Source organism: Oryzias latipes, chromosome 5 (assembly GCF_053564925.1).
Source record: "Oryzias latipes strain Hd-rR chromosome 5, Olatipes_Hd-rR_3.1".
Classification (NCBI taxonomy): Eukaryota; Metazoa; Chordata; class Actinopteri; order Beloniformes; family Adrianichthyidae; genus Oryzias; species Oryzias latipes.
The window spans coordinates 32117984-32221586 of record NC_136241.1 but is presented as its reverse complement, the minus strand read 5'-3'; the positions used below and the strand labels follow the sequence as shown (position 1 = coordinate 32221586).

At 40.4% G+C, this 103603-nt stretch overlaps 4 protein-coding genes and 1 long non-coding RNA gene across 12 annotated transcripts; 2 read left to right on the top strand and 3 right to left on the bottom strand.

The window, feature by feature from the left end:
- Positions 1–4837: 4837 nt before the first annotated feature.
- On the bottom strand, positions 4838–11021 carry LOC101165473 (heme transporter hrg1-A). Of its 2 annotated transcripts, none has more exons than XM_023955248.2 (4): positions 10888–11021; positions 8675–8940; positions 6856–7023; positions 4838–5170 (listed from the first exon to the last, which is right to left on the bottom strand). In XM_023955248.2, exons 2-4 carry the CDS (start codon positions 8862–8864, stop codon positions 5034–5036), a joined length of 495 nt encoding a protein of 164 aa, XP_023811016.1. In that variant the 5' UTR covers positions 8865–8940; positions 10888–11021; the 3' UTR covers positions 4838–5033. The 2 variants fall into 2 exon arrangements, with proteins under 2 accessions (XP_023811016.1, XP_078803855.1); XM_078947729.1 differs by having other exon boundaries at positions 10759–10894.
- phf13 (PHD finger protein 13) lies at positions 8681–18405 on the top strand. 3 transcript variants are annotated; one of them, XM_020703554.2, is made up of 6 exons: positions 11060–11199; positions 13483–13584; positions 14237–14301; positions 14878–15057; positions 16000–16420; positions 16500–18405. In XM_020703554.2, exons 3-6 carry the CDS (start codon positions 14299–14301, stop codon positions 16730–16732), a joined length of 837 nt encoding a protein of 278 aa, XP_020559213.1. In that variant the 5' UTR covers positions 11060–11199; positions 13483–13584; positions 14237–14298; the 3' UTR covers positions 16733–18405. The 3 variants fall into 3 exon arrangements, with proteins under 3 accessions (XP_078803854.1, XP_020559213.1, XP_004069223.1); XM_078947728.1 differs by lacking the exons at positions 11060–11199; positions 14237–14301 and adding an exon at positions 8681–8811; XM_004069175.5 differs by lacking the exon at positions 14237–14301 and having other exon boundaries at positions 11066–11199.
- Positions 18406–18468: 63 nt separating this feature from the next.
- On the bottom strand, positions 18469–29216 carry LOC101164973 (dnaJ homolog subfamily C member 11-like). 2 transcript variants are annotated; one of them, XM_020703553.3, is made up of 16 exons: positions 29070–29216; positions 27397–27526; positions 27246–27319; positions 27038–27139; positions 26229–26357; positions 26030–26152; positions 25848–25921; positions 25572–25761; positions 25398–25483; positions 22767–22883; positions 22528–22683; positions 22214–22283; positions 21987–22044; positions 20495–20637; positions 20291–20420; positions 18469–20166 (listed from the first exon to the last, which is right to left on the bottom strand). In XM_020703553.3, the coding sequence occupies exons 2-16, from the start codon at positions 27482–27484 to the stop codon at positions 20141–20143; spliced, it is 1566 nt and encodes a 521-aa protein (XP_020559212.1). In that variant the 5' UTR covers positions 27485–27526; positions 29070–29216; the 3' UTR covers positions 18469–20140. The 2 variants fall into 2 exon arrangements, with proteins under 2 accessions (XP_020559212.1, XP_004069222.1); XM_004069174.5 differs by lacking the exon at positions 29070–29216 and adding an exon at positions 28470–28654.
- Positions 29217–29685: 469 nt separating this feature from the next.
- LOC101172238 (calmodulin-binding transcription activator 1) lies at positions 29686–99640 on the top strand. 4 transcript variants are annotated; one of them, XM_020703552.3, is made up of 22 exons: positions 29686–30221; positions 31934–32029; positions 36184–36287; positions 66787–66854; positions 72613–72748; positions 76049–76120; positions 77766–77919; positions 79658–81540; positions 83660–83786; positions 83975–84109; positions 89292–89440; positions 90178–90362; positions 90447–90525; positions 90602–90863; positions 91262–91788; positions 92648–92793; positions 92898–93144; positions 93266–93334; positions 94023–94168; positions 94249–94317; positions 94450–94480; positions 95563–99640. In XM_020703552.3, the coding sequence occupies exons 1-22, from the start codon at positions 30197–30199 to the stop codon at positions 95593–95595; spliced, it is 4743 nt and encodes a 1580-aa protein (XP_020559211.1). In that variant the 5' UTR covers positions 29686–30196; the 3' UTR covers positions 95596–99640. The 4 variants fall into 4 exon arrangements, with proteins under 4 accessions (XP_020559211.1, XP_011473863.1, XP_020559210.1 ...); XM_011475561.4 differs by having other exon boundaries at positions 94246–94317; XM_020703551.3 differs by lacking the exon at positions 94450–94480.
- A 368-nt stretch (positions 99641–100008) lies between these two features.
- LOC144992220 (uncharacterized) lies at positions 100009–100405 on the bottom strand. The gene is made up of 2 exons (XR_013656099.1): positions 100316–100405; positions 100009–100121 (listed from the first exon to the last, which is right to left on the bottom strand). It is a non-coding gene; the product is annotated as an uncharacterized LOC144992220 (long non-coding RNA).
- Between the last annotated feature and the right edge of the window lie 3198 nt (positions 100406–103603).

Sequence of the window (103603 nt, the reverse complement as noted above, 5' to 3'; positions counted from 1 at the left end):
GACCCTATTCTAACGGGTTTATTTTCTTACCTGGATTTTTGTGTAAAAAACTTTAAAGTGTTCTAAACTAAAATTGAGATTTGAAAGTCTGCTAATAGGTTCTCTCAGGAGGTCAACATTTGTTGTTACAAAAGCAAGTTTCCCAAAATGTTTTTTTTTTTTAAATGGTGGGAAAATGTTTTGCTAAATATGCTGCAGTTTTTCCTACAACATGAACAGTTTTACTGGAGATAATAGAATCAAATATTTTTCCTTTGTTTTTATCATCATTTTTACAGTAACATCACCAATCATTCTGCACAAAATGGTTGAACTACATAAAAATGCATGCAAAAATTTGATTTTTTATTTATTTATTTTTTCATTGACGCTGCAAACAAGTTTTTTTATTTTGCAGCAAGAGCCTATTTTTCAAACCCTAATGTGCAACTATAAGATCTGGTCCATCAATTTAAATGGACATCTGTCCATTCAGATTAAAAGATTTGGATTAGCAAAACTTCCTTTTCTTTTTGCGTCCAAGTCTGTATTATTCTTTACGTATCCTCTTGTATTAGACCATAATTCATCATAGTTTGTTTTCAAGCTTCCTTTAAATATCCCTTCTTTCATGTGTAATTTAGCTAATATCCTGCTCTGGCTCTTATTACAGTGTTTAAATGCTGGACCCCATCCGAGGTACATTACCCAAAGTCCCAGAGGGGATCCCAGTGGAGCTGGGGATACGGCGCACTGATCATCATGCGTGTGTGGCTCTTTCTGGAACTGGCAGGGAGAAAAGAGGCTGCGTAGCTGTTGGATGCATTTGTAAGAACGGATTAAAGTGCTTGAATCATCATTTATGGAAAAAATTAAAGGTATTAGAAAAAAATGCATGTCCATCTGGTAAAAGGATGACTTATCCACCAATGTCAACACCTTAACAGAGACGCTTGAGCTTCATTCCTGAAGATGAATCGATTGGAATTTTGTGGTCTGCAGCGACACAAAGCAAAACCGAGCAGATGCTAATCAGCGCAGCAGAAAGACACTGACACGGTTTTTTATTTAATAGAAAAAGAGTCATCACAAAAGTCATTTGTTATGCTGAGTCAACCTCTTAAACTCACATGTTATCTTCAGTCTCCATGGAAACAAAAACAAACTTCTCTGTGACTCAGCATGTCAGAGCGGACCACTGATGGGAAAGAAGCCCGTGAAGCGCTGACACACAGATGGGATTAACAAATGTGGGAAATAAAGGACAGAAGACAGAAATAAACGCCTTGATGTTTCATAAAAGAACCAAAGGAGCAGAGATGGTCCATAAACCAACCCGCTCGCTGTATGTTTTCTAGAAGCCGTCTAAAACTGGGATCTCCAGGAATAATCACAAGAAGCACCATTTTCTGTCAAAAAAACTCCCAGAATGCATTGTTTCTACAACCATATTTTGGATGCTGCATCCGACCAGCATCAAAAGGGCCTGCTTTCACATTGAATCAATATCTCCTTCCATCCCTTGACTTCCAACCTTGGCAAAGTTACACTGCATTCATGTTTCTTGATCATTTCTCAGATCCACCACTCTGGTTCTGGTTCCCCCTGTGAAGCCACTTCAAACAGCCATCGCCATGGCATATCCTTTTGTCCTCTAAAACGGCAAATATGTCTCTCTAAAATGTTTCAGATGCGAGAGCACAGAGGTCCCAGAGGCACCGAGAGCAACGACAGGGAAGAAGAAGCTGTAAGAGGTACAGTAAAGCAAGGGCATAAACGGCAGACGGGTCTGAAGGCTGAAGGGGTTTGACTGACTGATGAGTGATGGACAAAGATGATAAACACAGACAGATGTGGAGAAAAAAAGACCAATCAAAGCAGAAAAGTCTTACAGCAGTAAATCAGTATGGAAGTACGGTGGACATGGGAGAAGAAGGGCCTGAAAACATATGTTTCAGTTTGCAAATAAAACAGTAAATTGCTATGAATATTGCTTAAATATCTGTGGGCTCTGTACCTCGCTTTGCGGAAGTTCCTCGGAAATCATTCTGAGACTGCCTTCTTAAAATACCAAAGAAGCTTCCATCTGGTTCTCGACCAGTTCAAGATGTTTGTTTCACATTTAGCTTTTTCTTCTTCTCCTTCTTGTGCTTCTTTTTTTAGATCAAACGCTTCTCTTTTGTCTCATCAGATCCACTGGACATTTTCCAGAGTGGAAAAGCTAGAAAGTCTAAGATTTTTCCTTTAACTCTTTTATTTAATAACTGTGTTTTTGAAGTGCCAACATCCTTACCTTTCATTTATGGGATGGTTTACTATACAATAAGCCAATACAAATATAATTTTATGAGACAGAAAAATGACATTCTGTAAAAAAAAAAAAACAGGTTTTTGACCGAGAGAAGCTACTTGTGAAGGTTTTTATTCTTTATTTTTTTATTTAATCAAGGTGTGGTATTTGATATTACTGTATATAATTTTAGGAGCATTTTGATTAGGATAAAAGATAATGTACTTAGCATATAAAAATTGTCATAAACATTATGATTATGATGAAAAATGAAGTTCTCAATATATAAAAAGGTTCACACACAACAAAAGTTTCTAAACAACTACTACAGGGTTTAGGAAATTACCTGTAATTTGACAGGTAACAATGTAAATATGAGTGGGTTTTGAATGTAACATCCAGTGAAATACATCTCATACATATCCATACAGTGCTGGCATTTTCTTACCACTTTCCTTTCAGTGCCGTATTTTTCACAACTGCAAATACCAGACTTGAACTGGATTTTATGAGCTGCTATTAGACTACAGGTCAACACATAGAGTACTGACACATGCTGTAAAAATCTAACTCAAAGGAAAAAAAAGGATCCACTAAGTCACTCTAACATCATCAGACTTTAGTGCATGTTTGGACAGTGAAATATAAGTTTCCCAGAATGGCTGTTTTTTCTGTAAGTTTTGATTTATGTGTTTTGCGTTGTTTTTTCTTTTCTTTTCTCCTCACTATCCAAAAGTGCAGGATGTTTGGGATGTTTTGGCTCATTTGAATGTGTAAACTATTGTTTCTGGCTTCACCACACTTGGCCAGACTGCCAGTCAAGACAACTTCCTTCCTTGATATGGGCAGAAAAGCATCCTATAATTGAACATAATAAGGCCCCTCCCTCTCTGTACATACTACACACACACACACAAACGCACATTTTACAAGCGGGTGTAAAAACTTAATAGGAGGTTTTTGGCTCCAAAGCCCCCAGCTTGCTCAGTGGAAAGTGAGGCGGATTGTTTTTTAGAGTCTTAATCTTGAATTTTATAAGACCCAGATAAAAAAAAAAAAAAAAAGAAAGAAAAAAAGTGTTGTCACGGTGATTTAACCATAACATTTCAATTTCCTTATTGTAGCAAAAGTCATATGGATTAAAACAAATCCGTATAATGTCATATAATGCAATTAAAACGCAAATTCCACGAGCGTTTCTTTGAAGCACAGAGAAAGGAAGCATAGATAATAAGTATGGACTCTGCAGGATGAAAGTTTCTGATAAGTCTAGTAAACAGTGCAATAAGGTGCCTGATTCCCTTTCTTTTCAGGATGGATTTAGGATTTTCACAAAGAAGAACGCTTTGCAAATAAATCACGACATCAAACTCTGATAGGGCTGCAATAATTCTGCAGCACATTTTTCACATCAACTTCAAAGCCTTTCTATCAGACAGCCGCCTTAGCAAAAAGGCAGCGAAAACCCTGAGCCCCCACCCCCAGCCCTCCATACAGCGACAGAGTAAAAAATGTGGATGGATGGAATAATTGCTTGACTTCAAAGTGCAGGTTATTGGCCTGCATTTACTGTTGCTGCGCCTTGTTTTCCCTTTATATGCGAGCCTTGGTTTGGTCGCAAATAGTCCTTCATTCTTCTCATGATGCAAATCCCACTTTGAGGCTTCAGCAGTGACCCTCCTGACACAGGCTCATTCTCTCTCCCTTACACCAAAAAAACAGAAGGATTTGATTGAGAAAGTGAAAATGACAGGATTTAAATATCTTGGAGGAAGAGAAACTACAAAAAATGCTGTCAAACTGAAAAAAATTAGGAAGCTATTTTTCAATGTCATGCTCTTATTTTAGTCCAAAAAAACAAACAAAAAACAGCCACAATAAATAGATTTTTAACATGTTTTATTAAAAATAACATGTGACAGTTTGTTAAAAACAACTTTTTTCTTCCTTTCACTTAAAGAAGGGGGTGTGTTACAGAACAAAAGCTATGATTTAAAAACATTTAGGTGTAATCACATAAAATCTAACAAAAATACTTTTTGTTTTACAATAAAGAACCCTGAAATATATCTGAAATGATAGATAGATAGATAGATAGATAGATAGATAGATAGATAGATAGATAGATAGATAGATAGATAGATAGATAGATAGATAGATAGATAGATAGATAGATAGATAGATAGATAGATAGATAGATAGATAGATAGATAGATAGATAGATAGATAGATAGATAGATAGATAGATAGATAGATAGATAGATAGATAGATAGATAGATAGATAGATAGATAGATAGATAGATAGATAGATGACTTTATTAATCCCACAATGGGGAAATTTCATTTATCTGTGGCAGCAACACGACCTGATGGATTACTGATGGATAACTGCGACCTGATGATTTTCTTAAAGTGCAAAAAAAGTGACTATCACTTCCTGAGTACCAAACACGCAGGTGTAACGGTAACTTAAAGCATTAACTTCCTTGAACGACTGATGGGCAGATTCCTTAAAACATAAATCTCAAATCAAAGGACAAATGAAGAACCAAGCTGGTATTGGTAGATTTCTGCTGCCATCTGCTGGCTGCCATGTAAAACTTTTTTTTTTTGAAGGGTTGAGGTTCAAAATTACAAGGATTTTGTTACTAGAAAAAATAAACATAGAGTTAAAAAAACAACTGCTGCAATAGAAAGCATTTAGAATATAACCTTTTTTTTTGCACACTTCAAAATCTCTGTACTGAAAAAGTTGAAAACTGCTCAGAAGTCACTGAGAATACTGATGTCAGCAAACTCTTTGCGGTAGCGGCGAGCAGACAGGGCGAGCAGAACCGCCCACTTCAGGCTCATGAAGCTCCACACACAGGACAGATAGAAGCTTCGGGGGTCGGTCAAAGCTGCAGCAGGAAGAGATGTAAAAAAAATGTAAATGAACGTAAAGTGTTTGGAAAGCAGCACAGATTACACAAACTACTCACAAACTGTATGACAAAAAATCTGCACAAAAAACAGCATCAGACGGTGGCGGCAAATTGGGTAAAAATCATAATGAACAGACTACCGGGAACGTTTCAAGATGATTAAGTCTACAACCACAACCAAAGTCCTGTTGACCTTTGACCTCGGGAAGAGGCTACTACCTTGAATAAAAAATAACGTCACCTTTTGCTACCTTCGATAAAATTAAACTCCTCCTAAGGATTTCGATCTATCGCCTCATCATTCCTGGAGCATCATTGTGGAGTTCTGAGGGGAAAAAACTGTTGGCTTTATTGCTGCTTTTACCGGGACATTGGGAAAAATAAATACATGAGTCGATGGCTCAAGCGGTTTGCAACGATATGACAAACGATGACCATATTAGGAATGTGGGCGTGGTTGAGAGAAAAACCAAGGACTTCCAGAAGTTTATTTTTGCCGATTCTTTTAAGAAATGGCATAGACCCATTTGTAACCCCCAGATGACCAAAAAATAAAATGGTTGCTATGGAGATAAAGTTTTGAAAAAGCGATTTTTTGGTGTATTTGTCATGCAGCTCCCAGCAGGCCTGGCAGGGGCAGAGGGGAACAGTACGGCACGATTAGCAGCCGCTCTGCCAGTGAGGGCGGGTCAAAGGAGGGCGCTGAGGGCAGGTAGCGCCTGCGGGCCATCCAACGCCGCTCCTGGCTTTAGCTGGATTTGCTTCTCATTAAAAAAAAATGAATGACACAACCCAGATATTTTCTATTTACCGGTACTCCATTTGATTGTTATGCATTGTGCTCTTCCCGTTTTTTCTCCAATAAACTGCAATAATATTTGTGGCATCACAGAATTTAGTCACCTTCCTCAGATGCTTCCACTCCTAGTTTTATGTACCTTCATGTCAGCTCTTCCTGAAGCCATAAACACCAAACTGTCGACACTAAGACAACAGGTTCAAATACGGAACTGTGTGACTTTTCACGTGGATTTGGGACGTTTATGAGAAACAACTGATTTCACGTGGTCGTTAAAAGCTAGCTAAGCGGTAATATTCTGGAGGAGATGGCGTGGGTTTAAAAGAAGCGCACATTCCCTACCAAGAAGCTTTGATATCAAGTCTGACAGTCAAAACTAGAAGTTAAATGAGACTGCAGAAGAAAAAAAAGAGTTCAAACAGGAGAGCAGAACATTTGGAAAACCAGAAACACACTTTTCAGGTGCAGCAGATACTTTTTGGAGATTGAAAGCAGAGCTGCTTGGAGAGGGAACGCTATAATATCCCAGCTTTCAAGAAGGAAATCTTGCCCTGGAACTGAAAACATGTGTTTTTAATCAAAGGCAGACAGAAATAAATATAGAGATGGGAGGTCTCCAGCAGGCAGCCTTAGGCAAACGCTTACTTATAAAACTTGATAAATATTCTAAAGTGATCGATCTAATCCTATTGGTAAAATTAATGCATTTGTTTGATGCAGTTTAGAGTCTTCATCAAACATTTTTTGCCTTTCAAACATACTCATTTTTCATGCTGTATCAGGTTAAAGAGCTTTCAGTAAAGTGACATTTGCATCAGAAGCATTATTTCCTGGTGATTATAAGCGATGTAAAACATCTTACACTCCTTTCTGCGGATCGCGATGGTCAGGAAGGTGATGAAGGCTGCAACTGCCAGCACAGAGAAGAAAAGCCCAGAGAGGAGGAAGAACTTAAGGCCCTTTAACCAGGTTCTCCAGTGGTCCTGCAGGTACATTATGTGAGTCATCAGGGTCCAAAGAGCCAACACACCTGTAGGAGAAAACAAGGAGTAGAAAATACTATCATGGCTGCAATGAACACATTATGAAAGTTGTCAAATTGGATTTGATAAAGCTTTATTTTTAATGTTTAATAAAAACGTAAACATAAATAATTAAAGAACAGATTTGAAACGTACACTGGAGCATGTTAACAACAAGCATAACTGATGGATAAATGATCAAAAATAGACTTAAAAACCCTTCGATTTGACCCTCTAAAGCTGAGATCTGCAATCTGCAACACGTAAAAAGAGCCATTCGGGTCAATTTCTCGCCGACCGCAACCCAGTAGGAGCCACAAAGTTCTTATTTTTAGAAAAATAAGACACAGATTTGCATTTATGTTATTGTTACTGTCATGATAATAGTAACCAGGAATTCCTATGGAATCAGTTGCCACCGGCAGTTAGAGAGATCACGCTCTGGGAGAGTTTTTGTTCCTCCATTTCAGCGCTTTAGCATCAGCCTAGCCCAGTTATTATGCTAGTTTAAATCTGTGTTAATTTGGGTTTATGCTTTTTATTCTTTTATGTGTTATTATTGTACAATGTTTTCTTCTCCCTATGTACAGAGCTTTGGGCCTCCTTGGCTGGTGATGGAAGGTGCTTTGTAAATAAATAAATAAAATGACGATGATGATGTTTTTAGCATAAATAAAACATAAACCTAAACAAAAAAAATAGCCTTTTTTGTGAAATATTAAAGTTTATCACTTTTGACAAAGGTTCACTAGACTTCTTTTCAAAACAAAAGACATCCTGTGCCTCATAGGATAATCTCATGCAGCAAATTAATAGTAAGTAGAGTTATGTCAGCAGTGATTAAAAAAAAAGGTTATTTACTGTTTGTGGGGCATCTCAGCCAGAAATATCTATAAATAGGTAAAATTAAAATCTTAAATATGTTCAAAAATAGAAAATCCACCTTGTAATCCGGCATGTCTTAATAAATATGAATTCTGGTTCTGCTCAATGTCCTGCAATAAATTTTCTGTGGTACACAGACCTAAAGATCTGTGTTTTAGTAGCCTATGACCCTGGTAAACTGAGTCACTGATGGATTTTTTGAGAATTATGGGTAGTGTAGTCACAAGCCAAGCAGAGTGTGCATGGTTTGAGTAAAGTTTGAGTTAGTTTACTTTCCTTTTTTTCTGTACTAATTACTTACATTTTAATTTACTGTAACTTTTGAAAATAATTTAAAACAAAATCTTTAACCAGGAAGCCAAAATTGAAGAATAAAAGAGCCACAGGCTGCAGACACACCTGCTCTGAAGGAATTTGTGTCAGAGATTAAAGTGCTTTTTAGAGATTATTATGCACTGATGCCAACAAAATCCCCTTTTTTCTTCATTTTCGTAAAAAGGGGCCGTAGCAGCAAATCTACAATAAAGGTTTATGTAATGAATGTTTAAATCTTTTTAAATGTACCTGTTAAAACTTCTGATGTCAGAGCCAAAATTGAATAAATCCATAAATATTCCATACGTAGGCTACATGTTGAAATTGCGAGCCTTATCTTAAATGTCTTTAATTTATTTACAAATTATTAACCATAAAACTGATTTATTTACGTTTTTATTTATTTATTTTTAACAGTTTCTTAATACGCAATGACCGCTGTCCTGTTGGTTAACTGACCTGACAGTCCTCCCACGGCTGCCGTCCACGGCTGCGTGTACGCGATGTTCCACACAAGGAAGGCGGAGAAGCCCACGAGCGTCCCGAAGGTCGCATAACCGACACTAACGACCGTTTTATTGATCCCCATGTTGGCGGTGAGTTCGGCGGCGCGCGCGTCCCTGCAGCACCAGCAGCAGCAGGATTTCATGGCAGCTGCATCCGGTCACCGCGTGCTGACCAGCGAGTCCGTCCTGCTGACTAATGACTGCTGACAGGCAACGAACCTAAACATGACAAAGCATTAACAGAGCTTCAATTTGTGCTTCGTCACCCAACAAAGCGATCTGCCGTCAGCTAAAACAGTGAACGGACACGGCGCCCTCTGTAGGCGCAGAAAAACATTTGATTTCTTTGCAGTACCTAAAACTCCTTCGTAATAAATAAATAAATAAACTTGCTAAAATTAGAAATAAATGAATGAAACACTTGTGCATGCTTGTAATAGTAACCTAAAAGATATTTTTTTACTATCACAAAAACTATTTTAAACAACCTCTCAAAATAACATGCAAAAAGGAAAACAAAGGCATATAAAAATACATCTTTTCGATAATTTAGCGTGAGTCTTATTTTTTCCAACAGTAGTACACTCTTTCTGTTTGGCATGCCATTTGAATAATGTAGGTGAGCATAGTGGTGAATTTACTACTTTATTACCCATTAAATGGTCATTCACTAAATTTTGACTGTGTATTATGGATTTGATAGATTTTTCTATTTATAGAAACGTATGATATATCTGGCTGCTTTTAATAAAATGAGTAATAAAGGTGTACTGTATTTGTTTAAAAGTACTTCTATATCTAAGTCAAATCCAGGATGGTTGAGTTGTACTGGAAAAAAAAGCAGTCAGTTTGTTGCTGTACTCAATAATTAATTTATATGTATCTTTTGGGGCACATTTAGAAAACCTTTTATTAAAAACGTTGATCAAGTGTGTTATTCTCCTAAGGCAATAAGCAGCAGAATAATTTTTAATTTGTTTTTGCTTGGTTGGGCAGTTGAAAGATTATGGGTCATTCCAGAATTGGAGGGTCGTTTGTGTCCCACCAATCATATTTAAAATAATCCCAAAAATAAAATGATAGAATATGTAGTTTCTGACTACTGAAATGGAGACCAAACCTATAAAAACTAAGCGAAAAGAAAGCTTGAAAATAGTTTTTAAGAATACAATGCAATTCCTATACAAAGAAAATCAGAATACAACAATAATTTATTTGTTTTTTATAAAAACAAATAAAAAATTACATAAGTAAGTTTGTCCTCTTGGTCATCAGTAACAAATACCTAAGCAATAGCTTGTACATATTTAATTTGATTTTAAATTAAAAACAAAAACAAATAAATAACTACATAAAATAGTCAGACATAACAAGCATGTAACAATTAGGTACTCAAAAAAAGAGTGGGTAGAGGAAAACATTAATTCCCACCACCAATCCTGCCACATTTTACGCATACATTTTTGCACCCTAACATAGATCATTATATTTACATAAACACAGAAGAATTTGAGAACAGAAAATTACTAAACTATAACAAAAAGCATCAAAACAACTTCCCAGTTCTCGATTATCCATATAAACCTTTTTCAATTTGGCTTCTCAATTTTCTAATCTATACATTTAGAAATCTAATACAAACTAAAATGTGAGGATTTATTTTTATTGTGTAACATATGTACTAATTTTCCTCCATACCATTACACAACCTCACCCCAGTCAGAAATGCACATAAATTGTTTTTGTTGTTCTTACACAAAGTTGCTTGATCACATTTTTTTGCTAAATGATTTGCATTGTATTTATTTTACTATATTGGCAACCCCGTTACCTGCAAAATTGCACCAAGTTTTATAAACAACAAATATAATGTAATAAAAATAAATATCTGTAAGCTTGGCTAATCAAGCATTTGATGGTTCACCAGTTACTGATAAAAATATGTAACAGAAAATCAGAAAAGTGGTGGTTTGTTTCTCATGTTGATTGCTTGTATTTCATAGATCAACCAGAAGGGGGTGCTAATGAGTCAAGCACCTCAGTCACATAGGTAAAGACTCTTTGGAGGTTAAAGAAGAAGAGAAGGAACCGAGTGGTGACAGCCGAAGTCTGAAGTGAGCAGTCAGCTAATGATTCAAACGGATCCCGGACAACTCGGTGGAAAACCTTGTAGGAACGATTTCTTCTTTTCACTGGTCGCGTTTCGTATCTTTTGTGTCGTCCGGTTGGAGATCCAGCGTCAGTGAGTTAGTGGTGGCAAACTAACTAAGTGAACACTGTTGCTTCGGGTTTCGGCTAAAGATAACGTTAAGGTGGACATCTAGCGAGCCAAAGCTACATTGCCCCAGTGTTTACGGTCCACTCCAGTCTCTCCTTTTCGTAGCCGTTTGGGTCTCAACGACGCGTCAGGTGGCCGGCCACTCGGTCAGGATGGGTGACATAAACCCATCGACATCTACTAACGCATTTCAGTCGGAGGTGAGTGTTTTGCTTGTGTTTTGATATCGAGTTTAATGCAGTTCTGATTAGCGTTTGTAGCAGACGTCAACTTAAATGACAGTCTGTCACCGCGTTAGCATGCTGTGCTAATGTTGACATAATGTTCGCAGATGGATCTTTATCTTTTCGGACTTAACGTATTTAAAAAACATCTTTACGGAACTCCGTCAATGACCATCTCGATTTCCAAAACTTTAAAATATTTTTCTCAAGAATTGCCACGGGTGTTGCTGTATGACTGTACTTCAGCGAGCCTTGAGGTTTTTTTTTTTTTTTCGTCGAAAAGAATACTCCAGCACCTCGGTCGGTCGGTGTGACATGATGATGATCATGCTAACACCAAAAGCGGGCTAAATATGTCGACACGATTCCTAGCACGCGCCGTTAAAGTTAGTGTCAGTTAATACTCGACGAGTGCGGATGTTTTTAAATCCGAGCCTAACTGTTGGTTCGGGTGCAGTAACAGAGACGCCTCATTGATTTCCTCGGCAGTTCATCCACACTCAGACTAGCTGTAGCCTCTTAGCATCAGCTAGCCCTGTAGTTGATGTCACTAGCCGGTTTAGCTAACATTAGCTGCACTGGAGACAAATGAGGGACGGAGCGGGTAGAGTAAACGTAAATTGTACGTTTATTAAAAAAAAGAGTAGTTGTTCATTAGTTATTCAATTTTAAGAAGTAACTGGATTTAAAAGAACCAGCTTTTTTTGTTGCAAACTTTTAGTATATATAAAAAATAAATAAATAAACACAAACTAAATTAACAAATCGGGATTTTTCCAAACATTAATACAATGAAATGGCAAATAACCTCATTAGATTTTTACACTATTACTGATGTGTTTAGAAACTTTGAGATGTTTAAAATATTTCTTACAGTTGCTAATCAATTCTGAAATCAAACATTTGACATTTTTGAAGACATACCACTAATCCAGGCTGTTTAAAAAGTCTTGAACATAGAAATCTAATATTAAAGACCCAATCTGATCATATTTTAATCTAATTTCAAAGTGTTCTCAGTTGTCTTTTAATTATGATAGCCAAAAAAAAAAAATAAAGAAAAAATAACATGTCGTTTTTTAGGACATAGTTTCTGCAGAGCGGCACTAGTTCATTAGAAATTCAGTTGGCGCAAAGCAACCCTTCCCTCCTTCCCATCAGGCAAAACTGACAGCTCTCTGTTCACATGCTGTCACTAGCTTACAGACCCTCAAACCCCCTACCTAACGTTACCTGTGCAACAAAAATGGCGGGAAATATTGCAGCCGTTTCAAGCTCAGACAAGGAAAACAAAGATGTACATGGATCTACTCGTCTACAAGTGGATGCATCAGAATGCCTGTGGCCCACCCAGCTTGTGTTTTACGTCACACAATCTTTTTCGTCTGCTGCTCATTCACAATGATTTGAATAAAGGAATACTCAGAAATGCAGTTTTAAGCTTAATTTTCTTTATATATGCCCTCCATCATCAGAAAAATGCAACAAGAACATGTTAAAAACTCCAAAAAACACAATTTTCATCGAAGTGGGTCTTTTAGTTCTAGGGATATTAACTCATGTTGCCATAAACTAGTTTAGTTGTGTTTCCAAAACAATGGAGCCACAAGGAAACCAACATCTACCATCTCACTTCTACATGTTCCTCATAAAGTTATTTTAAAAGCTGGAATCAATTATCCAAATGAATACTATATAAAAGTATAATTAGCAATGATTAATCATTGATTGATTCACATTAAACGGAAATCTGTTGCAGATGATCTTATTTCAGCTACCAAGGCTGTTTCGGCAAAATAGATCCATAGTTGTAACGCCTTTGGCAGAAATGATCAGATCTACTTATGGTTATTAATTCTTTCCAGTCATCTGTTAATATAAATATTGAACAGATATTATTTATTTCTAAAATAAATATAAAAAGAAGCACTAGACTGTGCAGCCCGTACTTTCTGAGTGAAGGTGATTGGCAAAACATCCAGGGTTTACCCCTTCCTTCACCATAATGTGTCTGCGATAGACTCGGGCCGCCCCGTGACCCCAAACTTGATTTAGTGGGTTTGGAGAATGGATGGAAATATTTGATTAAATGGAACAAAGTTGTTTGAACTTGAAATGGTTGGAAGAAAAAGTAACTTTAGCTGGACTGAAGTTGAGCTCATGTTAGACCGCCTTTTAGACGTTGCATAAACGTGACATGTTTAAATGCCATCGGGATGCCAAGATGTGCCAGTTTGAAAGTCATGACTGTGTTTTCAGGGTTTCAGTCCGCCGTACCGGAAGAGGAGGACCGTGGAGGATTTTAACAAGTTTTGCACTTTTGTCTTAGCCTATGCTGGTTACATCCCATATCCACAAGAGGTAAGTTAAAGTCAGCTTGGGTTTATTTTCGTCAGGCTAATCCTGTTTGAATCTCCTCTGTTAGAAATATTTAGCATAAGAGTTTTATACAAATTGAAACTAGCAAAAGAAGCACTTTTGGGGAAAGTTTGAATTTTATGAAGAAAGACATCACATTTGGAAGTAATACTTTGATCTAGAATTCTAGCCCCATGAGAACTTAACAGAAACAATACACATAAATGATAAAAAAGCATTTTTTGGGGGGTTTTGTGGCAGTTTTTTTTATTTATCTTTTTGTGCCCTTTTGTGTTGTTAGTTGCTGGGAGGTGTTTTTGAAAATGATTGGATTTTTTTGTCCATGTCCGCCAGCCCTCTCTTCCCTGCTTGAATTGAGTCAACTCAGTAAATCTGGGTTTGAGACAAGTTCTCCTTTGCTAATGTAATCTTGTGTTTGGATAAGGGGAGGGAGATAGCCTCACAATGAGATTATCTTCAACAGATTTGCGTTTCTCTGGACTCCAGAGTGTGCAGTAGCTTTGCATGCCCTTGTTTTTTCTTTTTCCCCCTCTAAACGCTTTTCTTTTTGTTTCTACAATGACTGTTACTGGTTTAACATTGGCTGCACTGCCTGCTGTCAAGTTTGCTGGTTCTTTTTCTGACTGTCATTTAGAGCCACCTCAACCCACAGTACACGGTGCTGTTTGTCACCTCCTTAACTGAACCCCCTGTTCTATGGCAAGTAGCCCCTATCGAACTGTTAATCCATTCACATCCATGTTTCTGCTTATAACATGTGTGTACATTTAACATGGTCGGAATCGTTTAGTGAAGAGGCTGTTTGGGTCCTGTCCTGTCCCTGTAATGGAGGGATGCTGCCTTTCCAGCTTTACATCTTCTGTTATTACACACAGATGCTCCAGGTGGCAGGGATGCTCCAACAAACACAACCATGTCCTTACTCGTGTCATCCGTTTTTTTTTTTTTGTTTCTCACAACTGTCGATGGCAGAACATTGTCTTACAGTGACACGGCTTTAGTTTAGTTTTCTCAAAAAGCAAATTCTGCTGGACAAGTGGAGTTCCCGTTTCCCATCAGCAACAGTTTTAGTTTTGTTTTTTTTCCAATACAGACTTATATTCGCTCATTTTTGAACAGTTTTTCATACGCCATACTGCCGTTAAGTTTCCTCCTAACATGGTCATCTGGTTGTTGAGCAGACAGATGTTTGTCATCCACATTTGGAATCTGTTTTTTTTTTGTGTGTGTGTGTGACCCAAATATGAATTCATGGATTACCGTTTTCTTTAATAGGAATCTCAACTTCGCAGTAGCTCCAGCCCCCCAAACAGTACAGGCAGCACAGCTGACAGCGATGGCTGGACCCCAGGACTTCCAGCCACTTGTTCCCAGTGGCCCACAAAGGTCCCGCAAGACAGGAACAGGAAGCGCCCACAGGCTGGACTCGCACTGAGCGGACACACCAGGAGAGACGTAAGATGGACCCCTGTTTGTTTGATTCTGTCCCGCAGGACTGCACGGGGCGGATGCTTGTCACGATTCTTCTTTCTCAGTCCGCCTTTGAGAAAAAATATGGGATGTAACCGCCAAATATACGTTTTTGGGCAACGTGATCAACCCCCGCCCCCCAAAAAAGATGACATCACAGCAGGTGAAACGGTAAAAAAAACCTGAATGGGGCTCAAAATAAATATTTTGAAACACACAAATGAAACCAAAGCGCGTATGTTCATTAAAATTATGGGATGGCCACAGGACCTATAGCCATTTTGGCATTTTGAGAAAAAATATTTGTATCTGTTTAAACGATCTTTACCAAATTTCACCACCAGCTGAAGTCTACAACCACAAATGATTGTTTGGTTGACCTTTGACCTTGGGAAGAGGCCACCATCTTGAATTTTTCCCCAAAAAAACACCTTAAGGACCAGCTACAAATTTCAACTCTTAACTCCTTGACAATCTTTGGCTCGAGCTTAAAGTGATAAAACAAATCAGAAATGTGGGTGTGGTTAACAAAAAACCTCAGTTGCCAAGGGAATCCAAAAGTTTACCTTAGCAGATTCAGACCTGTTCATCACCTCAGGCGACCGAAACTTAAAGTGGTTGCTATGGAGATGAAACCAACATAAAAGCCGTCATTGTGAGAAAATGTTTTTTTTGTTTTGTTTTTAAATAAATTTGTCACATGCAGGTCTGATAGGGTGGCAGAGGCAGCAGTGGAGAGAAAGGGGCGTGCAGCAGCCACTCAGCCAATGAGGGCGGGTCAAAAGGGGGGTGGCGAGGGCTGGGGCGGGTAGCACACGCTGACCACACAACGCCGCTTGCGGCTTTAATTTTAACTATTTATTTTAAGTTTTTTCACAGAGGTCAAGCTGTGTTTGTGTTTGATTTACATCCCTGTTACCTCTGCAGCACACAACCAGCAGCCTGCACCCGGATGACCACGGGAAAGCTGACAAGCTGAGGAAAAAGAAGAGGAGAAAGGAACGGGATCATCACTCTTTTGAAGAAAGCAGGGCACAGCCGGCCCACTCAGCACTACCAGAGGCGCATCCTTCACTGTCCTTCGGTGGACGGATGATCAAAGAGGAGCCCGAGGACGACATGAGCATTCCCCTCCATCCCACATGCCTGCCGAGCCCTTCCTCCTGCAAAGAGGAGCCCAAGGAGGAGCACCACTCTTGGGATGGTCGAGACCTCGAGGAAGGAGTGATAAAGGTACAAAAGGTGGAGGGATTTTCGGGAAACCGAACCGTGTTCCGGCAGGGAAAGCAAGTCGTGTTTAGGGACGAAGACGGCTCTGGAGAGGATGAAGACATAATGGTGGACTCGGGTAAGTCCTTGTAGAGCAACAGACTCCATCGGGAAAGAGAAACAGCCGTGATGCCAAATGCTGTATGTTGTCTTTTCAGACGACGACTCGTGGGACCTGGTGACGTGTTTCTGCATGAAGCCTTTTGCGGGCAGAGCCATGATTGAATGTAACAAGTGCAACACGTGGATCCACCTGTCGTGCGCCAAAATCCGTAAAAGCCATGTACCAGAGACATACGTGTGCCAGAGCTGCCGGGACGCCCACGGTACCCCGGATGCCCGCCGCTCCCACCGCTCCCGAGTCGGCCCGCGCAAACATCTGCTAGACTAACCCCTGACCTCTGACATTATTTTGCTCCAGTTGACCACTTTCCTGTTGAACCGACACGTCCTAAAGTTCAGGTCTTGAACCCGTCGGCCTCTGTCCTCCACAGAAAACCGTATTTTTGACGACCCCCTTGTTCCCAGGGTCTGATCCTTTTCAAAGACTGTCGGCGTGCTGTTACATGGGGTTTGTCTCTGCTTCCTACAGACTTTGCGCGTTAGGCAATCACTGAATAGATCTGTCCGGTCGTGAAACGGCAGCAGACTGCTACTATGGAACTTGTGAACACTGGAAACATATGGACTGCCACGCAGAGAGAAAACCCTCTCAACTGCCACCCACTCTGGTGCATGCTGGACTCCGCGGGAAGGAAGATTTGTCCTTTTTCCTTCCTTTTTGTAGATGTTTCTTTTTATCCGCCTGACCTTTGTCACAGAGATGAAACATCCCTTCAGGTTGCCTCCGTTGAACCATTTAACAAGTCGAAACAAGAAGCCTGGTGGGAGGGGCCTCAAATAGTATTAAACAGACGGGTATTCCACTAGATCAACGATGTAGGAGACGACGAAAGGATCCCATGTGTCCAGATGCGTCACCTGTTTGCAGCTGTTTTTGCTATTCAAGGGAAATTATAGAAAGAACCAGGCCCAGCTCTAACGGCTTTGACTTCATGAGCTGTCCTGACAGTTTAATGTTTCAGTAGCCTTTTTTCAGGTTGTTTCTTGGGTTTCAAAGCCCTTTCCAGTTCACCTGCTTCTTTTTCCGCTGCTAAGAAAACTTTTACATTGTTGAAAACAATCAAACGTTGGAGTTTTTAAATGCCTTTGACAGGATTTGAGCAGTTTTTGCCTAAACCTCACAGTTGGTGTCAAAATAATGTTTTTAGAGGAAACATTTTACCAGAAGAAAGCATATCCTGACTGAAGTAGTGGTGATAGAGCGATTTTACTGAACAGTGCAGGTGAAAATATGCATGCCCGTGTGTTTGAGCGTGTTCGCAGCACAGTCGCCGCAACGCTTTCTGCTCTTTCGGAGAATTCAGTCATAAAGATCTGGAAGCTCAAGTGGAAGCAGGTTTTTTTTATTTTTTAACAGATCTCAGTCTCAAAGCACCTCAGTTTGATACAGTATTAATCTTCCACACAAAGTTAATGTTATAAAAAGAAACGTTTTGGGACTTTTATTGCTGTGTTTCTGTTTTTTTGTGTCAAAGACTTGAGGCTTTATCATACATGTGCCACCTGCTGTCAGGCCTGCCGGTAAATACAAAAGCCATACTGTAAAGGGACAGATTTTCACCACAGAATGCAGAATCCATGACTTGACCAGGACACATCTGACACATGGAAGGATTGAGTTTGCAGAAAGACCCGAGCTTCCAGAGTTCTGTAGTCTGGTTTTTTTCTTACCAACGTTCATTTAAGAGTTTGAACCAGCAATCACTGAAATGGAAAGATTTTTCAAAGGTTACTTTTGTTTACTTGAATCCGGCACAAAATGTACGTTTTGGTTTGTGTCCTAAAGCCGGGAGCGTTCGTAATGTCAGCGACGGTTATTGTGATGGTTTATTCCACTTCTGGATCCCCTTGCTGAGAAAGCCTCGTCTGTACAGTGTTGCAAACTGTTTCTGTGAAACTATTGTACAGTATTGTAAATAAAGAGTTACCATTTTACCTCTACGTTTTGTCAGTGTTATAAAGTACAATCCTTCTGAAATGGTTGTTTAATCAAAGCCTAGAACCTTTTTTTTTCTTCCATATATTGCATATTTATTGTATTTTTCCAGGTTAGAATACATATTTACTTAAAACCATACATACCACCTACCTAAGGTGAACCAGTGTGGATGACGGGGAACATGAAGGGCAGTTTGTTCACTCGCCTCATGGTGCCGCTTGTGCAAAAGCAGCCCAATCCCTCTTTACAGAATAAAGGACAAAAACAGTGGAGGGGAGATGCTACAGAAATGACCTCCGAATGAGATGAAAGCTGACACTTTTTTACAAAAAAAACAACATTCAAAGGCTCCACCCCTATTTTAGTTACAATTAGCCTCATAAAATAGTCTCAAATGACATGAAAACTGAACTTTAAGAATAAAACTCTGCCATCATCCTCCGCATGTGGATGTTAATTCAGCAAAACTGTGTAAAATGCAGCTTCTTAGATCAATGAGCTGACTGAGAAGACAAATCAATTCTTTCACTTGATTTAGTTTTTTGTAAACATCTTTGAAACTTCACTTCTTACATGTCGATATGCACTTAAGTACATTGTAGAGGTTCATTCAAAGGCCTAATTTTGTGCCAAAAAACCGTCACACGAATTGAACGCTGTGAATTATAACTCAGCAGACACTTTATTACAAAAGCTCTGTGAGAAATGTGACTTTTTGTGAGTTTTAAGGTTTAAAACGCAACAACTGTTGGGTTTGTTTATTTATAGCCAATCCGAAAAGCCAGAATGTGCTTGGACTGTGTGCAATTTCAAAAAAGTGATTGAATGAATAAAGTCAGGCTCATCTGCAGGAATTTCCTTCAGAACAAACTAAAGTGCTGATGTTTTCTGTCCTAGCGATGCATCCGACAACAATGTCGTAAAATCCATACCAATATTTATGTTTATCACTGGGGTTTTTGGCAGATGCACACCAGCCAAGTAAAAATAAATAAACTAGGTAAATTAATAATTAATAAATACCGAAAATTTAGTTTTAGCTGCAGTTGTGCAGAAAAGCTCAATAAAACTCCAACACCAATCATTTCCCAGCTGAATATCTGCAACCTAGAAAAAAAAATGGACAGGAACAGAGTTTGTTGTTTAGCCGGATCACTCACATTGAAAGGGAATTTTCCACTCGGGAGGTTATTTCCCTTTCTTCTGTCATCCGCTGCACAGGTAAACGTCTAAACAGCAGGTAGACGTGTCACAAAAACCAAGAATTCAGACGAAGAATCCTTCAAAATAAAACACAAGTCCAGCTGTTCCGTGTTAGCATCTGCTTTAGATAAGCCGTCTTGCAGACAGACTTACTGGAAAAGGTAATCCTCATAACTACCAGGATGTTCTACATGTAGGACAAAGGCTACAATGACGGTGCACAGAGAACGCAATAAAAGTCAGAAAAAGAAAACCACTTGTGACTCGTTACTGAGAGGTGTCACCGTTCTTGGGGTGGGCAGACAGGTGCGCCGCTCTGCCAGGTGACGTCAACAGAAGGGCCTCAGAGACGACTCCTGCGCTCTGCTGAAACTGGGAACGGACGTCCAGGAAGAGGCGAAGAAACTTTAGTTCACAAAGGAGGAAGGCCAGAGGAGAATAGAAAACTCATTTTTGATGCATCTCTTCTCATCTCGCTTTCTTCTGCAAACACTGCAAGTCTGATTTATCTGGTACTCCAACAGCAGTGGGCCCCTAGGACTCGGACTCTATTCTGTGAGCTGACAAGAGAAAGAATAATGTACAATTTAAGCGCGTGTGCAAGCGCAGACTGCAAGCTTCAGTAATGCTGTAATTAATGTGCAGCTCCATGAGTCTTTGGTGAGGTAAGGCCTGCATACTAACATTGCTTAGGTATCCGTAGAGCCTCATCGTCTGCAGAAATGACTTGATGCATGACGCCCCTAAACTGATACAGTAATTTCAGACTCTTGTCTTCTCCCACGCACGGGTCGTAGAAGCCTGGCAGCCCTACCTGCACACAATGAAGCCGTTTTTGAGTGAAACGTGCAGACGTTTCGGCGCACGGCATCATTTCAGGGGACAAACCTTGGATGCCTCGGTGAGAATGAGCTTGGAGTCTTTGACCAGGCACTGCAGTGGCACGGTCACGTCGATCACCCGGGCTTTCTCCTGCTTCTGGCTGGTCTCCGACACAAACTTTCCATACCAGGCATTCAGGATGATCAGCCCTGAACAAGGGTTCATAAAAGTGCGACAAGTCGTTCATAGAACTACCAAATGGAAAAAAAAAAAGATCTAGAAACGAAGGAAAAGCCTAAAACTATCTTGTGTGTTTTGATTGGCAAACAACTCAAGTTTTGGTGTTTTCAACCTATTTTTGTGGCTTTTTTCAGATAATGGAGGACATTTATTAAAAAAAAAAAAATAATCTTAAAATTGCGTCTCTGAACATCTCTTTATTCAAATAGTTGTGAATCAGGCGCAGACCAAAGAAATGCCATTGGAAAAAGCCTGTAGTAGTGACATAGAAGCTACAACGGCAAGTCAGAAGCTCCCTGCTCTGCTTCATTCTGGTGCATCCACTTGTAGACGACTAGATCCATGTACATCTTAGTTTTCCTCATCTGAGCTGGCATCTGGCCTTAAAACTGTACGGTTGGACAGCTCCAATGTTGCCCGGCATTTTTGCATCTACACTTGTATCTACACTCAAGCCACCTGAAGGACAAGCATCTCTCCGCTCTTCTTCACCCTGATCCATTCTGCTCCACTGCTTTTTCTAAAGTGCAAATTATTAAAGTTACAAACTGGCCAATCAGATGCCTCAATAAAAAGTAGGTGGTGCCTGCTGGGCCCCACGTCCAAAGTTTGATTGACAGATTTTGTGTAGTCCGCTTTCAAATTGTAGGGTGTGGACTTCCAACAAGCTCCATCCTGATTGCTGATAGTGGTTGCCATAGAAACGCTGACCCAGACCGACGCAGACCGATTCAGACCAATCACTGCTTACCGACGACACCTGGCTCCAACATGGCGGCCTCCGTATCGTGAAGAAACTGTGACTGAATTGACTTTATTGGGCGACGTCACACTCGCTCGGTCCAGTTCTCAGATACAGTCAATGATCCCGTGTATTAAATCACAACAACGGTCTCAAAGAAACAGTGCTGTAAGGATTCCATCTCAACAACGTAGAGTTTTAGAGTAGAGTTTTAATAAAAACAAAATAACTATAAAACCAAGAAAATGAAAAACCTTCAGGGTTTCATTGGGATGCTGAGCTCTTAGTTAGGGATGTTTTAGCAGGTGTTCATTCTGGTGTTTTGCTGCATAGATCTGATTCCACAGAGCGGATCAATACGACCATCATGATGTGTTGTAAAAGAACAGATGAAGTTGAAAAACCTCATCTTGAAGGAAGGACACTACAGCGTTGCAGTAGAAGACGATGATAAATGTACTAAAAGCTCAATTGGATTTTTACCAAAGTGGAAACTCAGAGTTTCTGCAGAACTTTTTCTCTTTATCCCATTGGTGTGGTGTGTGTATGTGTGTGTGGGTGTGTGTGTGGCCTCACCCATTTTGGATTCTTCTGCTTCTACGATTCTCCTCACAGACTCCTGCATCAGCAGAACCTGCAGAGAAGCCAAGAGGGTATGTGGGGGGAGGGGGGGACGGCAAAACATTTTTAGGATGGATGAGATTCAGTCAGGAGTTCATAATGAGGAGAGTCCAACTTATAAAGCATGATCGATTATGCTCCACGCACAATGAATAACCGCATTTCTGCAAGCGAGTACTCACAGCAGACTCTGCCTCCTGCTTCTTCTTGGCGATGTCTGTGGCTGAGCTTTTCCGCTGCAGTTCCAGCTCTCTGAGAGATGCAGACACAAACAACCACCCACTGAGATATTCACTGTGGAGTCTCTTTGATGACGGCGTAGGTGTTAAAAAAAAACAACGATGCCCATAACAAAAAGGCCAACTGTTTGCTCCTATCCGCAATGAGGATAGTAAGCTATGATTCAACATGTTCTGTGGAAGGATCGGTCCATCAAATCACATCTGAACTGAACTGTGAGGAACAAAAAAAACAACACAAAGTGATCTGAACTCACTGTTCCTTCTGAGCTTGTGTGTACGGGACGATGATCAGTCTGTGGATGGCCATGTAGACCACCAGAGGTCCCACGGTGGCATAGAAGACGGCACTTGGCAGCAGTTGATCAGTCAGATGGATTGGAAACAGGTATGTCTGACTGGCACGCGCCAGCCTAAAAAAACCCAAAACAACACAGATGTAAACACACGCCATACAAACATCACATAGAATATCCTACACTGGGGTGGCTCGTACCTGAGCTTGAGCGTGACTCCCTGTGGGACACCCATGCTGACTGTGGCCGACAGGACACTGTGTCGGCTGATCTTCCTCTCTGCTCCATATTCCACCACAGTGCCGAACCAGCCAGTTCTGGGAGAAGACACCAACTATTGAAGCTACTGAGGACTAAAATTGTGACAAAATAAGCAAAATATCTGCATAATTTGACTTTTTAGCTAAAGGATTTTCCTACATGTCTCAGGAGCCAGAACTTAAATTTTAAAGTTCATGCTACGGTTGTTTTTCCACCCATTCATCCATCTTTATCCGCTTATCCGGGACCGGGTCGCGGGGGCAGCAGTCTAAGCAAGGATGCCCAGACTTCCCTCGCCCCAACCACTTCCCTCTGGGGGGACCCCGAGGCGTTCCCAGGCCAGTCGCGAGACGTAGTCTCTCCAGCGTTTCCTGGGTCTTCCCCGGGGCCTCCGTCCAGTGGGACATGGCAGGAACACCTCCCCAGGGAGGCGTCCAGGAGGCATCCGGACTGGATGCCCGATTCACCTTAACTCTACTCTCGACTCCGAGCTCTCCGCGGGTGACCGAGCTTCTCAGCATAGGTCAATTCGAATAACAACTTGCTTCAGACAGATCGATTTGGTAGGATTGTAGGAATCGACATAAATTCATCGATTGAGCCGATTAATCGTCACACCACTAAAATATTCTCTTCTTCCTCAAAATTGACAGAAAAACCATTCATCGTCATCCCTAACTGTGAAGTAGCACCTAATCCTTTATTTGTTTTCAACTGATCGCAACAATTCTTGTGGACAAAAGTGCAAGACCAACGTTTAATACATACTTATTCACATCCACAACCTAAAGCTTTAAATGCGAGCGACGCAACATAGAGATTGACGTTTGAGGATTCTGAAGCAGAAGATTAGGCAACCAACTGGCTTTGCTTTTAGAAACAGACAACGAGGGTGACTCAGACCAAGAAAATCTTTTAATCTTCTACCTTGGATGCTATTCAAAGGGGAAATGAAGGTAGGTGGTGAGTTTTTTTGCCCCCAGTATTTTATTTTAAGACAGTAAAGCCCAGACTTTGAACTCAATTTCCAGAATAGAAATCTCGACCCCCCCTTTATAGCTTTTTTGTAGGTGGATTTATTTAAATGTGGGCTAATATTAAAACAAACATCTCAGAATGACTCATCACTTTTGCTGTAAACTGGAAAAACCAAAGAATAATATTTTATAGAAGTCCCATAAAACGTGTTTGTGTTTTTGGTTGAACCCATTGACTGTATCTGAGAACTGGACTGAGTGAGGGTGATGTCACGCATAGAAAATGACTTACTCCAACTAGCTCCAAACACATAAAGTCAATTCAGTCGCTGTTTTTTCGCGATACAGACGCCGCCATGTTGGAGTCAAACGTAGTCAGTAAGCACTGATTGGTCCCAGTTGGTATAAGTCAATGTGTCTATGGCAACAACTCACGCCAATTAGGAGTAAGCTTGTTGGAAGGCCACGCCCCTACCACTTCAAAGCAGGCTCCACCTACTTTTACTGAAGCATCTGACTGGTAAGTTGAATACCAACAGAAAAAATGATTTAAAAAATTTGTTGATGAAGAACTTGTTGAAAAAAGGTATGAGATCAAGAATGGTTATAGGCCCGGAGCACCTTGGGGTGGGCCGGGTCCCTGCTGGGGCCGGGGCGGGTCCCTGCCGGGGGCGGGACCCCCATTTTCTCTGCGTGTTCTCGTTCCTCCTACCCCTCGGCCGGGGGGCTGCTGTGTCCTGACCTCTGTCTCCGTTTCTGTGGTGGGGGTGCCCGGATCGGTCGGGTTGCTGCGCTGTCTGCCCCTAGCTCTGGGGTGTGGGGTGCCGGGCCCCTTGCCTTCGCTGGAGCATTCAGTGTGATCAAGGTACACTCTAAGAGGCACACAGTCATTCAACCTACCCGCTTATTCACCTTTGCACAAATACGGGCATGGGGGTTGTTTGTCTCTTTTTCTACACCCCTCTTCATGAATATCGGTAATGTGAATATTGTGTGTACCTGTCCATGTGCAGAAATGTTGGGAGATAAATCTTAAATCACTAATGCATGATTATACTTCAAACCCGTAAATAGTTGTGTGCAGACTATTTTATTTATTTTTTTGTTGCTGTGTGAACTAAGTTACATAATTCAATTTACTTACAACATTGTTGTGTTTTAACCTTGTAATATCGACTACCCCCCACTCGAACCTCTTATCCCCCATCTCTGTTTCTTTCTCGCCTCTTTTGTTTCTTTTTTCCGTTCGGTCCAACAAGGAATCTGTCCAACACAAGAGGCACTCAGTTCTGATCTGCTTGCTCAGCTGATGGACAGGACAAGTTAAGAAAAGGAAAAAATAAAAAATAAAAGGAAAAAAAGGAATGGTTCTTCTGACCAATAGAATGACTGAGGAACAGCTGTTTATTTCTATATAGAAGTTTATGGGGTTTTGGCTTCTTGGAGCCACTTCCTGTTTGGAACGGATGGAAGGATCCCTCAGTCCAGTTCTTATCTACAGTCATTGGTTGCACAGTAACTTGCAGATGTTTGCCGAGATGACATTTTCTAAACAACAAAAAACAAAAAAAGAGTTTTGCCTACTTGACTTACTTTAGCGATCCTTTCACTTTGGTCTGGTCTTCATCCTGGAACTTGTACTGGTAGCTCATCATGAGGTACGAATGTGGCACCCCTAACTAAAAATGAGTTCACAGGGGATAAGAAAAAGTTACAGGCTGATTATACAACTTAAATCGGGGTTTTGCGGAGCAAAATTTTGTGTACCTGTAGAGCTAGTGTGAAGTGACTGCTCTTTGTGTCCCTGACCAGGCTGGAGGTCATGGCACTGGTGGGCCCCCAGCGCCACTGCAGATAGCCCATTGTGTTCTGATCCAAGTGGCGTGCCGTCATCAGAGAGCAGCTCGGCCGCGGGCCCCGAGGAGAAAACTGCAGCCCGCACTGAGCTGTCAGGAAACTGGATCAGAAGTTGACAAAAGAAAAGGCTGTCAGCCCGCCCCAACAACGTTTTCACGCTTTAACGGTCAGAACGTTCGGCCCTACCACCGCGGAGTAATGTTGCGAAACATTTTCAATCCAATGAGAGGTCCTAAAATGTCTCCAGCTCCAAACTCAACCTGCAGTGATGGATACAGACACAAACCAGCAGAATGGGGCTTATTTAGAAAGTACAAGCTTCTACTTCCTACAGACGCAAACCAACAAGGTGGCGTTTTTGAACGTACTTCCCCCCATCCCTTAGCGGACAGGACTCTGCGGACGGTCACGTTAATGTTGCCCCCTCCGCTTCCATTGTGCGTGGACAGAGAACCTGACAGCATTGCTGTGTCGTTGTTTGTCAGAGGAGCCTGAAGACAGAAAAATGTTTCCGGAGGTCAACGACTGGACAAAAGAACAATTGATGTAGCGTGTGTGTCGACGTACCTCTATAGACTGGGAAATATGCATCTTGTTTATTTCTATGTGAGGAAAACCTCCTCCTGGTAGCTCGTCGAAGTCCTCATCGTAGCGGTCAAAAAGATCTGTTGCATCCACACCGACACTGATCGTGCCCTGAGTGATGAGAACATGTAGGAGCGAGATGTAGAGCTTTAGAGCCCCCATAAAAGAAGATAAATGAACAAATATGTGGGAATAAAGTCAGAAAATGAAAAGGAAACTGTCTAAATTTTCCGAGAATAAATTCATACAAATATGAGGAAAGAAAAGTTTACATTTTCTGATAATAAAGTCAAACAATTTATGAGAAAAAGCAGACATTTTACAAGAATAAAGAAAAATATTCAAAAATTGACGACAACAAGGTCGCACAATTTTGAGGAAAGAGTCAAAATTTCATCAGAGATAAAGTTGGGAAAAAAGTTTACAATTAAAAGTTAAAATTTGACAAGGAAAACAGTAATAAAATATTAATTAATTAATTAAATATTCATAATTTTAAAAATGTTTCAACAAAGAACATTATCTCTTTCATTTACTTTGTTTTATAAATGTACATCTGTGTTTGTTATAAAATTACCAATTTTACTTAAAAAAAAACATGACTAATTTGTGATTTAATTTAGATAAAATGTTTTCAGAAAATGTATGCCTTTATTCCCATAATTTTACGACTTTATTTGGATATTTTTATTTATGTTATTTTCGTTAATGGTGCCCTTCATACTCAGTTGTAAAGATGTGAATGTAAATGTGATCAAACTGTTTAAAAAACAAAACAGAACTAAGTAAACCTTAGGATTAGTTCTTTGCTGCAGCCTCCTCTCCTCTCTTTCTCTCTGTAGTCGTTCATACTCCTCCCGAATTTCTGCTGGTGTCCTCCTCCTCTCCACAACCTAAATGTTTTTTTGTTTTGTTTTTTACACAAAAAAAACACATGAAGAAACAGAGAAAACTAGCACAGAAATGACACAGGTTTACTGAATCCTGTTTAAAAAATACCTCCCAGCCCTCCACTTCCAGTCCTTTCTTCCCAAAGAGGTCGTAGATGGCTCTGGAGTGAGCATCACTTAGCACTAGGATAAGAAGAGATGGACAGACACGTCAGTTTTGCAGCGGTTGTGATGTATTGACAAACTCTATGAGGTCCTACCCTCGTAAGCCTGGTGAACTCGATTGAAAAGCTGCTCGGCTTGTCTCTTCAGCTCCGGGTCTCGGTGCTTGTCGGGATGGTAGAGCATGCACAGCCTTCGGTACGACGCCTTCAGCTCCTCCAGAGTAGCCTGGAGGGACAAGAGGGGAGGCGAGAGTCAGACGGATGAATTTGTGTGACAGATATGAGGAAAACTGCCGATTTGCGATATTACAGATCGATATTGCGATGACGACGTAACTTGCTGTACATAAACAAATAGCAAAATCACTAAATGCATCATTTCCATTTCACTCCAACAGTTACATTTTAATAAGGGTCAACATAACTTAAATTATACTACAAATCTACAAAAGAGGCCAGCATCTAATATCAAGGGCTCCATCTGATTGGTCAAATGCATAAAGGGATTTATTTGATTAATTAAATACTTCAAGCTGCCATAAGAGTGTTATGGCACATTAAAGATTACCATTTATCGCAATTGTCACCGACCTTTGTTTGTGATATGCGTATTGCACAGGTTGGTATCGCGATAACGATACATTTGCCATTTATTGTGCAGGTCTACGTTCTTGTGACAGATCATCATAAATGTACCACCACAAAGCTGGAGTCAGTACTTTTGTATCTTTTTTACCTTTTGTATTTGAAATGATCACTAAAATCTGAATATTTACATTTGAAATTCTTAAAAAAATGTTAAACTCCAGTTTGTGGGTAAAATCTTAAATTTTGGATCTATTAATCATCTAAACTTCAACTGTTGCTATTTTTTCCCAACCTAACATGATAGTCCTCCACGTTGCTAAAGCAACAAATGAAGTTTTTTTTTTTTTTTTTTTTTCCACGTCCACAGCAGAGTTGTGGTGCCTGCGTGGGCATGGCTCCGTGGAATCAGCCGGTCAGAGCCTCCTCCTGCACGGAGAAGCTGAATGAGGAGCTCTCCGCTGCAGCCAGGAGATGATGCACAGTACAGTGTGACCAAAGAGCTCAATGACAAGCAGCCCAAAACTCGAAGCACAGCGTCAAAAACGCTCGACTATTGCGGCAAAACAAAAGACTCATCATACCTCTTTTCTGACATTGAGCAGAGAATAATAGTCTTGATTATTGAACTCAAAATCTTCATCTTCAGGAGCCGCCATGTCTGATTTCGGCCTGGTTGAATCCCGCCCATCCCTGTAATATTCTGGAATCTGATTGGTCAGTTTCAGAGGGTCGTTTGCGTCACTGATTGAAATATGTTTTTGTCGCCCCCTGCTGGCAACTTGTGAAAATACATCAAAACGTTTGCATTTACGTTTCTACACACATATGTAATTGACCAGATGATTAAAAAAGTAACGATAAAGGAATTCTGTTTTCCTTGTTCTATCTTTTTATTTTTAGATTTTGGTGAGTGAGGTTTTTTTTTGTTTCTATAAAACATTTTTTTTTAAAGTTTATCGACCTGAGGCTGTAGAGAGTGAGCATCACTCCATAGTAATTTACCAGATAAATAGGGAATAAATGTCTGAAAACGTTGATCCAGATGAGTTAAAAGAGAAGTCGCATAAAAAAACAGCCACAACTTAGACAATTCTCCTGTGATTAAAAACGTCAACAAAAGCGTCATCTTCAAAACTGGCTGACATGAAAATACTGGAGAAAAGTCTTTAAATAGAACTTACTATCAACCCTTTCTCGGCAGAAACAGTACATGTTCTTCAGAGCCTCCTGCTCGAAATGTGTTCCTCCAGAGTTGTGTGTTTCTGCACTCCAAGGACGCAAAGCAGACATGGCTGGTATTGTCTCTGTCAAACACAGGGATTTGGTGCAAAGGCGATATTTCACCCTGAGGCGCAGAGTGACAGTGCGGGCTGGAAGCAAGAACATAATGGTACCAGTTAAGCCCCGCTATTTAGAAGGGATCACCAAATAAAAAGCGGCGGAATGGTAAATTTGAGCGAGCAAACTGTGACAGGCTGAACTTTCTGCAGGGATATTTTAAGCCAATGATTTCCTGTCACCGTAGAAATAAAAGAAAACTGGGGGCATGTTTTTGCCTTTTGACCTACCATTACTTTAATCTTAAAGCTCGGCTCAAAGGGAGCAGGTGGACACGGCGCTGTGTAGGCGCGCGTGGAGCTGTCCTTTCAGCACCACCAGCTTCAGCACCACGGCGGATGACAGCGCTCGCCAGCCCACGCTCATGCGAGGAACATGTATTTCAGACAGACGGTTTTTTTTTTCGTTTTTTTTTTTTTGCAGGGGGTGGGGGTCGTATTTATGACGAGAACGCACATTACAGGCCGTGTTTTTGACAAAAATCCGCCGAGGAAAAGCGAGGGCGCCAGTTTGGAGTCTTTGCGTAAAGTGCGTAAGGGAGAAAAGATGATGATGAAGATGATGAGGATGATGCTGTGGGAGGCTGTCAAGGTGTCCTCGGATACAGACGTTGCTCAGTGACGTGAGTGAGAGAGAGGGAGAAAGAGGGAGGAGGAGAGCGCATGAACTTGGGGGGGAGGGGGGTGGCCAACAGGAATAGGGGACGGAGAATACCGCGTGTCGCCATCACGGATCCCCGCTGTCAGTCCTCCCCATTTCGGCCACTAGTCAGGCTGAACGCGGCAGGCTCGCCCCCCACTACCCACCTGCGCTCCATCTCAGCCCCGCCCCCCTCCTTGAGCTGTCCTCTCAGTGCACGCGCTTGGTCCTCCCCACCACCCCTCCCTCCCGCCACCACTGGGTCGAGTCGAGGAGGAGGAGGAGGAGGAAGAGGAGGAGGAGGAGGGATGAGGCGCACGGCGGAGGGGAAATGGCTGCCGAAAACAAGCCGGAAGGTAAGAGCAAATAATGTTTTTTTTTTTTTTGTGGTGGCAGAGTCCCGGTGCTCGGGGTTCCAACGAGGCGAGGGGACGAAGGCAGGGAGGAGAGGCAGATAGAACGGTCGGGCTTTCCCTCTCCTCTGGCCCGTCCCGAAAACACGGAGGCTGGTGCTGAACCAGCGACTGTTAGCCGACAGCGGATAAATAACTGAGCGAGAGTTGTCCTGTCGGAGGACGGGACACTCTTCAGCATCCGCCTGCTGCCAGCTGGCCTGATGAGTTTAGCACGACAGGGATGAAAGAGGCTGAGCGAGGTTCACGCTGAAGGAATTCAGATGCTCTCTGTGCGCGCGCGGGCGCGCGTGTGTTTTGTGTGCGAGTGTTTCTTTGAGCATAACATAGACCTCTCAATTGCATATTCCCCTTCCTGACAGTCACGCAAACCTCCCGACTCTAATTTGACTTAAGTCGCGTTCAATCGTTGGTGTGTTTGGTGTTTGCGCGCGTTTGTGTTTGTGGTAATTAGCTGTTGATGGCTTCCTAAGTGCCTAAAAGGTGAGAATCAGGCTGCGTCCAGGTTGGGAAGTGGGGTGCGCGCAACTGTGTCAGTTTCAGGTCATTTTATGTAAGAGGCGAGTTTGGTCATTTTTTTCTGTTCCCTCAACTGAACTCTTGAGGTGGTGTCATCAAACACAGTCACTGTTTCCTCCAGGCTCTTCATTTATCCATTCAGGGAACATTATCTCTGGTTCAAGAAGACATCAGTAAAGCTGCTCCACATTTACCTCGAGCATCCCTTTCATTTTTTCATGAAGTACAATTCAAGGAAGCTGCAACAACTGTAAAATAAAATATAAAATCTAATTTTGAACGTGTTTTCTTTTAAAGATTCACTGTCAGTGAATGCAAGTTTTTAACGCTCTCCCCACTAGGGAGCAATGCTGAGCAGTATTTCTCCGTGGGGCAATTTTTGCTCACATGAACAAGCAGTATCACAAATTTTCTGAATCACATTTCAGGCGTAAAACACTTTAAGGCACATGTACATACAAGCATGCAAGCCTGTATGTAGCGTGTTGCCAAAAGCAAAGAGAAGGCCGTGGGTTCAGAGTCCCATCGCGTGAAGACTCCTGCAGCAGATGAGGCAGAGGACCCATGGGTGGTTCTACGAGGAGCTCAAATACATTAAAAAAACAGTTTTTGTCTGTGCAGACAGAAGCAGACTGATAAATATGCAATATTTGTGGGTTATCCCTGCTACTGTAGTGTGAGGGCAGACATCACAAGCCTCAGCCGGGCTACAAAGCTGGGACACTTCCATCAACTCTTTCCATCAACTGCTGTGTGTAGTGTGCCGAGCAGCAGAGAACATCATCTACCATATAGCCTGGAAGACCATCTCCCTCTGCACTGGCTGGTCTACTTTGTATCATAGCAACAGTGGTCAGGGAAACAGAGAAATGATGAGAGAAGAGAAACTAAAGCTGGGTACAAGTTAGTCACACGCATGGAGGCAGCGTATCTGCTGTGGCCAATCAATCAGGGGACACAATGGATTCAAGTTAGTAGATTAGGAAAGGAAGGGCAGCCTACTCCAATCTCTTGGACTTTGGTTTCTGGGTTTCCGGCAGAGGGGATGTTGTGAGAGGTTTGACGGTCAAAGTAAGCAAAGTCTAAATGTGCCCCCCTCCCCCTTCCCTGGCTGTTTTTTTTCTTCTTGTTTAAAGGACTGAAGAAGATAAGGAATCCAGAGCGAACGGTCAGGATTGCTGTTGGTTACACAGGACACACCCCTCCCAAGAATGATGACACTGATGCCAACAGTAAGAGCCACACACACTCTGCGTTTAAGTGCCGCATACTCATTTTTCTGTTGCACACCATGACTCTGGGAGTAAAAGCCTTTTGGCAGAATGATGTGATGTGGGAACTGAGGTCTCCTTCTGGTCTGCCCTGTGACAGATCACGCACACACACATGCAGACCCTCACACCCTCTATGTCTCTGTTACTCTGCTGAGACGTCATCCCGGTTCAGCTCTGTCACACTTCATGTTTATCCGTGCGTGTGCACTATTAGCACGAGAAGAAGGCCGGCCTCACTCTGGCTATCAGTAGTTTATTGTCATATCTAATCTGTCCAGTTGCTATTATGTATCTATAATCCTCAGTGGGGCTTGTTTAACTACAAGTGAGATGAAGTGTGTAATCCCGCCTTGTGTGGTAGCTGGGGTGTGTTAGCATGAAGACAATGACTATTGATCCCAGAGACCAAAGGGACAGATGTGTGTCTGTAAAGGGGGACAAACTAAAAACAAACACAGAGACTGCCGTTGAAGCAAACAAGCCCGGTGCTCTGTCAGATGGTGGGGGGCACGTGATGGGGGTGTTGTTGGGGACCTGGCATGAGCCCCCGAAGCACTGACACTTCAGCAAATGAGCTGCCCTCAGCATCCCTTCAGAGAATCAGAAAAAGAGCATAGAATAGAATAGAATAGAATAGAATAGAATAGAATAAAATAAAATAAAAGTAAGAGTTGTTCAAAGTAACTAATAAGTTGCCCTCAACAACACTTTATACAATCAGAAAATTGGTTGGTGCTTCGATATAGAAGAATAGAATAGAATAGAATAGAATAGAATAGAATAGAATAGAATAGAATAGAATAGAATAGAATAGAATAGTAGAGAAGAGAGAGTATTTGAAATAACTAATAAACTGCACTTATCATCACTTAAGACAATCAGAAAAATAGTGTTGATGTTTTAAAATAGAATAGAATAGAATAGAATAGAATGGATTTGAAGTGAGGGTTCTGTTTGGAATAAGTGTTTGATATAAGCTGAGACTTCCTCAGCCTATTCTTGTCTCTTATCTGCTCTCACGTCCCAGCCGGAGGATTACTGGAGGAAAAGTTTATCAGCAGAATGATAAAAATTAGCATGCTCGCCCATCTCTCTCTACCCCCCCCCCCTGCCCCACACTCTCCCTTTTTTCCCATCCTCCCCTCCCTCTTCCTGCACTTTCTCCTTCATCCCGTGTTATATGCCTCCCCACCTCGGCTCTCCCTCTTGCCTCCCATCCCGTCCTTCTATCTAGCTGCTGCGCAATGAGCCTTCCTTTCTGTCACATTAATTTCATCCTGTAAAAAAAAAAAGGGGGGGGGGGGGGGTAGAATTGTGAAAATTTCCCCTGATGCCTCCTAATATCAATGGGGGGAGTGCTAAGAGTTGCATTTGGAGCATTTTTTCCCTCTCTTTACTGAGGAGAGTTTTATAATTAACTGACAGCCATCTCACAAGGGCATTGACTTGTTTCTGTGTTAAATATGCAGATGACAGTTTTATGAGGTAAAATATTCATCAGATGGAGGTAGCTCTTCTGTGTGGTTGCAGTATAAATGAAAGCAATTGATGGGCTACCAGAGTTATGTTAACTTTGGCTGAGGATTTGCACTTTTTTTTTATTGCACATATGACTTAATGAGCCCATCGGTTTCACATTAGCATTCAGGCTTTGTCACACTTTTGAACTCTTTTCAGTAGATGTACAAGTCAGTGAGGGGGTCTATGTACAGCCAGAATTTGAAGTTAAAAGGCTCAGATGAGTATGTTTGAGCTTCGTATAAAAAAAAAAGAAGAAAAAAAAGAGATAACTTAGATGTTGTTTTAGGGCAGGTCATCCTCTTTCGTAGCTAAAACCCCCAAAACATTGAGCTTTTTTTTCTTCTGCCCTGTGTCATACCAGCTCTGCTGAGATCCATTAAAAACAGATGGAAACGACAATTGCACCTGGGGTGCGTCTCATCTTTCCAAAGCCGGCATCTCGTCTGTGGGTCGGGATTGTTAGAAAAACACTCTTTAGGGCGTACGAGCTCATCAGCGGTGGAAAAATCAGCAGAGCTCTTTTTAATTGTTCCATGTTTCATAAGCAGAAACAAACGTGAGGACGCGTTAGGCTGTCCACAAAGGTGTGCTTCCAAAAGAATGGCAGCATCAAGGTCACCAGTGGAAAAAAAACGTCTCTGTGGGACAAATTCACGGGATGTGTACTCTTTGATCGACGGGCTGTGTGTGCGTGTGTGTGGGCCGGTTTCTAAGCATGTGTGTGCAAACGCATGCGTAACTTGTTTGATGTGGTGGTTCTGGTACATTTCAAAGGCGAGGCTCTGATGAGAATTCTTTAGAACAGCCGGGTGAGGGAGGGGGTTATCGCCAGTAGGGGTGGGGTTTATGCGCTGATTGGCATTCATAGCAGAGGGGCTGGAGTGCTGCTAAAAAAGAAATTAGGCATTAACTAAGCTGCACCATTCAGCTGTTTAACTAAGCTGCTGCACAGTTCAGCTGTTTGAAATTCTGTCTTCTCAGGCCTTCTATTAATAAATGCATAATTGATTAGGGGGAGCATACGTGCCTGAACACACTTCTCACTGAGACAAACACACATGCCCAGCCCAGAGACCTCCTTAAATACACACACCGACTACACACGCGGACCTCAGTGCTGTCCTTCTACATTTCTCCTCTTGTTTCTGTTGTTTCATCTCTAGTTCCCCGAAATTCTTACCTTGGGAGGCTTTCTTCACTCTCCTCAAATTTCCCTTTTCCTTATTAACTCTATCTCTCTGGCTCATTGTCTTTCTGTCTCCCTCTGTGACCCTCCTACCTCACCTATCTCAGTTTTCTCCTGCTCTGTTGTCAGCCCTTAGGTACAGTATAATTCCTGTCATCCCCGGGGAGTCATGAATTGACGCCCTCTACTCAAATGCTTATCAAAAAACCTTTGAGTGCTCGCTCCCTTTGACTTCTAAGCAGCATGACTGTTGGGCACGCTCTCACAAACAGCCATACTCAAAAGGACAAAAATGTTCCCTAATGTGGATGTAATTTTCCTTTTTCTTTGTTTTTTTTTAAATTTTCTTTCTTTTTTTTCCAAGTGTCGAGCTGCAAAGACAATAAAAGCAGTCATTGTTTGCTGTATCAGTGCTGATCTTGTTCTGCAAGGATAATGGATATATTACCACCTCCCATAGACTCATATTTCCAGACTTTTGAAGTGAAATGAAGCCAAGGCGCTAAAAGTTAACTTGTTTTCACCCAAAATGTAGTTTGGCTCTCAAGGATTCCAAATAAAACAGTGCTTTAACACCCTCCCATGACTGTCAGGATGTCCAGAGACATAAACTGAACTTCAAATTAAACATCACCTGCCCCCAGCTTGCGACTATCCAACTCCTGTACGAAAATAGTTTCCTCGCAGGAGCAGCTATTTTGGGATTCTGCACTCCATTACCAAACCTTCTGTGCAACACTGTAGGGAGAGCATTGCTTTTAAAGGGGATAAGAAATGCCCCTGCGATTGCCCTTTATATTTACCATTCCCAAATGCATGGATAATGTATGCTAATGGTTTCTCTGTAATCCAAATCTTTTTCAGATGGACTCAGGTGTTTTTTTTTTCTCTGCTGTCTGAAAGTAAAAGCTTAGCTGCTCCGTCGACACCTGATAAACTGGACTATAGCTGGATATTTCTGTCCAGCTGGACTTCTGTCTGCTCCTTGACAAGGCTTTTTCTCTTTATCAGGAACTCAATGGAAAATTTAAAATTTAAGTTGTACTTTTGGGCTATATAAACTCCAAAACTGATATCTTATTTTGTCGTTCAGCCAAAAGGTCTCTGTGGGTTTTCTGTTGAATGAAAAATATCCCACCGGACTACAAGATGGATTAAATTTAATTAGATTTATTCTTTCATGGGGCTGAACAAATCTTTCACACAACAAGCCTTGTTTATGGTCATATTAAACCATTAGAGGGTCTACACAGTGAAAGTTTATCAGCATTTTATCCAGCTAACAGCCAGTACTTCGGTATTCAATGCTTATAGTGCCTTTGTGTTCAAATGACTTTCCAATAGCCATGCATCTCTTATCTGACTCAAGCTTTCCCTTGCTCCCCCTCCACCACCACCACTCCAGATGAGCCCGGGCAGTTAAAGATCTACCTTCCGAAGAAGCTGCTCGAGTGTCTGCCCAAGTGTTCCTCTCTTCCCAAGGAGCGCCATCGCTGGAACACCAACGAGGTGAGAAGGCGGCACACACACAGGAGGGAAATATCCATGGCAGCGGGATGAGCTGTGGCTCTTTTTATATTTGCGGATGAGTCATCGCCAAGTAATGACACATTTAAAGATGACAGGGAAGTAAACAAACACAATGAAAGCTTTTTAGGATGAGACTCTATAACCTTGACACTTGGAAATGAACAGAATAAAAATTAATCAAATGCAGCAAGTTTTGCACTAATCGCCACATTAACTTAACCTTTTGCTTTGTAACCCAAACTGTCTTGAAGCGTCTTTGCCTGATAAAATCAAGGTCGTCATGGTTTTTTTTACGTCAAAAGCAAATTTTATCTTTATAAAGCTGAAAAATTAAAGTCATCCTCTGTGTTTGAACTCTTTGACCTGGTGGCCTTGAAGTGCAAATCCCGACAAAAATATTTCTCAACACAAAAACATATTAAATATCACAACAACAATAAGAATAATTCCAGAAACCAAAACCAAATTCCAAAACACACAAATCAAAATGAAACGTTTTGGAAAACGAAAGTCATTTCAGAAAATCCATATGCAATGTTAAAAAAACTAAACGAGATAAGACACTTCATGCCAAATATCGCTTGATTGAAATGATGGACAAACACCATCATCTGGTCAGAGAAGTCCTACAGTGCCAACCCTTTCTGGTTTCTGTAAAAAAGTAACAACAAGTATTATAGAAAAGATGAGCAATTGCCAGAAATAAAAATAAAAAATGAAACAAAAGAAGAAACCAAAAAAAGGTAGGGAATATTGGATGTGGAAGATGACGTTTGTCCATCATTTCAACCAAACGTTATTTGTCATGAAGTGAACTGGATCCTATCATCCAATCAGGGATGTCCCAAAGTACCTGCCTTTTTCAGTTTCTTGTCGTGTTTCTTTTTTTAACGTTTCATATGGATTTCTGGAAAATTACTTTTGTTTCCTAAACATTTCACTTTTATTTAATTTCAGTTTCTGGAATTCTGTTTTGGTTTCTGGAATTTAAAATGCAATGTTGTTTATTATTATGTGTGTTGCTTTTTTAATTGTCGATGTGATCTTGAATATGCTTTTGCATTGTGTTGATGTGATTTGCACTTCATTGCCACCGTACATCGAGACCCAAGCTTGAAATCCAACTGGAATTAGCAACTTTAGTTTCAAAATAAAAGTTTTACATCCATTCATTCCACCAAGCTGCCTAAATTCCCGGCGCAGGGATGTACGAGAGTAATTTCTCAACTGAAGAACAGGCAGCCATTGAGCATAAAAACAGGAAAAAAACACAATTATTAGCCTGTCAGGCTCATTGTTAGACTTGTCATAACGTACAGTGTGACTGGTTATTTAATTGGGCACTGTTTGCTGTTTTGGCTTAACAACTAAAGCATGACATCTGGTCATTTAGCGGCAGAACGTGATCATCTGTTTTCCCTCTATATGTTACACTCAGTTAGAAATATGTTTCATTTATGTTATTAGGGTCGTTTTGTGGAAATAGAGCACACCTTTCTGTATAAACGAATAAGAGCAGTTTAAAGATCCTTTGAAAATTGTGTTTTTAACATGTTCTTATGGCATTTTCCTCATATTTAAAGAAAGATAAGATAATTTCACATTCTGTCTTTTCTCTGTTCAATTCCTTGTAAATTAGGAGCAAAAAAATTGCAATTTGAAAAAGATTGAATTAGTGAAGTAGCAAATGCGCTGGGCGGGACTCAAGTTTCTCTGCTGCGCTCCATTCTAATGCATCCGCTTCCAGACAAACAGCTCCATGATCATCTCCATTTACCTTATCTGACCTGGCATCTGAATTACAGCTGGATGGCTGGATAGCTGCAACATTGTTCACTATTTCTTTGCACAGGCAATGTTAGGTTGGGGTAAGAGAGTGAGTGTAAACAAAGAGACGATGGGAAGTGGTGGTAGGCTTACTCTTTGGAAGTCCCGCCCACAACTCAGAGGTGAATTTATGTAGAACTACTGCCGCTCTGCAGAAACTATGTCCTATAATAATTAAAAGACCACTGGGGAAGCTTTGTAAAAAGATCAAGAGATGGTCAGAGTGGGACTTTAGGGGTTTTATTTCATTCCAAAATGGATTTTCACGTTTTCACGTGTTTTAAGAATAAAACAGTGGAAATTTGTGAGTTTTGTGATGTATTATTTATTTATTTATTATTATTCTTTTTTTAAAATCAAAGTTGTTTTGTTGTGAAAAGATCTCCCTTCTCCTGTCTTTTTGGTTTTCCCTCAAATAACAGTTGTCAGTGGCACATTTAATTAACAATTGCAGTTGACAGTTTTACATATTTATGAGGGAAGTTTATGTTTGGTCAATAAACTTAAAGGTTTGCTCTAAGTTGTTTTAAATTTCGAGCCATCACTCATTAATGCTAGACCAAAATACCGCTGGCCTGAGGCAAGGTTAGCATCGAATCTGCAGTAAGGACAGATCAGGTTCTGCTGCCAGTCAAGCAGACTATCTGAAACGACCAGCGAGGGACAAATCTTTGCATCTTGGCCAAAGATGATCTTGTGCTGAACCTTTTGGGACCTTAAAAGCTTTCCAAATGTCTGAGCTGCTCCAGACTGTTTGCTCAGGGAAAAAGTTTGATGGGTGGAAATAGATTGAGGCGTTTATCATCAATAGCTCCTTGTTTATGCATGGCACAGCTCTCCATTGGTGGTTTGTTCCATCCATTGTGATGTGGTTGGCCACTGCTGAGACATTTTCTCCATGTGCACTCTACTAAAGATGCGTGTTTGTTATTGATTACAAACTCGGGCATTATTATGCAATGCAGAGCTTATTTGGCTGGTGGTTTTTCTCTCCGGAAAGTCGTTACATTTTCATGCAATCCATCTCAATGAAGGTCATATTTAGAGTTGAAAATGGTGCTTACTGATTAGCGTGTTCGCATGAATGGAAGGTGCATGAGGGGGCAATGCATGTGCACGGGAGCGGCCAGAGGACGGCACCTTGTTGCTACATTTCTCTCCCACCTCCAGCAGTCTCACTAATTTACTCTTCTCCATATCACTTTCCCTTTATACCCCCCAACCCCCATCCCATTCACCGCACACCTCTGCACGATTGTCTCTCTGATGAGGAGGTACAAACTCAGTTCAGGAGGAGGTTGGGCATCCCATTGGGGATTCATTCAAAGCTCTGAATCCAAGCAGGCACCAAGTTTTCTGCATACTAAAACTCTCCATTGTGTCTGCCGCTCCTCTTTTTCGGAGCTTTGTCAGTGGGAGACGAGTATGTTTCACAGGGCACATGTACTGCATGTATGTAACCCCCCCCCCCCCCCCCCCCCCAACCACCCATGTATTCGAATGTGTCTTTGAGGGATGTGCAGACTCCTAAATTATATTAGAACCGCTACAAGATGTAGAAGGTAGATTAGCGTTCAACCCTTTAAAATGTAATAAAAACAAAAATTTATCACATTTTAAAGGGTTTTTTATTTTTTATGCCCATTGCAGATTGTGATGTAACACATTTGTGATGTTTTTAAATGGCATATACTTATATATATATATATATATATATATATATATATATATATATATATATATATGTTATATTTTTAAGAAATTATACAGACCATTCAGTGGACACCTATCAAGTCAGTTCAATAGAAATTCAATTAAAACATGCTTTATTGATCCTTGAAGGAAAATTCAAGCGTTCCACTATGTCAAGCCAGTGATTAAGAACAATTGTAATGAGATATTGAGCATTTTTTTTCTGTAGGCGCATAAAAAAACTGTCCTTCCATATCTTTTGCAGGATTGTACCTATAAAACTAATATTTTATTCTTTAAAGTTTATTTTAAATTCTGATTTAACCCCTTCGTGCATGAATTTATTTCCAACTATATAAAAAAAACATGCTTTTGTGTGTTTTCTGTTTGAGGTCATGCTAAATTAAGTCCTGGATTTAATAGGTTGGAAATTAGCTACATGAAGGGGCTAAAGCTTCAACAAAAGGCAAAGAAATAAAACATGCTCTCTCCACCACAAACAGAAAGTTCATGTCCATCGCCTGCTAAATCCAAAGAACAATCACAGCAAAAATATAAATAAATCAAAATGTCTTTAGATAAAAAGTCTACCAATTGGTTAGAGAAAACAAAGAATTCTTATTTTAAGAAAAAAATGTATTCAGCTCGACATGTTTTCTGAATTTAAAATTAATTGCTTTTAAAAAAAAATTCTTCACAGAATTATTTTTCTTGCAAGACAGAAAATACGATTTTTTTTCGTGAAACAGGGTTTTTTTTACTCTCTTAAGATTCAGTCAACCTGCCCAGAAACACCACCCTGCAGTCTAACAGCATGTTGTCTACCTGTTGGGTAGTTAGTAATCTAACCTGGTTGTGCGGGAATTGGCCTGAGTTTATTCACACCAGTGCAGGCTAGACTGAGGAAAAATTCAGCAAAACTGCTTCCTTCATCCAGATGAAAGGGAGCTCTTCATGCTAGGTCGACACTTACAATCTAAATTTAGAACATAAGCAAAGCAGCAGTCCTAAAGGGTGAAAACGTGAGATTTCTGAGGCACTGAATTCTTAGACACTAACAAAGAGGAGGACAGTTCTGCAGCTTTAACCTGTCTGTGGTTAAAAAAGACGCTCCGCGTGGAAGCAATTGTAATTTTACAGTTTTTCTTTTTTATGCGGTAACCTTCTCATTATGTGTTTCTGTTGGCTGGAAATGAAACACAATTTTGGTTCAAAAAAGTTTTTGTGGGTAAATTTCAACAAGCAGTGGATTGAAAAGAAAAAACATAGCTGTGTGTTAAACGGAATAGATTAGCACTCATCAAAAGCACAGAATCTCGCCAAGTATATTTGTCTCATTTCTAGTTTAAATATCTTATTACTCTTGATTGATTAAGGAAAACTAGAAAGTTTCATTTTAAATCATATCCTTTATAGGACAAATTTATCTTAAAATGTAAAATTGTAGTTTAATTTTAAGGTGATTATGGTTCAGACATAAAGATAATTGGACTTGTAGCACTTAAAATATGATAATTTAAAGGATAAAGTGTATAAATATGCCCACTTTAAAGATATTTTTGGCCATAAGCACTTATTTTAAGACATAACCAGAGCAATAGACCTTAATATGAGAGTTTAAAGCTGATTTTAAGATTTAATTTGGTCTTAAAAGCGACAGGATATCACAACTTAATTATAGAAATCTTACCAAAACAAATTCTATTAGTTACATAGGCAGATTTTTTTTTACCTTTGAGAATGCAAATATTTTTTATATTCTAGGTTCTTTAACTTGTTTTGAGAGCAAAGGTATTTCCAGCGCATTGGTTAATCTAAAAAGACAGTTTAGTGTTTACGAAGGATTCACCTTCACTCGGTCACAGATGACTCCAGAATCCATATATATATATATATCTATATATATATATAGATATATCTATATATATCTATATATATATCTATATATATCTATATATATCTATATATATATATATATATATAGATATATATATATATATATATAGATATATAGATATATATATATATATATAGATATATATATCTATATATATATATAGATAGATATATATATATAGATATATATATATATTTATATATATCTATATCTCTATAGAGATAGACAGACAGACAGACAGACAGACAGACAGACAGATAGATTTATTTTTACAAAAACAGTTAACCGTAGTTAGTGTTAAAACGTTAGTAGCAGGTTTAATTATTTTAGGAAACAATAAAGGAAAACGGATCTAATTCTTGGTCACTAGCTGTAATAAACACAAATTTGATTTTTCAGAGTTTTATCAAACAGCTGTAACCTTGCAAAAACCAGAGCGCACACATAGAAAATAAATTTATATATTTTAAAATTAACTCTAACATTTTGGAAAATGTAACCATAAAAATATTGAAAACATACATATTTAACAGAAATCCGCCAAAGATAAGCAATAACAACAACACAACAGAATGAAAATTCAAAGTATTTGAGTTCAGAAAACAGAAAAATGGAAAAACCTTGGCCACAAACACCTAAAATTTTCCTATTATGATTAAAAATGGAGCAAAAATTGATGTAACCTCAGCAGATGTGCAGACCTCCATCATAGCAAAGTTTTAGCGGAGGCGGTAGTCAGGTGTGTATTAACACAAAGACCAAAAACATCATCAACTGTAAAGAACCGCTCTGATAAGATTTTGATCTATTTTCAAAGCGTTCTTTGAAATTATGATGATGCAGGTTTCTTGACAAATCTGTGTTGTTTTCCATGACATAGTTTTTGCAGAGCGGCAAGAGTTCATCAGAGATTTGTTTATAAATTGGGGGCGGGACCATTGGCGTGGAGGAACCCGGCCCCCCCTTGCCAAAGGGAGCTTGTGGCCCGCCCAGCGTATTTACTACATCACAAATACAATCTTTTCACTGCATTTTTTCGTCTGCCCTGATCCACAATGATTTTTATAAAGAAATACTCTTGATTTTCTTTATACTTGTCCCCCATCATCACAGACATAGATTTTTTTTTTTCTCAGAATGGGTTTTTAAAAGCTGTTGCTGTGAAAAGCTCTTAGTGAACCATTTGACAAGCATCCATTTATCAAGAGCAAAAGACTCACCATCTTTACAGGAGTTGATGCCAACTCCATTTTATCTCAAGGTCAAACTGTGAATTGTTGGAGAAACTGCAAAAGAAACAAAAGCTTCATCCTCAGAAGTAAGTGGGAGATGCTCAAATTTATGATAATTTGAGGAAAAGAGAGCTGACAGGAAAATACCCACCAAACCAGACCCAACATGTCAGGACAAATCGCTCAAAGCAGCAGCCAGTTGTGGCGTTGGATCCATATAAACTGATCCAAGACTGCCGACACTCTGCCGCGACTTTTGATCTGATAGAAATCTAACAGCAGATTATTCTTCAAAACTGTGGAGGATGCGACATTTTTTCACACCACTTCTGTCGTTTGCTATTGATGCACTCTGTGATGACACACATGTTTAATTAACGATAATCTATGTAGATCTATGTCTGTTGTGTGGAGGGGTGTGTGTACATCATGAGACATAAAGCTTTCCCCTTACCGGAGGGAGTGAAATATTAATATCTTTAAAAGAAAATGTCATGTTTTCTGTTCATGTTTACATTAAATGAGGATCATTGGCAGTTTTTTTTATTTCTTTGTACGTGCATTCAATTACATGTGATCTTTTGATCTCTGTTTTGCCGTGCATGGCCTCTCTTGACGCCGCCGCCTTACACGGGCACTGTGCCGTGACCCCCCCCCATACATTTTTTGACCCATCGACTCCCTCGTTCTTTTGCTTCATCTCTCTGTCCTTTTTTGTGCTCTCTCTTTCTCCCTCCCTCTCTCTTTTGTGTATCTACTGAAGTGTGAAATTATTCTGGGATGGAGGGATGGATTCCTCCCTGAAGGCTTGAGCGGAGGCGTGAGCCTTTTGTTCAATAATAGATTGGGGGTGTATGTGTATCTATCCACGGTAATAGACATTGGACAAGTTTTAGATAACAAACCAAACTCAGGTGGATGGATTTATGATACAGGCTGTGCTTTACATTCACCTGGAATTATTTGGGGTTTTGTAAACTTCTTGAGAAGTATTAGACTGTATGCTATAGAAGACGCGAAACAAACTTAACTTTTTGGGATTCAAGCTGGCGGATGCGTACAATTACTGCTTTGTAATGTCTTCAATTTAGAACTGAGAAGAATAATAGTTTGGTTTTTAAAGCTTGAATTCAAACTATAAAGCACACACAGACAAAAACTGTGAAAAATCCCATCACTGTGCTTAATGCGGATTTTAAATGCTTCAGCTTCACAGCATCTCCCAAAATGATGCAAACCATGCAACTCTAAAAAGGCGCCGCTACCGTCTTCAGATCATCACAAATGCCTCTCCTGTCTTCGTGACTCTGCTCCACATGTTCCTCAGCTGGATGGTGGGGGGGGGGGATAAATGAGACGAAGCTGGTAGTTTTTGTTTCTAGTCTGTAAAAAAATAAAAATAAAAAGCGTACACTTCTATGTCTCTATAGTGTAAAGGCAGGCTAGTTGACAGTTTTCACACGCTCACGTCTGGCTGTGCTGCAGCATGACACCAACACAACTGAATGAGAAGCGGATCAAAATTATATATGTTTAGACCATTGCCTCTCTGACGTGTGCGTATCCAGGGCAGGTGTTGCCATGAAAACAGATTACGCTCGTCCGTGTGCGTGTTTTGCTAATTGTATGATTGATGGTAAAAATATGACACAAGCACCTTTTTTTTTTACAGCCAACTAAAGGTGGAAGGAGAGACATGACGAGATGCCAGTCATGCTTGACAGAGGAGACAAGCGATAGTTGAAGGACAGAAGCTTATGAGGAAAAATGTCAGGAACCATTTACAATCATCTGTGCAGGCAGGGTGTCTCAGGGGGGGCTCAGAGAAAAACAAATGGATTACAGAGTTTTTCTCATCATTGACATTGTTTTCCCGCCAAAACATAAATATATGGAGCAAAAATTACATAACAATGGGGTCCCCTAGTTTCTGTCGGAAGGAGCTTCTGGAAAATAGCGGAATTGCACGGATGAAAATTGGTCATACGTGAATATACGTTGAAAAAATGAGCAAAGTTGTCAAGACGATCTTGTTGCTGACAACAACATGGCCCCCAGACATCATTAGCCAGAACCAGAAGTCCGGAACCGGAAATTCATGTCCCGTCTCGTCCTACCCATTTCAGTCGGAAAATACAATTTCTTTGATCCAAAAGCACTTATTTAATTGGCGACCCTAACATTCAGTTTCAGTTTTAGGTGTTAAAACATTAACACCTCAGAGATGTCTGTCAAAGCCTGCTTCTCCCTGACTGTGGCTTCTTACGGGATCGGCAAAGAGAAGCGGCTTTGCACCAGTAAGCAACACTTTAAAGCGGCTTTTCACCGATATTTATTGCATATAAGTGCAAAGCTGCTTTTTTCCACAACCGAAGACAGTGATTCACGTTGATCGCGTTAATGGTTAAGGGAAAGGTAACGGTTGTGAAGTAACGTAAACACTGGAGCTAAAGATTTACAAATCTGTTACACACTTTTGTGGTCTGTTTGTGAAATTTTTACGAATGAACCACATTAAAACCACAGAAGAAGAACCACGCAAAGAACACATAAATCGACATAGAACATTGAACCCATTATTGTGCTGTTTTCATGTTTATCATTAGTGATTTGTGCGTCAGTTGTGTAATTTAAGCGTGATATGTGCGTCGTATGAAAGTTATACATTGGGGGTACATGTATGAAAGGTCCGTTAGAAATACATGAAACTGTTGTGGAACGCCACAAATTCATGCAAAAATCACGTACAAGATTTACGTAATAATTGCCTATAAACTCAGTAAAATACGCGTAAACTACGTTAATCTCAATTTACCAAACATTTTGAACACCGCAAAACCGAATTCATCCAAAGACCCATCAGCCGAAACCCTCGACGGACATCTGCGCACGTTGACGAATGACGAACGCAAGAAAGAAACACTTGTGATTTGGAAAACGCCTCGAGATACGTAACGCATGAGAAGGGCATTTTTATAAAATAACGTTTGAGTTGATTTAATTGGAATTTTGATACGTGTATCTCCCAAAAGACCAAAATTTAATTTGTAGAAAATGTGCAAAATGTAAAATGTACATAGTGGCTGTGACACGGCCTTAAGGAGTGGTGTTGGTTTTTTTAAAGTGTGTGAAAATGCAGCGGTGAATTGATGTGGGAAACAGGAGTAGTGCAGTGCTCAGACGGGTTGCTATGTTTCATTTTGGTAAAGCCGGTGCTTGATTTATGGCTTCTGCATGTTAGTTTGTAGAGTCTGGAGCGCATACGGCCGAGGGAGGCTCAGGGTTTCAGCGTGTCACAAAAAAGCAGAAAAACTATGGTTTTTCTAGAGATTGTTGCATTACACCAGCATTTGTTAAAAAGCACGATGGCCGACATATTTATGAACAATGTTTGAGTGAGTGTGTCCCACAGCCTTCAGTAGACTTTGAGCTCTGTGCTGCTGCAATTTTCAAGAGTAAAATAAATTGCACTGGGAGGTCAAAATAAAAACAGCACATAAACATAGTGCATTTATGCAAATGCAGCGCCAGAGGCGTGGCATCGCGGCGCCCCTTTTCTTGATTCCTCGTCTTTTATTCTTAATTCTTCCACTGTCTTTTAGGCTAAGAAACATTTCATATTTGGAGAGTGCCAAGTTATAATCACTAATTAGTCCTCCAGGCTCTCACTCTGCCCACCCTCTGTCTTTTTCCCCCTTCTCTTTATCTTTCTCTCAATCTCTCTCTGAGCCAAGCGCAGCCCAATTAACACCCAGTATCATTTTGTGTCTGTTGTGACTTATAGTCAACTCAAACTCCAAGCAGATGTACCAAACTGGCAATATGAACCAAACGTCTGAGATGGAAAGAATTAATTAGACTCATTTTAATCAGAGATACAACTTCCTTCTTGAAAATAATTATCCAGCAAGCTTTTTATTTGCAAATGGGAAAATTAAATGTGTGCATAGCTTCTGAATTCTCAGATTATTGGGATCAGCGCAGCAGTAGTTTCAGTCAGGCAGATATTTCTGCAAGTGTGTGCTTGCAAGAAATTAGGCTTAACCAGGTTTTACTAGTCTAGTCAGTGAAATCTAGGGGCTGAGGTGGGATTTACAGACTTTATTTCTTCTCTTTTCTGCCCCCCTCCTACCCAACGGCATGCGTCTTCCTCCTTTCTATATTTTCCTCCGTGTTTCTCAGAGCCACTATTTATCTTTCCCACTATAATTTGACACAAAATATTGTTAACTGGAGACACAGAAATATATTAAACAGTGGCCATGTGCTACTGCAAGTGTGGAGGTGGGGTGTGTGCCTAAACTCAGTTTATCTGTGTGTTTTATGCCCGACCAAAAGGAAGGGAAAGACCAGCAGAGTCTCCTTTTTGTTTCCATGAATATCTCCACTCTGAATCAACCAAATCAGTGTATTGCCCAAAGAAATCCTGTATTTCTGTGCATGCACTCAGGGAACCACTGTATTGCTATTTTTGAAATACAAATTCATCTGATACATTTTTCACAATAATTACATTCTTTAATTTTACCTTTCATATTTTCTGGAGCCAAGTAATTATAATTTTGCACGAGGTAATTTGTGTGTTTGGGTATCAACGCCTTACAGTGAAAACGAGCTTGGAAAACCATCCTTTCTGTGTGGATTTTGCATGTTTTCCTTGTGCACAATGCTTAAAGGCCCACTCCAATGAACATGGTGTTTTTGGTGTTTTTAACATATTGCATTTTTCTCATGATGGAGGACACATTCTAAGAAAATTAACCTTACAATTGCATGGATATTCTTTAATTAAATTGTTGTGAATCAGGAGCACACAAAATATGATGTTTGTAAAAGCTTGTAGTTGCTACAATCGGCAGGCAACAATCTTCCTGCTCTGCTCCATTCTGATGCATCCGCTTGCAGAAAAATAGATCCATGAACGTCTTTGTTTTCCTGGTCTGAGCTGGAATCTGGCTCCAAACTATACGGCTGGATGGCTCTGATATTGCTCGTCATTTTTGTGGCACCGCTAATGTCAGGTTGGGGTTGTGAGGGGCTGTGAGCTAGCAGGAGACAGTTCCACTCAGAACTTAGAGGTCAATTTCTAAAGACCCACTGCTGCTCTGCAGAGACTGTCTAGAAAACCACACAGGTTTTTTGATTTGGGATAAGAACAGCATAGTTATGATTAAAAGACACAATGCTTTGAAAATAGATCAACAGAGGATCACAGTGTGAGTTTAAGAGTTTAATTTGAAAATCTAAATTAGAATCCCCACATCATAGAATCCCCTTAGAAGTTAGCATTTCATTGGCTGTTGTTATATTTGGCCCAGGAATTGACCGCCTGTCCTAAAACAGTTAGGACAGGCTCCAGGGTCCCATTTGACCCTAGGGGAGGCTGGAGCCTGTCTCTCTAGGACAAAACCAGCGTACTTTAGATCATGAGTGAATATTTGGATAAAATCCACTCAAAATAGGAGCTGTAAATGAATTGTTACTCTACATAACATCACGGTTTCTGTTTTTAGACATTTACAAGAAATATTTTGTATAATTGAACACTGCTGTGTATATTTTAATTAGCAGATTATAGATTTAGATATAATTAAGTTATATTAATTATAATTATATGTTTTGTAAGCAAAATGGTTTCCACTCAGTGTGTTCTTATAGCCAGCATGCAGAAGGGGAGACGATCCGGAGAAACATTTAAAAACCTTTTTTCCTTTTATAGATTTCTTTCTTTTTTTTTACCTGAAAGTCGTATCTGGTGTGTTTGTTCACATTATATTGGTTTATTTCAAGCAATAAAAAAACAAAAAGGACAGTAAAATAAAATAAAAATACAGAAATATAAAAAAAACTATTTGAGGTATTATATCATAAATTAATTGGGAAAAAAATAAAATAAAAGATGACATCTTAAGTCTTTGTTTATTTTACAGCTGAGGACTTAAGCGTCTGTGATTCTGGAGGTGATGATTCAACTGAGCTCATAAGCAAATAGTCAAATTAAAAAACAAAAACTTTAGTGAAGACTACATTTATATAGATTCATTGTATATTAGCAGATCCTTCTATGTCTTTCTTTGGGTTTTTTAATACAAATATACAAAGAACATATGAAACTGCAGCATTTTAAACAGCAAAAAACACGTTTGAGTTTAAAGACAAATGCAGAAAACATCTTTTCAAATCGGCTTTTTTAGGTTGTTTTGTTCTATCATAAGTGGATAATGGATTATTGCATAATATGCCAAAAAGAGGTAGACAGTACAAAGACAGATTAGGAACCTCTGATCTATCAGTCTTTGATCCTCAGCATCCTTAAGTCCCACTCACAGACACTGGTGGCTGCATCCAAGGCAACATAGATTTCTGCGTCTAACTGAAGGACACGCCGGCAGACAAGGTCAGGAATCAAACTATCAGTAATAATTCAGATTCTGCTTCACCGCCGGGCCAAACCCTCCTAAAAATATGTCAGACAGTTGTGTCAGACAGTTGTGTTACACCAAAACATCGTCTGATCTGATGCCCAGCTGTTTCTCTCAGAGTAGTTTTCCGTCTTTTGAGATTCTGTCAAGAAATCTGCTTTTGGGTAAATCAGATTTTTGTACATTCAAGCGTAAAATAACTCCCAGTCAGGTGAAATATAAAAGCCATGATTAAACTTTACAGAATTTTAAATATTTGACAAGTACATTTGTTAGTAAAGACTTGAGATTTCACGAGCAGATGTTTATTTTTTACACATTTTATGATAATCCCTATAAATTGATCCGTAACTCTATTATGGTTTCTTACTTCGTATCATCTTTTGGCCTATTTTCAATGATAATTATGTAATCATTATTATGATTATTTTTAGCAAAAATCAAAAAACCTGTTGTTTTCTAGAACACAATTTCTGCAGGGCGGCAGTTGAAGTTGTGGGCGGGACTGTTGCTGCTGAGCAACCCTGCCCGCTCTTTCCCTCACTGTTGCTGAGAGCTCTCTGTTGTTATGGAGCAGAGAGCTTGTGGCCCGCCAAGCATATTTTCTAAATCTCAAATAAAGTCTTTTTCAAACGTCATTTTTTTTAGCCCCCTCCTGATTCACAACATTTGTAATAAAGAAATACTCAGAAATGCAATTTGAATCTTAATTTTCTTTTTAAAGGTCCTCCATCATCAGAAAATGATGCAAAAACATGTTAAAAAGAAAATGTTCATTAGAGTAGGTCTTTAAAATATCCGTCAAATACTTAAAAAGACACTTAAAGGTTAATTTTATGTTTAATGAGGTGTTGAGGTTAGATTACAAGTTTTCTTAAAATGAGATATTATAAATCCAAGCGTGTTGTTCTTTCTTTTTTAAACGAAACTGGAAAGGAAATGTATAGTTGAAAAATGGAAGATTTGATGGATGTTATTATTTTCAAGGCAAAAATACAACATAATAACAATAAAGTAACCAAGACTGCTGCATTCCAAAATATAATATATCATCAGTATTATTTATTCAATGGTGTAGCTCTTCTGATTTTTTAATTCCTTTTGTAATTTCAATTATTTGCAATTAATAAAGACTTTACTATACTATTTTTTCCTAACTAGGAAAAAAGCACAAACAAGATCTGCTTTTCGAACTGTTTTAAAAATGTGACCTTAGTTGCTTTACGTTCTTTTATTGTTTCAAATCTCCCATAATAATAATTTTCACCTTTCTTTAGTATTCTTCTGCTCTACTGGATCTTCCTTCAAATCTCTGTTTGTCTCAGGAGTCAAAGGGGTAAATTGGATGCCTTCAGCCCTCTATTTACATTAGAACACAGTTGGAAGAGTATGGGTCTTATTATGCTGTGACTAGCATTTTCCACAAACATTATCCTGGAAATGTACACACTGACAAGATTTAGCCTGGGACGGATACACATTCACTGGTAAATATGCTGGTTTTCACATTTGCTGTGATATAAGGTGAGACATTTTGCTGTGCGTGTTGCACTTTCAGTATGAGTTATGACATCTGAGCAACTGCATTTAGGGGCCCACATCATGAGTCTGGTCTTTTCCCCCCTCGTCTTCAAACTGCAGCTAGATGGAGCATCACAGATTCTTCTGTCTCCCTTTCTTTATCTCCGTCGTCCTCCTGCTCCCTCTTCAGCCTCGCTGATGCATGGATTGTCTGCTCTCATATAGAATGTGCTTGTAAAAGTCATCGTAATCAGATTTCACTGATTCCTGGGGATTAAACAAGGTGGCATTTGTGCGTGGATGTATGTGTGAGCGCGCTCTTTTTTCTTGCATATGCAATATTAGCTGTGTACTACGACGGGTGCTGTAATGTGGCTGTGTCATTAGTCTAAGAGTGGCTCAGCTGTAACATATCATCCATCATTTTGGACTCAGAGGGGAAAACTATGTATAAGACACTGATGCTGAATTTGCATACCACTACAGTGGGCTGTATATTTAATTGCGTCAGTGTACGGTACAAAATAATAAATGATAAAATCCTCAAACCCCCTTTTTTTTAGTAACGCTACTACCAAGTAGCAATATCTGAAAGTATTTTACTTTGTTGAGAGGAAGGCAGAGTATTTGAGAATTTTACTTACAGTACATCAAAGTAGCATTACTATACAATAATTTCGTAAAAAGTCCAAATATTTACAGTAAAAAAGTCTCTACTCAGGTACAGAGTGAAAGTTTGAACAAATATCGTTTATGGGCAACTTGTGGAATCAACCAAAATGAAAAAATTATACTTATACAATTTACAATAATTTAACTACCAGAATAAAAAGGAAAATTATTTTATGTGTAGCTGATGGCCCAATATTTAACCCTTTGTTATCCTTTACTGATGATGCAATACAGTCTTTCCCCTTTCTAAGTTAAATTTGAATTTTTGATTTAACTGCAAGAAAACCAAAAAACAGAAATGTCTCTAAGTTTTTGAAAATTGTTTCTGGCTTCTGTTGAAGTCTCTTTATTGATTGACACTGATACTGTATCTAACTTAACTTAGATTAAGAAGTTAGGGTCTGAGAATTATTCTTATTTTAATGTTGATGTTTTGTTGTACTCTAAAAGCACCATGGAACAAAACAATGTGGTCTGGAAGGGCCAAATGCAAACGGGATAAGTTTAGGCTTCATGATGAGACAAAGAGATGCACATGCTCAACCAGACGTTGAGTAGGACAAGGGAAAGGGATTTTTCTGAAATCATCATAAATTGAAACAGAAGCTCAGATGTTTTTTTTACTGCAATGAATTAGTAAACAAACCCTTCAGCTCAGTATCCTTCAGAACTCAATATCACTTTTTAAGCAATGATTCTGGGAGTTAAACCTGCACCAAGCTCTACAACACAGAGAACCACTCAGCAGCTGAGAGAACTAAGAGTGGACACACTTCACACCTGTCCACAAGGAAACGGTCCAAAAAACCATCTCATGTCTGAGTTCATCTCCATGCTGGCGCAGTGTCGCTGCCACTGATTTTAAAAAAAATCTGTGCTGATCAGTTTTTACTGCAACTCTCTGATGTAGTTTACCATAACCTCTAACTGCAGTCTGGTATATTTACAAGGACCTGGAAAAATGTTGTCATCAAGCAAGTCTTGAAGAGCAATAATCTTGATGAAACAGTACAGGACAACTATTTCAAGCTTGCCAAAATTTTGGGAAATTCCTTAAAAAACATACAACATGGAAACTGGCCCTACCACAGTGGTGAATCACAAACGTCTTAAAAAAGAAAACGGGCAAATCTGAGAGGTGCATTTGATACATTTGGCCATGTGGTCCCACTGCAGGGACTAGACGTGGTATGCATCTTTAGTACTGCCATTTTAACCCTTGTGCTATCCTAGGCATTTTACCATTGGGAGTTGGGTCATCTAGACCCACTAGACAGTGCTCTGAGCCTTTTTTCTTCAATGATTTGTGATCTTCACTGGTGTCCATGGATTACATGAAATCTTTCAACCTTAATCCACCTTTGTCCTGGTAGGGAGAACGCGTCAATGTAAGGCAGGGGTCATCTAAGACAGGAGATACTCTGTTAAAATCAGTAGGTGTGGCTTTGTCTGAATTACCTCACTACTCCCCAGTTGGTTCATTACATAGAGTGTTCACAAGTTTCAGGGTGTCAGAATCTACTATTTCAAAATCCACTGCCCTGGACCTCCCAAAAGTCTTTAACCCTTGTGCTATCTTAGATGACCCCACCCGTACATTGATGTGTTATTCCTACCATGACAAAGGTGGATAAAGGTTGAAAGATTTCATGTAATCCATGGACACCAGTGAAGATCACAAATCATTGAAGAAAAAAGGTTCAGAGCACTGTCTAGTGGGTCTAGATGACCCAACTCCCAACGTTAAAGTGCCTAGGATAGCACAAGAGTTAAAAAACTTGCTTGTGTTGATGTTCACTAGAATGGTGAACATACACACTTTATCAGGTCCACCTTGCTAGTATGGGTCCCCTTTCTCCTTCTGAACTGCTTTAATGATTGGTGGCATAGATTCAACAAGGTTCTGGAAACATTCCTCAGACAGTTTGGTCCATATTCACATGACAGCATTACGCAGTTGCTGCAGATTTGTCGGCTGCACATCCATGATGCCGATCTCCAGTTCCACCACATCCCAAAGGTGATCTATTGGGTTGAAATCTGATGACTGTGGAGGTCATTTGTGTCCAGTGAACTCATTATCATCTCAAGAAACCAGTCCAAGATGATTTCAGCTTTATGACATGACACCTTATCCTGCTGGAAGTAGCCATCGGACGATGGTACACTGTGCTCAGAAAGGGATGGACGTCGTCAGCAACAGAACTCCGGTAGGCTATGATGTCAATAATTGGTACTAAGGGGCCCAAGGTGTACCAGAAAACATCCCCCACACCATTACACCACCACCAGCCCGAACCTTTGGTGCAAGACAGGATGGATCCATGCTTTCATGTTGTTGACACCAAGTTCTGACCCTATACCATCCCAATGTGGCAGCTAAAATCAGAATCAGAATCAGAATCACTTTATTTGCCAAGTACAGTGCATGTACAGGGAATTTGACTTCAGTGACCTGTGCTCTCGTGCAAACTAGCTAGGTATAGAAAGTGTGAGGGGTATGGCAAACAGAAGGATAAATAATAAAAAGAAGGTAGATATAAGGTGGCTGTATAAATAAATAAACATAACTAAATAGGAAATAAAAATAAAATAAAAAGGCAAAAAAATGCAGCAGTAGTAGTTCCAGTTTGGCAGTTTCTGTGATTGTTCAGTGTTCTTGAGTGGTCCGGAGTCAGGAGTTCATCAGAGTGACAGCTTGGGGGAAGTAGCTGTCTTTGTGCCGAGTGGTTTTGGTGCGCATTGTCCTAAAGCGCCGCCCATGTCCAGACTTGTCTGACCACACAACCTTATTCCAATCTCCTATTGTCCAGTTTTGGTGAGCATGTGTGAATCCAGGCTAGATGTCTAGGGGTTATCGCGGACTTTTACTTTAACAATGACATAAAGTAATAAGAGAGGTGTCCAGGCCTTGAGGGCCGGCCCCCTGCTGGTTTTCCAGGAATCCTGCCTTATTTGCTGCTGATTACCTGGATCAGGTGTGTTTAGCCAATTAGGAGCTTCAATGGCAGGTTTGCCGAAAAACTTGAACATTAAATTTTTATTTTGTGTTTTACATTTGTCCTTTTCTTTTGAATTACCTTGTGGGTGAATTGTGCTATAAGGATGAAATAGTCTTATCTTACCTCAATTTATATAAAATTCAAAAGTAAAGACTTACCCTTCTGTTCCAGCAAAGGTAATATGTTACTGTGATCCATTACTTTTGTAATGAGTTACTCCTGACACTGGTCGGTAGCATGCATAATGTGGCAGTATGTTTGTAGAAAGCTTGCCAGCAAGCAAGCTTTAGGTTAGTGTAATCTGCAACATCAGCAAGACTTTTCCAGCGAGACTCTGAGCTTCACTCTCTGCCTGCACGAAGGTGTCATTGCATGTTCAAGCAGAAAGTCACAGTCCATTTCAGTTCATATGAGGTGGAAAGTTACCAGGACAGCCCAGAAGGCAATGACTGATGTATGTCTCCTTTTCAATCTCTAAAAGTGCATTAAATTAGCAATTATTTCATGGCTTGGCTAGAGCTCTACACATCTAATGGATGGAAAACAAACAGAGTGAAGCAAACAAAATGTCTCCCATGGACAGATTGATATGCCAGCTATCTGGCTTAAACTGTAAAAATGCTGGTTATTTCCTTTTGAAGTCTCCTTTTTTTATTTATATGTGATTCTTACATTCTGCAGAGGTAAAAGTTAAAGATAGCATGTATGCATGGCGCCCACAGCGTGAGTCAGAGCACTTGAAACACAGTGCATCATCCCTGCAAACATTATATGAAAAGGAGACCCTTTGGATGATACTGTACACTTACAAACAATCAAGGGCAAGCATATTTTCCCACATCCTTGGAAGCATCGGTTCATGTACTTAGGCAGCAAACGCATGAGCACAGCGTGTCCTTCAAACTGTGGCTTCAGGCAATCCGAAGTTGTGGAGAAGTCTCAGGATTTTAACTTTGAATTGAGAATAAAAAAATTTTTTATTTATTTCATTTTTTATGTTTGTTTTTTTTACTCCAATGTGCCGACAGAAATGTTGGACTCTGTCCAAGTTCTGCTTGTCCTGAGATTCAAAAACTCAATTATTTAAACACAAAAACACTGATTTTTTTATAGACGAGAGAAAGGAAAACTTTAAGGAAACCAGTTAATTTTTTTATTCCCGTCTTGGTTCAGTTTGTCCTTTACGGCTTAACTGTCAGGGATATTAGAAAAAAAAACACAATAAAGGGAAGTCCAAGAAGTTGACAAGATTAAATGCCATTCTTAAGTTTGCTGTGAGTGTTGCTCAACATTTCCTGAAGTTCTTAGTGCATTATCAGAGCAAAGAATATATTTGGCAGCCTTTTATTAAGCCAACGGCGGATCACATAGACTATCGCAATACCCTGAAAGAGTGAGTGCAGGTCTGGCGCCCCGGGCTTTGTTCCAGGCAGACAAATCAAAAAGTTCATGACATAAAGGTGTGTCATGGTGGAGGGGCTGATGCCTCCTAATAACACCTGTCCAAGTTTTTAAACTTTTTTTTTTATTGCAAATCCCTTTTTTAATGCAAACACAAGAATCCAGAATACGTGTACATCAGGAGTTTTAGTTTGCCATATTGTTGTTGAGGCTTGAGAGGAATTAAATATGTATAGCTTCAACATGGATGACTGAAAGTTGTGTGTTTTTTCCACAAACAACAAACAAATGACATAAAATCTTTATTTGGAAGAAACAAACAGAATACTGGATTGATTTCTTTTACTTTTTCTCAGAGATGGAACTCCACGTGAGCTCCAGGAGTTAACTAGATTTGTTTGTTTGTACTCAAATGGAGCTACAGTCATATTTGCTGAGAAGCCACACACATGTTCTGAACAGGTGTGCTAACACACACGTGTTGCCATCCTTCCTTGCTTGAGGAGGAGACAAACCTAAAGATCGCCACAGAGACCCATCTTTCAAATTTATTCATTAAACTCCCAAATGCTCCCCTTAACGAATGTAATTAGAATATGGTAATGAGAGAGGGCTGAACCAGGGAGTGTTATAATACGCTTAGCAGCACAGAGGAAAAAGGAGAAGGGGGAGAGATGGGAGGAAATGGAGAAGGGGAGCTGGAGTAAAGGGAAACAGAGAGACTGACTGACAGGGTGCCAATTTATGTCTGGTTGTAAACAAGTATTTATGCCAATGAAAGGTGGCACACGCTTACTTTCACCCTCCTACCCCCCCCCCCCCCTTCCGCCTCGCCTTGTGTCTGAAACTCACCATCCCTCCTTAGCACACCAATCTTCAATAATCACAACACCAGCGGTTGCGTAGCAGAAAGAGCCTCCGAGTGCCAAGTGACTCACAGCGAGATGAGGCATGGGTTAATGCAACCGCCGGAGACTTCTTCACTCAAGCAGCTCCACCACCACCTTACTTCTGTCTGTTCTGTTTTGTTTTACCTCCCACCGGCAAAATAACTCGCATTAATCATTAGAGATTGCAAATTACACACACACGTGACCTGGTGTGTGTGTGTGTGTGTGGTGCATGTGTGTACCCTTTTTTTATTGTTAACTTTGTTGGTAGCTTTTGAGGCCTCTGACAGGCTTTATCCGAAACGCCGTGGCGCAGCGAGGGATCCTGGCATTGTGTTTGACACCGCACACCTGTTGCCGTCTTTGATGTGCTCACCCTCCCTGCTGAGAAAAAGGGGGCTGTCTCCTCAAATGCAAATACAAGGCAGGAGGAAGAGGACAGGTAAGGTACATGAGAGAGGGGGAAGTCTTTAGAAAAGGGATGATTGATGCCCCCCAGGTGGATTGAGGCCGACTCTTCCGTCTTCTCAGGTCTTTGTTGAAAGAGTTTGTGCTACTTTCAGTTCTTTGAGCGAGTATATGTGTGCTGCCACCTTCACCGTTTGGACCTCTATAAATTGAGGGATGGTGGGTGTGTGTGTGTGGGGGGGGGGGGGGGGCTTTAGGTGGTGGGAAGTGAAGGGGAGCAGAAAGTAAGGAGGTCAAATCGAACATAGAGAAAATGAAAGAGATGAGACACTGACTTTTTCTATTATAAAGCCGTCACTCAGGTGGGTGTTAGCGTCCGCGGAGACTCATCAGAGGCAAAGTCTCTCTGGACCTGCGCATTTGTGTGGAAGTGCTCCTGGTCATGGCTGTGCATCCTTTGCTTGCTTGTACGTACAAATGCGGCATTCATGTGTCTGAGTCTCTGTGACGGGGCCCCAATGAAGGTCAGACCTATTCCTGCGCTGATAGACTTTTATTCTGTGTATTTGCCTGTGGAACTGTGCACGTCTTCATGCGTGTCGCCATGAGAACAAGAACAGAGACAAACAAAGCCGGGACAAGTGATGTATTTATTTAGGTTTTCTCTCTCACTCTCTCCACCAAGTGACTTTGTCTATAAAAGGCATATTTTGTATTCATGTGTGTGCAGGTCTTTTGTGGAAATGTTGGTTTGTGTGATTCTCAGAGTGTGATGAGGTGTTTATATGATAAACACAAGGCAAGCTTGAGAGGAATTCTGATCAAGGGCTTTGCAACAGTTGTTATGGAAACAGTATCAAGCAGTTGAATTACCCAGTGGAGGTAAAATAAGGGCTGTTGAAGTAAAACACAGTAGGAAATGCTTTTTTAAATTCTTTTTATGCACATTGTTTTTAAAAATAGACTAAAGCCAATTAGTGATTTCCTGTCATTTCTCACTAAACATTGACCCAGACTTTGTTCGTGCTTGTTATATACCTCATTCATATGTCTCTTTAGATGAACGTTGAATGTCTGATGTAAATGTTTTAAAGTTGAGTTGACTGCTGTTAGTGTGAAATTAACAATTATTCACTCTTTAAGAATATTGCAGGACGTTTCTCTTGTCCCCCCAATATTTTGGAATTATTGTCCACATAATTCCGAGTTGCTACAGCAGCCACATGTGGTTTCTTCACCCTTGACCCAGAAAGGGTTAAACTTTAAACCAACAACCTTGCAGTGAAAGTTGGGATTTTCAAGGTTAGCCACGACTGAGGTAATCACCACTGAAATGCTGTGGAGCAAGTGAAGGACACAAGCGGAAGAAGGGAGCGAAAAATGTAATCCAGATCTAGTTTTACTCAGCACAAACAGATAAAGATGGGACGATGTACATAAAATACAGAACATGGAGCAACACAAACATAGTAAAACAACATTATTTTAGGCCACAAAGAACAGAAGCAGTGGGAATTCATTGTTTGTTGTTTGGTTGCTTTTCTACAGGTATGTCTTCTGTATTAAAGGTTTATGGCGTAACGGCCAAACTGCTGGGTTAAATTAGATTCAACACTATTTTCTAAAACCTTTTCTTATTTTTGTTTGGTATTGATTGGTTTCTTTTTAATTTTCAAACACAAAAAAGATTTATAAACATAAAGGAGTGGGTAGAAGAAAAAAATCTAATTAATTTCATCCCCTAAACTTACAATATTGTATAAATATTCTCAATGACTAAAAAGAAATTACAGAAAAAACAATACAAGCATTAAAAAAAAACAGTGTCCCATTTGGCTTCTTATTATCTAATATAAATATTTTCAAGTGTGTGTTTTTTTTAAATTGTGTAGCATTTTACTTCATTTTACTACTCTCCTCCATGTTATTCCACAACCTCACCCCATAGACAGAAATCCACAAATGACTTTTTGTAGTTGATATCTTTGTAAATATTCTCTTTTTGTTCCCTGAAACACTTCTGGAGAAGTAGTTTTTTTTAGCTTTATACATTTTCTGCGTATTTTATTACATATGTAACCTTTGGTGATTTTGATTTAGAATAAAACCCTGATGTGTTCAAAATATCCGACTTTATGAATTATTCTTATGGCTCGTTGTTGTAAAATGCATAGTGTCGGGTGGGTTAGTGGGTGTTTCCCCAGTCCTCAGTACCATAGTTGAGGTTGGTCAGTACTAGCACCCAATATAATAATAGTGCAATTGAGAGAATATTTAACCATTTCTTAGTTTCCTTATATTTCTTGATATTTTTTATCAACATTTTTAACTTGGGTTTTGGATGGATGAGATTTAAACTGAGGAAAGGTTAAATAATCAATGAGAAAATTAATTTTTGCAACAAAAACTTCACAGTAACAGAGTTTTGCTCAAAAAAAGAACAAGAAATTGCCAAATTTTTAAATCAGATTTTTGTATTTGATAAATTGACATGACATTTTCTAAATGATGAACGATTGGATTGGATCAATCGAATTTTTTTTTACCTTACCATGTATTTAACACAGAAATGCTAATAAGGGTCTAATTTCTAAATGATTATTTATGCTTTTTTTTGCTGACTCTCTATGTGTTTGAGAAAAAATATCATTCTTTTATAGGTTAGCAGTCAATCCAAGAAAATCTCTTTTTGAAATTGTTAAACTATTCTGTACATTTAAAAGATTTCAACTATTTGTTTTTATTGGTTTATTTCGAACATTAATCGTAGACAATACAACAAAAAACACACATATTTTAAATTATATTCAGAAATAAAAACATGCACTGATCAGAAAAAAAACATAATTAACAAAAATGTAAGCAGAAAATAACTTTAATTACAAAAAGGTTTTTTTTTTTGCAGTAATGCATACAATACTCAACCAGGTCACATTATGTTAATTAAGTACAGCGATATTTAACTAAAGTTATGTAGATTTTGATTATTAAAGCTGTCCAAAGACCATCAACCTGCAGATGGAGTTTCAAATGTCAACCCAAACTAATTTAAAACACCTCACCTACTTTCTTTTTATTTTATCTCCACTTTCTATCAAGGGCACCAAAACAATGTTCACAGGGCATGGGGACACATGCAACCCAGCAATTAGTGATGGCACTCATAGGAGTAAGCTGAAGCATGGTGTTGTTTCACAAAGGACGCAAAGGAGGCTGAGGCGCATGCCATTACCGAGCTGCGTACATGGTTTAAAACAAAACATTTCCTCTGTGCAAAGTTTGATATTTTACCGTCTCTCAAGACCAAATGTGTCCTTTTGTGATCATCATTAGGCCACACTGTTTGGACCGTCAACAGCAAAGCCAAGAAAAGAGAGCACTTGTTTTTTTTCTCTTAACTTCTTTGCCTGGAGAGGTTGCACAAAGCACCAGAGAACACTTGCAGATTTTTCTCCCAAAAAGCTGTTGGTCTGAATTCATTAAAAAAACTAAAATGCCTACAACTTCACCACATTTGTGTACTTGGTTGCAGGGAGCGGTATGCTGAGAGCTGATAGCACTTTACCTCCAGTGTTTTCAGGCTCTTCCCCATTTCTTGGCAGACAACGGAGCCTTTAAAAAAGACATGTGTCTGCACATTCACACTGGGTTGGGATTAGGTGCTGTATAAATAAATAAAGGTAAAGTAAAGGTACGTGTCTAAAAGTCTGCAATGAAGGGAAACCAATTAGATTTTCATACTAGATGTAGTACTTTCTGTTTTTTGACAAAAGGCAGTTTAATCATGTATTTATTTACATTTTTGTCCATGAAATGTAAAAAATATACTGAGAAAAAGAATTAACAATAGTTTATAGGTGAAAATCATGTATTTAATGAAAACTGAAGTAAAACGTAAAAAATTAATAAAATAGGGAGTCAGTAAAAATGTTAGATACTGCAAGTCAGATATAGTTAGCTAGTTAGAAGTCAGATACTACAGAGCCCTAAAGGGACTTAAAAGTAAACAAAAGTTAGTACTGTTTTCTGCTGACTGGACCTAACTGGTGTGCACCAATTAGTTCAGACGCGTATCAGAACTTCTATGTCCATTTAGGAGCTTCGTAAGATGCTTCCTAACAACATAGTTTATTATCAGGATTAGTGTCGCATCACAGAGAAGGATTTTTATAGACTGAGGTTTTCTAAAAGTCAATGAAGCATCATCCTTAACAAAAGTCTGTGTCACACAGCCACTATGAACCTTTTTCCACATTTTCCATGAATGAAATTTTGGTCTTTCATGATACATGTGTGATATATGTATTTCATAAGTGCTTCTTATGTTTATCGTTCGTCGATGTGCGCAGATGTCCGTCGAGGGATTTGAGCTGTTCATAACATTTGGGCAGTTGAGAATTACGCAGTTTATGCACATTTCACTGTTACACAAGAACAAGCAGGTGGCTGCTTCCAAATGCAGCAGGTTTATTAGCTCAGCTAAAAGTCCACAAAGCTAAATCAGGGTCAGGCAGGCGGGGGTCAATAACGAGCATGAGAGGATCAAAGGAGAAACGGGAGAAGTTAGGGTTCGGGTGAGATTTGGGGCAAACGGAGTCAAATACAGAACAGTGCCAGGAAATCAGAAGATCAGGCCTGGATATAACGCTCGTTAACGAAAGAAGAATGGTTAAAAACCATTTTTCAGTGCTTAAGTATGCTTTGATTGATCGAGTGAAATGAGAGTCAGGTGTGCGGCTTCCAGGAAGTGTGCGCTGGGGTTGCTGGGAGATGTAGTGTGGTTAGAACTCTGGAGATGGTTCCCGCTGGTGACCAGAGGGGGGAAAAGAGCTCTGACTTCTGACACACAGATTTAATATGCAGTTAATACGTGTATCCTAAACAATTGCGAGTGATTTCTGCAAGATGTGTACGCAAATTTGTGGCTTTCCACGACCGTTCTACGTATGTGTATGTACGGACATACATACAGTCATACACGTATCACCGGTGTACACCTTTTATATCACGTATATGATACACGTTACATGTTAAAGTTAGGTAATTAATGCATGAATCACTAAAGAAATGTCATATTAACAGTGCAATGTATACATGTAATGTCCATGTAGAGTCAAATGTGACCAATTTTCCCCCATGTAATGTGCGCAAATTGTACTAAGCGGCAGTGTGACACGGCCTCCAGGTACTGATATTCTCATTCTGTAAACTAAAACCTAAGAAGGCGTGGTGTTTACTTTTTATGCCTCCTTAACTTTAGAATAAATACTCAGAAATGTAATTTTAAATACACCCTCCATCTTTAGTAAAATGTCACAAGAATATGGCAAAAACACCATTTTCATCAGAGTGGGTCTTTAAAATAACTAGTCAATCATCTCTTCGTAAAACAACCAATAACCATATTATATAACATTAAAATACAGTAACAAAAATAAAAAATGTATATATAAACCAGAAGAGTCTCACAATAATACATAAATGTAAATAATACAAATGTAAAAGATATACAATAAATTAACAATTCGACTGACTAAACCATGTTAATTTTCTTTTCTGGTATTTTATGTTTGTAATTAGTTAGGTCAATACCATTGCAGTGTTTGTCCAGCTAAAGGAATCCAAATCCTGAAATCTTTCTCCTTTTGAGTCTTTCCTTTTTCTTTTTCTTTTCCTTTGACCTATGATGTTATCCACCAGGCTCAAGGAGTGGAGCGTAGAAAAAAAAAAGTTAGGATGTAGCATTTGAAAAAATTCAGATGCACCCACAGTCCTTATTCCTGCCTGCCAAATCTCACCTGATTAAAAAAAAAAAAAACACATCTCACTATCTGGAATCTCCAGAGCCGATTAGCTGAGTTCTGTGTGTTGGAGAACAGAAACGTATACGGGCAAAGATTCGCTCAGATACAAGAAACATTTCCGTCGTATGGAGATCTTGAGTCCATTCCAACACCTTAATTCAGTTCTCCTGCGTCAGGCTTTCTGTTCTCTTCTGCTTCTGACCCAGTTTCAACCGAGCTTTAGCTGTCAGACAGATGGCCCCATAATACAGTAAAAAAAAACTGTTTATACAGGTCATGGTCAACCCAATGACTGCAAGATCCACAAGTCATATAAGTGAAAAACAACTCAGTCCTTTATCGTTTTACTTTTACATTTTTTTAGTCCCAAAATGTGGCATTGAACTGTAATTCTTTCTATATTTTTGACCATTTGACAGCCTGACAGGATACATTTCCGGGAGACGAGTTGAGTTTTTAAAATTGTGACTAACCTTTCTCTCTGTTGAAAGTTGAACCCCACATTGATTTTAAATGACCTTAACTTGATGGAGGGCAAATGTTTCTTCTATAAAATCACTGCTGTGACTGTGGGTTTTTTTCTTCCTTTGGTGTTGCACACACCAGAACGCTGCAGAAGACCAGCAAACTGTCAAAACTATTGGTTTCACAGAGGTGCTGACACGTGCTCATGGGTAATTTATCACGTGCATCATATTAACAGGACCTGCTGCATCTCCACAACAATTGGAAAGACACATAATACCCTAAAAAAAAAGGACTTGACATTTTTGCTGATAAAAGGGCTTTTAAACAGTTTTTACCCACTACTTTACGGTTTTGGTTTAGCTTATGTGGAAGTATTACTTGTCATTTGGCGTTGTTTGTTTCTAGTTTTTAATTATCTGGCTTTAAAAATCTGATCATTTATATTGTTTTCTGACACAAACAAGATAGAAAGTGTATTCTCCTTTCCACATGACTGCTTGTGAATGGGGTGAGAAGAGACAACGCTGCAGAAGCCCACATCATAATAACAAGAGCAAAGTGATAACAGATAACATTTTAGATAGTACCTGTCAACATCCGACACCAACAGGCTTATTCTGGGAAGAAGTGGAGGTGCTTAGAAGCAAATTGTAGCATCAGCAGACCTCTCCTGGCGAATGGTGGCGCACTTTTTCCCCCCTGAACGTGCAAGGGGCTGCCGTGCTCAAGTGAAAGTCAGAAATGTATTGTATAGTTGAGAAGGACATTTAAGTTTTACCTCCTTCTCTTTCAAAATAAACGGCGCAGTGCCAAACGATTTGTGGAGTGAGCCCGCGGCAGCTTTCATTGGAGGCACTTCGAATGGATGTGACAGTTCCAGTTTCACATACAGCTCTGTTTTCCCTGGATCTCTGTCAGGGTGATGCTCATCATTAGGCTTCAAACGTGCACACTCTCGCTCACAAACCTGCACACAGACTCCTCACCATGCATTTCCTCTGGAAATCACCCGTCAGGGTGTTTTGCGTGTCTACACGTGTATATGTGTGTGTCCGTGTCTGTGCCACCAGTTTCTTGGAGGGAAATGGTCTCAGTGATGCGTGAGTGGGAGGCTGATTTCCCCAACTGCGGCGCACGCTCCAATCTAACTTCCCACTCATGCTCTCTGCTTTGTTGGATTTTTCTTAAGTCACTTTCTTTCATGCACACACACTCATAGACAGGACTGGGTGTGTGCTGTGCAGCGAGTGTGTGCATGCCTTCATCTGTGCCTATCACAGTGAATTATTCCCACACAGACATCCAGAACGTCTGGGTTTCTGGACTACATCCCTGGAGCAAGACGCCCATCACTGCCCTTGTGTTCATGACACACGCTTGTGCACACTACCACGTGCACCTATGCATATGTGCACGTACCCTCACTGGCAGTATTCCTGAAGGTTTAGGGTGTCACAGGGCGTGCTCACAGTGCTCCATCATTTGTTTCCACTGGGACAATAACTGTGACTTCCTGCAGGATCGACCTTCACCAACTCACTTCTGTCACTCTTCCCGTTGGTGTGTGAGTGGCAGCATGTGTGGACCATGACTTGTGTGTGTTTGTGTGGGTGTGTTTTAGAGTGTGTGTCAGGCAGCCGTTTCAGCTGACTCCTCTGTTTCAGGCTTTTTAATGGCTCTTATGGGGCAGGCCTTTAATTGCAAGTCTCTTTCCCTCCGTCTTAATCCTCCCATCCTTCTGTCTCTCCCAGACCCTCGTTTCCTCTCTTCTTCTCCTCTCTCCTCCCGCCTCCCACTGGCTGACAGTCACTAGGGGAGACCGAGTACCTGGCCGGAGCTGTGGAGGCTGTATAGGATATTGACTTGCTGCAGAGTGGTTTGGGAGTAGGAGAGGTGGCTGCCTGTCACAGCTAATGAATAGATGCATAAATGAATGGGGCACTTTGTGTGTGTTGGTGTGTCTGTTGTGCCATGGCATGGCTAAGAGATGCGCCTGGATGCAGACATATGAGTAGTTTTATAGACATTACCACCAGCCAACTTGGTAGTGATAATTATTAAGGGTGTGATAACAGTCTCTCCCTCCCACACACACACATATACATATATTAACAGTGCAATAAATTCAGAATAAGGCTCTTGGGGGCTGGGACGCCAGGATCAAATGGAGGATACTAAAAAAACAATCCAGTTAAGTGCCAGCACCCTCCAGCTGCTCTCTTTTTTTTGTTTCTTACTTAATTTCCTCCCTTCTTTTGTCTGGTCAGGGTCATGTCTTGTGCCATTTTGCAACAAACACCTGAACGCACACATATACACACTGAGGGAGAAGTGACAAAGAAGAAGTCTGGAGAGGAGAGTGTTGATGTGAGAGGGCAGATGAAGGAGTGCCGGAGTGTTGATGTCTTCCTCACTACTGCTTTGTGCAGTATTTCAAACACTGATTGCCTTAAGAGGACAATTTACATTTCACAGTGTTTCACAACAAGTGGCTGAGATGGGAGTTTGCAACAGACAGACTGAGATGCTCTCGGAAGGAGGGAACTAAAGGTGAGAAAGTTCACCAGGCAAAGGAAGAAAGGCGAAGCGTCACAGGAAAACTGAAAAACAGCAGCTCTGAACAATAGTTTCTTCTGGAGTTTCCCTTTGTCTATGGGTGCGTATGGACATTGTGTTTTCACCTCTCTTGCTACAGTGCACCTGTATGGTTTAAGCTTTCATTTTCTTTACTGGATTCATATGAGTGTGGAATAGGAAACGAAACACTGTACAGCAGAGAGGAAGGCTGAGGAAATGGAAGGAGAGCCTGAGGAATTAAAAATCAAGTTAGGAGTTATCTGACGGGAAACTGGGAAACTGCAGAGTACAAGAAAACTTTTCCTATCAGTGCACTCACAGATAGTGTATATGTCTGCACCCCCTGTGTGTGTGTGTGTGTGTGTATTTGTACAGCAAGTGTGTTTAGCAGATAGCTTTTCCTTCCCAGCGGAGGGAGACATCAGTGTGTCGGTGAGTGTGATTGGCCGTCGGCCCTGAGGGTCTCTCCTATGTCTCTGTCTCCTAACTGGCTACTGTGTGACCAATCGGTTGCCCAAGCCTCACCATGGCAATCAGATAGCGACACTCTGTGTGGGAATCGGCAGGTCATCTGGAAATACTTGTTATGTTTTATCTTGCGCTGACACTTTCTGAAGGACACACACACCGTTATAACCGTTGTGTATTTTCTCCATCTTTCCTAGGAGATTGCTGCGTATCTCATCACTTTTGAGAAGCATGATGAGTGGCTTACAACATCACCAAAAACCAGGTGAGGAGATGTTCGTGTCCATCATGTTCTGCGGTTCTTGATTGTTGGTGAACTTCCAATGGCTTCACCACATTTTTCCTAGAAGTCACAAACCTTGATAAATAAATAATACATGATATATATAAAGATTTTCATCATTTATTAAGGAAAAAGTCCAGTAGTCATATATAATTTAAAGGTAAAAACGAAAAAGAAGTGAATTTGTAAGAAATGTGATGATAACGTAAGCTTGTGAGCTTGTATTTTGTTTAATCTAATAAACAGACCTCAATTAAAGACTGAAGTGCACTCGATGTGCTTGTGGAGTCCTGAATGGCATAGATTAAGTTCAAAATCAGACGTTTGAGCCTGGAAAATGCCTGAAGCCATCTCAGTTTGAACTCAATGAAAACACAGTCAGACAGATTGAGCACCACTGGAATAAACTCAGGACCAATCTTGCACCTCTGAGGAGCGCTTTTGGGAAAAAAAAGAAAAAAACTGCAGCTGTGAGCCAAGTTACAAGGAACCCACCTTTTTACTTCAGGAGGCCACTAACAAACGAAAGGTGACCAAAAAATTGTGTCGTAAACAGCCAAGTCAATATAATATGATGAGATACATGTAAGGGATAATGCCCAACGAGGTGTCCATTATCAGAAACGAATGGTCTTCACAGAAAAACAGCCTGACGGTTTCTTCCATTAATCTCTGATAATGGACACCTTGAAGGGCATTACCCTGCCTATAAAATGGCAACTTACAAAAGAAATGTGTTTTTAAATAATTTTAGTGCTTTCTTCTTGTTAATTTTAAGGCTTAACTCGCTTTTTCACAAAAAGCCGACTATTTGATATGTGGTGCAACGCTTTGACAAGGTAATGGCCTCGAATGCAGCGGCAAAGGAAAGCTGATCGTGATGATGGGTTCAAAATGGCGTCCGTTTAGAGGGAAGGTTCCCCTATAACCGCTTGTTTTTGTTCAAATGAAGCAAATGTTTGTTCTAAAGAAGTCTAAACTCCAAATAGTTCAATTCCTCCTCATGTATTTTTTTCCTCCTTCTTGGATTCTTTTTCCTCTTTCTCTTCTGCTGCATCACAGTCTACAAAATGATGAAATTAACCAAACCGATTAAAGTAAACGATAAAATTACCCATCTTTTTTACTCCTCCTGTTTTGATTTTCTGCAAAATAAGATATAACAACCTGTTTTTCAAGGTGTGGTATATTACTTTTTAATTCACACCCCACAGCCAATCAGAATCGAGTATTAACCCAGACCAGGGTATATAATATAATATAATATAATATAATATAATATAATATAATATAATATAATATAATATAATATAATATAATATAATATAATATAATATAATATAATATAATATAATATCATATCATATCATATCATATCATATCATATCATATCATATCATATCATATCATATAATGTTTTTATTACTAGAAAATAAAGTTGTCCAATCAAAACATTTTTCAAATCCACCAAAAACTACATTTCCCTGAGCCCCACCCCTTCACATTTGGCACCATTGAAATACCTTACATGTCCTCTGTAGATACTAATAAGAGCTAATTCAGTAGAATGCAGTGGTTGGGTTCAGGAACATCTTCTACAGAGGACACATTTACATTGCTGGTAGTCAGGAGGTTAAAATATAAAATAATGTTGTGTAGCTGCATTCATCTGTGGTTTCTTATGTAGTTGTAGGTTTTCTTTTTTGTGACTAAAGGGTGTTCCTAATGGATATAAACATTGAGGCAAGTATTATTGACCAGAGACTTATTTAATCAGTGACTGATGTTGGTTTAATCCCATTGACTGACTGCTTGTTTTTGATTAAATCTTTAGTGATGCACGCCGACCGTCCTCCTCCTGCTAACAGCCTGCTATACATGTAGAGAACACACTAGAACATGGTTTGACAGTAAAGTACCCAGTCAGCTGGAAATGAAGTATTAATGAATGTAAATGTATTAGTATAACTGATGTATAATTCAGATATAGGAGGTTGGGGGGGGGGGGGGGGGGTGAAGGGAGGGGGACGTATGTGTTTGTAAGGAGGGGTGTGAAAAGGAATTCACATGCCAGAACTGAATATTCATTGATCTGAAAGAACCATAAGTGGCTCTTTTCCAAGAATGGGGAGTGGATGGAGCCAGGAAAGAGGGATGGAGGGAGGAGGAGGAATAAAAGAGTGGAGAAAAGGGCAAGTTGAATTATTGATGAATGCCTTATTGACATTTGCTTTAGTTAATACAGATCTAGGTATATATACTGTGAAAAGGGAATAAGAATGAAAAAAAGCAAGAAAAGAAAAAGAAAGTAAAGTTGAGCAAGTGCATGTTATGACACCATTTCTGAATACTGACATTGCTGAAAACCTGAAGCCAAGCCGCTGTGATTTATTTATTTTTTTCTATTGTGCCGGCTGAAGGACTCTTACCAGGAGCACCCAGGGGCCACCAGCACGGTTTATGTTGTGGATGGATTTTTCATTGATTGGTTTTGCTGCTGTACAGCCTCAGCCTCCTAACAGAAGCCGCAGCAGCAGCAGCAGCAGTCATACTGGTGTTATTGAGCAGCAGTTAGATATAATCCTATTTACACATGACACGAGGCGCGATTAGAACAGATTACAACTAATCCCATCAGATGGAAAGAGCTCAGCTAACAGAGCCTGTGACATTTCTGTGAAAGCATTTTCCGTGCATGGCGTGTCTGCATCAGAGTGCATGCAGGCGTTTTTGCAACATACAGATAATAATAACGACCTTGATTTCTCCCCTCACTCAGCTGCCTCCCCTGCTCAAAGTGGACTTGCCTCCTCATGGTGCCACAACTTTTATTTCGCTTCCTCCTTTCTCCTCCCTTACCGGACTCACTCCCACTCTAGCTCTTTATCATGCTGTCTTTCCCTTCCTCTCCCTTCTCCTTCCTTGCCTTCTTTGTTTTTGCTCTGCTACACTGTGGAACGGTGGAAAAGCTTTTTATATCCCACACATCACAGCCTAGTTACAATCAATAGCATTTATGTCTTCCTGAATCACAGGTTTTGTGAGGCTCCATCCACGTGCATGAATCTCCTTGAACACACAATCGCATATGAGCACGCATGCCTTCGCCGCCCACACACGAGCACACGTTTGATCTCATCCATCTTCTCCGTAACATAATTAGAATCAGCAGCTCCGAGATGACTCACACAGCCCGAGACATAGACTATACTTGGCTTTGATCGGAGGGTGGGGGTCTCCACTCCACTAAGAAACTGGCAGTTTCGTCCCAAAACAGAACAGATTTAAGGTGTCAAAGAAAATCAGCTCAAAGTAAATTCAATTTCACTACACACTGTGTTCAGGGTACACTGCAATCATCTCGGTCCATATAGAAACGCCAACATCAAACTCAGGGAGGAGAGGGGAGCAGAGGAGAGACAGCTTTGGATGGATGGAACAGATGAGATGAGAATGTGAGAAGAACTGGAGACGGAAAAAGAAATAAAGGGAAAACCTGGAGAGGGTTACTGACTGAGAAGAGCGAGACAGGAGACACCTAGTGAGTGTGTGTCAACTTGTTTGGACTTCTGGTTCATACCAACCTTAGTTAGTAGGGGTGTGATGATTTATTGACTTGATCGGTTAATAGATTTATATTAAATTCAATTCCTCACTTCCTTTTTTTTCATTTCATTTCCATAAAACAACCAAAACAAAAGATCTTTCACGCGTTCCTATATGGGAAATGAAAGGGAACAAAAAGAAGAAAACTTGAGCCTTGGTTCCACTGAGCGGTACCGTCCAGTTTTGAATGGTCCAGGCAATTCAGGTGAGCTGAATTGGACCGCCACAGCGCATGTGGCTAACAACAGTGGAGGTCATCCAGCAGCTGATTTTTTTCCATTTGGTTTTTGATACTTTGCACATACCAGTCATTTAATGTTGTTTCAGAGAAGATTGTGAGCGGTGAAGAGGATTACTTTTGTCGCTTTCTTTTGTCGTAATGACCTTCAGCCAATTTACGGGTTTCAACAGTAGCTCCGCCCCAAGTGGTCCATTCCATTTTCCTATGAACCTACAACCAACGGAATCCCCAAAAATGGTACGCTTTGGTCCATTCCATAATGGAAAGGCTCAAAAGACCAGACTGGACCATACCGTACCATTCATATTTATATATATATATAGTATATATGTATATAAGTATGCCTACAGTTTACATCAAGGCATTTAAATCAAGGCATTTTGTTTAAATTAATACAGACACTGGCAAGTGTGGAATTAAGCAACGTAGTTTATTGATTCCACTTTTGTAGCAATATGTCTTTGATCCAAGGAGATCAAATTGTCTGAGGCAAGTTAATCGAATCGAACTATACCAATATAAAATCATTTCAAAATAAAATAAATAAATTATGCTTATGTTACAAATTATCATTTGAATTGAGGTATGGTAGGTTTATTTTACTATAATGTAAAAATGTCCAACAGCGGGCAATGAAACCAAAAACTGATCAGTCCATCATTCCAGTCCAATGTGTGGAAATACTTTGAGTTTAGCAAAGACAGGTGACCATACAGTGTGGTAGAATGTTCTAATAAAGTTCTCTTTCAATTATTTGGATGTGAAAAAGCAACAGTGGGCTGAACTTTAGGAAACTAAAATGTGAATGGATTTGACATTCATTCTTGTTTACTTGATTGTTTGTACACATATTTATTTACACTTGATTATCTTGCAAGAAATACAAGGAATCTGGAAAACGTCACCTGTTCAGTACCAAGTATTTCTGAGTCGGACTGGTTGAATTTTTTGCTAAAAGGTCCTCAATCGATTTTAGGTCAGTGAATCAGATTGATTAAAATTAACTAAAATTGACCAAGAATCATATTAACAACCACAGATTATGATATAAATCAAACAGTTGTTCAAATGAATCGTTACACCCCTAATATCTAGCATTTTATTTAGAAAATGTACAGAGTTTAACATAAAAAAAACATGTTTTGTTTTTGTATTTCTATTGTTTATCTTATAAAGCACAGTTAGGATAAGACATCAGTTAGAAAGGGTTTGGTTTTAATTGGCTTATATTGTACAAATGAATGTAATTCAGTGAAATATCCTGATAAAACTAACTGTGCACACATGTCTGCACGTGTTCAGAGAGCATTCGTTAGTATATATGTGAATGTATTGATTGTTAACAGGTCTGTTCTCTGTCTGTTGTCAGGAGATAAGGCACAGAAGCATTTCTCCTGCTCTCACACACATACCTGTCCCTGATGTTTTAAAGTGTAATGATTGATTGCTGAGCAGCAGGTTTGACATTGAGCCCAGAGAACACGCCGCAGTAGGTCGTGGCATTTCTAGCATCACTTTAATATCTTTGTCTTTGCACATGTGACTCCTGGTGAGCTTCTCTGTGTTTGTGTTTGCGGATGATGTTCATCTCACCAGGTGTGTAAAGAAAGAGAGCTTAGAGGCCAATGCTCTCACTGTGCCAATAAATCACCCTGCTAAAATATTAACATGTCGGAGCATGAGGAGTATAAGAGGGGAGGGAGCTCATGGACTGTGGCGTCACTGTGAAAAAAAATCAAAAACCTTTGCATGCGTGACTTGAATTAATCTGAATTCTGTTGCAATTTTCAGAGTAAAGCGCTGACCAAAATGATTTCTTATGAACACAATTCAAGTTTAGTAATACAGTGTGTATCAGATCCCTTACACAGTCTCCATCCTCTGCTTCAACAGGCCTCAGAATGGCTCTATGATCCTCTACAACCGTAAAAAGGTGAAGTACAGGAAAGATGGATACTGCTGGAAGAAGAGGAAGGATGGGAAGACCACTCGAGAAGATCACATGAAGCTGAAGGTCCAGGGAGTCGAGGTAAGAGGCTGCAAAGGGAAAACAAGTCGATGAGCGTGTTTGCTGCTGGAAATTGTTACCCTGCCAAGCTTGCCCTGAATTTACTCCCCTTGACTCTAAGGAGACACATGCTTATAACACAAATGAACACAAAATCACACACACCGCTGAAGCTACAGGCCAATTTGCGGCCTGAAAACAAGTAGTGCCCCCCTCTTTTTCTTTTTTTTTTTGCTTCCCGTCTTGCTCCGCTCTTCCCTTCCTCACTCTTTCTGAAGGATAAGAGTGTGTTTGGCCTTAGGCCAGGAATGATGTCAATGCCTCCTTCAGCAGAACAGAGAGGGGTATCGATCCAGTCTCAAGGCAGCGTCTGTGCGTGTGAGAGTTTGCGTGTGTGTTTCAGTCACACCAGCCAGCTCAAAAATTGATTATTCAGCAGGAATATACCAGGAGGTGAGAGGAGTGAGCATGCATGTGTCAGAAACAGATAGAATGAGGTGGATTTTGGAGGGTGAAGGAGGTGCTACAAGGATCCACACAGACCCTAAACAAGAAAATCCATCTAAGCCACTACAGAGATCAAAAATTATATTTAGATTTAATCATTCATAATTCCAAACTCAGTGTAACATGTCTGCATTTCTTGCTTCACATACTCTGACACGTTCACGCATAAGCCCCATGTTTTTCTCCTTGGTCAGTAATTGTTTGTGTCACCTCTCCCACTGTCCCACCCCAAGCAAACAAGTAAGCAGGGTGTAGAGCAGTGGAAGGGAACGGGGGAATGAGCATAGACGAACAGAGGGAGGGAAGGAGGATGAGAGAGGCAGGAAGCATGAGAGAAAAACATAACCCTGGTAGAGAGGCTCCTCATACCAAATGGAAATATATGGAAATGCACTCTGCCTTTGGCAAAACACACTTTAGATAGAGGGGCGGGCTACTTCTGAGAAGAGGAAAAACGGTGACAAAATATAAGTGTGTTTAAGTGTGAATGGGAAGAAAAAGTGAACACGCTGAAAGTGCAAATTGCCAGATTGCCTGATTTTATGGGAGTTTTGTCTTTAAAAAAAAAACATTTGTTGGGGTTTAAATCTTGATTTTAGTGCATTTTTAAAGACCCACTCTGATAAAAAAATTGGGTTATTAACTACATTTTTCTCATGATGGAGAGCGTGTTTAAAGAAAAGTAAGCTTAAAATTGCATTTCTGAGTACTTCTTTCTTCAAATCAACGTGAATCGAGAGCTAACGAAAAAATGCTTCTTAACAAAGATTGTATGTGTGACGTAAATCCATAATGGCAGGCAACAAGCTCCATGCTCCACTCTAATGTGTGGACAAATCTTGTGGACAAATAAATCTGCATATACGTCTTGGTTTTCCTCGTCCGAGGTGACATCTGTACAGCTTTAGTTCCAATATTGCTCGCCATTTTTGTTGTACCAGTAAAGTTAGGTTGGGATTGTGAGGGGCTGTGAGCTTACATGACAAAGGGATGATGGGAAATGAGGGCAGGCTTACTCAAAATATATGGAGTAATAGTTATGCCACCACGTTGCACACAAAACTTCCTAAGTTACAAATGAAATATATTATATTTGCTTTCTTTTTTTTTGCTTACAAATTTATTTATTTTTGCTTTAAACATTTTTATTTTTGCTTTCAGAAACGTTTTTTTTTCACAAAACAACTTTTTGCTTTCAAAAACGTTTAAAAAAAAGTTTTGCTTTCAAAAACTTTTTTTTTAATTTAATTGATTTCATTTTTTCTTTTTTTTCTTTCAAAAAATAATTGCTTTTTGATGGCAGCTATGTCACGCTAAACTGAAACGTACGTAAGCAAAATCAAAGACAGGAAAAAAGCGAAATAAGACACGATTCATGCGAAAACATTTGTTTTGCAAAAGCAAAAATAGTTTTTGAGAGCAAAAGAAAAATTAAAAAGCAAAATAAAAATGTTGAAAAAGAAAAGTTTTTGAAAGCAAAAAAATTGTAAATTGAAAGCAAAAAAAATTTGAAAGCAAATATTTCATGTTTTTATCTGCAACTTAGAAAGTCTTGTGTGCAATGTGGTGGCAAAAAAATTACTCCATACCTGTCCTGCCCACAACTCGGAGGTAAATTTTCTTATGAACTCCTGCCGCTCTGCTAAAACCATCTCCTGGAAAACAACACAGGTTTTTGATTTGGTCTAAAAACGGCATTATTACAATTTCAAAATACAACCGGAAACGCTTTTAAAGTAGTTCAAATGATTAGCCTTTTCGTGGGTGATAGTCATAGAAGCAACAATTCTCTTTCCCCAGAATTGGTTTAAAAATCGATTTTTGGGTCAAAGTTTTATTTTGGTGCAGTACATGATTACATGAGACTAAGCATTACAAAGCATTACAAAAAAATTAAAAAAATAAAAAAAATAAAAAAAAAATAACTATAATCTATGAAAAAATTATTTTTCTTAGAAAGAAGCAATGAAGAAAAACCTTTCAGGTGGCTTATACTAAGCCTGGTGTAATGTGATAAAACTATAAATAAAAAATCCTTCTTATATTTAGCACAATCTGTGTTTGTCACTTTCAACTTTAACACACTGGTGTGTAGTAGGGATGCTGAAATTCATTTTCCCCACAATTCAGGTCAGTGGTGTAACATGTTTTGATCTCCAACAAAGAATCGTGTCACAAAGTCACATGTCCTCCAAATAGTTTGCTTTAAGGGATAACAAATATTGCAGGGTAACAGTTTACTTTGAAACTGTTATCAAATCATCAAACTGTTCGTCCCTGACGTTTTTTTTTCTCAAATAGAATAATTCTTCTACTCCTCTTTTGGTGATGATGAATAAGTATTTGCACTCACTTAAGCCCCCTCTTAAGGACTACTTTTCTTCATTTTGCCCACACTGACAGTCCACACTGGCTTTGCTTTCCTTGCATTCTCTTCATCCTCTTTGTCCGGTCCACTTTTATTTTTACTCTTTCACGTCGTGTGCAAGCTTCTGACAACTTTCTGACAACTTTCTGAGACTTCCAAGTGGTTTATGTGCTCTTCTGCAGAGGCAGTGGATTTCTGTTGTAGTCAACCTCAGATTGATGGTATTTTAGAAAAGACATTAGAAAAAAGAAACACATACAGCATGTCTGCAATTTACTTTCAGCCCCACAATCAATACAACCTAAGTGGGTATAACCTAAGTTCTCCTCTCCTGTTTTCTCCTCCTCCTCTCCTTTTTGCAATTTTCGTCTGGCTTCCTCCCTTTTCTTTTCTTGTTAACCACCTCCTGTCCTCTCCTTTCCTGTCCTCTCCTTTCCTCTCTCCAGTGTCTGTATGGCTGCTACGTCCACTCCTCCATCATCCCCACTTTCCACCGTAGATGCTATTGGCTGCTGCAGGTAAGCCTGTTCCCACCTTGCCTTCTGGCGAACATCGAAGCACAAAACACAAGACTTTCTAAGCAAGGACGGTTTTGTAACTGCAGGCCACTTCACATCCCTTTTTTTGTGTAAAATTAAACCGTGCTGTGTTAAGTTTTATTTTACATTCATCACTAAATGAGACAGCTAGATATGATATAGAATATTGGCTTCATGAAAAACGTCACCTGTGAGATTTTCAAAACAAATCATTAAGCTAAACTATAAAGCAGCCATAAAAACAACCCTCTTCAAATTAATGGAGCAGAGTCAGATTGCTGAAAATACTATCCGAACACTGGACTGGTAGTAAAAGCTAATGTTGTTTGGCTGACTGGAGTACCTCTCTAGATTATGCTGGACAGAGTGCCACACAGCGTTGTGTTGCTTTGGCAGAATTTGGCTGTAACCTCCTGCGACCAGTGTTGCTGAGAGATCCCAGAATCTCAATACTTACATCAAGGACTGAGGTGCTGCTCGCCATGTGGTCGCTTCCAAGAAAATGCCCCGGAGCAACCAATAATACACACAAGGTGCTCCCACTGAAACGCACACACAGGAGTCTCCTGTGTATAAGAGCATGTTGCTTTTCATAAAGATGTTGGACTCCCTCTGCTACTCATGTGTGAGACAACAGAGAGCAGCAGGCCTCTCCCTCTGTTGACCAAGCAAGAAATGGTCACCAGGTCTTCATCATCTCCAGATGACATGTTTGGTGATAGATCTTGAGGCTTCCTGCCTCCCTCTTTGCCTGCCTGTGTTTGTGTTAAGGGAAATGTTGAAAATCCATGCACCTTTCAAACGGGGAAAATGGGAACACATCCATGCAGTTTGCATTATTGTGATGTAACATTTGCAAAAAGTTCCCTAAACTTAAATGTGCCCATCTTTTTTTTTTCTTTTCACTTGTCAGAGTGCATCACTGGTTTCAGCTTTTAAAAAAATATGTGAAGGGGAAATATCTACGTTATAAACGCAATGGACCATTTTCCAAAGATATCCAAACCCGTCAAAGAACACGGTCATGAATCTGTCCGTGAAAGATGTTGCTCAGCACACCGGGGTGCTGTAGCTGCCCCCGTGCTATCCTCTTTTGGACAGAAAAGTGTTCCACCTCAGCAGGTCCAGCCCCTAACCTGAGTCTGTCTATTGAATCTTTCATCAAGAAGAGCTTCTCTCTGACAGACACACATGCACAGGAACACAAACGCACTTGTTGAATCATTCATGGAGTAGAAATTCCATAGGTCTGTTGGTGACCTATAGTATAGTGAGAACTGCTCACCATCTGTTCTCCTCATTCTCTACCTCCTCATATATCCAATACACGGACGCACACACACACACACACACGTAGACACTGCTGCGTTAGAGAGTGATGAGTGGGCTCAAGCTGTTAAATCTTTTATGGCTAGGTGAGAGAATCTTATCTGACACGCCATTTCTGACCTCCTCCTCGTCCTCCACTTTCTATTCAACTTTCCTTTCCTTCTTCCCCTCCCCGTCATTCCTTTTGTAAAAGCTCTTTTTCAGTTTTATTCCTTCCACAGCGATGGCTTCATGAATGAGGACCATCTCAAAGTAACACGTTGTGTCCATGTTCGCATGTGTCCCTGTGCTCCAGAACCCTGACATCGTGTTAGTGCACTACCTGAATGTACCGGCGGTGGATGACAGCGGGAAGCCATGTGGTCCCGTCCTGTGCTCCATCAACACGGATCGGAAGGAGTGGGCCAAGTGGAGCAAGGAGGAGCTAATAGGGCAGCTGAAGCCTATGTGTGAGTTACCTCTGCTGTCCGACTCTAATGTTTCAGCTTTCACTCTTTTGCTCCCTGAAACACGAGCCACCGCGGCGGGCTGTGGCGGAACCAGTCAGCTCTTTGCCAAATTGCAAGGTGGTTAAAACAGTTCATCATCGTTGCAGTTTAACCTTCCCATTCCTCCTTTTTAGGTCAGGGTGTGATTCTGGGGTTATAGAAAAAAGAAAAAAGCACTTGAAAGCGTTTCTTTATCCATCATACAGCTTCCTTCATCTTTAACAATTGAAACATGAGACAGACAACAAAAAAATCCTGTAAGCACTTAAAAGACTTGTCACCTTCAAAATGTGTTGTTTTTTAAATGAACAATAGAATAAAACTGTTAGGAAAATGGCTCATCTGTTTTCTGATTTGACCAAAATATATATAAAAAGAAAAAGGGCGAAGTTTTGCTTTTGTTTTTAATCTCATAATAATCTTTCTCAGAAAGTCATAACACAGAGCTGTTCCAAGTAAGTTGTGTACTTGTGATTCCTGTTGTTATTATTTGTTCTTTTAAAATTAGTAGTTTGTTTTTTCACATCTACTGTTGCAGCTGCAGTCTCGTGTTACAAATTAAGATGGGATGTGATTTCTAATATTTCAATATACTGGTGAAACGGGGAGACGAAAGGCTAGATTTGGTTCTGATATGGACTGGTCAAGGGGTCAAAGGTGTCATTGTGAGTTCCGACTAACTTTGCCTCTATTTTTCTACTTTTTTTTTTTTTTTTTTACAAATGTAAGGACCTTGTAATTTAAAATAGAAAAAAAAACTGTTCTTCTCAAGTGTTTCCCTACAACACATTCCTAATTATCCTTATAAAAGATGCTGAAGCACAGAATCAGGCGTTCTTGTGTCTTTGTTTGAGATTAATCAACAATTGCAATTAGGCTTGTTTCACTGCTGAATCTTAATATTTGCATTCACTTTTCACATGTGAACATCGGTGAATAGTAGTTTTAAAAAAAGGCTTTTTCACAACAAAAGTATCCAAACTAGCCCTGCACTTCAGATATGTAATAAAAGAAAAAAGAAATTATAAAAAGAAACAAGGAAATGAGTTTGTTTTTACTTACTGATTGTCTTAGAAAAAAAACGAATCGGGAAATCTGGAAATGTTGTCATCACGATGTGATTCCTTAAAATATTCAAAGTCTCATTCAAGTACTGCATGCATCCCATCCAGCCATATTTGCTATGGATTTTTTTCTGCGTCTCAACACCCAGCACCATGCTGCCACCCAGAGGCAGAGACAATTTTTTACCTAAGAAAGGAGAGATTTTAGACAGAGAGCTGAAGGTGCTCAAAATATCCAGCATGTATTATTCATAAATCAGCCTGAGGAAGTAAAAACTTCAGTACACAAAAAGGCCTACATTTGTGTGCTATCTTGCTTGTCTGTTGGTCTCGTTTGGAAGGTCAAAAAAGGTCATTTGAAAAATATTTGGCTTGTTGACATAAGTTCACACAGATGGCATTTTTTTTTTACTTTTCTGCACATGTATGACAGGATTTGGCCTCTCTTGTAATACCCTCATGATGTATTATTACATTTCTATCACACATAAATTGATTTCAGTATGAATTCTTAACACTAGAGGTCGCTGTTCTGCACGGTCAAACATAAGTTAGGTAATGCCAAAATGCTGGAAATGTTGTAATAGTAATTTATTAATTGATTAATTGTTCATTTAAATGTCCTTTTTTGTCAGGTGCTGGAAGCAGCCTGCATCAAAAATGTTCCAGTGTCAAGCAGCGCATCATCTCATCCAAGCAGGAGTCGGGAGCGCCAGCAGGAGGGGGGACAACATTAGGAACCAGCACAGCAGCGGGTCAGAGAGCCGAGGAAGCAGATGGCACAGAGGTCCAGAACAGTGATGTGTCGGAGGGTCAGACGGAGCCCAGTCCTGGGGGGGGCAGGAGCAGAGCAGGCGGAGGGGAGCGGAGGAATGGAAGGATAAGCAAACCCTCCCTGCTCCCGCAGAGCAGCATGGAAGTGTCATCGTCTACCTCCACTAACCAGGTGGAGGTGCCTGACACCACCCAGAGCTCCCCTCTGTCAATCACCAGTGACATGGCAGACAGCCCTGCTCTGACCATCGGGGCCGGATTGTCTCAGAGCACTGCTGTGTTCATGTCCGAGGTCACCACGCTGACTGGGGATTCAGTTTACTCGGCTGGCCACACCCACCTGCTGGCACCCACCCATGAGAATACCCCCACTGGGATTCTGCTAGCCGTTGCCCCTGACAACCAGAGGTTTGCATCCTTTTCCGGAGGAGTGGGCTTAGGAGAGGGAGGGGAGTTGGTCCTTTCCAGCTCTTTAGATGCTGCAGGAGGAGTCAGCCTTCCTGAGACCACCATGACCTTTGACCCTGATTGCTTCCTCAATAACCCCAAGCAGGGCCAGACGTACGGAGGGGGCGGAGGGAAGACTGACGGCTGTAACGGCGACGACAGGGGGCTTCACTGTTCTTCCAATGGCTTTGTCTACAACTCCGCTCTTGTGAACAACATCAAGACAGAAGCCGCAGCGCTAGAGCAGCCACTGACCACTCAGAGTAGCTATGTGGGAGAAGGAACCGGCCTCAGCCCCAGTACAACCCTTGAGCAGATGGACTTCAGCGCTGTTATGTCATCATCCTGTGTCCCGACCCTGGCCCAGTCTACACACCACCCTTCACCAAGCCTTTTCCTCCAGGCGACCCCCCAAACAAGCCAGACCTCTCAGCTGCAGGCCAACGGCACTAAGGCAACCCAGGAATCCGCCGAGCCCCAAGGTTACCTCGGCCTGCCCCCGGTCACAACTGAGTCTCCCGTGTCCAACGGGGACCTCCATTCGCACCTTCATCAAGCCAGCACAGACCAGCAGGCCCTTTGTGTCAGAAAAGCAGCAGCAGTGGGGGCTTTTTCCCTCACAGCCCAGGATCCTTCTGCTGAACTGCCTGGAGGGAGGGGGCACCAAGAAATTGGAACCATGGAAAAACCTACAGAGAATGGAGGAGAGCTTTTACTAAAGGCCCATGATTCCCACGATGCATATGCAAGCATTGACACTGAGCATTACCTCCAGCCTGCAGCTGACACTGGAGGAGGAGGTCAGGAGAGGGCAGGCAGTGGTGGTGGAGAAGGAGGAGGAGGAGGCGGTGGGGGCGAAAATGAAATTCTGTGTAACGGGGTGAACTTGTCAGGAGCTAACAGGTCAGTGGTAGCCAGCCCTCAGTCAATCCCCACAGGCGGAAACATTGAGGGGAGGCTCTACGGCTCCCAGCTTCCCCAGCAGGGTGTGGGTGTGAACGCCGGTGCAGCTGGGGCAGGGGCAGCCATCAGTCTGGAGGGGTTCGAAGCCTCATTTGGAAGCCAATTCTCTGATCTCATCAATGATTTCATCTCAGTTGAGGGTTCCGGGGGTGGAGTAGGGGCAGCAGTCTCGGGGGTTTTAATGCCCCAGGAGGGGGCAGCAGGAGAGGAGCAAGGAAGCGGAACGGGCCACTTGCAAGCATCCGAGGTTGAGCAGGGGGCTCTGGGACTGCTCCAGGAGTCTGGGAGACTGTTTGGTGTGACAGACTACTCCCCAGAGTGGTCTTATCCAGAGGTTAGTAAACCCAGCTTGTTTCAATTACTTATTCATGAGTGTTCCCCACAGTCAAATTAGTTCCCCACTGCACATGATTGACGGTAGCTAGCACTGACGTTAACTCCTGAAAATCAAACGCAGTTTGTCCTGGCAGCTCAGTTACAGAATGTGGTCATTAAAAGGCCAAATATTTCACTTAGTTGATTGGCTTTTTAATTAATTTTCAATATTTCGCTGATTCCCCTGGGTGGCCTCATTAATTTCCCATGTACCACTTCTAATGTCTCAGACAGCCCTTCTGTCATTCAATTAGGATGGAACCTATAGGAGGACGTTAATCCTTCCACCATCCTCGGAAACTCTGCCTTATCAATCAGTTCAAAGAGAAAGAAATATTGTTTTTTTCTAAACAAATACTTTCAGATTTCTATAGAAGTTTTTAAGAATGAATTGCAGATCATTTTTGCAAATCAAACGTTTTTTTTATTTAGCAGTGATGATTAGGAGTATAAATAATAAGTATTTATCTTGTTTTTTGTTGGAACATCACAGATGCTCTTGCTCATAAAGTTTGCCTTCTTTATTTTTTGATAAAATAGATGCAAAATATGATGCAAATCATGATAAAAGTGGTTGTTTGACCAGAAAAAATATGCACTTGTGCTGGTAATGCTTTAAGTGTAATTTAGGAACATATAGATGACTGCTTGTATGAATATTGTAGCACAAAATCAGTTAAAAAAAAAACTGTATGTATACCAATTTTTTTCCTTATTTTCTATTATTTTTTCTTTAATAGTTCAGCAACATGTCCTAAAACTAAAACAAATACAAACTTGCACTAAAGTAGTAAGTTAAAGTCAGGAAGGGGATAAAAATAAGTGTGATGTGTTTAAATCTGCACGCAAATGCAAGCATCTTACAAATATTAGTGTCAGTAAAAAATAATGCAACTAAATCTAAACAATATAAAAGATGTCAGTAATAGAACATGAGAGATTTTTTTATATCAGTGTTTGTTATTCTGTAAAAAAAAAAGAGGTAAATAAGGACCAAAATGAAAAATCTTTTTTAAATAATGTAATAAGAAGAAAATATATTGTCATAATTTGTTGTTATTGTTTTTTTAAATAATTAAATGCATTTTAGGATGCAAAACCCTTAAGTTTATGTTATTATTCTTTGGAGAAATTAACAAATTCTCACAATATTAAAAATGATAGTGTTTTGTTGTTATGAGTGTTGTTGAGTGAGGGTTTGGACTTTTGGAAGCTTTCGCTTCTTCCATTCCCCTTTCAAATCTTGTTTTCCAAGTCATGTATTGACTTATATTTTCTTTTTCCAGGTAAATGTTGATTTGATTTGAAATAAACTTGTTACTACTAAAAATAGACATTATTTCATCATTAAAAAATGAATGATGTAATAATTGCAACATATATAGCCCCATACGAATTTTAAAGACCTGCACATTAATGCATACAAATAACTCACAAAAACATAATCATTTAGACTTTTTCCTTTTTACTTCCTCATTTTGTTCTCTTCTCTATAAAAATAATCAGTCATCACTGAGTATTAGTATTCAAATAATGAAAGACCGAACTGATGTGTTTGGCAGGTCTAGATGGGTTGTAGGTGATTCCTACAGTTAGTTAAACGCATTTTCTGTTGTTGGAAATTTGTCACGTTTAGACTTTTTTTTTATTTTTTTTTTATTTAAAGTAATTTAAAATATGTTAATAAAGTGCAGTCAGCATGACACAATATATTAGATAATAATAATAATAATAACAATAACAGCAACAGCAACAATATTAATCATTATACAGACACGTTTAAAAGGGAGCAGGCAGAAGCTTAGCTTATTAAAGCCTGCTCCTTAAAAATAAAACAAATAAAAAAATCTATAGATGCATTTTAGCATACCAAATCATAAAATAATTATAGTTTAACGGTCATGTTATTCGTCATCAAAATGCACAACAACAACAATAATAATAATAATATGAATTGACCCCCTTTTATCTTGACTCCATGTTGGGTTTAAATAAATTCTGAATGTACTCTGAAGTATTTTTTATAAATAAAGTTTGATTTTATTTTGTGTTTGAAGTGACTTTGTGGTGTTTGACAGGGGGGGGTGAAGGTGCTGATCACAGGTCCGTGGCTGGAGTCGAGCAGCGAGTACAGCTGTCTTTTTGACCACATCAGTGTCCCCGCTGCACTGATCCAGCCCGGAGTCCTGCGCTGTTACTGCCCAGGTAACACACCTGTCTGTTTTTCAAAGACTCGTCTCCCCACCCATTCTATGTATAATTCTCCTCACAAAGGGATAATGGTCTGAAAACTGTTCACCCAGTAATTTGGACAGTTTTGATTAAAGACAGAATGCAAGTCCCCTCTGCGGCTGTAAGTTTTACACACTTACCTCTTTCCTTTTTTGGTCCAGCCCATGACACAGGGCTGGTGATGCTGCAGGTGGCCATGGGGGGTGAGGTCATCTCCTCCTCTGTGGTGTTTGAGTATAAAGCCCGGGATCTACCAGCGCTGCCATCTTCTCAGCATGACTGGCTTTCCCTAGATGGTAAGAACAACTTTTTTTTTTTTTAGATGTAATGGTTACCAACCATTTTTAGGCACACACTCCATTATTCTGAAGAGTTCAGCTTCATGTCTGAGTGAGAGCAGTAATAGCTTTTTCATCAAAAAGCCAAAGAATCCAATGAAAGTTGAAAGCACTTCAACTGTCGTGGATTTCTGATGACATCCCCTAATTTTTGTGTTTTTTTTATACTTGTTTCCCTCAATAAACGTCCAGACAACGCATGCTGTTTATGAGCCTATCAGTTTGATTTTAAGGTGCCAAAGCATCCAATAAATCAGCAAAACCTTCTGCACATCACTTCTCTGCCAGTGCGTTTTCCAGAAAGTTTGTAAAAAAAATGATTTTTTTCCCTTCTAAAGCTGGCAAAACCATTATTTTTAAATTAAGAATCAATAAAAGGCTTGCTCTTTCAAAACAAACAGGTGGACATTTTAGGGAAGGACACTTTAGAGTCATTTAATGGATTAACAGTCATCATATTCTCATCAGATAGTTCAATTTGAGCCTTGAATATAAATAAACGAGGACGAAGCATTTAAATGTGACTAAAACATACAATTATCACTGAGCTTTTTTGTGAGACATTAGCCTTTTTTCCCATTAATAATAAAAATCACAAAATGTTCGACATTAACACTAAAATGCTATGCATACATTATAATTATGTTTTATTCAAAAGCTCAAAAGATGAATATTGGAGCTTTATTTCATTACTGAATCAAGAATATAAATTGAAACCATTAGAAAGACGTATCCTTCCTTTAATTTGTAACCTCACTTTCACAATAATACTGTGTAATAGTTTTTCGTGCCATTGTGTTTCTTTCTACCACAATAAATTCCTCACTTTTTCTTCCACGTCTAAGCAGAACCCAGTTTAGCCTCTAGGGGACAAATATTGAGTAGTGATTTTCTGTCTTTTGAGATAATAGAATTTTCTAGGAAAATTTTCAAGATACACAGCTTGGGGTCAGGAGGCCCTGTTTTATCAATGATGTGCCTAACAAGATGCAGCACTCTTTCTCAGAAATCAATGATGTTCAGACAATCACACAACGAGACAATGAGCTCTGATTCTACACCCTGGACCACTTTGATGAAAGCAATGCAACCTACCTTGTTTTCCACAACAACATTTACTTAACTTTTCAAAATTAGAAATTTGTACAGGATTATCTTTTAATTATAATTAAAAATAAAAAAAACCTGTGTTGTTTGCACATGGTTCCTGCAGAGCGGCAGGAGTTTATTTGAAGTTCGAATCTGAGTTGTGGGTGGGACTGTTGGCATGCAAGTTTGCTCCCCTTTCAGTTTCAAGTCATATGCCAGCTCAGACCAGGTAAAGGTCTTTAAAGGCTGTGTCACACAGCCACTACACACATATTGCGATTATGAAAAAGGTCAAATGTAAATAAAATTGGAAAAAGACAGAAAAGTGGTGTTCATTTGGTGAAACGATCACAGATGTATCATGAATCAACCATGTTGAAACCATGGAAGAAGTATGAATAAACCATCCAAAGAACACATTAATCAACATAAAAAAGCCAAATCTAGCCCAAAATTTGTGCTCAATTACATTGTTTTATTATGATATGTGCGCTAGATATAGATAACATAAAAATGTATTAAATATATGTGGATCTGTTCTGGAAAACCACAAATTTTTATGTGCATCTTGCAAAAAGTCGAGCACAATTGTACGTAAGATTTACGTAAAAATTGCCCATAAGCGCCGTAAAATATGCATAAACTATTTAATGCTCAACTGACCAAAAACTTTGAACAGCTCAAAACCAAATTCAAGTAAAGAACCTTCAGCTAAAACCCTCAACGGACATCTGCACACAACGACAAATCACAAATGCAAGAAGCCCTAACGAATTATATCACCCATGTATCATGAAAGACCAAAATTTCATTAGTAGAAAACGTATGTAGTGGCTGTGTGACACGGCCTGAAGATGAAAAGAGAAGAAAGCTTTTTTCTAATATTGAGATTAGTTTTTTTGATGATGATTTGTGTGAAATTCTGCTAAATGAGTAAAAATGAAAAAAATGCAAGTATTTCAAAAATTTCTCCTAAAAAAAAATGCTTTGTCACTTTTTTTTATCCATGTTAAATCTTCATTGTTTTCTTTGGAGGATTGTGGACTCAAATGTTTTCTTAACCAATTGAAACCAATGAGTGGGAAAAAGGTTTGGTGACTGAGACACATTCAGCCTTTCACTTTTACATCCATCCATTCTCCAAACCTGCCTTATCCCTTTCAGGGTTACAGAGTTGCTGGAGCCTATCCCAGCTTAGGGTGAAGGCGGGGTACACCCTGGACAGGTCGCTGACTTGTGCTGGACTACACAATCTCACACACTTGCTATTACAACAGTGACTAACAAAAAATAAATAATGAAGTCCAGCTGGATTTGTGGGGGCTCGGTAATGGACCTGTCCTCATTAATTAAATAAGCAATCCCAAACATCCCATTATCTAAAAAAAACGTTTTGACATCATAAGTGATGAAGGAACTGATGAAGTTTGTCTCTCTAAATGACATCATGATTAATTGTCTTTGTAACAAGACGGACATTTTCCATCAGTTTTTGCAGAGCAGACAGACAGCAGGGCTAAAATCAGTTATCTTTGGAGGCGATTTGTGAATAATTAAATTCAAGTATCATTTTCTTTTTAAAAAAGCATAAGAAGACTAGACTTTAATTATTATAGACGAGGTTGCCGTCTTTACATTTATTTATGTGATATTTCGTTTCATTCGAATGATTGGTTTGCTTCTTTTTTGGACACATTTAACTGAGAAGGTTGGGGAGTGACTGCAGCCTGTCGTGATGTGCGCGCACCCCCGAGGTCAGACTGAGTCTGTGTGAGAGTGCGCTCGGGTGCGCACGCAGACTGGGAACACATGGTTTCATTGGTAAGGCATGTTGTCGGCAGCTCAGCGTTCGCCCCCGTCTCCGTGTTGCGCAATGCGGCAATGCGGCTCTCCCGTCACTGGGCTGGCTCTTACTCTGCTGTGATGAAGGGCAAGGACGCAGAAAGCGTTCAGAAGTGATGGCCAGCACTTCCTCTCTGATGCGCAACCTCGTTGGTTGTAATACGCGACGCAGTCCGACAAAGACGGGACCAGATCGCCCGTTTTTACGCACGCCCTTTGTTTGACTTGGCGCGTGGAAGGTTCCCTGTGACCTAAAAACACATGATGCTGGGGGTATGTTTACTGTCAAACACGCATCAGACTGTTGCGTGTCAACGCGCCATGACCCCAGTTGTAGCTTTTGTGCAGTCTGCTGCATGCATGGCTCGATGACGATCGAGCCTCCCGCAGCTCCAAGTGTGGCGGGCGGATTTGAAGCGCTGCTCTCAATCAACGTGGAGGAGACGTGCTCTCCGTCTCCCTCCCACCCTCCTTCCTTCCCTCCCACCACCCTCGCCTCCCTCCCATCCCTTTCTTTCTTATTTGTGTTTTGCACGGTTGGAGTAGCGATCTTTGAGCGCATACCTTAACTAACGCAGAGATTGGAGATTGGGAGGACTCGCTGTTGAGGTTTGTAGCACTTCTTCTCTTGCATTGACTCCATCCTGCCGTCGTTCGTGTGTGTTAAGAGTAACAACCCTTTTGGGGGGCAATTTCTTGCCACTTTTTGGTTAAGGTGAACGTAGGCTGCTTTCCTAGGCTATTGTCTTCCACGTTTCTTGGATTTGGGCTGCAGACTGGCTTTCAGAGAGACTCAGGGATGCTACAAGTCAGTGTCTCATTGATATTTTTAGTCTTTTGGTCCCAAATGTACAAAAGTGTCTGCTTTGATTTAAATATAAAAACAGGGGTGTTGAGAATTTTTGATTGAGCTGAGAAGTTTCAGCACCAGGAGTGGACAGTTCCACTCAAAGCCTGGGAACTGGAGAGGCCCACGTGGCAGAAATCGGGATATTTTTAAGGTTGTCTTGTAAGCTTTGTAGAAATGTAATCACTTTTTAAAGATAATTCTTAACGATTTAAATAACAAATATCATAAACTTCATGGAAATGCTTTGGGCCTACTACTGAGGGACACTTTCATTTAGGGCTAACTGCTGATTTAAATAACTTGAAAAACTGTTGTTAAAGTTTGGGTGGGTTGTCTAAAAAATGCAAAGATAAATATAAATTGCATAGGTAACATATTAAGATAGGTGCCAAATTATGACATTAATATAATTACTTGCTCTTACTTTTGCAAAACAAATCTATCGGTACAGTTTCTTTTCCTAATATAAGAACAAGAACTGAATTATTGTTGGTCAACCATAACAAATGGGAATCACTTTGGCAATTGGGGCCTCATTCAAGACTGGATTGGAAAGCTACAGGTATATTTACTTTCAACTAATCAATAAAATGAAAGTTGGGGTTTTCTTCCAATGCGCTGAAGGTTAATTCTTTCTTCCTTTCAGGGAGGTAACATTCTTGAAGTAGCAGGGTAACAACTACAAGTGCAGTTTAAATTAAAATTCTCAGGTTGAAAGCTTATCATTTGAAAGAATTTAACACTTTCTTCCAACCCTTGCTTTGGTGGTCACTCGAAAATCCCCAAAAATTTGACACTTTATAAAATGTACCATTTAACTTTTGACAAAGCCAGAAAAAAAAGAACAAAGAAAAAAGGGGTTTAACTATTGTTTAAATTAACATACACCCTCTTTTTGTTGAATGTAGGTGATGGCCAGATTCTTATTAGGCCTAAACAAATGTTTTCGAACATCTCAAATTTAAAATGTTGATGGTTTTTTTTCATAAAGTAATCTGTAAAGTCATCCCTTCCATTGTGTGCCAAGAAGATAAAACTTAAGTGAAATGAAAAACGAAGCAAACAGAAAACTGAATGAGAGCAGCAGGTGGGATGACATAATGTACACTGCAGCAAAATGCAGCAGTGCTGAAACAAAGGATCACAACACACAGTAGAGCAATATGAATGAGATTGTTTCTGAATGTGTTTTTAATCTTCCACCTATGATTCACAGGTTCTCGTCATTTCTTACATGTTCCTTTTTTTAAGTTTGATGACACGTTCACTTAGGTAACCCTTCCAGTTGCACCCCGACCCCTGACTGCAGATGGACTATCACAGGACAAACCTTCACACTTCTCACCTGCATTTCCCTAGATACTCAATTCAGGATGTCCATCTTGGAGCGGTTGGAGCAGATGGAGCAGAGGATGGCAGAGATATCCAATCAGGGCCCAAACTCAGATGCCATGGCAACCAAAGGCGGAGGAGTGGAAGGGGGAGGAGCCACTGATCAGCATTCTCAAGTAAGACAAAAATTGGACTGTTTGGAGGAATTTCTTCTTAAAGGCTTGTGAAAACCAAACATTAAGGCAAACATTTATAACCTAAATTGCTGTTTATGTTTTAGATTTTTGGTGTATAACATTTGTATCAATAATTTGTTTAGGAATAATTGATATTTTATATGTGAGTTTATACGTGTGTTAATGTGCACAACTTTGTGTTATTGTTGTTTTTTTCCAGATCATAAAATAGGAAACATTTTGTGATGAAAAACATTTGTTAAAGTCCCACTGTGATCATCTTTTGCCCTATTGTCAAAGCATTCAGTGGTCTTTCAATTATGATTATACCGTTTTTAGCCAAAATTTAAAATAAATAAATAATAATTTTTTGGTCATAGTTTCAGTAGATCAGCAGAAATTTGCCTTTGAATTGTGGGTGTGATCTTTGTCACAGAGCAACCCCACCCCCACCTCCTTCCCCTCCCCGTTGCTGAGAGCTTGTGGCCCACCTTTGCAATTTTAAGCTTAATTTTGTCAATATATGTCCTTTGTCATCAGAAAAAAGTCACAACATGTTAAAAATGCAATTTCCATCACTATGGGGCTTTTTTGTACATTACACCATAAACATTTTTCTGTGTTTGTCAGTTGCTTAGAGGACCTTTTTTAAACCTTTAAGTAAAAGTAAAGTAACATTATAATTGTTGAAATCGCTGAAAAGGTTTACCCACCCTTTATTTTAAACAATCGCACAGATGAGTCCAGATCAGGCCACATTTGAGGGTCGTGTGGTGGTTGTGTGCGAGAAGATGATGTCTCAGCCTTGTTGGACTTCTTCTAACCAGCTGATCCACAGTAAAAACTCAAGGGGGATGACTTTACTGCATCTGGCTGCAGCTCAGGGCTATGCAGGGCTCATCCAAACACTCATTCGCTGGCGGTGAGTGATCCAAAATACCACAGTGCGTCACATTAAGGCAGGGAATTGCTTCAGTCACTTCACTTTTGTTGTGTTACTCTGCAGCACAAAGCACGCTGACAGTATTGACCTGGAACTCGAGGTGGATCCCCTCAACGTTGACCACTTCTCATGCACCCCACTGGTAAGAAAGGAATCCCTTAAAGCAACTCGATTCCATGTTGCTGTGTTAGTAACATGTCTTCTGCTGTCACCTGCAGATGTGGGCGTGTGCGCTGGGCCACGCGGAGGCAGCACTCGTGCTGTACCAGTGGGACCCAAGAGCTCTGGCCATTCCTGATTCTTTGGGACGCCTGCCACTGAACATCGCCCGATCCAGGGGCCACACTCGATTAGCGGAGCTTTTGGAGCAGCTGCAACAGAGTCCTCAAGCCCAGCCAATGGATTCTTGGATGGGAAGATGGAGGGAAGGAACACAGACAGGAGGAAAAAGCAATAGCCCTAGTCCTACTCCAAACCCAGGTGCAAAAATGAAAAGTTTTTTCATTTATTGCAGTCCATTCCAAGTTAATGGACGCATTCACCTCACATAGAGTGTTAGATTATCTCCCTGATGCCAACTAGGTGGATTTCTGGATTGTTTTTAAACATGTCCCAACTAACATCTAAAACGTGTTCTAGTTTGCTTCGCTGTAACTTTATTAAATAAAGTAGAAACCACATATAGATAAAGTAAAGTAGTAAAGTCAGGTGAGTTTATGTACAGGAATAGTTGATCTTCTGGCAGAACTTTAAAAGGTTCCATATAAGCAGAGTAAATAATCAATTTCTCAGATTTTTGGCTGAAGTTTGTAATTCAGTTTGCTAATTGTTTGTGTCAAGAAATACTTGTTTATTTACCACCAACTCTTCCTTTCCAGAAATGTCAAGAGGCAGAGCAGAGAGTCAAATGGACAACCAGAGCCAGAACTGGAGCCAAAGTGGACACAGGCCCCAACAAGGCACCCAAGGAGAACCAGGAGGTCCACCACCAAGCAAGAGGCTTAAACCTTGCCCTGAGAGCCAGCAACAGTTATCTAACTCAACTTCTGGAACCAGTCCCATTCTTTCCCACTTGAGCTCCTCTCCCAATAATAACCCTCAAAATTCTCCACACCCCAAGACCTTACAGTCCTCTAACCTCAGCCGTCAGAATGCACCTTTGCCCAGAGCCAGCCCCAGCCAGCCTCAGCTCCCCAGTTCCCCTGTCTCCCACCTGCAGGCCAGGTTGGGAGGACCGGGAAGGGGCACTAGGTGGAGTCTGAGGCAGACTCTTGGACAACGTAGCTTAGCAAGGAGAATTCTGGGAAAAGAGCGATTGGCCATTCACCTGCATCAAAGAGCGCTGTCTGACAGAGGGGAGGAGACAGAGCTGCTGTCCTATGAGGACAACACGGATGACCTGCAGGTATGGAGAACCTTTCTTAACTTTTTGTACTGTAAAGCAAAATAAAGGTTGTTAATTGTTAAATTTACATGTGAGAATCCCTATTTAAAGGGCTTTTCCGATATCATGCTTTTCTTAGGCCTTTCAGAGTAAACTATATCAATATATAGTGTAATTATATACTACCTTTGGCACACTAAAGAACGATTTTTTAAATAAAAAAATTCGTAATTTTCAAAGTAGGTGTTTGTTTGTTAGACTGGGGGTGGTGCTGGCAGCACAAACCTGTCGTTTTCTAGGAGATAGTTTCTGCAGAGCAGCAGTAGGTCATCAGAAATTCACCTCTGAGTTGTGGGTGGGACCGTTGGTGTGGAGTAAGGCCGTCCCCACTTCCCCTCACCAATCTGTTTACGCGATCTACTGCCAGCTTACATCCTGAAAATTAACGTTCCCGGTGCAACAAAATACTAGAGCAATCTAGACGTACAGTTTTGAGCCAGATGCCAGCTCAGACAAGGAAAACGAAGATGTACATGGATCTAGTCATCTAAACCGGACGCATCAGAATGGAGCGGAGCAGGGAGCTTGTGGCCCGTCATCTTCTACGTCACAAATATGATCTTCTTCAAACAGACTTTTTTTATCTGTCCCTGACTCACAATTATTTGAAAAAAAGGAATAAAGGAATAGCTTAATTTTCTTTATATATGTCATCCATCATCAGAAAATGCCACAGGAACATGTTAAAAACAGCAAAAACACAACTTTCATCAGAGTGGGTATTTAAATATATTTTATAGACAAAAAGATTGGTTTTGAAGCTTCTCAATGGAGCAGAGTTGAGGCTATAACCACAAAACAACTGCTGTACATGTTGCAGGTGGACATTACGATGTTAGCTGATCACATTATGGATGCTTCAGCTGGTAGCCTTAAACAAGCTATGGACATTGAAACAGATCCTGGGAAAGTGGAGATCAGCAATGACGTAAGGTTACTATCTGGTTACCTTGATAAGGTGGAAAGGTGAGTCACGGGCTTCCTACTTTCCACAGAACTTTTCCAAACTGTCACATACATGAAATGCTCTTTACTCTAAAACGTTTTGTTTGCTTTCACCTCCTTTCCAGGCTTTTAAAGTCCAAACACCAAACTCCTAGCCCTAAGTCAAGCTCCCTGTCTGGGTTTGTGGATCAGCAAAGTGCCCACGATGACCGAGCTCGGCTCTCTAACTACGAGTGGAGTCCCTTCTTTTGTGCAGCTATGAAAGAGGAAAGGTTGAAAACCAACTCCTCCTGTCTAGCCATGACTGAGGCTGAGCAGCGAGAGCTGTACGTAACCATTAGGCATGCTCTGCACTCGCTCAGAAAAAACAAGGCAAGTCAAACTGCAGACCAGAAATAAATAAACACAAAAGAAAACGTCTCATTCTGACAGTCAAAATGATATGACACCAAAATGTAGTTGGTGCAATGCTAAACCTTTATGACTTTTTTAGGGAACCCTTCAGGAACATCAGAAAGAGATTGCAGCAGTGATTCAACACTGCTATAAAAGATACAAGCAGGTAAGATGAGCAATGATAATCAATCTCCTGCCTCTTCTTATGTCAGAAAACATTAATACCAAGCATCAAGTTAATTTGAAAGTTAAAACGAATTGTTGAAGGTAAAGAAGATTATTTAATTTTGTGATGATCTTTGATTTTTGTCAAATTTTAAAGTACTTGTTTGAGAAAATTTAAGCATCAACATAACTGTATGGTTCATTAGGAAATTGATAAAGTAAATTATTACCATTAATAATTATTATTATTATAATCAAAGAGGCTTTGGTCTGGTAGTAAACCAGAATCCAAAATAGCTGTAACGTTTTTGTGTTTATTTACCTGTTTTGAATTAATTTTCCTTTTGTTTTGACACCTTTAAAAAAAACATACCAAATATATCTATACGTATATGATTCAAAGTAAAAACTGGCTTTTTGTTCCATGTTCAGTGCAAAAAATACAATGCAAACTACAGCGTCAAATAAAATGAGACATAATTAGATTACATCAGACTTTAGTTGTCCTCAAAGTAAGCAGTAAATAGGATGCTGTACTTCACTGGATGGAAAAAAAAACAGGAATACATAAGAATTATGGACTGTTTTTAAATGCTAATCACATTTCTTGGCTACCTACATCTAATAACTAATAAATGTGCTGATTTTTGTGATGCAAAGTTCAATCGCCCTGTTGTTTTCTCTCTCAGTATGCACTTTATAAAAGGATGACCTTGGCTGCCATCCTGATCCAGAGCCGTTTCCGGAGTTTCTACGAACAGAGGAAATTCCAACAAAGTCGTAGGGCAGCGGTCCTCATCCAGCAATACTACCGCTCCTACAAGCACTCCCTCAGGTACTTGACACAAGCATCTAATAAACAGGACGTTCGTTAGTCTTTTAACTTCCAGTCGTTTGTGTCTTTCACCTCAGCAGTCTTCTGACAAAAAAACAGAACCAGGCTGCTCGCAAAATCCTGAGGTTCCTGCTCCGCTGCCGTCATAGGTGAGGCATACGACACCCGTACACATCCACGGGCACACTTATGCAAATGAGACACACTTACAACCCACTGGCTCACCTACACACACTGCTTTGGTGCTAATAGTTGGTGTTGTTTTGCTGCTTTATGTGAAGCCCCTTGATGGACCATAGGCCTCTGAAACAGGTGAGTCCTCTCTTACTCCCGGAGGCTGATGCCTGTTTGCATGACGGAGGAGGGAGGTGGAGACAAGACGATGGTTTATTATCTTTCTGTCTCTTCTCCCGATCTCTGTCTTTTCCCCTCTGTCTGAGGACTGCCAATCAGTAGCCGTGCATGCCTGACCGACAGAGGAACAGTTTCTTAGTCTTCTAGAGGCATGCTCTGATTGTATCACTAGAAGACTCTGAGTGTTGCTTGGCCTGCCATTTTCTCTTTTGTTGTGTCCTGATTGATCAGAAAGAAGGTAACAGGGTGGTGTGTTTGTGTGTGAGTGGGATGCAAATCGAAATGGGTTTGCCAAATTACTTATTTTGCTAAAAGTATGGCCTTTTGCCCTTAAAGGCCCATTCCAATCATCTTTTGCTCAATTTTCAGAGACTTCCTAATCGTCTTTTAACTATGATTACGCTGTTTTTAGCAAAAATCAAACAACCTGTTTCATTTTCTAGGCCATAGTTTCTGCAGACAGCAGTGGTTCATTAGAAAATTCACCTCTTCAGTTGTGGGCGGTGCCATTAGCGCAGAGCAACCGCCTCATTTTTCCATCATCCATCTTTTTACACGCTCTCCTGTTAGCTTACAGCCCCTCACACCCCCAACATAACATTAGCAATGGAACAAAAATGGCAAGCAATATCAGAGCTAGACACCCGTACAGTTTTGAGTAAGATACAAAGAAAATGGTGTGCTTGGTTTTAGTCGTCTACAAGTGAATGCATCAGAATGGAGCCCATTGTAGCACCTACATCCCTGCTATAAGCTTATTCCAACTTCTTCCTTTTTTTGCCTTCTCCACATTCTGATGATTTAGATGAAATAATACTCAAAAAGCTCACACTAGAAGCCATTTTAAAGTTAATTTTCTTTATATATGTCCTACATTATGAGAAAAATGCCACAAGAACATGTTAAAAACACACACAACTAAACAATTTTCATTGGAGTGGGTCTTTAAACAAAAACACTGCAGGAAGACAATCAAAATCAAAACACTCACTAAGATCTTTCTCTGGTTGAGTCTCTAATCCATGTTTGGTTTTCCTTAGGGCCAGAGAGCAGAGAAAGGCCAGGGGTCCTGAAGGTCCACCTCCAGAGGCTGCCCACAGCCCTCTCAGCCTGTGAGCAGTCCAAACACTGTTTCCCTTCAACCTCCGCCTTTTCCACATTTGTCCAGCACCTCTTCCCCTTCCCAGCTCCTTGTCATGCCCTCTTTTAACCCCCCCCCCCCCCCCCCCCCCCTCTTGCTCTCCTTTCAAGAGGGTAAAAACTTTTCCCAGACAGACTGAGGACAGGATAGGTGTCCATCATGGCAGCTCAGACAGACAGACTGCTGGACAGAGCCCAGGGACCTGGCTCTGCCCACAGCACTAATCCTCCTCCACAGTTTCACTGGGAGGCCATCACATTAACCTCATGGCATTCTTTGCACTCTTCATGGGTATGTATTTTTCCGAGAGCAAGTTGACGAGCCAGACAAGGAAAGAGGAAAAACAACATCCTGCGGGTTCACTGCGGCGGCTCCGGCTTCTGTGACAAACAGCTGTCTCAAGAAAAAAGGATTTTTGACGTTGAAAAATACACGCAGCCTGGTGTATTTTGAGTCCAAACAGAGATCCATGAAAGAATACGAAACTACAAACCAAAAAAAATCACTTCTATGTTGCATTTGCATGCAAGATTTTTTCGCTTATTCCTTCTTTATCATCCTGTAAGGCTACAGTGGCAAATCATTTCAGTATTACCCCAGGTCACCAACCACTCCAAGGTTACTGAGAAACCAACGAAAACAGTCATCCAATCAAAAGGGGAGGAAGTGCACTTGAATGTATGTGGGGCATTGTTAGACAAAGAGAGGCGGTCAGAATAACGATGTCTTAATTTGTTACATGGACTTTGTATGGAGTCGTTCTCACAGGCGGCATTTGGCTCGCCTGCCGTGGTGTGTTCGTGTTTGTTCAATTCAATGCATGTGTTTGAGCTAAGAGCTCCTGCATGCTTGCCAAACTGCTTTAGTGTTGTTTTTCTTTTGTATTTCTATGTGTAATTGTGTCTCACTTATGTCTTCATTAACTTTTCCTCGCCCTGTGTAATGTGAACTGTGTGAGGACAAATGACTTTGGGTGCTTTTTTTTAGAAAAAAAAATGTTGTTTTAAGAGTCTAATTACTTCTAAAACTGGCTCAAGAACAGTTTTGCTTGAGACCGGTCGCCTGACCCTCCAACCCACCCCCTTTGTGAGAAAAAAACGACATGTTTCAATGGTTAAATGTCTCTGTTAGTTTGTTCTGCGTGGACCTCTAAATCCTGACCGGTTTTTGAGGAGCGAGTCACATACCATTGCCTTGACTTCTTCTTGAGTTTGAGAGGTCTCTATTCTTGCTCTGTACAGGACATGGGTCCTATATCTGCCCGTATGCAGGGCGCTAGTCCCCGTATTTGCCCATATTGGCGATTTAAATCCATATTTTGGACTCTTGTATATAAACTGACGAGGTAAGGGGATACGAGGACCCTAAAACTTTTTCATAAGAGGACTGTATTTAAGATTAAAAATTATTTTACTCCCATAATGAAAACTTTAGACAGAGACCTGGTTACACAGGATGGCTGTATTGCTTGTAAATAGTGTAGATACTGCAAACAGAGTTATGTGCATGAGATTTAAAACAAAGAGACAGCAAAAAGAACAACTTAGTGGCTATGGACTGTGAGAGGTTTTAACCGCTTCACTTTAAGAGTATCCAGTGTTAGTGTTATTGAAAAGAACATTTTGTTAAAGCATGCAACTCCAAAAGCTAATGTTAGAATAATAAGTGGGAAGACGAAGTTAGCTGAAACAGCGACCTTTCAGATAAAACATTTACACCTTGTGCTTTTATTTCTTGGCTAGCAAAAATTAAACCCTTTTTGCCAGTAGTGCCAATTATTATGAATGCTATTTTGCCTAATAATACAGTATGTTATGATGGGCTAACCAACATCTAAAAGATATCAGTAAGATCCACAAAGGCAGCACACATAGTACTAGTACTAGCTCAGTCGAAGACCTACAACTTCTGAAGTTTGTCCAAGGCTGCAGATGGAAGATGGTGCCAGGGTGGTGACTAGGATGAATATGAATATGAATGCAACAACAGTTCACCCTAAAAAAAAGGGAAGAGGGTGCTACACTCTTTACCAAGTGGTATTGCTTCAACAGACTCCATCAGTCACACCTACAGCAGATCCTGCCTGGCCTCCAGTCAAAGCTTTCCATCTTCAAACAGCATGTCTCATATTCCACATTTGATTACTTCCTTTCATTTTTCCCTCTTATTGTCACTGCCATTCTTCTGTGACATGTATTTCAGACTTGTGGGAAGCTCTGTTTAGAAAGTGCCTGCTCAACAGCGGAAAACTAATATCAGGAAATAACTATAATGTATGTCCTTCAAACATGATTGTTGCGTGTTTATTTTCCTAAATTGTGTTTAAAAAATGAACTTGCTAAATTTCCTCGGATTCTTAGTTGGAAGCTCTAATTTGCTTGGTGTGAATGGACGGTGACAGCCTGACAGGGATGGCCGTTGTCTAACTGGACTGATGGAAAGTAACTGAATAACGTTTGCCCCACTTTTACTGTGCATTTTGCTACAGAATCAGACAAATCTGTTTAGTGTTGCTTTTGAAGAAAACACTGTGTTTCACTTGGTCTGTCTCCCCTCCACCAGAAAGTAATTCTGCCCCTTTGAGATCCCTCCCCAGCAGTATATTTACCAGGCTAAATATCAATATTTCTTTATCAATTTCTGTGTCTCATTGTCTGAAAGAAATGTTCTCATAGTCATCCCGTTTGACAAAAATGTACACATTCTGGCACACACATATGCACACACTAATGGCCACACTCTCTCTCATATGCTTACGTCTTTGGGAACAGTGAAATCTCTCCCTTAGATTCTACTCAGGGTTGAAGAACAGGGAGGTGGTACGTTGACCGGAACAACCGCTGGTGCACAAGTCTGTACTAAATGCTGACCGTGTGTGTTTGGGTGTGCACACAAAAAGTGTACATGGAGATGTTCCAGCTGTCTAACAATTGTTTAGTATGTGCAGGTTTCAATCTGCTTGTGTTTGACATAAAGATTTTAAAAAATACTCCGAAGAGATAAACATGTCTCCGTTGTTTTTCTAGAAGGAAAAACAAACAACTCAATTCTCGTTCAGAGAACTTGCCTAAAGTAAAAGAAAGGGAATGTTTAAAATGTAGTAAAATAAGCAGCAAACTTGCATAAATTCAAAAAAAGAAGGATAAAAGAGAAAGGTCTTTAAAATAGTTAGTGTTTTTTGAATTTCCGTCATACTGAGAGACAGCCATGGTCAAGAACATCCAATCCGTCCCACTGGAGACTTTCTCCTTTCTCCTTCTCTCACATCAGCACAACTGATGAACACTTCCGTAAACTCTCTTTAACTGTCATGTTCCAACACAGCTTCATGCACAGTATCAAAACGCACACAAACACACTGAAAGTACAGAAAGAAAAAATGTCAATGAATGAGGATGAGACTGTAAAAAAAAGCCTGTAGTGTAGAAGAAGCTAAAAAATTAAAAAAACATAGCCCTAGTAGACCGCTGATAGACATGTGCCAAGATGGCCTTTATACTCATAAGTCCATCTAGAAATGAATGGTATAACCTTTCAGGCCTTGTTTTTAGGAGGGCGTGGCCAAACACCACATTGCATGCTGGAACAGTAGAACCCTAATAGATGAACTATGGCTAACGTCTCCTCGCCTTCCCCTTCTCTCACCCAGCTTTCTGTCTCATCCTCCATTGTGCTCCAATCCTGCCTGTTGTTGTGTTCTTCATGCCCAGATCCGTCTCTCATTTCCTCTTTCCTTTTTTTAAAATGTTTTTTTTAATTATTTTTTTGTAGCTTAGTTTATTTATTTACTTTTTGCTTTACAAACATGCATGCAAAAGCATCACTACCTTGTTGATGTTTTAAAAAAGAATATTTTGTTGCTGAGGCCATGCAAAGTGTTTTGAATATTGCCCTTATATGTGGAATATGTCTTCTGAATGCTTTACATAATTTCTGCTGTAAAATGAAATCTGAATAAAAAGAAAATTTGCACTTTACCTTACTTTCTTTGCTTGATATTTATTGTTTAAAGAATCTTGGATAAGACTTCTTAGCTGTATCTGCTTTAGGCTGACATGGCATTTATTATTTCCCATTGAAGACACATAAATATATAAATTTACATTAGTGACAATGACTGTATTCTTTATGTATATTAAGGTTTTGGGGCACAAATCAAGGTGATTAAAAAAGCCCACATGGAACCAATTGACAATACAGCTGTAAAGGAGGATATGGGATCAAAAACTGTTCGTGGGTGACACCACTCTCGAACCAGGAGTGTCGGCCAGAACACTACTTCAAGGCCTGGATGAGGCTGTTTCTGTTAGTGGGTGCGTGGAATAAATGACAGCAGGCAGGAGGGTGGCTTCAATAATTATAATCCACGCTTCAGGCTTTACATCCTTTGACTTGACATACAGTGGCAGGTACATTTCCATAGGTGGATGAACACAGGTAGGTGTGTGTGTGTGGTCTCTAATAAACACAAACACAAATATAAACTTAATATGCAACTTAAATCACATAAAAAGAACAAAGAAGTCATGAGCGCCCACGTGCGCTTTATGCTCATTATTGACTAATTAACGCTTATTTAGCTGTGCACTACGTAAACATGCTGAATATTTGAACTAAATTACTCCAAGTAACATATATTAACATAAACTTACTTTGTCATCAACGCACACTAAACTTCCAAGAAAAACTTCATTTCAACCTGCCACGCAGCGGCACTCTCACACGCACGGAGGAAAACAGACAGGCAGGTGCCGTGCAGCAACACGATGACGTCATCACTCTTTTAATGAGCATGCGTCTAACTCTAAACAGAACTTAAAGGGACAGGAACGTATTTTAACCATAAGTATCTGAGTCTTTTGTACAGCCGCCCCCAAAGGTGCGCAGTACGTTTGCTCCAACAAAAGACAACTAAGGAGCAAAGTAAAAATCTTACAAAGTCCCTTTAGAGTCTTTCGCAGGGAGCTCAGGTAAGGAGATTAGGCGGGCAACAGGTCGAGTGTAGGTCCTGTCCTTCACTTTCACGTCAGCTGACCTGACACACCCATCTAGGCTATGGTGCACCTTGATGACATGCCCAATAGGCCACAGTGCCCTTGGGAGCTGGGGATCCACGATCATGGTGACTGAGCCTTCCGTTATTGGGTCTGTTAAGGACTGCCACTTCTGACGTATTTGAAGTCCGGGAAGGTACAACTTGATGAAGCGGGTCCAGAAGTGGTCTGCAAGCACCTGCGTATGCTTCCACCGTCTTCGGCTCAGGAGCTCATTCTTTTCGTATACCACTTGTGGCAGTGCTCCGTCGGGCCGCCCCATCAGAAGACAATTAGGGGTCACGGGATCGGGGTCACTAACATCAGCAGACACATAGCCCAAAGGTTTTGAGTTCAGAATATTCTCCACTTCGATCAACACTGTTCGGAGCACTTCTTCTTGAACGGGCTGTGCTCCAACTGTGATGTACAGCGCTGTCTTAACAGATCTGATCTCCCTTTCCCAAACTCCTCCAAAGTGAGGAGAAGCAGGAGGGTTGAAATGGAACTGAATCTTGCTTGGGGCTAAGAGTCGCTGGAGGTCTGGAGACATAGCAGCAAATGCCTCATTCAACTCTCTCTCTCCTCCTTTGAAATTAGTTCCCTGATCCGAGTACAGCTCTGCCGGGGTTCCTCTTCGTGCAGCAAACCTTCGGAAAGCCATTAAAAATGAGTCTGTGTCCAGGGAACTCAGAACATCCAGGTGCACAGCTCTTACGGTGAGGCATTTAAATATGATCCCCCATCTTTTCTCAGATCGGCGTCCTATCTTGATGTTGAATGGTCCAAAGCAGTCAACTCCTGTAGAGTAGAAAGCAGGCTTGAAGAGACGGAGACGAGCTAGTGGCAAGTCAGCCATTTTCGGAACCGATGGCTTTGCTCTCCATCTTTGACACTCTGTGCAGGTTCTCTGGAGTTTCCGAATTACTTCCCTGCCTCGTAGAATCCAGTATTTGCGTCGAATTTCAGCAAATACACGCTCTGGACCTGGGTGCCTAAGCTCATTGTCATAGTTTCTGATGAGCAGATGAGTGAATGGATGTGAAGGGTCAAGCACCACTGGATGGAGAGTATCATAAGCCAGGGTTTCTGAGCGACGAAGACGGCCACCAACTATGATTAGCTGCCCAGTCTCATCTAACTCAGGGGACAGAGTTAGCAAGCGACTACTGCGTGGGATATCCTTGCCTGCCTTTAGAAGCTTTAGCTCACTGGGGAAGCTATCCTCTTGAATGCACTTGAGTAAAAACAACTCGGCTTGACGATAATCCTCAGCATTTAACGAAGTGTCCTCTTTGGCCGCCCCATGCAGCTTCTCTGCTGTAGTACGGAGCAACTCCTGCCAGGAGTTACTTTGGCTGAGCTCACTCATCTTAGGACTTGCAGGTGTAGCTGACATCCCACAGAAAGTAGTCTTCCTGAGCTCATCAGTGGTTGGAGCATTTATCTCATTAGCTGCTGGAATTGTTGGCCATGTGTCTGGATGCATGTGGAGGAAGGGGGGTCCAAAACTCCATCTGTTGGCTTTGCTGAGATCTTGCAGGGTCTTGCCTCTGGTAATATCATCTGCAGGGTTTTGAGCAGAGTCTACATAACGCCACTGATGATGTTGGGTTAGCTCTTGGATTTCCGCTACACGTGTGCCAACAAAGATCTTAAAGCGACAAGACTCTGACTGCAACCAGGTCAGCACAGTTGTTGAATCTGTCCACAAGAAAATGGCTGTGATTGGCAACGTGAGCTCATCCTCGAGCAGTTTGGCAAGCTGTGCTCCTGTTTGGGCAGCGCAGAGCTCCAACCTGGGAACTGAATGAAGCCGTTTTGGGGCTACTCTGGAGCGGGCCATCACAAAGGCAAGGTGAGTGTGATTGTCTTCACAGACCGTCCTGAGGTATGCCACTGCTCCATAAGCCAACTCGGAGGCATCACAGAACACATGCAACTCTCGTCTTGCTACTGACGCAGCTTCACCTGCAGGTAGGTATGGACGGCTGAAGACAATCTGAGGGAGGAATTGTAACTCAGCCTCCCATGTCTTCCATTGCTGCAGGAGGTCAGGTGGTAGCTGGGGGTCATCCCAGCCTCTTTGTTTATCCCACAAATACCTGACTAGGATTTTGGCCCTGGTGGTGTAAGGCAAAATGAACCCCAATGGATCGTACTGACTAGCAAGTACTCTGTAAATGTTGCGGAGTGTGGGAGCACCATACTGGACTGGGCGATGTTTGTAGCCAAGCATATCAGTGGCAAAGTGCCAACTGAGACCCAGGGTTGATTCAGGACTGTCCGTCCTGTCTTGCGTTAACCAAAGTTCTGCACTACTGGAACGATCTTCCTCTGGAAGGTGGCTAATGACCTCCGGAACGTTGCTAGCCCATTGTCTGAGGACAAAACCAGCCGAGGACAAAAGAGCTCGGAGCTCGTTGACAAGATCTCTGGCTTCTGTTGTTGTTGGTAGGCTTTGAAGACAGTTATCAACGTAGAAACTTCTCTCAATGGAGGTTCTCACCTTGTCTTCTGGCATGCAGTGATCCTTTACATGACGCCACAGTGCATACGTAGCACAACACGGACTGCATGTGGTGCCGAAGGGCAGTACTTGCCATTCATATACTGCTGGTGGTTCATCAAGGTCCAGGTTGCGCCACAGAAAACGGAGTAAAGGGCGGTCTTCAGGAAGAAGGCGAACTTGGTGGAACATGCCCTTTATGTCACCACTAATGGCTACTGCATGCTCACGGAACCTAAGAAGAACTCCAAGAAGAGAGGCGCCCAAAGTGGGGCCAGGCAGTAGATACTCATTCAAAGTCTGGCCTTGGTAACTGAAAGAGCAGTTAAACACGAGACGGTGCTTACCGTTGTGACTGACAAGGTGATGTGGTATGTACCAAGCCTCCTTTACGTCAC

Excerpts from the sequence above, each read along its gene's own strand:
- LOC101165473 (XM_023955248.2), bottom strand. The coding sequence starts at position 8,864 with ATGAAATCCTGCTGCTGCTGGTGCTGCAGGGACGCGCGCGCCGCCGAA. Across the intron at positions 7,024-8,674 it reads AGCCGTGGGAGGACTGTCAG|GTGTGTTGGCTCTTTGGACC; the intron begins GTCAGTTAACCA and ends TTTCTCCTACAG. Across the intron at positions 5,171-6,855 it reads CGCGATCCGCAGAAAGGAGT|CTTTGACCGACCCCCGAAGC; the intron begins GTAAGATGTTTT and ends TTCCTGCTGCAG.
- phf13 (XM_004069175.5), top strand. The coding sequence starts at position 11,152 with ATGGGTGACATAAACCCATCGACATCTACTAACGCATTTCAGTCGGAG. Across the intron at positions 11,200-13,482 it reads CTAACGCATTTCAGTCGGAG|GGTTTCAGTCCGCCGTACCG; the intron begins GTGAGTGTTTTG and ends CTGTGTTTTCAG. Across the intron at positions 15,058-15,999 it reads GCGGACACACCAGGAGAGAC|CACACAACCAGCAGCCTGCA; the intron begins GTAAGATGGACC and ends TTACCTCTGCAG.
- LOC101164973 (XM_004069174.5), bottom strand. The coding sequence starts at position 28,544 with ATGGCGGCTCCTGAAGATGAAGATTTTGAGTTCAATAATCAAGACTAT. Across the intron at positions 22,284-22,527 it reads ACACAAGCTCAGAAGGAACA|AGAGCTGGAACTGCAGCGGA; the intron begins GTGAGTTCAGAT and ends TGCATCTCTCAG. Across the intron at positions 22,045-22,213 it reads AGCAGGAGGCAGAGTCTGCT|GTTCTGCTGATGCAGGAGTC; the intron begins GTGAGTACTCGC and ends GCTTCTCTGCAG.
- LOC101172238 (XM_020703550.3), top strand. The coding sequence starts at position 30,197 with ATGGCTGCCGAAAACAAGCCGGAAG. Across the intron at positions 77,920-79,657 it reads AGGGCAGCTGAAGCCTATGT|GTGCTGGAAGCAGCCTGCAT; the intron begins GTGAGTTACCTC and ends CTTTTTTGTCAG. Across the intron at positions 83,787-83,974 it reads CCTGCGCTGTTACTGCCCAG|CCCATGACACAGGGCTGGTG; the intron begins GTAACACACCTG and ends TTTTTGGTCCAG.